This window comes from Corticium candelabrum, chromosome 21 (genome assembly GCF_963422355.1).
Source record: "Corticium candelabrum chromosome 21, ooCorCand1.1, whole genome shotgun sequence".
Lineage (NCBI taxonomy): Eukaryota > Metazoa > Porifera > Homoscleromorpha > Homosclerophorida > Plakinidae > Corticium > Corticium candelabrum.
Window position 1 is genome coordinate 5224744 of NC_085105.1, and position 144179 is coordinate 5368922.

General features: G+C 41.5%; 9 protein-coding genes across 10 annotated transcripts; 5 read left to right on the top strand and 4 right to left on the bottom strand.

The window, feature by feature from the left end:
- Positions 1–287: 287 nt before the first annotated feature.
- LOC134196204 (uncharacterized) lies at positions 288–10343 on the top strand. The gene is made up of 6 exons (XM_062665279.1): positions 288–516; positions 588–612; positions 7568–7671; positions 7833–7903; positions 7977–8043; positions 10294–10343. Exons 1-6 carry the CDS (start codon positions 456–458, stop codon positions 10341–10343), a joined length of 378 nt encoding a protein of 125 aa, XP_062521263.1. The 5' UTR covers positions 288–455.
- An 8614-nt stretch (positions 10344–18957) lies between these two features.
- LOC134196487 (uncharacterized) lies at positions 18958–28850 on the top strand. Its single transcript, XM_062665630.1, has 31 exons — positions 18958–19025; positions 19094–19150; positions 19206–19334; positions 19396–19521; positions 19575–19703; positions 19761–19886; positions 23740–23868; positions 23938–24038; positions 24099–24267; positions 24328–24480; positions 24537–24619; positions 24688–24785; positions 24853–24947; positions 25007–25420; positions 25489–25551; positions 25604–25690; positions 26355–26450; positions 26513–26595; positions 26651–26776; positions 26834–26947; positions 27007–27079; positions 27140–27225; positions 27299–27357; positions 27413–27468; positions 27551–27638; positions 27717–27846; positions 27906–27961; positions 28025–28064; positions 28122–28181; positions 28250–28343; positions 28398–28850. Exons 1-31 carry the CDS (start codon positions 18983–18985, stop codon positions 28592–28594), a joined length of 3360 nt encoding a protein of 1119 aa, XP_062521614.1. The 5' UTR covers positions 18958–18982; the 3' UTR covers positions 28595–28850.
- Positions 28851–31727: 2877 nt separating this feature from the next.
- LOC134196205 (uncharacterized protein K02A2.6-like) lies at positions 31728–33384 on the top strand. The gene is made up of 2 exons (XM_062665281.1): positions 31728–32343; positions 32411–33384. Exons 1-2 carry the CDS (start codon positions 31728–31730, stop codon positions 33382–33384), a joined length of 1590 nt encoding a protein of 529 aa, XP_062521265.1.
- Positions 33385–47043: 13659 nt separating this feature from the next.
- LOC134196409 (uncharacterized) lies at positions 47044–47602 on the bottom strand. The gene has a single exon (XM_062665525.1). The coding sequence runs from the start codon at positions 47600–47602 to the stop codon at positions 47048–47050; it is 555 nt and encodes a 184-aa protein (XP_062521509.1). The 3' UTR covers positions 47044–47047.
- On the bottom strand, positions 47513–99500 carry LOC134196408 (telomerase reverse transcriptase-like). Its single transcript, XM_062665524.1, has 28 exons — positions 99401–99500; positions 92196–92281; positions 91865–92137; positions 88806–89001; positions 88701–88749; positions 87806–87889; positions 87653–87740; positions 86838–86908; positions 86637–86777; positions 86480–86576; positions 86381–86415; positions 83712–83825; positions 83592–83654; positions 73687–73790; positions 73532–73625; positions 73327–73414; positions 73165–73241; positions 73019–73093; positions 72874–72944; positions 63794–63845; positions 63653–63737; positions 54320–54406; positions 54184–54264; positions 54046–54115; positions 53947–53989; positions 53755–53884; positions 53642–53700; positions 47513–47642 (listed from the first exon to the last, which is right to left on the bottom strand). Exons 1-28 carry the CDS (start codon positions 99487–99489, stop codon positions 47625–47627), a joined length of 2520 nt encoding a protein of 839 aa, XP_062521508.1. The 5' UTR covers positions 99490–99500; the 3' UTR covers positions 47513–47624.
- LOC134196781 (uncharacterized) lies at positions 58060–60504 on the bottom strand. Its single transcript, XM_062666001.1, is given in 6 exon segments — positions 58060–58323; positions 58465–58779; positions 58782–58976; positions 59081–59251; positions 59297–59910; positions 59966–60504. Coding segments are annotated over 6 exon segments (2067 nt in total). The 3' UTR covers positions 58060–58090.
- A 3014-nt stretch (positions 99501–102514) lies between the features above and the next one.
- On the bottom strand, positions 102515–107534 carry LOC134196769 (uncharacterized). The gene is made up of 4 exons (XM_062665988.1): positions 107446–107534; positions 107005–107315; positions 102781–102837; positions 102515–102720 (listed from the first exon to the last, which is right to left on the bottom strand). The coding sequence occupies exons 1-4, from the start codon at positions 107480–107482 to the stop codon at positions 102601–102603; spliced, it is 525 nt and encodes a 174-aa protein (XP_062521972.1). The 5' UTR covers positions 107483–107534; the 3' UTR covers positions 102515–102600.
- A 53-nt stretch (positions 107535–107587) lies between these two features.
- Positions 107588–118727, top strand: LOC134196388 (uncharacterized). 2 transcript variants are annotated; one of them, XM_062665502.1, is made up of 4 exons: positions 107588–108405; positions 108457–108687; positions 117895–118232; positions 118291–118727. In XM_062665502.1, exons 1-4 carry the CDS (start codon positions 107607–107609, stop codon positions 118600–118602), a joined length of 1680 nt encoding a protein of 559 aa, XP_062521486.1. In that variant the 5' UTR covers positions 107588–107606; the 3' UTR covers positions 118603–118727. The 2 variants fall into 2 exon arrangements, with proteins under 2 accessions (XP_062521486.1, XP_062521485.1); XM_062665501.1 differs by having other exon boundaries at positions 107588–108687.
- A 13160-nt stretch (positions 118728–131887) lies between these two features.
- Positions 131888–134239, top strand: LOC134196662 (fanconi-associated nuclease 1-like). The gene is made up of 4 exons (XM_062665868.1): positions 131888–132767; positions 132940–133080; positions 133444–133678; positions 134062–134239. The coding sequence occupies exons 1-4, from the start codon at positions 131981–131983 to the stop codon at positions 134198–134200; spliced, it is 1302 nt and encodes a 433-aa protein (XP_062521852.1). The 5' UTR covers positions 131888–131980; the 3' UTR covers positions 134201–134239.
- Positions 134240–144179: the final 9940 nt, after the last annotated feature.

Below are 144179 nucleotides of genomic sequence, written 5' to 3' on the forward strand. Positions count from 1 at the left end.
AGCCAAATTGGCTTGACATTCCAGCAAACAGACGCTTGACTGGTTTTTAATTGATATTAGTTCTATTGTAACATCACTGCTTTGTGCAATCTCCAAGTTCTCAGCCATATTGCTTTAGCAGACTGGCAGTCACGTGAGTATACAATGACGTATTGCTTGTAAACCTTGCAATTATACTCGCTTTATGCTAGATGCTTGTCAGTACCAATTATGCTCTATTTAATTGCCTGCATAATATGCACTTGCCTACTTCAAAGGCTGTTCACCAGACTCTTTTTTGCCCAGAGTATGATGCGGCGAAGGGTCTGGCTGTGTTTGATAGTTGTGTCAATAAGCTATAGCTCTTTAATGTTGTTACAGGTATTGACTGCCTAAATCAAGTTTTGCAGGATGTGGTTTTGGTTTTATGTTCCTGTGTTTGTCACTCTGTGTGCAAGTCATGGACCAATAATAGCATGCAGTTGAAGGTGCAACGGGCAGCATTGCATGCAGTTTTTGAGTTGATTTGTGAAAATGGTGAGTGACACAGAGCTTTCAATTTAAACCTTGTGTTTGTAATTTGATGTTTAGCTTCTGTTTGTTTGTAGAAGCCAACCAAAGAACTGTTGTTACGTAAGTGTGGAACTAGCTGTTGTCTGCAATGACTTATGACCATCACCAAACTGTAAACTGTAATTACTTCAAACTCAAAGACAGAAATTACAATTGGGGAAGCAATTTGTTTTGATGACTTGTATTTCTTTGTCTTTGGTACTCCAATACTTTTTTGTTCTTACAAGTTTAGAATTTTATTGAGAGTTGAAAACAATTTTGTCATATTTGCTACTGCATGAGATCGAAACTGTGTCTTTGTGGCTAGAAACTCTAATGATTGGTTATAGTGGCAAAGTGTGTGCAAGAGAGAGAGAGAGAGAGAGAGAGAGAGTGTGTGTGTGTGTGTGTGTGTGTGTGTGTGTGTGTGTGTGTGTGTGTGTGTGTGTGTGTGTGTGCGTGTGTGTGTCAAAGTTGGTGGAGATTCAATGTGCCTTTATGAGAAATTTGAGCACAATTACGTGGCGGCAGATTCGGCCAGCAAGAACTAGCGCTGTCCCAAAAGAACTTTGGAAGACAGCCATACCTTCACTGTCGACCTCGATCAATTCAGCGTACACGTTCGTCATGCAAACTTTAAGCAATGACAACATTCTCGCTAATACGGTCGAGCATGGACTTCAAAGGGGCCCTTTGACTCATACAACTGAAACTTTCATTTGCGTTATGGCGTGAACAGAGTCTTCATGCAACTGGCGTCGTGGCAATTGGTCTGGCAGTGTTGTAGTGGTTAATGTTACAAACAGACAGACAGACAGACAGATCAGAATTTTAGACAGAGGGAGATGACTCGGTCTTAGTTATGTACTTACATGTAGGCTGATTTTAGTGTGTTTTGACAACCTTCTTAGCAAGATACAGTTTGACACTTATTAGTTTTACAAAAGTTGTGGTCATTTCCTAGTGATTCGATCGATCTTGTCAATAATATTTATCATCTATATATACAGTGGTGCTTGAAAGTTTGAACCCATTTACAAATTCTTATTTTGCTTTCTTGACGTTCCATTTGTATTTACACCGGGAAATGTTACAAAAAATGATTTTGCTTGATTGCAGTTTGAAACAAAATAGTGGATTTTGAAGTTACTCTTTTAATGGTTAGAAAATCAGTCAAACTCAAACTACAAAAACAGCAGAAATTTGTGAATTCTTTATGAAATGTTATTTAATAGACCAGTTTGTCTTTATTCCACAAGTTTATTTATTGTCTGAGCAATATACACATGCAAATCTTGCCAAACGTGCTTGCTGGCTCGAATTTAAGTATGCCACGAAGGACGGAGTTGGGTCAGTTGCTCAGACAAACAATCATCAAGTGCCATCAAAACAAGGAAGGATACAAGAAGATATCTAAGCATCTGAACATCCATCAGTCAACAGTTCGTCAAGTAGAGTAGAAATAGTGAGCACTAAAAATGACTTTAATGCTCCTTCATGCTGACTGCCCGGCTATGATTACTCAAAGTCTACCAGATGCATTGTCTGAGAAGTCAGGAACAACCAACACGTGACGTCCAAGACTCTTCAAGAATCGTTGAAAGTGTCTTGAGTTGATGTGCGCGTATCTACAATTTACAGAACTCTGAACAAAACTGGCTTGGAGGAAACCACTTCTCTCAACTGAAACATCGACAAATGCAATGAAAGAGCACATTGACAAATCTATTCAATTTTGGGAGACAGTTTTATGGATAGATGAAACAAAGATGGAGCTGTTTTGGTACAATTGCCAAAGATATGTTTTGGCGAGGAGGTGTCGCACTGAAATTTCCATTATGGAAATAGTAGCTGTACCTATTTTCACTTTTTGACAACCCAGTACTTTTGTCACAAGCAACAGCACGGGCAGTCTATCAAAACCTTCTTTCACCTACTCTTCAGGAAGCAACTTGTATATGGAGATGGAAAAGATCAGATCCTTCTGCAACCAGTCAGGCCCTGAACAATAAGGTCCTTATCGTCAATGTGCAAATTATCGGATAGCAGACACAAAGATCAATTTTGGAAGTTTCTACATAGAGCTCTGCCTACAAATTCTTGGCTCTACCACTGTAATCTTATCCAAAGTGATCAATGCCTTAATGGCTGCCAGACACCAGAAGTTATCGACCACGTCTACAGAGATTTCCATTGTGGAGAGAAACATTACACAAGCCTTTACGCTTCCAGTCCTTCAGGCACATCGCAGTCTTTTGAGACATTGTAATTACCCGATCAGGCTTCTAAATCAGTCTCTTGCCAATCTGCCAACACATTGCGTGATGTATCTCATAATATTAATTTCCACGTTCTGGCAATACCGACATGTTGATCGCCAACTGCACTTATTCGAGTTTTTGGGAAGCATATTACAAATTACGAAAGAACGGTAGAAAGATCAAGATACAGCCACATATTGCTGCATCCAAGACAAGATTGTAACTTCTGATGGATCAAAAGTCAAGCGTACTGAAGCATCGGAAATAGCTAAAAACAACTTTTCTATTGCTCAGTCTTCACAATCATCAGTTGGAAATGTGCATTGAACAATTGAAACTAATAGCAAGAAGAGCATATACTTGTTCTACATGCAAATCAAAGTTGAAGCTGCTACAAAGGGTTTACAGCCAACACAACAGGCTATTTTGCCGCAAGTGCTTCTCTCATAGCTGGATGAAGATACGAGAAGTGCTCAACCTCTGAGGCTAGACGAGCATCAAGGTGTAGCTACAGACTGCACCCATAAAAAATCTACTGAGACTAGTTCGATCGGAAGCTGAAGTACTTTAGAATGTTAGATTAAAGGTACAGACTTATTAGAACACAACATACAGTCACTAGATTCATGAAGTGTATTTTACAGTAATTGCTGATTGTCGTATGTCTATATGTTTATTTGCCTTTTGTCTGCTTATTGATATTAAAGATATTTTAGATTTTGTAGACAATAAAAAGATGTTTGGCGAGGAAAGAACACAGAGTTTCACGAGAAGAAAATCATGCTTACAGCAAAACAGGGTGGTGCTAGGCTTGCCGTAGTTGAAGGGAGAATGAATTCCTTTGAGTATTAAGAAATTCTTCAAGCCAATGGCCTTCCCTCACTTTGTCAACTTCAACTCGGCTGTGGCTGGACATTCATGTAGCTGCAGTCATTTCAACAGAACAGCAACCCTAAGCATAAAGCAAATCAACTAAATCTTGTTTTGAGAAACATCATTTTAGGGTTTTAGGATGGCCTAGCCAAAGTCCTGATCTCGACCCAATTATTGAAATGCTATGGGATGACTTCAAAAAGCTGTCTATTTTTGCAACCCGAAGAATCTTGAAGAATTGAGAACATTTGGCGTGGAACAGTAGGCAAAAATATCTTCAGAACATCGTCAGAACCTTGTCCAATCTTACAGAAATCACCTTGTCATTGTGATTGCATCCAGAGGTGGACATAGCCAGACTCTTTTCGCCGTGTCATCCTTCTGGGCAAGTAAGGGTCTGGTGAACAGCCTTTGATGTCGCTGTGTTGTGGCCTAGCCAAAAATTGGCTAAGTAAATACCTGATTTGGTTTCTTAAATGCTTCACTGAAGACCAGAATGGTACGGTATGCACGCAGTACAATCCTATCTCAACTATCTTCTTTTGTTTGTAAAGAACAACTAAGAAACTACAGCTACAATCTTTGCTGTTTGTGAAATCTGCATGTCTATGCAATGAATGTGACCATGGGAACATTGTCGTCGACAGGCCCTGATCTCATGCAGTTGATTGACGTCTGACCTAGAGTTGTGCGCTTGTGTCACAGCAGAGACTGGATGCGAACGTACTCAATGCTGTTTGTCCAAAGCGACTGCAGACAGTTTATAATGAGCGATATCTGTAAAGTAGAGCTGTCGTCATTAAAACAAGATGAGTCGTCTTTCTGTGTTTGGGTAATGATTTGATGTGTTTTGTGCATTGCAAAGAGTATCGAGTATGTTTGCATCCATTCAGTGTGTTTGAATTCAGTCTCCATTGTGACATGAGCACACAATCTTACGTCAGACGTCAATCATGACCATGACTGCATGAGATCAAAGCCTATTGATGTCAACATTCCTGCGATTGCATTGGTTGCTGTAGACATGCAGATTTCACAAGCAGCAAAACTCTACCTGTAGTTTTAGAGTTTTCTCTATGAAACAAGAGAAGATAGTTGATTGCAGTGCTTGCATACCAATCTGATCTTTAGTAAAGCATTTAACAAACCAAATCCGGTATTTAGTTAGTTGATTTTTGGCTAGGCGGCACCACAGCGACATCAAGGGTTGTTCACCAGACCCTTTCTCACCCGGAAGTATATAACGTTGTAGCGAAAGGGTCTGGTTATGTGACACTAAGGTGGGCTTACTAAGTACTAGAGGAAGTGTTCACAAACATTTACTATCTTTGTGTGTTTTGGATTTTGACTGATTTTTATCAATTACAGTGAGTAACTTCAAAAGTTGTTATTTGTTTTATGGTAGAATCAATGCAAACCCATTTTCTGTAGTAGTATGAATACAAATGGAAGTTTTTGAAAGTACAAAATTAAGAATTTGTAATGGGGGTTCACAGACTTTTAAGCACTACTGTATATATATATATATATATATATATATTTTATAACATGCTCACGTGATGTGCAACCAGTCACGAGCACATATTTAAATTGTGCATATGACATATTGGTACCAGACACATCAAAATAGGCTGGTTTACCATCTTGAAAGTCTGGATGGTACACATCAGCAGGATGAGATTAAGAAACTCTAGAACACCTTTTTCTCCTTTTGAGAACCATTGTTGGCACTTATTCTATTGGAATCATACCGTACCATATATTCACAGCCAGGCAAATACAGGGAAATGTTGTGAGCTTAACAACCTAACTGAACTTAACAACTGTTGGGAGTAATTCAGAAAATAATTAGAGATTTTCAGCTTGTAACTACTCATTTTAAGTTTTGTAGTGCAAGCGCTATGCTGCTCTGACATCATGCTTTGGTGTTCAAACAATGACCAGACAAATTGAGGTATTGTAACTAAATGTGTTTGAGTAAAAATTCTTTGCTTCCCGATTAAGAAAACAATTGAAATACAATACAGTGAAATCTGTACCAGCGACCACCTTTTCTCAGCGACCACCCGGCTTTAGCGACTGCATCTGCCTGGCACGGAACGTTGTCCCATACAATAGCTACTGTACTAAGCGACCACCTGCCCAACACGACCAACGACCGCTAATCCAAAGGCCCTACAGCAATTAACACCTCTTCTAAGCGACCACAATATACCTTTTTTGTCTTGATTACACATTCCAACACAGCTGTCACTTCTCAGAGGTGTTGCTGACACAAGTGCGATCATGTGAAGAATTCGGAGATGAATGGGAGAAAGACCTCCTACATCAAGCAAAGAGGCGGTGTGAGGATCGAGACAGAGAGGATGTCTTTGATGCTGGACAACATGGCATTGACACAAGTGACACTGAAGATGATGATGATTATGATCCACCTCAAATTTGAGTTCAAACTTACAAACAAGCCGTAGAGCTTGTGGACGACCTATTCCAGTTTTCACTCATCAAAAATGATCAGAAAATGCTGGATTTGGTTGCAAAGCTGGAAAGTGTGGTGCAGAAGATGAGTTTGGAAGCCAGGCAGCAGCAAACTCTATCCAGTTTCTTTTCCCTGTCACAGTAGCTAGCTTTGATTAGAACAGTCTGTAACCACATGGACGAAATATGTACATTGCACAAAACAAGAAACGAGACGTTGAGCACTTTGTAAGTTCCGTGTCGTGGTGGTCTGGCATGCAGGGCTATAGGTGTGTGGAAGCGTGAGGCTTCCTCTACTAAGCGACCACCTGTCCTAAGCGACCAATACCCCTGGGTCCCACAGGTGGTCGCTTAGTACAGGTTTCACTGTACTTTTATTGTGTCAATTCATTGGTAGGGAGATCAGTGTGTTTACACTTTAATTAAGTAATATCAAGATGCCTCGTTTGTTGGTTACAGCTTTTTAAAAGTTGAACAAGAGATGTCTTGGAAGTAAAATGCCATGAAGTTACAGCTACTTGTCAAGCATATCCATTCAAGTGAAGCTCATTCTATTATCAAAAAATATCAAAGAAATTGACAAGTCATTAGTATCTGGTGGATTTGGATTGACAATGACAATGATTAAAGAATTCGACATGGTGGCATAAAAAGAAATTGGAACTGGAACAACAATCTTGGTCAAGTTGTTCGTGGATTTGACATCTCATTAAAAATCAACAAACTAGGTGCATATGCAATAACTTGATTGAAAAGAATTTCAAGACAGCTTATTCTGAAATTTAGTAACATCAAAGATGATTAGAGAAATTTTGCGACAGGGCCTGTGTATGCAAGAGTGTTTGTAACTAACTTGTGATTACATATTTAAAATACTTAAAAGATGAATAGTCCAATGACAGGTCAACAGGTTACTAAATTGTTTTGGAAAATTTTAAATTTCTGGTACTGTATTTTGTAAGACAATCCAAATGTTGTCGACAGTCAATAGTGTTGTTATAATATATTGCAAGAGACTCTTTTCCTACTTCAGAATATTTGGAAACGGCAGCATGATTAATATATACTTGCGAGTTAGCTGTCAGTAGTTGTTAAGTAACAAATATCTTTTTTATCGACTGTTGTTGGCAACCACTGTATTTGCTTTCATCAAGTAATGGGCAAACAGAAGAATGTTTATGACATAATTAGATTCAGCAATTTAGCAAAGGGCTATTTCAGCGGTGCTTTAGTCCTTTTTTGTTTTATTGGACTTGCTGTTTGGTGCTAATCCTTAATTAGAAATTAAATGGCTTTCTAAATTATTTTGTATATCTATGTTAAGTGTTGTTATTTTAGTTATTTAAACAAAAAATGTGTAGGCTTGTATATGTTTATCATGACTGGTTCTGTGCATGTATTTATGTGTGTTCACTATTGCGCAGGCATTCAGAATTTATTTCAACCATTTTCAAGCTTATGCAAACTAGTGTGGACAGGGAAGCAATGCAGTGGCTTGTTTTTATCATACATCAACTAACTACATCAGGTACACAACACTGTGCTACCTTATTGACCTGGATGTACATGCACTTTGTTGAACTTGTGTAAAACTTAAATCATGCTTTACAGAAGCCTGAGTTCCAAGTTACATGGACAGCAACGTCATAGTTTGTTTATTAGACTATTTATGTCTTTATGTCTTTGCAGCAAACTCTTCTCAGCATCTGTTGACAGAAGACTTGCTTCCACCTTTTGCCAAAGCAGCAAATTTTTGCCAGGTGCTTAATAGTCAAACCAATCATTGTATGATATTTGAAGCTAACTGCAGTTGGATTTGTGATCCATTGCTAGGGAGATTTAGTGTTGACTCGATATTGCCTTGAGTCCATTGTTACTCACTTTGTGACAAATGACACAGGTTAGTGGTATCTTTAATTTATTTTGAATATTAAATTTATTCAGCTATGAGCCCATAAGAAAAGGGACTTTGTAAAAGTCACGAGACTTGGTGAGTAGCGTACTCTAAACGTATAGGGCTAAATCGACTTTCGGTCTGGGGACTATGTGTCTGGCTGGCTGGCTGGCTGGCTGGTTATGTCTGTCACGCTACAGGAATGTGCCACGCCTCCTTAGTGTTGCCCAATCCGAAGCATTAATTCCTTTATGTCGTACGTAGCAACCAGAGACAATAGACGAACAGTCAATCATATGCACAAAACTTCCTTGAGAGAGTTTTGTCACCAGAACAGTGTAATTCATGTTTGTGATTGCTAGGACCTGTCGGACATAAACAACAGAAGTCACCTGTCTGCAACTGCTGACCCAAAATTGATCGCTTTCTTGGTTTTACGATAGTTATACGGGAATCTAACATTACGTAACCAGTAGAGATTTTATGTCCCATATACGGTAACTTTACTTGCGACTGCTACGGACTTTGCGGTCATGCGAAACGACAGTCGCTATGTAGGATTTTAAATACATTTTACAAGTAGCACGTCTAGAAAGAAAATAGCGCATATATTCGTAATTCTTCATGACAAACACTCCTCCTACCGTACATGGCCCGGTATTCAGGACTTTGAAGGCTCAAAGCTGTAGAAGTGACGGTGTAAACACAGCTTCAATTACTAGTTATATATGCTAAGGTGAATGCATGTGAATGCAGTGTTCGTGAAGGCTTAGGGCCAGACAAACTTAATTATTCAGCTATGAGCCTATAAGAAAGGGACTTTATAAAAGTCACGAGACTTGGCGAGTAGCGTACTCTAAACATATTGGGCTAAACCGACTTCCGGTCTGGGGACTATGTGGCTGGCTGGCTGGCTGGCTGGCTGGCTGGCTGGCTGGCTGGCTGGCTGGCTGGCTGGCTATGTCTGTCACGCTACAGGAATGTGTCATGCCTCCTTAGTGTGGCCCAATCACGAAGCATTAATTCCTTTATGTCGTACGTGGCAACCAGAGACAATAGATGAACAGCCAATCGTATGCGTGAAACTTCCTTGAGAGAGTTTTCTCACCAGAACAGTGTAATTCATGTTTGCGATTGCTAGGACCTGTCGGACATAAACAACAGAAGTCACCTGTCTGCAACTGCTGACCCAGAATCGATCTCTTTCTTGGTTTTACAATATTTATACGGGAATCTAACATTACGTAACCAGTAGAGATTTTATGTCCCATATACGATGACTCTACTTACAACTACAGACTATTTACGGACTTTGCGGTCACGTGAAACGACAGTCGCTATGTAGGATTTTAATACATGTTACAGGTAGCACGTCTAGAAAGAAAATAGCGTGTAATATTTGTAATTCTTTGCGACAATTACTCCTCCTAGCGTACGTGGTGTTCAGGACTTTGAAGGCTCATAGCTGTAAAAGCGACGGTTCAATTACTAGTTGAAAGCTACGAGTCAAAGGGACGGGACTTCAAAGAAGTCACGTGATTTGCGAGGAGCGGTATACTAACGGAGTTCTATTTGCCCCAAATCTCTGTGGCTGGCTGGCTGGCTGACTGACTATGTACCCCCAAAAAATGACCATATATGGGTGTCACGCTTCAGGAATGTATGGTATGCAAGCGAGTGACCAACCACCACGCATTATTCTTCTTTGTGTCGCACGTGGCAACGAGGGACAATGGCCAGACAGCTAATCACTACACGCTGTTCGACATGAGAGAACATCTAGCCAGAAAGATGTCAATTTTTGATCAGAAACAACCGAAACATTGTATTTCAAGTAGCGCTACCTGAAAATCTACGAGCATCCAATCTTGCTGCCATAGCATGCACAAACGTGAAGAGTAGTGCACGCGTTACGTACGGGACTTCCTTGCTAATGCACGTTGCCAACTACTGATACAGTAGCTAATGTACGTAAATTGATACAATATGTATTTGTATAGACAGCTTAGATTGTAACAGCGATACACAAAGACATGCAGAATTTATAACTATAGCTTTGGAAAAATTAGAAGTCTGACCAAATCTGCTAGTGTAGCTAGAGTGCAGTAACAAGTTACGAGTGAGGAAAATCCATTTTGGGTAGGATAGTACACTACGGTAACTACTTATATTCTCATTCTCTTGATATCTTGTTCTGAGTGCGGTGGGTGGTAAATACATTTATATCTATTTGCCTTGTGATGTCATTGTGTCCAGGACCAGACCAGATATCAGTACCACTCAAAGTGGCAAAACTTCAATTGTGACATTTTATTTGTTACCTCAGTAGAAGTAGAATAATACATGATAATCTTTTCTAATGAGTAGATCTTTTCTTGCAGAAGTCTCATTTAGCACTTATAGCAATCATGGATATTTGCCTGGTTGTTAGAAATAAAATATTGCACTACTATATTGCACTACTTCTGCTGTTAATTGAAACAATGAAAATTCTTACAATAACGATACTTGTTTTCTAGGCATGCATTCCATACTTTTTTAATCTTGCATTTAGTTTCACTTGTTCTTTAGTTTTTGGGACTTAGTTAACCATTTATTTTCGTACCAGGTGTTTGGTGCTAGATATGGTCTAGCGTCATCCCCAGACTCTCTCGCTCTAGTCTTGTCTATATGAAAATTCCAATGGAGAGAGAGTCTGGTATCATCCTGCGTACTTCCTGCCATCTCTTTTTACTAATTGCTTGTGATAACTGTAAGCTGACCAAACTGGATGCACTCCCCATTCACACTAGATGTATGCAAATACCATCTAAGTAAATTGGAAATAAAGGAGAAACATGTGTGTCTTTCTGGTGGTTTGGTTGCCCATTCCAGTCACTCATTTGGTTTGTTTGTTATGGTACTTGCTTGAGTATTATCCCACCCCCATGGTTCGCTAGCATCAAAGGAAAAGTTGTGATGAGGCATTACTTGATAGCCTGACACCTAGAGCTGTTAATTGGCAGAAGTGACTAATCAATTAACTCAACACCACCTGTCAATGCTAAATTGGTTGGCAGTTGTTGACACTACCAAGTCATTGTGATGATGCCATTGGACAATGCTAATCTTCTGTTCCAATGAACGAATTCTCTTCTGCATAGCTGCTGAGTTTTGTCAAAGGCGCAGGCAAGTGAAGAATATTGGTATTAGCATTACTATAGGCAGCGCAAATCTAGCAGACAGTCACTGTAGAAAGCTCCAATTAGCACTAATTAAAGAAGAAAAAGGTGTGAAAATCTTAGAACCTAGGCAAAAAGTGGGGATAGGATCTTACTTGAGCTCTGGGACTATACTCGGGCAAGTACGGTACTAAATCAGCCCGCACACTTGCAGCACACACAGGAAGGTTTTATAAAAAAATTGTAAAGGGGCCCTGTAGTGTAGTGCAGTATACAGAACTAAGAGGAAACCTTCTGTTTTCTAGAAATTAATAACGTAGCGTATAATAATATAGCATTGTGTTGTGTTGGAAGCACGATACAGTTAGAACGTTACAACTGCATGGTGACGAGGATACAACATGTTCCAGTACCAGTTGTCTGAGAACCATTTGTCTGTGATCCCAACAACGTAACCACGTGCACACCAATAATGGAGTGAGAGAGTTGTAGCTGTCAACTATAGCGAAACTAGAAGAATGGAATACACCTCTTGTAGAGCAGTTCATGAGTTTCAGGGAAAGCACTTTGATCTTGGTGTCAAATGGGACAAATGGAAACGTAGCTTCCAGTATTATGTGGACAGACAAGGAGTTACGAGTGAAACTCATAAGCGAGCATTGCTACAACAGCGTTTCACTCCACAGGTGCAGGAGATTTTCGAGAATATCATTGGTACAGGGGACTACTTACACTTCTAGTATCCAAGCTCTTGATTGGTGCTTTAAGCCCTTGGTGAACAAACATTACGAACGATACCCAGTGTAGGTGACTACAACAACATCAAGGCAAAGACATTGACCAATTTGTTAGCCGACTCCTACAGCAAGCTATGAAGTGTGACTTTGTGGACACAGACCAAAACATCATTGATCAAGTGATAGAGAAGTGTGAACGTTCTAAAGTTTGTTCAAAGCTGCTAGAAGAGGGGAATGATTTGACTCTGGAGAAAGCCATATCTCTGGCACACACTCTGGAGACTGTAAAAGTTCAAAAGAAGGATATTACCACTCAAGGCAGGACAGAACAGGCAAGGGAAACTAGTGAAAATGCCATGCTGGTTGACTCCAAAGAGAAATGGAAACAACCAAAGGATAAGCACAGATCTCATGCAAACAGACTATACACCAAGACAATGCATTCGATGTGGATATGAGGGACACTCACCAGCTGATGCCAAGTGTCCGACCAGGAAGATTGAATGCAGCAAATGCCACAAGAAAGGACATTATGCTCAAACGTTTCAGTCAGAAAGCCAAGAGAGCAAAGGCTGGAAAAGTTTCTGTAACTGAGACACAGTGGTGAAACAGAAGATGACTCAAGCATGTCTGACTCGGGATATGTATTTGTCGTTGATCAGGAGACTGCCATCACTCAAATTCAAATTGGGGGAATCAGGGCAAACATCGTCATTGACAGTGGAGCATGCAGCAATATCATCTCTCAGGGCAAGAGTTTCCGCAATTGAAGAACATAGGAATGCAGTATGAGCCGTGTGAGATACGTAAGACATTGCACACATATGGCTCAAAGAAACCATTGACAATACTTGGAGGATATGACATTGAATTAGTAGCAGGTGGTGAGAAGACTACCTCATGCTTTATATAGTTCAGTGCAAATGACCAACATTACTAGGACGACAAATGGCACCTTAGCTACTTCTTTTGAAATTAGGCCGCATACAAAAGGCAGCATGTTTGATCGACAAACACTGTTAGACGATTATCGAGACTGTGTTTTTCTGGCTTGGGAAAACTGAAGGATTTTCAGCTGAAGATTGACGAATCAGTGATGCCAGTGGCTCAGCAGCAAATATGGATTCTATTTGGTCTAAGAGATAAGGTTGGGACAGAGCTAGACTATTTGCTGAAAGCAGATGTCATAAAGAAAACTCAGGCACCGATGCCTTGCATTAGCGCCGTAGTAGTAGTACCCAAGAAGAAAGGCCAGATAAGACTCTTTCTGGATATGAGATGTGCCAACGAAGCTGTCATTTGTGAAAGACATCCCTTACTGAAGTGGTGGAAGAAGTCAGTAATAGCAATCACTTCAGTTGACTGAACTTCAACAAGGGTTTTCACTAGATCGATCTAGATGGAGGATCTCGGTATGTCACTTACTTTTATCACCCATAAAGGTTTGTTTCATTATAAGCGTCTGATGTTTGGTATTTTATCAGCACCAGAGTTATATCAGAGAATTATTCAACAAGTTATCAGGATGTGAAAGGACTGCAAACATCTTCGATGATATTCTGGTTCATGGTGCTACCAGAACTGAGCATGTTGCCAGACTAAAGGCAGTCCTGTATCTAGTCATGGAAACAGGACTAACTCTAAACGCCGATAACTGCGACTTTGATATGAATAGACTCAAATTTATGGGCCACATTATATCAAAAGAGGGTAAGCAGACGACAAGGTAGCCGTGATCACAGCCACTAGGAAACGCAAGATGGCAACTGAAGTATGCTCGTTCCTAGGTCTTGTGAACTTTTGTTCTAAGTATATCCCTGATCTAGCGACTATTTTGGAACCAGATTTAGTGACTATTGCGGACCCCCTTCATCAATGCACGAGAAGCAACAAGGCTTGGACGAAAGCCGAAGCTGATGCATTTATGATCATCAAACCCGATTGAGCGACACCACCACTCTTGCTCTATTTGACTACAAAGCTCTCACCAGTGTCGTAGCTGACGCTAGCCCAGTTGGCCTAGGAGCTGTCCTCTTACAAGAACAAGAACAGAACAGTATTTAGAAATCTATTAGCTATGCCATCAGAAGCTTGAATGATGTAGAGCTCAGATACTCTCAGACAGAGAAAGAAGCACTGGGTCTCATTTGGGCCTACGATCAATTTAGTTTGTATCTGCACTGTTGGTCTTTTGACCTCATTACTGACCATAGACTTTATTACCGACCATAGACCACTCACTGCAAGCGATCTATGGACCTGGCAGTAAACCCTCTGCCTGTAGTGAACGTTGGGTTCTTTGACTGCAATCCTACGACTTCAACGTAGTATTTATGCTGGGATGGAACAACATCGCCGATACCCTTTCAATGTTGTCTTTACGGGACTTAGGAGGCGAACGTGATGAATATGTGAAATTTGTGCCAAGACAAACCGCACCTGGATCGACTTCTCCACGACTGATGGAGGAGCTATCACGAGAAGATCGTGAATTATAGTCTCTAAGGGAGTTCATTCGAAATGGAAAGCGGACCAACGTTACTTCGGAGTACAAGCACGTGTTTGATGAACTTACTACAATTGGTTACATTGTTCTTCGGAATCACCGAATAGTTGTACCAATCAAACTTTGCGATCGCGTATTACAACTGGCTCATGAAGGACACTAGGGAATCATGAAGTGCAAGGATCGTTTATGGACGAAGGTGTGGTGGATTGGAATCAAATGGAGCAAGTGTGCCGAACATGTCACGCTTCTTTAGTTACCTAACTGCCATCCCTCCCCCACCAATCAAAAGAACACAGCTATCATCGGGTCTATGGATTGCTGGATGTTTCTCTCAGTAGTAATGCTCAGCAGTCATAAGGCAAGGGTATAAGTCATTGTGGCTACCACGAAGCTGCCACTCTGCAAGGGTTATCATATGTCTCAGAAACATGGAGAATTACAATAATCATTACTAAAATTTTAGATTTTGCCGCCTCTGGTGGTACTAGTGAGTGCTGTTTGGCTCTTGGCCCACGGACTGAACAGTATAAAATTTTCGAAAAGTATAAAAATTAGTTTAATTGGAAGTACAATGCACCTCTAATAGTTCTGTACAAGCAGCAGAGTTATCTGGCTGTTCGGAGGCATATTGACTGTACAAGTCAAAGGACCTCAGTGTATCCAAATCAGTTTTTTCAACCTATTTGGGCAATAGCAAACACCATCTCTGCCCAGCCATGTTGCAAGTAATTACCATACGTGATCAACACTTGTTGGCCTCATAATTTCAAATCTTCTGCACATAAGGAGATGAAACCGAGTACTATAATTGTCTGGAGGCGGTAAAAGTCAGTGCAGGCCTTAAAAGTGGTGTGGCGAGGATGATAATCTAGTAACTAAGTTTATGTGGGCTACGTTTAGATACTGCTGGACACCATGACTTTTGGCAGTCAGACCTACTTAAAGGGGCAGCCCCACGGAAAAACAAGCTATGCTTTAAAAATAGCTGTTAACGAGACAATTTGAATGGCGTTAGTTTTACGACTGTGTTTGCCTCCGTTATTGAACTAAAAATCATTGCTTTCTGCAATAAATGACATCACTGATTTCAAAGTCAACAAAATGTGTGTCTTCCGCCCAAACTAATGAGAAGCGTTTAGTGGTAAGTGTGGAAAGTGTACCAGACATCCGTTTGTGTTCTTGACCAGCGTCGCTAGAGTCAGACTCGCTGATTTCTGTTTGTAGCTCATACATAGAGGGTGAGAGCTCCATCTCGTACCTGTACACCAGGCATCAGCAGAGTGGCAGAAATGAGATCAGCTACATGTATGCTATTGCTCTTTGTTTGGGAAACACCCACCCCATGCACCCAACGTAATGAAGTACTACCGTGTATTGCAAGCAGAAGAACATGGGACTACGTACAACTAAAAGACATACTTATGTTAGCTTGCGTAAATAACTTGTGAACATTCTCTTTCATTGTTTATGTTTGCGTAGCGAGTAGGTAAAATGCACAGTTTAGATCCTGCCTTCTAGAACAGATTCGCGCATGAATCATGACTGCAGTTTCAGTAGCCTTCTTTTTTTAATAGTCAACGTTACTTCTTCTGCCTAAGAAACCCGAGTCATTTTGATACATAAGTATAGCACTTACCAGTAAACGTTTCCCATTGCATCATGTGAAGGACACTCGGTGTTGTTGACTCAGTTTCAAAGTCCTTGAAAAGCAATGATTTTAGTTCAACAACAGAGGCAAATTGGGACGTCTAACTAACATCATTCGGATTCTGTCGTCAAGAAGGCTATTTTTAAAGCCTAGGTTGTTTTTCTGTGGGACTGCCCTTTAGCTTTTGTGTACATAATTGGCATTTTTTAGTTATTTTTCTTGGCCCTCTGATCTTGGTATGATTTTGAATTAATCGTCCAAATGCAACAGTTCACAGAGCATCAATCAGAGTTTCTACTTCAGCTACCAGAGTATTTTCTCTGAAACCACGTGACAACAACTGTTGTCTGATTAGTCTATTTGTTTTAACACGCCATTGTGCAGCACTGGCAGGGTTGGCTGCATGTGTAGTGAACATCTGAACGGGCTTTAGGCCACTCCAAGACATTAAATAGTTTTTGATCTGCATTTTTTAAAATTTGATGCGGATGGTTATTATTATATTTATGATATGCCCACCAAATAGTTTCAATGGTATTAACTTGAAAACAAAATATTTAGGTTCATTTCAAATCTACTAACATAATTTGACTTCACTGTTTCCGTATCTGTACCAAAGATAAATAAACACAACAAGTACCATATAATAATGAAGTAGTTTTTGCTATTTTTGATACTTCTTCATTCTTCTTTGGACTTGCAGCATTCTGAACACATCGGGTAGTATTCAGTGATTGTACTGCGCATGCATAATAATAATTTTTCTTGATCTGAGACAAAAAATCATGTGGGCAGCAACTAGAAACTATTATATTTTTGGAGTTGTCTTACAAAGAGCTACGTGATAAAACAAAGAAGAAGAGCTACTTAAAAGAGAATAAGAAAACTGATTGATGGTCTGATAAAGGATTTTGATGAAAATGATGGTGAGGTTGTTGGTTTTGAACTAGACTGTTTGTTTTGCTAAAATTCTTTTGAAACATAACAGGTCATTGTGTTATAAGGTGTTGATTAAAACCTTTGACAGTAAAGTAATTAATAGTTGATACCTTTAGTAATAAAGTCTATGTGAATGTACACCCTGGGGATGCATGGTAGGAATGGGTTGCCTTGCATTCAAAAGAAGATTTGAGGCCCAGATGTTTTACAAGGTCATTTGTGGTAAAGTCTGTTCCAGAATTAAAGTCACCTCTGGTTTTGAGAGTGGCCTAGGATACCTAAAACCTGTTTACAATGCACGCCGCGAAACTCAACGCAGGCGGTGCCGTACACAAAAATGGCCTTGCGGGTATCGTCAACATGCTGACACAGACCATGAATGTTGGCGGTGCCGCGCCGCATTGATAGAATCAGGTTCTATTTGAGTGACACTGACTTCTGTGGAGGAAGTTACATGGATCATTGACGGTAAAGCCTGGTTCAGGATGCACGTCAAGCAGCTCAACACGGTGCCACATCACACCAGCGGCAGCTGCACCATGTTGCACAGCATTGCTCTCTGTTCACAATGTAAGTGGTGTCGCACTATATCATCCGCAGTAATCTGACCTGTAAGATGGATATCTATGAATCACCGGCACTACTAGCTATTGTCTGATTGGTCTGCTTACTGCCAATGACACGTGCAACTTCCGCACTGCAGTGCCGCTTAAATAGAACCGGATTCTATGAATGCAGTACGGTACCGCTAATGTTTGCAGTTGGCATTGGCATGTTCATGATACTCTTGGTGCCATTGATTGTTGTGGTGCATCATCGCCTGCATTAAGCTGCGTGCCGTGCATTATGAACAGTTGTTGTGGTTTGGCACTGTCATTGTTGAGCTGCGTGGCATGCATCGTGACTCGAGCTTAGCACCCTATAATGTACTGAATACTCTATTGTTGTAGCAATCACTTTAGGTGTTTCATTGCTGCTGTTGGAATAACCTGCAAGTAAACTAAACAGAATAAAGCCCGCCGTAGCTGTGTGACTTTATGAACTTTAGTTACAGTCATGTGCGCATGGCCAAGAACCTGAAGTTCAGGGGCCAAATCTAAGAATGTGGCACTTTGCAGGGGCCAAGCCACTCATGACTGGCAAATATAAATTAATTTTAATTAAGTAGATAACAATGGCAAGGATCATACATGTAAATTACCTTGGCAGGTACAGGGTATTCTGGATGCACTCTCACAATCAAATTGTCTCTGTGGGTCTCTATTATGACAAGAATAACTACATCTATGTCAGGCTCAGGCTTGGACAGCTATTTCCACTCACTCAATTGATTACGATTGTCAGATCATCCTGAAGTTGCTGAGGGGTTGCAAAAAATGTCTGGGGTTGCATTTGGCCAAAGTTGAATACCCTACAACAACTTTTTCGTGTGTGGAACAAATCATGGTGTATTTGTGGAGCCAGACCGCATTTCACAATTTGTTTTTGGTATAGATAGACTTGATGTGATACACAGATTAATTTGCATGAATCTTGAAATTTCTTGTCATAGGAAAATTTATTGTCTCACAAATAAGTACTTTTAGGAGGTAGAGTAGTAAACTAAAACTGTCTCATCTATCTTAAGCAGTTTGTAGTTATGTTTTTTGAATAAATGCTTCATTTAGTTGGAGATTTGTTTGACGTCAAGATGTTGGCACTCTGTGAATGGGTGTGTACTGAAGCTTACTGGAGTATATCTGAGAGGTCTCATTTATATATGTACGTCATTGAGGCTGTATACACTAGATGTATGAATAAAAGGAAAGCTATTCCTTTCTCCGTAGCTGCTGTTTAGTAAAATGAAGTTACTTGCATTTTTTTAAATTTTAATTCTTTGTCAAATGATGTATTTTATTAGTGCTATCTTTTATTGCTTTTAGACATCAATGCTCTTGGAGAGATTGCAGATATGCCCAAGTTGCTGTCTGTAACCATTTCATCTCTTAGATCAGGTATGATTGTGTTACTATAGTAGCTTATGAGTTACATGGACTTGCTTTATCAAATAGTTGTTTTGTAGATGACAGCGAGTTGGTCTATTGGGCGTTAGGTTTGCTGCATGAGCTAATTATGAAAGGTTAGGTTTAGTATTGAGCATGCTGTTGCTAGTTGATGATTAGGTTTGTTTTTAGACATCCAGAGGGAAGCAGCTGTCCGTGTCCCCGGCCTTATGAGGACTTTGAGTGTTTTACTGTCTAACCAGGATTCACAATACCAGAAACTCGTTCTTAGGATTCTTAGTGTACTTGCACTCAAACATGGTGTGTTGGTTGTTAGTGTACATATAGTTTGTCTTATTTTTGTATTGCTATCATTTCTTAGTTGATTTTAAACATGAACTTTTGGAATCAGTGGGAATACTGAAACGACTGCCTGTGTATTTAGCTTCAGGAGATGATGATGTGTCACATTGGGCTCTGATACTAGTCCATGATCTGGTCATGACTGGTTAGTGAATCTTTTTGCCGATTTGTTTTTATTTGCCTATGGTTGATGTTTAGGAGAAGATGCTATTGCTCAAATACTTAATGTCGCTGATGTTGTTAAACCCATTGTTCCAATGGTGAGATTGCCAAGAATGAGAAGAGTGAAGATAGCAGCAGAGACATTGGGGTTTCTTTGCTCTAGTGGTAAGGTGTATAGCTTTGTGGAGTCTAGTGTGATTGTTGGTGAAATATTGCTTTTAGAGAGATACCATGGTGTTGTTTTGGAGGCAGGGTTGACAGATGCATTGGTTTATCTTATGTCTTTGAATGACTCAGATCTTCAGTACTGGACTGCAACTTTGCTACTTACTGTTGTCATGACATCAGGTAAACACGCATGCAGTGACATAAAGCAGACATATAGTCAAACTGAAAGCATTTGCTGTGACGTTGAGTAGGCATGTGCAAAGAAAATTAGGCCTAGGTCTGAAAACTATATACATTATGGAACTACATAAATTATCTAGGACATGATACATGAATATTTGCAATACAAACTTAGGGTCATGACTTTGTGCCACAAGCCAACTGTTATTGTAACAGAAGTCATAAACTGTTCTACTAAATTTAGCTTGCACGTACACACTACAGATTGACAGTTTTGACAAGTACATGTGATTTGCATGCACATGCACCCACCTACAGACTCTTGCAAAATTATAAATCCACCCTACTCACGTGACGACAAAATGTGTGAATGGTGTAAAATGATACCAGGAGTTCCTTTCATGATTACTTTGAACTATCAACATATAGCAATACTTGTGTTCTTACAGTTAGAGCTACAACTAAATAATTTTGTTCGTCTTTCACTAAAGAAATCAAAGTGCGTTTGTCTGGCAGTAAACCACAAATGTCCAATCTAAACAGTTTCCTTCGTATGCTTTCTAATACTGAGAGAACCTAACATTAAATTCATCGTTAAGTTGCTAGAAATTGCCGTTTCGTCTTTGTTTGGCAGCAAATGAGCAAATTGTTTATGATGTAACAAACTCATTCTTATGATCTGTAATTGTTTAAAAACCAAACAAAAGCACTAAATCTATGCACTAATTATTACAAGACGCAAAACTGTTGGCTTCAATGTTATTTCTTACTGTATAACGTAGAAATTCCTAAATTCGTTACTTCCGGTTATATTCTGTGATGGCTCAGAATAGTGCAAGTTGAGACAATGGCGCCAAATTGTCCTGTTTTATACGCTGTTGGAGCTCACAGAGCGGCGAACGTTGGCAACTCTACAGTTCAGTTATCATTTTTTTCCAATTTCCGTCCTTGAATCGATTCTTTGCGTTGTTCGTGTGTAATCATGCCTCAAGGAAAGCAGTGCAGCCCCATGACTCTGCAAGAAATAGAAGTCCATCTTGAGAACGAGTTGTCAGAACGTGAAGTGGCAGGAGTTGTAGGAGTCTCTCGTTGAGTGATTCAGAATGTCATCAGACGCCTTCAAAATGGCAGCATCGACTACAAAAGAAGACCAGGCCGAGGTAGAAAAACAACAACTTGAACTGACCGACATATCGAATTTGCTGTTCTTCGAGATCGCCAAGTCACTCTGCGAGAGCTTCAAGCAGACTTGACTGTCGTTACTGGCCAACCTGTGTCACATTCCCTCATTAGTAGACGCCTGTCAGAGAAAGGTCTCAACGCTCGACGACCTCGTAAAAATCCACACTGCGTTTTCCACGAGAGAGTCGCTTCGTGCAAATGACGTCAATGTTCTTGAGTGGCCGTCTCGCTCTCCATATGCCACTCCAATAGAACATCTGTGGCTCTGGCTGAAAGTGAGGGTAAATCGTCTGCACCCTCGAACAACAGCCGATCTCTGGGCGGCGGTGCAGACAGCGTGGGCGTCAATTCCTGTTGATCTTGTACAGACTTTAGTTGACAGTCTTCCGCGTCGCGTAGAAGCGATACGTAGAGCTAAAGGCGGTTGGACGAAATGCTAGATAGTAGTGTGTAAATATTAACGAGTTCTTGCTTAGAAACCAATTACACTAAACACCACAAATTTGTTTACTATGATAAAATATTCACTTTACAGCACATGCGCAGACAAGATTTAGGAAGATAATGATGTTTTTCCCCAACTTGGCAACTTTAAATTCTCTAGTCAAGGTGTGAAGGAGATTGAATTTAGACTTAGATAAACAGCAAATAATTTTGTAATGAAAATATAACTTAGAAGCTTCTCTGTGACTGACTAGGCGGTCAAAAACACAATAAAATGTACAACAGGTAGGGTGGATTTATAATTATGCAAGAGACAGTAGTTAAAACGATTTGTGTTATAGTAAGCAGTTGAATCATCAGATTCCGTTTAGGTCCACCTATCTGTATTTCGAGACTGTTATACACTTAGCTGTTGAGTCATCAATTCTGTTTCTCTCAGAGAATTAGTACATTCTCCTTTTGTTTGTGTTATTTGCGGACAAAAGATTGGCACTGCGGACAGGGTTTCAGGAAATGTCTGGCCGTTACGACAGTTGATCGGGCCAGCTACAAGAGAGGCTATGGAAAATGGGCATGTTTCTATATGGGTCAAATGTAAGGTATACCAGGCTATAGTACTTTCTTCCCTAGTGTATGAAACCTGGACAGTCTATAAAGCTCAAGTAGACAAATTACATACATACATACATACATATATATATATATATATATATATATATATATATATATATATATATATATGATGAGACAGCTGTGGCAAATCATGAATGTGTTGCTCTGTTTGACAAGATCAGGAATAAAGAGATCCTCTATCTGATGGCCTACCTTCTATGATGGAAATGCTCATTGATAAAGACCTATAATGGTTGGGACATATACACAAAACAGACAACAGAAGACTCCTCAGGCAACTCCTTTACTCGCAACTATGCATGTGGAAAGAAACCAAGGAAGACCTAGACTGAGATTCAAAGATATTGCAAAAAATATGAATTGGAAAGGAATTGATCATAACAGATGGCAAACTCAAGCGAAAAACTGACCAGTTTGGAAAAGCTTATCAAGCCATGCCAAAGCCATGAACAGTCATAGTCACATCGACATGTGATGTCTGTAGCTCAATCATGAGTGAGTGGTATACGGAGTGTGGAAGCATTGGTACCTTTAGTTTGCAAATTCAAGTGTAGAATGAGCAAAGATATAATTTTCTTGGTCAAGGAACTTACATGCAATTGCCTCTCTCGACTGAAGAGTCGAAACGAGTACCTGGTTTTGACCGAAGATGGACAGACCGCTGGCTTTGGCAAAGAACATCATGCCACATACGGGTACTGTGGGCTTGAGATCTAATCCCAAAGCTGTGCCAAAGTCATTGCCATTGGATGCTCTGGCCAAGAGCCAAGGGGTATACATACATCAGCACAGTTTGGAAACTCTGAGTAGCATTGGAGGCCTCAACTAGAAATAGGCAGGGGTACTGTACTTCTTCAGATAACCATTTAGAGGGCACAGCTATTTGGCCATTTTGTGTGTGCACACATCACAGATGTGGGTGCATCCTTGTGTGTGTGTGTGTGTGTGTGTGTGTGTGTGTGTGTGTGTGTGTGTGTGTTTGTTTGTTTGTGTGTGGGGTGTGGGCAGGCGGGTGGGCTGGCGGGTGGGCAGGCGGGTGGGCTGGCGGGTGGGCGGGCAGGCGGGTGGGTGGGTGGGCACAGTTGTCAGGGTGTGTGCATATGTGTTCAGACTTGGGGAACCCAATAGATTTGTTCATTAGAAGGTAGTTGGTTATGGTAAGTAGCTTTACTTGTGGTGACTGCATTGAAATGTAGTTTAGGCATGTGTCTTTTAAATAGGTTGATTGGTAGATGTGTATGTATACTTTCTTTATGTGCTATTGAGTCGCTTTAAGGTTGTAGCTTAGGCTGTATGGTAGATTGCTGTTGTGGCCTGCGTATATAGATTCTACAACATCTGCATCTTTGACATTTTTGAATTCAAGATGAAAATTGTAATTGGTTCAAAGAATCTGTGTCAGTGCTAGAATAGAGTGGCAAAATTTACAATTGTATTGTACTGCCAAAATGAAGGAAAACATGAGATATTTGGTCCACCAAAGATTGAATCATTGCAGCACCAGCTGACTAGTAGCTAAAGTTTAACACATACTCCAACTACCTTTTACTAACGCTTTAGTCTTGGTAAATTTGTACATTACGGTGATATATAGATAACGCAAAAGAAAATGCTATTCACAGCGGTATAATTCAAAGACTAATTGACTTGGTTTTTCAACCAACCAGTAATTGCCACATGGAAGCACTAGCTGCTAAAGTCTTGGTCATGATAGGACTTCTTGGTATGAACATGCATCAAACAGCTACTTGTTATTGGATGGGTGTTAAGCAATGTCATTTATATTTTACAGATAGGTCAATTACTATTGCTGTCAGCTCATCTGGTCTTGGTGGTGATGCTGCTGCAAATATTGTCATTGAGGGCATGGATATGAGTCCTAATCAGAATGGAGTTTGATTTCACTGTTGTATTGCGCATAATGTAGTTTGTGTTGATTTCACATTGTTTTAGTTCAACGTTGTCACAATGAACTCTAACAGTTTGTGTGTTGAACACTGTGAATCATTTAGTCCTTTTGATCAAGATGAAAATGAAAGAATGAGGCATTTCTTTGAAAGCCTAGAAAATGAATCTCTAGTGTTTCTAGCAGTAAAGACTGACATTGAAAGCACTCTTTCTGGTTTGTTTGCTTAAATGCACCTGTTTGGGTGGTTTAATTAGAAGATCACTTGTTGTACAGGAGATGCTTTATGTTTACTCAGTGACTCTTTCTATGAGTTTCCTGTGCTGTCTTCAGGGGAATCATTTGTTGCAGTCGTTACAAAGGGTTTCCACTGTGACTTTCATCGGAGTGTACAGAAACCTGTGTGCTTGCAGCTGAGCCTTAACATGGGTATGAAACAAATTTGGGGTATAAGATCAATCAAAGTGCAGAGCTGTTGCTTTTAGGCATGTTGGTTAATGAGCGTGTGCAGCATCATGTTGTTGATAATATTTTTGAACGTTTGTTGTGCGATGAAAACAAGAGCATGGTACAAACTAGCAGTGGACATATTGTTGTATGTAGGCTTATGCATTGACTAAATATTGATGATTGCAGGACTTGGAAGTCTTGAACATACTTTGTCGTAGCTCTTATCACAGGAAATATGTTTCAGCATGTGATGGTTTATTACCTCTGCTTGCATCTGGTGTCAGGTCAGCTCTATTTTAACTTGGTTTATTACATTTACATCTCGTGTAGCCTGTGTTACGATCTTTTTAGAGATATGTTGCTTCACCATAATTGGCAGATGGATGTGACCATGATGGCGAAGGGTGCTACAACCTGTCGTTTACTGTGTACTTTGTCATATGATGGTTGGCATATTGTACTCTGACTCTTATTGGGATACCGATGTTGACCAGTCTGCTTTTAGATCAGATTGCAGCACAAATGTTATCAGATGGCATTGTCAGTTTATACTCTCTGTTATTGGTTGTGTTGTTAACTCATATGCAGAATGTTCAAAGTGGCTCGTTGTCAATGAGGCATGTAATGCCTATGACTTTGAGTACTTATCAAATTTCTACAGAACTGATTGAGAAAGCTAACAGTTACAAATGGAACAGGCACAGAGGATCAGAACCTCTGATCTCATCTTTTGCTTATTGTGATTCTCAGTCTGCCTTAACTAGTCGCTCAGTACCTCCTGACTTGTCTGGTGATATACCTGCGCCATCTGTACGAATCATCAGTCAGGCCTCTACAGTGGGGGAGACAGAAAGACTTCGAACGCAGCAGAGCATGATTTCATTTGATGAAAACGATGAAAGTATAGCTGCCACAGCTGGTATGTTTTGTTGATAAAATTATTTTATTATTTGTTTTTCTGTAGTTATGTTTTGGTAATTTTGGCAGGATCTGTTACTGGTAGGTGTAGTGAAATGTCAAACACAAGACAAGAAACAGCTTTTCCTGAATGTATGCAAGTTTCACTCATAAATCATTTGTTTTTTGAAAGTTTCAATGTTAGGTCAGGATGATCAAGCGCCTTTTTGTGACCTGAGAACTAGTGCAGTCACCAGTCAATTATCAGATCTGCTTGAAGATTGTTCTCAAGGTAGCATATGAACTAGTCAAATAGTAACTTAATTGTTTTATTTTGGGAAGTTTTTTCTCCTTTCCTCTGCTCTCCTCCACTCTCCCCTTTTCTCCCCTCTTCCTCTTCTCCCCTTTCTCTCTTTCCTTCTCTTTTCCTTCTCCTTCCTTCCCCCTCTCCTCCCACTTTCCTCTCCCCTTTTATCTTCTCTCCCCTTTTATCTCCTCTCCCCTCTTCTTTCCTCTTCTTCCCTCTCCTCCCCTCTTCCTCTACCCGCTTCTCTCTTTTTTCCTCTCTTTTTCCCCTTCTTCCTCTCCCCTCCTCTCTTTCCCCTTTCTTCTCCCCTTTCTATTTTCTTCCCACCCCTCTTCTTTCTCCCCTTTCGTTCCCTCCTTTTTCTCTCCATTTACCCTCTTCTCTTTCTCTTCATTTACTCTCTTCTCTTTCTCTCCATTTACCCACTTCCTTCTCTTTGTCCTCTTTCTCATCTCCCTCTTCTTTCTCTATTTCCTTCTCTCGTCACCCTGATTCTCCTTTCTCCTCTTCTTCTGCCTCTCCATTTCCCGTCTCTTCTTTTCTCTTTCTTTTTTCTCTTCTCTCGCACATTCACATCAATGCATGCACCATTGAAACACTCTGATGCACATTATTGGAGGATTGCTTATGTTTTGGTTGTTCTATTCAGGTGTTTGCAATGAAGATGAGGGTAGCAATCTTGCTTATTCAATCATGCACTCATCATTACTATCTTTGGCCAATTGTGCCAAACTATTTACTCATTGTATGACCTTATATGCTGAGGTTGTATATTAGCTTGAAAAATGATATTTTTATTTGATGCAGGTAAGTCGGATTTTATTACTGCAGGGGGTTTACATGCTCTTTGGGCAGTTTTGCTAAATCCTGACAGTTGTGGTGCAGGCCAGGTGAGTCTTGTATTTGTATATGACACAACTGTTATTGTACTAATTTGGATTTTAGATGGCAGCAGCTCGTGCTATGTTTGACTTAGCTCAAGCTAATCTTCAAGGTCAAGAATTTTCTGAATGCCTAGAGCTAGTGGAGGCACGTGGTGGTGGTTTAGTTGTAAGTGGAGATCGATTTAGAGTAAGTTTTGTACTAATTGACTGGCTGCTTATCAGTACACAGATAGCTCTTTTGCAGATAAGGAATGAAAATTGGACATTTGAAAGCATCACATCTAATCACCCTGTGCCAATTGGACTAGCATTATTTGGAGACACTTTTAATGTCGGCATTAATGGCTGGTACTATGAGGTAAGACTTATGAGGTAAGACTTAAATTATATTGTTTTGTTTGATGCTTACTTTTGTAGGTCACTTTACTGTCGTCTAAGGTAATTCAAATTGGTTGGGCAAGTTCAAAAAGTTCTTTTGATCCTCAGAGAGGTACTAGTTTGTGTAACTTATTCATAGTTAATGTTGTCCAGGTTTTTGCACTATTGGTAGGGCTAGGTGTTGGAGATGACATGCACTCTTATTCATTTGATGGAGCCAGATGTCGTGCTTGGCACAAGTCTGCTTCTGGTCATGAGGTTTGAATTCTACTCTTAATTAATTAATGTTGCATACAATCTGTTATTGAGTCAATATGTTGTACTTGATCAGATATGCAGATTTGGTCATGAGTGGCAGGAAGGTGATGTAGTTAGCTGTCTGCTGTATAGGTTGGATTGGGTTAGCTGGTTTTGTGGTTTATTTTTACATAAGTTACATTTATAGTACTGGAGCAATATCATACTGGTTGAATGGAGAGGATCTTGGAGTTGCATTTACAGGTGCTCTAACATGTGTTAACTAGTACTAAAATTATTTTAGTCATTCGTATTCACAAACTATGAAAGGACTTTTCTAATTTAGGTGTTGCACTGGATGAGGACTGGTTTCCAACTCTGTCTTTGTCTAGCGAGCAAGAGTGTGCTGTGAACTTTGGTGATTTCGCTTTCAAGTTGGTCTCTTGAATTCACAGTTTATTAATTAAATTCCACATGAGGTATTAATTGATTTGTCATGTCTGAAATTGAAGATACAATCCACCAAGTGGATTCTGTCCAGTGGCTGCTGCAAGCAGGCTACTGAAGCCAGTTGAAGGAAAGAGAAAGCAATCATCAGAAGATCTGGATTCAAGTTGGCAAAAAGATGGCAAACATGTTGATGTATTATCTAGATCTATTACTTGACATGGTATAATTTGTGGTAACAATGCTGTACGTAGAGTCCACCAGTTACTCTTTTATATTATGAAGTTCAATTGACAAGAGTTATGGAAGAGTATGAGTTGTTACATTTCTTGAACGTTTTTACCATAATGATGTACTTGAACCTACTTTATAGTATTGTGGAGATTGGCTACCAAACTATTGGTGGAGAAACTGTGAGTATACTCACACACAGGGGTTTCCTTTATACTTGTAATCTGGTTCAATTATAGCTTGCAGTTCAGATTTGCTCAAGTGGAATTGACAAAGTATCATGCAGTCACGAGAACTTGGTATATGTTTGCCTGTTGATGCTTCTTGTATATTAAAGTGTAGTTGCTATCGCTGACACATCGTTTAGATATCTGGGAAAACTATTGGTTGTGGCATTGGTGCTGTTGCATTCATGTCTTCATCTCTTTGTTTGTATTTGACTCTTGGTGGACAATGGACTGGTGAGTGTTTTTCAAATAAAATCAACAGAATACTTGCATTGCTTTTAAATTAAGGTGAAGTTTATGAAATATCTCTGACATCATTGAAAGATCCTGTTCTACCGCACTTTACTTGTGCTCGATGTTATGCCAACTTTGGTCAGGATCCATTTCTCTATGAGCCAGCAAATGAGGCTAAAGCTAAGTTTTCAACTCTTATGTGTGACTGGACTGAGAGTTTTCACAAAAGCTGCTCAAACAGTGAAAACTAAAACAATTACCGTTCCTTTATTTTGTTCTGAAATCATTTATTCCAAAAATACTGCCACCAGAATTTTGTGAGACAGCTGGAACAGATATACTTAATTGCTGAGTCTTTTGATTTCAGTGTATGCTCTTTATTTTACCATTAGTAATATGTGAACCTCTGTGGAGTGTCGCTTCAAATGAAAGCTAAGAGTAGCTTCTATCTGGAGTAGAGTTGTGATTGAAACTTTGCTATCATCTGCAGACAGCAGAGATCCATAACTTACTGTAGAGGTGTGCTGTTCCTAAATAATTAATTATAACCCACAACGGTACATACAGGTTTTTCTAACTTATATCTTCTAATTTAAAAATAATTGCTATCTAAGCTATCCGGAAGTCAAAAAGGGGAGGAGCTGGCTACGTGAGAATAGTGGATACTCTACAGGATTTGCGTCAGACCTCCAATTTTTTCCAACGCTATAGCTATAAATTCCGAATGTCTTTGTCTGTCGCTTTTACTGTCTATTGGAGCGAACCTTTGACGAGACCCTTCCTATGCATACACCGTACTGTGCGTACTGCGCTGAGATGTTTTGGCACGATCAACCGGAAATGACGCTGATTTTGAGCCAATCACAGACATGATGGTTTGTGATGTCACAATGCAGGTAAGTGGTGTGTACTAAACTTTAGGTTGCTGCGCGCAATTCCCATGGGACTCTACTAAGAGAATGTGCAAACAAGCTCGAGCTCAGAGATGGCTTGACGACTGCGGCAAGGCCACAAAACACGTTACTTTTACAAAGAAATTTACGCTAGCGCTATCTAGACGTGTACGTGCATGACGTGATGTTCTCCGCGATGTCCAAACGCGCTTCCACGTCCGCCTGTGAATGTAATACACATACACATATGTACTCGTAGCATGAATTCTGCTTTTTTCAGCGCCAAGTACAAACCAATCAGCATTCAGTATGATCACGCGGGACTTTCAAACGTTGCAACATAAAGGTATCTGTTGACACGGGAAAGTGCACTGAATCATGGATTCTGGGGTGCCTCAAGTGCAATGGCAGAACTTCTCTTTTCTTGGATATTTCTCCTTTCTTTTGTTAATTAATTAATTACGTGTATAGTGGTTCGTAGTGACTGTTAGGAGTATAACGTGTATATACGGGACTACTCAGCTCATTCTGACTGAACCCAACAATCCAACCCAACAATCGTAGCGTGTAGTCTACGTAATCTTGGGTTCTGCACATTGCGTTCTACGGTTGTGTTTATGATTTCATTGACTTGATAAATGGTGTCAGGAGTCTAGAAACCCACTAATGATGTCTAGTGATGAATATATTCGTAAGCCGGCATCTGTGAAGGCAACAGACACTGCCACAGCAATAGATGTAGATGCAAGTCAACCGGCGATGAGAAGCGATTTTATGCAAAGCGTCGTACCTTTGCCCCGACCTTTAGTTATCAAAGAAGGAGACATGAAGGAAAGCTGGCGGCGATGGCTACAAATTTGGGATTCATACGAAGCTATATCGAGATTAAAAAAGCAGCCTCACGACCTTAGATTAGCAACATTGATAACGTGTATTGGAGAAGACGCTCTAGAGATTTGCAATAGCTTATTTGGTGATGCCGAAGCAACTCATGGCAACATGGACTTTGTTCTTCGAACATTGGAGACTCATTTTATGGGGTTAGTTAATGTTACTTCTACGAACGGTATGTATTTAATCAGCGTAACCAGCAAGACCTTTGAAACGTATTTAAAAGTCTTACGACAATTAGCTAATTAGTGAGAACGTGTAATTACCGAGAAATGACTAATGAGTTATTACGAGACAGATTAGTATGTGGAATTAAGGAAGATTCAATTCGGGAGGTGTTGTTGCAAACGCGAAATTTGACATTGCCTGAGGCTATCGACATTTGCAAATCCGCTGAAATTGCGTCAACTCAGTTGAAGTCAATGGCGGATCTAGAGAAGCAAGAGTCAAAAGTGCATGTTATTAGAAAAAAGCTGCGGAAAGTAAGCCACAAGGAAGAAGTCAAGGTACTAAACGAACAGACGAGAAAAAAGAGTCAGTGCAGCTATTGCGGACAAATGCATTGCAAGGGACGAAATCAACGCTCTGCATATGGACAAAAGTGCCAGTTAAGCAATAAGTACAACCACTTTGCCAGTGTCTGCAAATCTCGAGCGGCCAAGGTTTATTCTGTAACCAAGGATCAAGATAGTGATGAAGACTCTATAACAACTGTGTCCGTCTTATCAAATCAATCTGAGTCAAGTCAAATTTTGAAAGTCAGCGAACAAATTCCGTCTAAGCTGTACGCAACAGTGTATGTTGAGGGACAAGAAGTAAGATTCCAACTAGACACGGGCGCCTCATGTAATGTGATTAGCCAGTCAGATTTGCCTTCTCACGTCCCAATACAAGTCACGTGTCAATCGCTAATGTTATTCGATGCTTCTAAAGTGCAACCGGTGGGCAAATGTACTGTTCGTCTTCTCAATCCTAAGAATGGTCATAAATACAGGGGAGAGTTCGTTGTGGTAGAAAGGTTTGACCTCTCTGTTAGGAGCAAAGAGTATACAGCAGATGAAACTCATGACCATTCGACGTAAAACATCCTTCAGGCATCTGCGGAGATTGGTCACCCACCAGGTGGACAACGTGCAGCTCAACCGCTGACGTTGGATCAGGTCGTACAGCAACATAGTGACGTTTTCGATGATAAGTTGGGACAACTGGAAGAACGAAGACGACTGCATCTGGATATTGATCCTACGGTGACTCCGGTGCAACTACCGGTCAGGCGTATCCCCGTGGCTTTTAAAGATGAGTTGATTACGGAACTTGACCGGCTGGAGCGAGACGGACCTAATGAAAAAATAGATGGACGGACGGATTGGGTCTCCGCTCTGGTAGTTGTGAGAAAGCCGAAGGAGGACTTCGAATTTGCATTGATCCGAAACCGCTAAACCGGGCCCTAAAACGCTGCCATTACCCGATTGCCACAATTGATGATTTATTACCACGGTTGAAAAATACGAAAGTCTTTAGCGTGTGCGATGTTCGAAATGGATTTTGACACGTGGTCCTGGATGAAGAAACAAGCAATCTCACAACCTCCGGCACTCCAATGGGTCGCTATAAATGGAAACGAATGCCGTTTGGGATATCTCCAGCACCAGAAGTATTCCAAAGAAGATTCAATCAAGCACTGGAAGGACTGAATTATATCTATGTTATTGCTGACGACATACTGGTTACGGGCGGAGGTTCCACTCTTGAAGAGGCGAGAACAAATCACGACCAGAATCTACTCGCTTTACTGAAGCGTTGTAGAGATAAAGGTATTAAGTTAAATAAAGAGAAATTTCGATTGAGAGAACAGCAAGTGACATATATGGGCCATATTCTTACAGAAAACGGGCTGAAACCTGATCCAGAAAAAGTTAATGCAATTCTGCAAATGCCTAAACCTGAAAATGTTGAAAGTGTTCGGCGGCTTCTTGGCATAGCTAACTATTTATCAAGATATCTGCCGAAGCTTGCTGATACGTGTGAGCCAGTGAGAGAATTGAGTCGTCCGAATAATGCATGGGAGTCAGACAAACAAGAACGGGCGCTAAGAGAAATCAAACAAGCTTTAATTACAGCACCAGTTCTGAGATATTTCGACACGACAAAACCCACATTAATGGAGTGTGACGCATCCAGTTTGGGATTGGGGGCTGCAAAGATACGATCTCAAAGTAGTGTACAAGAAAGGAAAAGAAATGGTTTTGGCCGACACTCTTTCAAGAGCGTATTTAACGACAGAGAGCAGGAGCAGTAGAGTGGAGAATGGCCTTGAAATTCTGAAGACGCAGTCGACATTTGAAAAGAAATTAGAACAAATTGCAGCTGTAGATTGTTACTTCATTACGACAAGCAAGTTACAAGAGATTCAGCGAGAAACAGCAGTTGATGATACCTTGCAAGCGTTACAAAACGTTATTCTTAACGGATGGCCAGAGGATAAGAAGAGCCTGAAACCTTGTGTCCACCTGTATTTTCCCTTTAGAGACGAGCTTGTCGTTGAAGATGGTGTGGTGTACGGAGGAAATCGCTGTATAATACCTCTCTCTCTTAGACGATTTACATTAGGACGAATACATCAAGCACACATCGAAATTGGAGGATGTGTCAGAAGAGCCAGAGATTCAGTGTTTTGGTCGGGAATTAATGGAGCGATTGCCGATTATGTCGGCAAATGTGAAGTCTGCAGAACATACGAAAGACGACAACCACAAGAAACACTTCTCTATCACGAGATACCGAAACTGCTATGGGCTAAGGTAGGCATAGACTTAATGAGCTTCCATGAGAGGAACTATCTTATTGTAGTAGATTACTTTAGCAGATTCATAGAAGTGGATCCGCTAATTGACACTACGTCAAAGACGGTCATATCAAAATTAAAGGCTCAGTTTGCCCGTCATGGAATTCCCCAGAGGGTGGTGACAGATACCGACCCACAGTTCTTCGCTAGTGAATTTCAACAATTCGCTAAAAAGTGGGAATTTGATCATATAACAACAAGTCCGTATCATTCCCAAAGCAACGGCAAAGTGGAAAGTGCAGTGAAAATATGTAAGCATCTGATGGTGAAAGCCCTAGAGGCACGGGAAGACCCGTGGATGGCTTTGTTGGATCAACGAAATACACCACCGCAAGGAACAACAAGTCCTAACGGGCTGTTGCCTATGAAGCCCGATCTACTTAAGTGGTCGAGGGGATCTCCCAACAATTAGCCAAACAGAAAGAAACTCAAGCAAAATATTACAATCAAGGTGCTCCCTCTTATCGTACCAGGAACTGTCGTTCGCATAGAACCATTGAAAGGAAAGAAACAGAGTTGGAAGAAAGCTGTGGTAATAGAGCAAACTAGAGAACGATCGTAGAAAGTTTGAACAGAGGATGGTGGAATATATAGGCGGAATCGACGACAATTGAAGATTACGAATGAGGCAATACTGAATAACCCGACTACGCTAGTGAATAATGACGACGTTGGCTTAGAACAAGTAGCAGCGGAATCCAGTGTCAACCTGCCACCGCAAGACTGTCAACTTCAGGCAGAGTCTCTGGTCACTTTGAAGAGTCATACAACTAGCGACCAACAAGAAGAGGAGAAGTAGGAACTATCAGAACAGACTATCAACTAGAGAAGTGGCCGCGAAACCAAATTATCTGCGAGACTATATCTGCGACAATGACTACGACGCGTAGATAGATGGGTGTAAGTGTTGCTGGGTACTAGTATTTGATAACTTTAATTAAGAAGGGGAATGTTAGGAGTATGACGTAGTATATATGGGACTACCCAGCTCATTCTAACTGAGTGCCGGTAGCGTATAGTCTACTTAATCTTGTGTTCTGTACATTGGGTTCTGTACATTGCGTTCTAAGGTTGTGTCTATAATTTCACTGACTTGATACACTCGCGTTGTTGGTAAATACTTTAGGACCGCACCCTCAAAATCCAAACGGGCGCCCCCGGCCTGCTAAAAGATCCTGGGGAACCCCCCGTGCGAGCACACACACACATCTTTAGACCAAGAGCTGCCATATAGGACCACGCCCCTTTCTGTTGTGTGACCCGGATTATAACCCTCGCTATGCTCTAGACTCGTACCCAGTCCTCCTCCTCGCGCGCGCCCCACGTGTTTTGGCACGTGCTTTTTATTCCACTTGCCAGGAGAAGGACTGGTAACATATTATGTCATGTGACCATTTATTATGTTACCAGTCCTCCTGGCAAGTGGAAAAAAGCACGTACCACAACACGTGGAGCGCGCGCAAGGAGGACTGGGTACAAGTCTAGCTATGTTCGACGATTATACACACCTGTCCGAAATTATGTGAAGTCACGCGGTGAGAGTGTGACGTCATAAAGTTGATGGTGTCATATCAACTTTTAGTCGTTTGTGCCCCCTTCAGCCAAACTTGATCCGCCACTGCTTCATTACGCAATTTTAGACGGTACCTCTAGGATCTACCTACCACACAGCTGCAGAACTTTCCGAGAGTTGAAGCCTACATAGTTATAGCCTGAGAAGTGTTTAAAACAACACCATGGACTACATTGATCTTTAGTATTCTTGTTAGAGATCACAGCATCCTTTCCTATGCTCAGTCACTTTTTCAACAGTACAAACTGTGCTGCTTGTGTTGTTACCAGTTGTTTAGATGAGCCTTAATTAATTAACATAAATTAAAAGGTCTTGTTTTAGGCAGCACATTGAAAACTGCGCATGTTCAAAATGTCACGTGGTTATATTGCTTTTCTGTCAGTTGTTTTTCAGGTTGAAAGATCTGAGCATCAAGAAATTTAGCTGGTCTGGCAGAGCAGAATATAAGGAATTTCTTTGTCCGGACAAACAGGTTTGCCGAAGCCACGCCCATTTAGACCACGCCCATCCTAACAAATTTTGAGCCCGCAAACAACACTTTATTTCTATTATTTGACATATATACAAAGCATGACAATAACCAGAACAACTTTGAGACAACATACCTGCAAAGCAATCTTTTATTGCACTACAATAAAGTGACAAAATTATGGAACCTCAAAAGACAAACTTGAAAGTGCACTATAATTATTTGAGACATTAGCAGAACATTAATAGGGAAACCTAGCACAACGATGTGCAAAATTGTATTCAGTCAGACCTTCTGGAAAACTATTTGTAGACGCTGTCTTAGAGGATTATGCCACACGTCCCAGTCATCTAAACTAAAGCTGCTAGTGCTATCGTTTTGGGTCAACTCTCCAGTTTTCCTTGCTCTGTATTGCTTTCTGAAACCTTGATTAGGACAGCAGTTGGCCTTGCATCGTTCCCACAACAGCTGAATAGCGGCGTCAGCGTGAAAGTCTTGAAGTGATGGTCCTTCATGGTATCCTTCCGTAAGGTCAGACAAGGTGGTGTTGTTCATGCTGGTGTACCGGTCTGTCTTGATCAGTTTCAGCGATGAAAACATCCTTTCAACATGTGTGGTAGTTAAGGGGAGACTAATACTATGTCTGGACAGGTGTCAAGTATGTACCACACAGACTCATAGCACACCTTGCTGACGTGCAGATATTTTCTAGCATAATGGACTACCTCCTCAACATGAAGAGCAAGAACATTAACCCCTTTGCTTTCTAATGGTTTGGCAAAATGAACGGCAAGCGTTTCTACAGCTTCTCTAACCTCTGCATTATCATGAACGTTTTTGTCGTCACTATCTTGCTCAGAAGTTTGAACTTTAGGTTTTCTTTGCCATGCTTGGGTGTCAAGAAAGGCAATTATATGACAAAGAAGTTTTGGTGTCACGCCAACCTAGTTGCTCCTTCATTTATTATCAAAGCATACTAAATCAGTATTCACCTTTTCTGTAGTTACTTAGTGCGTTGACAGAATAGTCTGCCAAAAGGCTCTTTGAAAGAAACCGTTTAGGATCTTTCCAGAACGACTGGAATTTTCAAAGAAACAGCAGTCACTGCTATTTGACAATGACAAGAAAGAAAACATTCACAAATCAGGATGTTTGATTACCGTCTTGGGGACGATGTTTCTACCAATTCTTGTCCTCATATTTGGTGCTGTGCTACACGCATTCTAGGTAAAAATTTGTATTTTACGGCAACTGGTGTCTCAGTAACCCATCTCACCACTTCACACAAAAGCTTATATACTGTCTATGACACAATGAGTGTGAACTTTGAAAATCTGTAATATCTCTCTGTTTTTTGGACCTTGGTGATGATCTCAAATGGTTAGAAACCACAAGGTCTGGCATCTGTTTACTAAATTATTTAAGCCCTTCCTACAAAGGAAACCAAAAGATAACACTTTTTGCATATCAAGGACATATTAGCCAAGTAGAAAGGGTTATTATCCAATTATCTAGTGAGATCAAGGCATCATCAACTGGAACCACTTAAGATAATTGGTGTAACATGCTCTAATAAGCACACCTGGTGTGGCCTCTACCTCATTACTCACTTCCTAGTTCAGGCTTACGGGGAATAGAAAGATAGTAGATGTACCCCAAGAAAACATACTCTCTGATAGTGCACATAGTCTAACTTATGAGTGTCCGAATCATGCCATTTGGGTGTGACCGTTCCAGTAGCCAATGTCCGGACAACACAATATAAGGCGGGACATGGACTTGTTTTGACCGGACAATGTCTGGTGTCTGGGCGTTATATTCCCCTCTGGTCACAGCAATCCAAAATGCCATGAAAGACAGCATTGTATATTATACAATGAGTTGAAATCACAATGCCCTTAATTAATTAAAGCCTAATAAGTTTGTAGAGAACATTGTTAAGTAAGCACAACTCATCTTTGCCTAGCACCATTCTCTACATTCGAACGTTCTCAAACACAGCAGCCCAATCCGCCTGCACATTTACAGCAGAGTGAGCCTGCAAGCAATGATATGGTACCAAACCACAAGATGGCACAAACTTCCAAAATACCACATACTTTCTTGGAAAGTTGAATGACTCCTTTGACAAAATTTGCTCCAAATAGTGCTTGCCGTTTTGCTATCACTTCACTGAAAGCAATGATCATCAACCTCAACAACAATGACAAAATTAAACAATTGAATAATTAACGCCTGCATTTGTACTTGTAAACTAAAGATTTTGAAATATTCAGTCTTCTGCCAGAAGTGAGCTGCAAAAGAAAAGCATAAAGTAAAAACTCCATTTTTGCCAAGCGTAGTAATAATACTGTACTGTAATGCATTGAACTAATGATCAGCACCCCTCAGAGTAACTGCTTTCGTTGCCTTTAAGTATCTTCTATTAGTGATATTCCATGAACTACTAGTGTACTCTGAAGCCAGTTCATGAGAATGAGAAAAAGGATGCGTATTTTATCAACCATTGGGCGTCCTCACTTCTAGGACATTGCTGGCGTTGCGGGGAACAGGTGTATCAACGTCGCAGAATTCGATTTGTCCACGAATGATAAGCGTCTTTTTCAAGACCCGGATATACACAAAAATATCTTCTCTTTTCCGATGTCGCCCGCAATAAACGACACGCTCGGCGCATACCGTCCGAAGTCAGCAACGAGCAGTTTAAATTCGGTGGAGATCTGATAGGCCGTTACGAAGATATTCGCGCGCGAGCGGAGGCGGGTTCCATCCGCAGGAAATCATGTCATTGCGGGAGAAGTCCGGAACACTACACTGTACCACAGCTTCGCTTTCAACCTCTATGGATTCGGCGTGCGCGAGCCAAATAATTCGGTGGTAATCAGACTCGCCATATTGGAGATCCTTTAATACAAACACACACACACACACACACACACACACACACACACACACACACACACACACACACACACACACACACACACTCCGTCAACCAAGGCTTGGTATTGTGAGGACGAGGCTAGAATATATTTCTATATCCGGAAGCTTCCCGCCTTTGTAGGCGTGGTTGAGTTTGGAAATCTACGGGAAAGGACACTAGGATGAAGATAACTGTCTGTAAAAGATGTGCATGTAAAGGACAACATATTGGCTAAGTCTTATCCAATAAAACTGACGATAAACTGGCGTATTTGCAACTAATCACGTGGTAGCGTCTCGCTAGTTTTTAGCACACTGCCATCTCTTGGCGTTTTTTCACCAACAAACTAGTAAATTGTGAATAGGGCATGTGATCGCATTTTGATGCATTCTAAAATCTGGTGTGCATCTGCAACACCTGAGGTTTCTGACCCCAAACTTGCAGTAATGGGAGCAAGATAAATCGTCACGTAGAAACCGCAGTTCTGCGCCTCAGCAGTCTTATAAGATGGGATATCGCTACTCTGCTGAGATTTCTTTGCGCTGAGTGCTGTTTCCAACGAGTTACGACATTCCTTTACTTCTTTGTAACATGACTTCATTATAATGTTCACTTGTTCTGTTCTTCCGTAACTCTATTAATTAAATTAATTTTCGAGTTTGCTGATAGTTGTAAGTGTTTTGATAATATGAGGAGTCGTAACTAGCCAAGGGGATAGATGTTGAAGGTGTAGAGACTGAACTGTTTGTTCATGCATTCTAATGCGTACTCTTCATATGCATCTAATGGGGAAGAGAAAAAGTGGAGAAACTGTTCATCCTGGAAGAGATCATCAGTCTTGTGCTAGATGTGGCACCACTGCAGAGATCCAGAAAATTGAAAAATTGAAAGAAAAGTTGAAACAGTGGGTAGTGTCTGCTCTTGAAATCAAATCAACCCAAAGTCTTGCTTGTGTCACAAAATGTGAACAATCTGTCAAGATGCACTATATGACCAGACATGGAGATGAATCTGGTAGTTCAACAAAAGTCTCTAGTGCCAAGAGAACAAAGTTTGGGTGATCAGGATGTGGAGTCAAGCCAACTTGCAAGAGATTGTCATCAGTGATCCAAGTTTGTCAAGGAGGATGATTCAGTCAGGCCAGTTAAGAGTAGTTTGGGAATTAAACTCCTGAGCATATTGCCTTTACTGAAGACAGAGTTGCATGGCTAAGCCGAGGATGTGCATGCAAGACATGATGCCGGACGAAACGTTGTCAATGTGCAAAAAAGGGGCATCATTGTGATCCTGGATGCCAGTGTGTAAAATGTACTAATCTCCAGTCTGGATGTTATGAGAGTGATCCCGATGAAGTTCAGATGCAAGAAGAAATCGAACTGTACATACAACGAGGAATAGATAGATAGATAGATATGTTAGCATAGTGTACTACCCTATTTCTTCAATTAAACGCTGCCCTCGTTTAAACGCCACAGCTGAGAGTACAGATAAAATATAAACGCCAACCTTGAATAAGGGCAGCGTTTTAATGAATTCTTATATATAAAGAATGAAAAAATTTTTTTGAAAAAAATGAGAAAGACTTAAAGTTGCCATATGAAAAAGAAGAGAAACAACACCATGGAGGGTGTGTTGTGACATCTTTCATATACAGAATGACTGAGCAATACATCATCCCTACATTGCACCATTTTTAAATTAGTAAGGTATAAAACACATATTATAGTGTCTCTAATTAGAAAATGGTGCAATGTAGGGATGATGAATTGCTCAGCCAGTCTGTATACGAAAGATGTCACAGCACACCCTACATAGTCTTGTTTCTATTCTTTATCTTACAGCAACCCTACATCTTTCTCATTTTTCAAAAATGTCTTTCATACCTTTTTGCATTCTTTTGAACTTCTTTAATTAAGAAAGTAAAGAAATATTTGAAAGCACAAGATAGTGACCTCAGATCAATATACTTAGAGTTAGGGGCCAGTCATTAATAAGTGTCCGGGGTGGGGGTGGAAGTGAGGGTGGGATAGCAAATTTGCTGTGGGAGCCACCCTTATAGCAGGAGCTAGCACATTGCTAATGTACACGAAAGTCAAGCATTCATTAATTGTGACTTAATTGCAACACAATTAATGATTCGTCTTATGTAGAGCCGTATAAACATGTCTTAGGAAAGTTCTTGATATGGGATAGTGAGGAAATGCTTGCCTATTAAAGTATTCTCAAAGTACTAGTACAGCCACCCTCATTAAAACACACCAAGGGGTGGCCGAAATTAATTAAATGGACAATGATGACACACTCTAGATCTTCTTCATTTGCATGATGCAAAGTTCTCTGGAGGTAAAATCTGTTTGAATCTCTCGAGCTAGAATAAGTGATTTCTTGCTGGATTTTTTGCGCAACAATTCTAAAACTACACGTACACCTGGATTCGAACTGAGCGTAAACATGCGCAGTAGGGTACGTCCCCTGCTACCGGACACAATCAATAGTCGGACAGTTCGGTACAAGAATCCACGAAGTCAAGATTCGATCTAATTTAATACGATATGTCTATGGCACATAAAACTTCGGCTGGCCAAGTTAGTCCAAATCAGAGCAGGAACGTGCACGTTACGTTGCTCTCAACTTGGAAGCGTCTCAACTCGCATAATTGGACACCACCATCATCTACCAGACATCACCATTATTCGAACAACAAACACTGTGTTTGATTTATCAATAGCTAAACAAGACACACTAACGTCTCCTCTACACAGCCATGACAGAACGGTAGTCATCCCATGTATACTGAGCACGTGGTGCATGTTTGTTTAGCGGGTGGTCTCCACCTCTTCAACGGCACAGTGTCTAACGAAAGTGGTTGGAAAAACGAAACCATTTTCCCATACGTTGTACACTGAAATGCCACAAAATATCATCACAAAGGATTCTTTTCAATCTTGGCGTCCTCAGAAGACCGAAACCATGACAATCCGGGACTTTGCCCATCGTGCGTGCTACTAGACAGCTGAAAGAGTCGATGGTTGCGACTCTTTTCTAATTCTCGCCTCTATTTGATACACCAGTGATCATGACAAAGGGTTTTGGCAAAAACTGAAGAGCGGAGATTTGCAATGAGATTTCGAAATTTGCAATGAGAGTAGTCTGCTTGTAACAATGTTTCTGGGCTCTTGTTCTTGTGTATTAGGCAAGGCTGCGTCTTCAAACAAAGGAAAAAAGATAAAATTTTAGTATATTTCGATCCGCTTCATCTGCCAAGGAAACACAATACATTCGCCCACATTTCCGGACACAATGCAATAGAAACTACTCTAATAGTATCTTTTTGGTAGCCTGATAGACAGTTTTTAGTAAGTTAATTAACTTACTAGCAAATTTGCATTTGCAACTGTGTAGTTACAGCTTGTGACAACAAATGGTAAAAAATGGAGAAGTTAGACAACTGTTTTTATTGATGTCTGAGCTTTAGTAAAACACCAAAACCTTGCAAAAGAATTCAACAGACTACCAAAAAGATACTTTCTATTGCATTTTGTGTCCGGAAGCGTGTCCGCTATGTACTGTGTTTCCTTGGCAGACGGAGCAGACCGAAATATACTAAAAATCGTCCATTTCTCTTTGCTTGAAGATGCAACCTTGCCTATACACAAGAACAAGAGCCCAGAAACATCGTTATGAGCAGACTACTCTCATTGCAAATATCGAGATCTATCGAGCCTCTCCACTCTTCAGCTATTGCCAAAACCCTTCATTGTGATCATTGGTGTATCAAATAGAGGCGAGAACTAGAAGAGAGTCGCAACCATCGACTCTTTCAGCTGTCTAGTAGCACGCATGATGGGCAAAGTCCCGGATTGTCATGGTTTCGGTCTTCTGAGGACGCCAAGATTGAAAAGAATCCTTCAAGGTTTGCGATGATATTTTGTGACATTACAGTGTACAACGGTACGGGAAAATGGTTTCGTTTTGCCAACCACCTTCGTTAGACACTGTCCGATGGAAGAGGTGAAGAACACCCACTAAACAAACATGCACCGCATCCTCAGTATACACGGGTTGACTAATGTTCTGTCATGGCTGTGTAGAGGAGACGTTAGTGTGTCTTGTTTAGCTATTGATAAATAAAACACATTGTCTGTTGTTCGAATAATGGTGATGTCCAGTAGATGATGGTGGTGTCCGATTATGCGGGTGGAGACCCTTCAAGTTGCGAGCGACGTAGTGTGCTCGTTCCTGCTCTGATTTGGACTAAACTTGGCCAGCTGGAGTTTTATGTGCCTTAGACATGTCGGATTAAATTAGATCGAATCTTGACTTCGTGGGTTCTTCTAGCGGGCTGTCCGACAATTGATGGTGTCCAGTAACGAGGGACGTACTCCAGATGCATTTCATTGCGAGGCAACAAACGCCACCATTTTGCTGGTGACGGTGTATGCAAGCAGATGTGCAGTGTACATGCACGCATTGACAGTAGAAATCGACACACTCCCCGTATAGCACTCGGTGCAGGAAATGAGTAAGTTGGATTCGGTGCAAATGCAATCAGAATTTAGAGAGAAACGCTAGCGGTAGAAGAGCGACTTCAATCAGCCTAATGTCTTTGATCGCTGGAAGTGTTGCGGAGGGCGACGACACGTACAGTCAACACGAGGCTGGTGTGGGTGTGTGAAAGGTGTAGCGTTCGCGTCATCCAGAAACTTTATGCGGGGTCGGTCCCTCGAGAGGGGCCATGCACTGCACTGACAAATTTGAGTAGCCATGACATGCTCCGTTGCAAGCGCAGAGGTTTGGTATAGAAATTAGCTTTGCAGCATAAACGATTGATACCGATACCGCTCTTACACAAGAACTAAACACAAACTCAACCCTACTCACCAACGCTACAGCATTCGTGATATATATATATATGTTTCAACATATATTTAACAGACTAATGATGACCCAGTAGCGTCACCTTATTCTAGAGCACCGTAATTGAAAGAGTCAACGTCAAAAGCAACTAAAGCGAATTTTTCTAAAATCAACTTTGCATTGTATTGCCATAATCTGCATGACAATTGCTCATGCAAGTTGCACAGTTTTCCTAAAAGTTTGTCCATTAAGCAAAGAGGATCTTTTTGCACTAAATTTGATGACTTTCAGGCTGTGAGTTGACAATACTCCATAGATTTCCACAACCAAAGGGTAGAAAAGACCGCCTGATGCTGTTACATTGTCGTCGTGTCTGTTGTCTTTCTCCGATTCACCAAACTTGGCAGCTGCACCAGCTTCATTTGCAGCATTGATTATCTGAGAAGGATTGAAGAAATTCCTTATAGACACATCAAAGTATTCACGTCTGCCCTGAGTAAAGTCAGGGTGGTAAATGTCTCCGGTTTGTCAAAGGACTGAGTTGAGCAACGCTGTTCACAGCGAGTACCAGAGTTTTCCTTAAGCATGCAGTGGTAAATAATGTCACAAAGACCATCATGTCGTTTAATTAATCAACGGACTACAACCGAAGGCGTGATCGCCTTGTTCATCTAGCACATGATGACAGGTGCATCTGATTGAGTTGGGAATATTTAGAAATACAGAAATTCCAAGGCAAAGCCGTGTTATATGTGTTATCTGTATTATACACAAATATATTTATTATTTTACAAATATATATATATATATATATATATATATATAGCTTAAAGTTTGAAGGAAAAATCAGACTTCTTCAGAGGAAAACGTGAAGCAAATGTTCCTTTAGACAACCCAGATACTGTTTCACCAGTTTCACCTGTTTCACTGTATTATGTCTCAAAGTGTGAAATGCATACCAGTAGGGTGTGCTGTTCTCTTGAAAAGGTGTCAAACCTACAGAGTGTATGCGTACATACTCTCCTAAAGCACGGACAGAAAGCGCTTAGCAAATAAAGACCGCCCTCAAATAGAGGCCTCTTGTTTAAACTACAGTTGAAACCTTAGCTAAAAAATAAATGCCTGGGCTTAATCATTCCCTATGTGTCATTTGCTACTATCTAGTGTAGTTACTACTGTAACAACCAGTCATTGGTTGTAACTACAGACCGTCGCAAAAGTATAAAGCCACTCCCTGCACGTGACTATACCGGAAGTTTTCCAGGGTGATTTACCGATTAGTACCTAGAAAGAGCGTTTATCAAACAACTGTGTGATAAAGTAAGAACAGAACAAGAACGTGACAAACGTTATTTGGGAAAACTTCAAAAGTCATTGCGTTATGAAGCAAAATGCAAACGGCGTTTGCCTGGGCGTCTGCACAGTCTAGCAGAATGACCTTTCTAGACTGTTTTTTGGCTTTTAAAAAGCCAGTTATTTATGAAATGTTTCTTTGATGTAGACTCTTTGTTTTAATACTTCGTGTTTCCTCCTCTTGCTTTCCGGATTGATTCAACTCGTCGTGGAACACTCTACTAGTGCGCACTCCCTCTAGCGAAATCAATGCAATGTCGCCTGCACTACCGCCCACTCTTCGCGAGGGTGACCAGCGGTGGCCACTGCCTACAAGATTCGCCAAAGGTTCTCAATTGGGTTGGCGTCAGGCAAACACAGAGGACAATCCAAAACAGTGACGTCATTGTCGCAAAACCATTGCCTGGAGACGACGATGTTTGGTCGTCTACCGGCTTCTTGCGAGGGCGACGGGCGTGCATTTCTCTCTCCGCAAGTCGATGACAGACTAAAGATCTGGAAATAGTTTGTCCCGTGCTCTCCTCAAACTCTTGTTTCAGCTGGCGTGATGTCAAACGGCGATTTCTCTTTGCTGTCTCCTCCAGAAAGCGGTCATCTCTGTCACATGTTTTTCTTGGCCGACGAGATCTTTTCTTACAGCTTATTGCTCCGGCCTCTAGCCTTTTTAGACAGTTTTTCACCGATCCACGTGAAACACCGACGGTTTTGGCAATGTTACGCTCACCCAGACCACATTCTTTCAAGGCTTCAATTTTACCGCAATGTCGTGGACTGAGCTGCCGATCTCGGGGCATCCCCAAACTCACACCAGCTGTCCGACTTTTCCTCAATTTCGTCTAACGAAAGATTGGTCACTCAGCTACAGGAATCTGCAATTTGGCAGCTCTGTGAGCTCAAACAACGACTAGACAATCAAACATTTCGCGCCATCAACATCATCTTGCAACATTTCGACCACAACCATTTCAAACCGGAAGTTACACTTTTAGAAATTTTGTGTACAATCTAAAAAATTTAGTAGATTTTTTACAACATCAGTTTTCTAGACATTATTCAGTTGATGTTTCAAGTTATTGTGGTTTTTGTGGGTTTTCTTATTGACAAAAATGACAAATAGTCCCCTCAATGATGTCATAGTGGTTTTTCGTTTTCTAAAGAAAAGCTGAAAGAAGTTTGTATTCCAAGTAGATTATGGGTAAAGCATGCGTAGGTTTCTTTCAGCAAATGGCAAAATTGAATAACAAAAATGTTCTGTTGAGCTATTCATCACGTGTTTGTTTTGTGGTGAAAGTAGGGCACACTTTAAAATTCAAAATTCTGTCATAAGAAACAAACCCAATAGGGAGAGTCTTTCTCTGTAGTTTAGAATAGAAACTTTGCAGTAAATTACAGTTTAAATTATTTTTCCAAAAGCATTTACAATAATTTTGTGGTCATTCAAACTTCAGGTATAGTCGTGTGCAGGGAGTGGCTTTATACTTTTGCGACGGTCTGTAGTTGTAGACACCAAAAGTAAAGTTTTTACATGAAATTATAATTTGTACAGTTGGTAACTAGCTGCAACTTCCAATAAACGCATTCAGAAAATTTAATTTTCACCACTAGAAATCATAAGAGTCAAATTCCAATCTAGAATACACTAAAATGACACCCACTTTTAAATCCCATCATCAGACAATTGCTGTAATTATTGCCTAAACCGTTGACAAGCTTATACACACGTATCTAAGAGAAGAACTGTAGTGTTAGTGTATCTAGATAAATATAGATTGCATGATGCATAGAGACTGGTACATACGGATAACCGGTATTCGAATGACTGCGTAGTCTTTGGATTAGCGGCTAGTGTATATGTTATGAAACTCTTGTGTTGAGCAATGTAATGCATCTAATACACTAAGTGAACACGACTTGATCTCTCCATAGCACATAGTGTCAGGAGTAAAGTCAGAAGTTTCAGTTCTCAGAAGTTGTTGGAGTAGATACGGAACTACGAAGTAACAAGCGTGAATATGTCCACAGCTCAACTAAATACTCCAGAACCATTTGACTTTGCGAAATCGGAAAGCTGGATCAAGTGGCGACGCCGTTTCGAGCGCTACCGACAAGCGTCAAACCTAATTGAGAAAGGCAGGTTAATATCCTAATTTAAAGCATGGGCAACCAAGTCGAACATATACTGGTAGCATTTGGACTAACCGAAGATAAACTAAAGAAGTACAGCAGAGTTTTGGCAAAATTTGACAGCCATTTTGTTAAAAAATAAATGTCACATACGAGAGAGCATTGTTCAATCAACGAATACAAGTGGAAGAAGAACCCGTATACGGATTAGTGGAACACTGCAAATACGGAGCTCTAAGAGACAAATGATTCGGGACAGGTTAGTAGTCGGAATCCGAGATGGAAGCTCGCCGAACAGTTGCAAATGGACCCCAAATTTACCTTAGAAAAAGCAGTTAGCAGAGTACGACAATACGAAACAATAAGAGTGCAGCAACCAGTCCTAAGAAGTAAACATTCAAAATTGAATAACCCAGATACACAAATGGATTAGTGGGACCGCGAATATGAAGCTCTAAGAGACAAAATAATCCGGGAGAGGTTAGTAGTCGGAATCCGAGATGCAAAGCTCGCCGAACAGTTGCAACTAGACCACGAACTTACCTTAGAAAAGGCAGTTAGCAGAGTACAGCTATCCGAAACCATAAGAGAGCAGCAACCAGCCGTAAGAAGTGAACATTCAAAATCGAATAGCCCAGATACACAAATGGGTAGAATTTGGAAAACTCGAAGAGAACCAAACCAAGTTTGCCTTCGAAGCAGCAAGAATGAGACAAGTGTCCAAGATGTGGCAAATTTCCAAAGCATAGTAGTGTAATGTATTTCTCTTAATGCATTCAGTGGTTTCCTGACCTTTTCATAACGTTGACCATGGGGACTGCACAGACCGCAGTATTGACCGGTTCCAATACTACGCTCTCCACATTCCTTTTTAGTTCTTCCTCAATTTTACCTCTAAGGTGGATTGGAGGTTTTCGAAATAGACACACCTTGTGGTTCGCGTCTGGGTTTACCAGAATCCCAACCATCTGACTGCAACATCCTAATTCATCAGCAAAAACTGGTGCATATTTATCTAATATCGCACTCAATCCAAAACATTCATCCTCAGAGGCAGACATGGCTGAAAGACATATACCATGAGCAATTGACTTTTCACCCAATGTCTTCAAATATTCGATGCAAATGCCTGACAACCAAACTTCCCTTATCCAGTCCATCCCCAAAAGATTGGATCCAGTGCCATGGCGACCATACAACTTTACAGCTACTTCATAGCCCCGATAACTGATAATGATGGTGAAAACACCCTTGAACTTCATCAGCCTTCCTAAAGCATTCTGCAAATGTTCTGTACTCATCTTCAACTTCAGCTCCCCAACCTCTGCCATAATGTTTCTTCTACTAATGACATCAGCCCCTGTATCTAACCTGAAAGTCACCCAAAGTTAAAACTTCATCAAATGTAAGGATAACAAATTTTCCTTTTCATACAGTTTCTGTAACATATGCTCGTCAGACAAACCAGAAATAAACACATCTCGGATATGATTCTGGTATTCTAGATTTGAAAACTCACAGTTCGCAACAATCTGTTTAAGGTGGTCTGCATAAGATTGTACAGATTCTTCAGCTTGTTGCTGTCTTCTATGCACATGCACTGTACTCAATACAACGCAACGTCTACAACATTCTAGAACAAACCCCAAAGACTATCCCATATCAGGGAACATTAGCTAACCCCCTACAGGTAGAAAAGACTCCAAAGCAAACGATGCTAAATGTAAGAATTGTGGAAAGATCAGTCACTACTATTACGTTTGCTAAGCAAACAAAACTCATGCTGTCACAAGTCCAGAATGATTCAGATACAGAATAGCCATATCTAGAATGTCTTAACACACAAACATACACTCACAGCTAGGTGTCCAATTCACATATGGATCCTTGGTGGGTGACACTTCAGGTGGACGGAATCCCATTGAGATTCAAACTAGATACTGGAGCAGATGTAGCTGCAATTCGTATACACTATTCACGACCAGATTTAAGAAATGGTTAGAGAAGAGTGACAAATGTTTGAAAGGACAGAGTTTGCAACCAGTAAATGTCAGGGGACAATTCAAATGTTCTTTGGGGAAAGAGGCAAAGAAATATCAAGAAACAGTCTACGTAACACTCCATCAATTAGCGTTACACCCCTGCAAACTTGATTGCATAGCTATGCAATCAAGATAGAAGGTTGGTTGAACTACAAGCAAAGCTGGATATGAGAACGCTAGACATTGGCCACAAATAGTGTGAAAACAGAGAACATACAACGGTCATGTGATAAACATTCCATCAACATGTGCTAAGCTAAGAGCTTCGCTACCATCGAAATGCTAGAAGTCACTCGCGAGATGTTGAGAAAATGTGCTCATGCGTTACGAAACGGGCGTAGATGCGCATGCAAGGCTGAAGGAACCAACTGCACTGCATTTGTGCACTTGCACTTATCATGTGACCTACTTATTGCTTACCACGTGATCACCGAATGCGCTCTGTTTTCATGCAGATATGTAGCACTCGCATGTTCAAATCTGGTCTTGTGTAAAATGTAACCTATTTGGTACCTTCAACCTGAGAAAAGATGACGAGTTGGTTTTCGCACGACCCGAACTTGCTTCAGTAAGATTGAAAAATCCCTTCCATACATTTTTCCTTATTTATAATGGTGACTACGATCTAATGTCCAGCTTTCGCTGTAGTTCAGCCAAACCTTCAAACTTGATTGCATATAGTATGCAATCAAGTTTGCGAGGCGCAGTGCTAAATGATGGAGTGTACCTTTAATCAACCTTTGGTAGGATGACTTGCTATCCAGACACTGCACTTGATAGAATTCGTCAGAGAAATTGGGACCCAACAAAAAGTCTTTACACAATATCCAAAGTTATTCACAGGCTTAGGAAGAGGGATGTGAGCCATATGCTGTGTCAAGTCCACGCTGAGTTTTTTCCAATACCTTTAGTCCAAAAGGTGAATGAAGAGTTGAGAAGAATGGAAAAGAAGGTATAATAGAAAAAGTGGAAGGTCCAACTGATTGGTGTGCAGGCATAGTTCCAGTTTTCAACTCAAACAATACCGTCAGAAGTTGTGTGGATCTAACAAAATTGAACAAGGGAGTATGACAAGAACACCATACTATGCCAAGTGTTGAACAGTCCTTAAGTTGGGTTTACATTAAAGACCTAAGGAGGTGTTACCTGCTCCTTACGTGCTCTGGTGTTTTCTTACGTCTTTGTGTCTGTTCACATTAAAACGTCGAACGCAAAATGTGGAAACGGAGGACACGTAATGAGACGTAAGAAAATAGACTCGATTTCTATTCTTGCGTCTTGTGTCTCATGTTTTTGTATATCAACCTCACTTGTGGAGTAATGAGTCCCGATGGAAGAATATCTAATTGAGAGCGTTCGTTTGCCTCATTGTATTTTTACATTGTTGAGATGCATTTCCTGTGTCAAATTGTGATAGGTTCGTTGCTGGAGACTTTGGCAAGAACTAGAGCAACCCATTCTCTCTTCCATTTTCTCTGTTGTTGTTTTCGACACAATGCAAGCACTAAAATCGGGGTTGCAATCACTAAGACAGCTTCTATGTAAGACATTGCAATGTACAGCGTGCGGTAACTTACGTCATTGCAAGTCTCGAAAGGCTAGCGTACTAACCAGGAGACGCAAGCTGCAAGACGTGAACGCAGACATGTAAGGTCTTGCTTGTTTAATGTAAACCCAGCTTAAGGGAGTTTGAGGAATGCGAAAGTCTTCACTCGATTAGACACCAATGCTGGTTATTGGCAAATTCCATTTCAACTCGAACTGCCAAATTGACGACTTTCATTACCCAATGGGAAAATATTTCTTCAAGAGATTATTACCATTTGGAATCACTTCGGTGCCTGAGATTTTTCAAAACGTGATATCTCAAATTCTGGAAGGCCTATGAGGAGTCATGTGTCAAATGGACGACATTCTGGTTTCAGGAAACAATCGCTGAGAACACGATCTAAGATTGATGGTGTTTTGGATAGATTAAAAACTGAAGGAGTAACGCTAAACAAAAATTTCATTTTGCCCATAAAGAAGAAAAATTCGTATGACATATCATCAATGCCGAAGAAATTAGATCTGACCCCAGCAAAGTCAATGCAATATTAGGACTGAGAGAGCCACAAACCAACGGGGAAGTACGACAATTTCTTGGAATGATAAATTATCACGGAGGATTTATCCAACATTTATCATCGGCAGCACAACCTTTGACAGCGCTAATGAGCCAACGTAATGTTTGGTATTGGGAAGAGCCTCAAAGAAAAGTGTTTGCAACACTAAAAAAGGCATTGAGTGAAGCACCGATATTGGCTGTATGATCCCATCCTTGAAACACGTGTACCGGATGACGCATTGTCATTTGGACTTGGCGCAGTCCTCCAACAATGACAACAAAAGGGAAATTGGAGACAAGTTGTCTATGCGTCAAGAACATTGTCTGAAACTGAAAAGAAGTATGCCCAATTGGAAAAAAACATTAGCTACAATGTGGGCATGTGAGCATTTTTTCTCAATACTTGCTGGGAAAACAATTCAAGTTGATCACTGACCACAAACCGCTTGAGTCATTACTGGAAAAAAATTTAGAGGAATTATCACCTAGGATACAAAGAATGAGGATGAGACTAATGTGATATCAGTACGATATAGAGCACATGCTCGGCAAAGAGTTACGAACAGCAGACACTCTATCAAGAAGTCCTATTGACGTGACTACTGCAAAAGATGACAATTACAAAACATATCGAAAAATTGGGTGAATCAAGTCATCAGTCAATTGCCAGCAACAGAAAAAGACTTGAACAGATAAGACAAATGCAGAAGCAAGACCCAACATGTCAACAAATTAAATATTTTATACGAAACGGTTGGCCAGAGCATGGAATCAGTAGAGAATTGAAGCTATACATGCAAGTAGCCCCGGAGTTGACAATTCAAGATGATCTACTGAGGATGCAGATTGGTAATAACTAATGAATAAAGGAAAGAAATATTGAAGTGTTTACACAACGGACATATGTATGGGAATTGTTAAGTGCTGAGAAAGAGCAAAGCAGTCGGTATGGTGGACTGGGAACAGCACAGAGGTCAAAGTGTGCTATTTGTTGCAAAGAAAGGAACAACACAACAGAGCCCCCAATTCCCACAGAATTTCCCAAGTTGTCATGGCAAACGGTACCCACTGGCCTATTGAGGTTCAAGGGAAAGTTCTATATTGTTGTTATAGATTACTTCTCACGTTGTATCGAATGAAGCACTGCAAAACGTAACATCAAGAGAAGTGATCTGGCACTTAAAAGAAATATATTCTAGACACCGAATACCTGACGTTGTGAGGTCCGATAATGGATCACAATATAGTTCGGAAGAGTTCAAGCAATTTGCTAGAGACTATGGATTTTGTCATGTGGCATCAAGCCCCACATTTCTGCAATCTAATGGGGAGGGACAGCGCACAGCCCAGATAGTCAAGACCATTCTAAAGAATGTAAAGATCCAAGTCTAGCACTTCTAGAATACAAAGCAAAGCCTCTGAGTAATGGGTACAGCCTTTCAGAACCGCTAATGACTCAAACATTACGAATGACAATACCAATCCAGTCAGAACAATGAAAACCAAATATTCCAAACCAAACCCGTCTTCAAAAGAAGGAAAATCAATAAAGACAACAACAGAAAGAGAATTATGACAGGAGACACGCAGCAAGACTAATACCAGACAGAAAGCACAGACGATGTGGGTAAGAAAGAAAAGAATGTGGGGAAATGTATCGTCTGAAGTATCGCCAAGATCTTACGTGGTGAGTACCCCAGAAGGGAACTTCCGAAGAACCGACATCAATTGAATCTGGAAAAGGAAAGCACAGAAACCCGGAATGACAAAGATAGGGATAAGCAAAACGAAGACACAACCAATCAAAAAAAACAAGTGGAGCAAGAAAGTAGAATGGACAAAAGAAGACAGAAGGGACCAAGACGACAGAGTTTCACTTGCACGCAAGGAGACATCTCAAGCAGTAACTCCATTAACAACTAGATCAGCTAGAATTAGTAAACCCCTAGAGACTTACCTTTTGAAGAAACGTAGTCATGTTCATGTAGTGTAAGCGCATCTGGATAAATATAAATCGGATGACGTATAGAGACCGGTACATATGGGAAACCGGTATTCGAATGACTGGGTAGTCTTTGGATTAGCGGCTAGTGTATATGTTATGAAGCTCTTGTGTTGAGCAATATAACGCGTCTAATCCTCTACATGAACATGACTTGGTCTCTCCACAGCACAAGAACCAATTACAAAGGTGACAAACATGCAAACACAAGCAATAATATAGCATTGGAGTAGTTGGGGGTCACTTCAAATAACCAAATGGCATGCAAAACATAGATTCTTTGTACTAGCTTTCAGTAATTCAGATTACATGAGACTATGAAATAATCGACTAGCAAACAACCAAAAATCAATAGGACAATGGCAACAAAATAGTGTACCCGGAAATTGAAAGCACGCACATGCTGCTGCATAATGGTATTCCTACACATGTGTAACCACTAAAGACGCATTTACACGAGACCCACTAAAATGTGTCCCAGGCTCAACCTGGGCCCGTAGTCCTGCGTCCGGCCATGTTTTGCATTCACACATCCATAGCCAACATTGGTATATCAGCTAGATGCGAAGAGTCTGAAGTGTGAGTTAATCACGTGGTCTGTAAGCAATGGCAAGACGCAGAAGCATACTATGGATTGACGAAAAGGTTATAACACTCACTGGGATGGGGAGATGAGAGTGTGCAAAACCAGCTCAATGGCATGACAAGAAACACAGAGGTGTTCGAATGATGGGCGGAGCTCTATCATAACTGGAGCGTGACCCGGCATTCGAAAGTGAGCCGTGCCCGTTGACCCGGGCCAAGCTCAACTTGAATAATCATTGTGTAAACACATGGTTCCGGATTCAGCCCGAGTCCCATAACATCGTGCAAACAAGGCTCAATATGTACATGACACAGGAGCAGCAGCGGCAACAGCAGCAGCAGACAAAGCCATCACAAGCAAAGCATCAATATAAGTATAGGTTACTGTATGATTAGCGTGCTATATGGCTTTCTACCAGCAGAGGGGCACGCGGGCTCTAATCCAGCTCCGAGTACTAGTAAAAGCCATATAGAACGCTAATCATACAAGTGAGAGTGTGATAATAACTAGAAGTAACTTCTTGCACACTTGCCGTGCAGTACGTCATGTACACCACCTCAATATATGCTCGTGACTGGTCACATGTTACATGACACCATGGTATAAGTCAGTCATAAATGTTAAGGTCCTCACCTGATAACACTTCAGTTGAGCAACACCGACAAACTGTCCAGAAAACTCTGAGAGCATATCTAGTAAGCCAAAGAACAAGTAAGACAAACACTACCATTGTACAATTTGAAAACCTGTAAAATTCTTCATGCTGAAACACTGATAACATCTGGTTGGTAATTCCCTCAAGTAAACCAACATCTTCATGGCAATAAGATAACTAAGTTGGTACACATTGCAAGTCACCACTGCCTTTGAATTAAACTATAAAAAATTTCAAGTTACAAAATTAGTAATAAAATGTAAAGTAGTAACAAGTATTTTACATTTTCATCAAGATAGATTGGGTGAATTCTTCCCTTCAAAAATCTGAAAAGATAGACGTGAAAACTAAAGAGATACTGGCATACATGCTTGTTTCATACAGTAGCAGACGACGCTTCATGTCAAGAAATGGATGATTTGTGCTATCCACAGTCAGAGAGTCTGATAAATCTGTAAATTAATTAATAGGATATTAGCTGTCAAACCATGTTCATAAAACGTTACTGTTGCAGCCTTACAATTTCCTTCATATCGACTGTAATCAACTTGAACATCCAACGTGTGAATATTAAAACAAAAGCCACACCATGGAAAGAAATCTGTGAAATTATAAAAAACACAGAAACATCCATGTCACTGTGCCAAGTACAAAACCTTGTAAGATGCTTTCACACTCAAAACCAGCATCAAAGTTTACAAAAGTTTTTGAAACATTCAAGGAACAGTTGAATTCTTCCAGACCTATAACAGAGTCTTGCTCCAATTAGAAGACAACAGCATTTGTTTGCTAAATAACCTATACTTTACAAGGTAACAAAAACCAAATGTCACACACACACACACACACGTGCACACGCACACACACACACACACACACACACACACACACACACACACACACACATACACACATGCACACACACACACACACGCATGCACACACACACACGCGCACACACACACACACACACACACACACACACACACACACACACACGCACACTTGCTTCGAGTTGAACCTAAATCTCAAACATAGTTAGGCCATGCAGAATAGATGCTAACTTTACATAGTCTTGAGCAAGCTCCACCAACAAGTCAAGTAACTTCAAGTCACATTGAACTATATTTGTCCAACGTTTTTGCGGACGGTTTTAGTTAAAATAGTCTACTACATAATAGTTGTAATTAAAGGGCTACTGCAGTGCAAAAATCAAAATTATTTTTTGAGCTAAATTAAAAAATCTACATATGTGTACTTTAAAAATAATAAAATTAGATTTTTTGCGAATATACTGAGAGAATGAGAGCAGTTGAAAGTTACTTCCATTTTCTATTTCCGGAATGGGGCGGATTACCACATTGACGTCATTGGAGGCACCCTATCCATTGTTGTGATACTCGAGTAGGGTGCGGCGTTGTGTTGCAGCAGGCTGCAACAACTCTAGTCAGTCTGGATTTAGTGTATTTTGGTTTCCAAAAATCCACACCTTCGTAAAAGGTGGAGAAACAAGTTCGACAAACCACAAAGTACTAGGAGAAGGTGGGAAGAGCGCAATGGAGTTTGCAGCTAGTGCTGTCACTTCGAAGAACACTGTTTGAGAGAGAGTCTGAGTTGTTTCAAAGCTTTGGACTCAGCAGCAAAAGAGAAGGCTATAGTCAGATGTAGTACCAACCATTTTCGTACACAGGTTGATTCTGCACACCGCAACTGCCCCGGAAGAAGAGGACTGGCTTCGAGAAGCAAGAAAAAGCTAGAGTAAGCACAGTTGTCTGTTGATCACCAAAACGAACAAATAAGTAATTGTTTCACTTTCAGTTGTTGGAAGAAGCTCTTGTTTCTGTCAAAAAAGAGAGGCGTGAACATTCACCAACTGTGATGTCTTCGGAAAGCAAAAGTGACACTGCACCACTTATTATGATGGGTTACGTATTACTCATGTGCAGACGACGATAGCGCTCTCATTACATGTTCTTGGCGATACTGATAGTACGCTGTTTGCTGTACAGTACTGTAGCCATACGTCAAGACAGTTGTAACAAAAACCAGGGTGACATACGATGCACTGCAAACTGGCGTCGTATTCTCTCATTCTAGAGAGAAATCCAATTTCGTTGTAACACACACACACACACACACACACACACACACACACACACACACACACACACACACACACACACACACACACACACACTTGCACAGTACTCATAATTAGTAACCGCAATCACACCTAGCGGAGACATTTCGTGTACAGCTGTCGGCAACTTCCGCTTCTGCACACTAGGACTTACCACGACATGTCAGACAGCCGTTCACTGCGTTCGTCAGCGAGTGGCTCAAACATATACAGTTCCACAGATCCAACGTCTTCCGCTGCGTTCAGATGATGATGTCGACGGACTGAGAGATTGCTCTCCCACGTGCTCCAGCACTTCGCTCAAAGAAGAATCCGACGACAACAAACTTCTGAATCGCTTTCCGAATCCCTACGCGTAGCAAGGTCGCTCCAATGTGCTGTTTCTGAACAACCACTTGCCATACTAACATATGATAGCGCTACTCTGCCTCCACTGAGGTCAGTGTGCTAACACCGCCCCATTCCGGAAATAGTATTGCGGAAGTAGCTTTCAACTGCTCTCATTCTCTCAGTACATTCGCAAAAATCTACTTTTATTTTTTCTAAAGTACACATGTGTAGATCTTTTAATTTAGTTCACAAATAATTGATTTTTGCACTGCAGTAGCCCTTTAAGTTCGACTGTCTGTCATTCTGACTACTGTAGCCTTTGTCACTGTAGATATAATCTATACTTGGTCTTTTTTTGCCTGTAGCTAGATTTACGTCATTTCTGAATTCATGTCATTTTGTCACTCCCAAAATTGTTCTTATGCATTTCATGTTAAAAATGTTCAGCTTCCAAATGTTTCACAAGTCACAGGCTAGATCTTACAACCATCTAACAGTATTGACAAAACAAGTGTTCTGAATAATTTCAATTTGATAGCTCTCGAAACTCTCTGTAGTTAAGCACTAGTTTCGAACAACAACTAAATGCTGTGCTAGCTCTTGCAATCCCGTTATCAATTTCACTACAGCATCCACCAGACTCATGACCGACACTACCCAGATAGAAAAACTCATTAACATTTGTGATGATCATCAACGGAGACGTTAGCTTGTACTTGTCCCACAATTACCAGTAGTATTTTTGTCTTCTTAATACTAATAGTCACACTCCACTCAAACCAAACTTTGTGCACAGCATTGACAAAATGTCATAAACAAGAGGAAAATCCTACAATAAGAGCCAAGTCAAGTAAGGGAGACAGGTAAGTTCTGTTGTATATTGCAACAAGGCCTGTCAATCGCAAACATGGATTACCCTGTTCTGGTAAAACCTTTCATGAACGTTTTGCTGATCTAACTGGCAGTTAATCCATTGTCTACAGTTGCCATGTATGACAAATCGCAAATACAAATCAGTGATTCACACATAATCCACAATACATCCACCTAGGCACAAACCGGAAATCATTTCAGCGATCTATTTGAGTACGGTATTTTTGTTAAGTCACGTGAGTTTTACAAAGTCACGTTTCTTATGACTCATAGCTGAAATAACACACGCACACACACACACACGCACAAAAAAATGGGCAAACGTATAGCTCCCCTACCTCTAGAAACAGGGCCTCCATGCACTACGTGGAGGCTTAAGGGCCAGTGCTACAGTCCACCTGAAGCTTGGCCAGAATCATCTACAGTAGGGGCACTGACTATGGCACAGCTCTGGGACTGGACACCAAGGCCCACACGTACTCGTCTGCTGCATGATGTTACGGCCAAGCCAGCGGTCTTGTCCACCCCAGTCAAAGACCAGGTAATCTTTTATACTCCTGAGTCAAGAGAAGCAATTGTGTAAGTTTCTTGCTTACGGAAATTATGATATAGCTAGCCATCACTGCAACTTGAACTTGCAACTTGGATGCTTCCATTCTCCAAATGCACTTTCTAACCAGTTGAGCTACAGCACCACAGACAGACAGACAGACAGACACAGACACAGACGCAGACACAACACACACACACACACACACACACACACACACACACACACACACACACACACACAACACACACACACACAACACACACACACACACACACACACACACAACACGCACACACACACACACACACACACACACACACACACACACACACACACAACACACACACACACACACACACACACACACACACACACACAACACACACACACAACACACACACACACACACACACACACACACACACACACACACACACACACACACACACACACAAACAAACCAGTCCTGTCCTGTCCTGTCCTATTAAAAAGCTACCGTAAAACGGTCACGCTTGCCTCCAAAAGACAAGTCTAATGAACAAACATTGTGCTTGCTAGAATTCTACACATCTGTGAACTGTCAATCCTTCGGAACCATTTGAGGCAATTTGAACACTGGATTGCACCCTGTTGTTCCCTTATAGGTTTCCTTCTTTCTTCCATACACTTATGTCTCGCCTTATCACTCTGTCTTCTAAAGGTCCTGGAGCACACCTCACACATCACATCCCTGACTGCCACCGGAGCACATGTTCCCATTCTCTCTCTTCAACGTTCCAAATCATGACGACACAATGTACTCCAGCCCACTCTCGACCTCACAGCCTCATCATATCATTCCTCCTCTGATACTTCGATGTCTTTAAAATCTCTTCTCATACTATTTCTTCATCTCTTCTCTGGACCACATCTGGGGCGGGGATGAGGCAACCAATCAAATATGATTGATTTTGGTATTCTATGGTCTGGCATCCTAGCTAAGTGTCCCAACCATTCCAACCTTTTCCTCTTCACTTTCTCAGATGCAGTCTCCTCATCTCCCCACCTCCTAACTTCTGCCATTGTGATGTGCTCAGACCATTGTTGCCTGTTGGAAATGCCCAAGATACTTCTAATGCATCGATGGTAAAAGGTGTTCCGCTTCTCCTGCTTTCTGAGAAGGACCCAACATTCTGCTCCACAACACAGCACAGACAAACGCACACATTGCAAATTATTCTCTTTGTTGATATCTTTAGGTGTTTATCAATAAAGACAGCCTTTCTCAAGGCCCCAAAAGCCTTTGACGCTTGAGCTACTCTTTCGTCTACCTCCACAGTCATTCGCCCAGAACTGGTAATGACAGACCCAAGATAAGAAAACTCATCTACCATCTCAATGTCTCCTCCCTCAAGCGCAACAGGCGTTTGATCGTTTCCTCAACCAGTCTTCTTGTTATCATGTGTTTGGTCTTGGAAATGCTAACACTCTACCCAAAATCTCTATTTGTTTGTTGGTATTCCATTGCTGCCGTCTTTGCACCTGATCTTGATGATGAAAGAAGAGCTGCATCATCAGCAAATTGACACTCTGTTATATTCCTCTCACAAGAGTTCTTAGTATACCTCCTGAACAATTTCCCGTCCTGTTTGAACTTGATCGTAATGCCCACTCCTTCAGTATCCTCTACCCTAACCAACCACCTCTCTACAGCTAAACATGTGTACAGGTTGAACAACACTAGAGCCATACAACAACCTTGTCTCAAATCACTTTGAACCTCAATCTCCTCTAACATTGTTCCATCCAAACAAATTTTGGCTTTCATGTCTAGATGAAAAGATGCGATCAGCTGGATTGTCTCTTCAGGCACAACAAGCTTCTCTAATGCCTTCCACATCGTCTGTCCTGGGACAGAGTCATAAGCTTTCTTTAAATCAATAAAGGTGAAGAAGGCCTTAGATTCATGTTCTAAAGACTTCTCCACCAGCTGACATACAGTAAAAATCGTGTCTGCACAGCTTCTTCCTTTCCTAAAGCCACACTGCGACTCAGGTAACTCATTCTCAGCCAACTTTTGTAGTCTCTCCTGTAGGATCCTGGCCACAATTTTCCCAATTACATCCAACAGTGAAAGTCCCCTCCAGTTGTTGCAATGGCTGAGATCACCTTTCTTAGGAATAGGAACTAAGATAGCATCATGCCAATCATCTGGAACACTCCTCTTCTCCCACACATCATGCACCAACTCCAGCAATCTTTTAGAAAATTCATACCCAATGCAAGCAGCCTTAAACATCTCTGGAAGTATACTAGATTCACCACCAGCTCTACCATTCTTCACCTTCTCAATAGCGTTAACAGCTCCTCCTCTGTTGGTAATTCAGCCATTTCTGGCTAAGTTGTCTTTGTGGTACTCTTTCTAACTCTTCCATATCAAACTCACTCTGTAAGTTGAGGAAGTTGTTAAAATGTCTTCTCCATCTATTATGCTGAGACTCAGTAGTGGTACATACACTACCATTCTCATCTTTTACCATAGCCAATCTCATTGGCACCACACCTCTTCTTTCTCTTTGAATGTCACGAATACATTTCCATACAAGCTTCCCATAGTGTCTTCCTCTCTCTGCTTCCAAAGCTTTACGTTGGAACCAAGCATCCTTAGCTGTTCTCACTGCTCGCCTTGCTGTCCTTGCAATTCTGTGTTTCTTCTTATAGATCTCTTTTCCAGTGCTAAGCCACAACGCATATAGCCTATTTTTCTCTAAGAAGAGTAGTTTTAAATTTTCCTCACTCTCTCTAAACCAATCTGGTTGTCTCCTATCCTCATATCCAAGCTCAGTCTTAGCTCTGTCACACAACGCCATCTTCAGGGTATCCCACTTCTCTTGTACACATTTCATCTCATCCCACTCTTCCTGTAACCTCTGGTTAACACTCCTCACAAAACTGCCCATACACATGTCTCTCTGCCCCTCTCATCAACACATTTGCCCTTCAACTTTGACATATCCCATCTTCTCAAGCCACTCTTGCAACATCCCCACTGAATGACTTTTTCTTCCCAACCACCACTTTAGCTGTCAACATTCTATGATCAGTGTTGCAATCCGCACCACGCATCACAGAACATCCAGGCACTTCCTCCTATGGCCCTTCCTCATAATCACATAATCAATGGCAATGCCATTTCAACGACTCTGGGTGCTGCCAGGTGTGCTTGTGAATTTCTCTTTTCTAAAACCAGGTGCTGCAAACGGTATCTTCATTTATAGATAGAAAAGACGGCAACTCTTTTCCAGCTTCATTAATCTCACCCATATCCATGAGGGCCTCCCTCATACCACCTGCCATCATCAACACCTCTTGAACCTACGCGAATATTAAAATCGCAAAATATCACATCACACTCATTTGATGGAACAGATGAGAGAGCAGTTTGAAGATCGCTATAAATAAGATAGAACATGCAGTCGTCCACAGCCAGTCTCCAGAGCAGCAGCAACCAACCTCGAGCTCCAAGCTTTCCACTGGCTACCACCCACCTTCCATGCATGTATAGCTTCTCCAGATAAGACTATGGCAACCCCTCTCCTCTTTGCCTTTTTTGACCTGCATCAGGAACATCCCTGCCAGCTGTCCAACACAACGCTACCTCCAATTCTATATGCATCAACTCCAATCCATTTGGTCTCCTGCAGCCACATTCACAGTTCGCTTATAACTTGGACTATATTTCATTCATCAATGACACTCACATCACAACTGAAACGTCTGGCAATCTCAATAGGTCTGGCAACATCAACTAGCGTTTTCACATTCCAAGATGCCATATGCCATGCACAATTTCCATGCATCAGACTTGCTCTATGTGCACCATTTGATATCTCGCCCTGAGAGGGTTGCAAAACCTCCGTAAGGGAAAAGACTTGGCACGAACTGAGTGATGCCATCATTCGACACCCTGTACTCAAGATCAAAAGACTCCAAGACTTCAGTCAGCTTTAGCCAGTGTTCACAAAGTGAAAAAACTGTTGCCCGGGGGGGGGGGGGGAGGGGCACCACGGAGTGGCGCTGACTAATATAGCTCTTACAAGAACTGACCCCCACACACAGACAAACATTTGGCCGGATTCAATTTCGGTCGCTTCAGATCACACGTCTTTCTGTTGATAAACGTTACCGATGATGCATCAGTCTAAGAACTTTCTTGAATTCAGGAAGTTGTACTTTCTGAACACTTGGCGAATGTCAATCTCATCTCCATGTTGCATTGCAGGAACAACAGCCAAACTGCTATGAATCGGATTGTTGGAACCTGTGTCTGCGTCAAAAGTTGACAGGTCATAAAATAATTGAATCATAGCAAGTGCATGGCAGACTCTCTGTATGTGTCCAATTCGACTGCAACGTCGGCAATTTGAATTTCTAATTTATTACACTTGCTCCGACTGTGTCTTCCACCACAGCTGTCACACTTGTAGAACTTCTGAACAAGTGTTAAAGACTCTGTCTCATGCCGGCGTCATGACAGTGGTTTCTTCTTATGTTCTGCCTGTGACTTTCTTGATTCAATGGCAGCAATCGAGTCAGATGATGCATTTGTATTATCATCATTTTCCAACTGTCGAAATGATTCTTTTTTGGCAGCTTCTAAGGAAGTAGCCAGTTGAAATAGTTCTTCTAGGGTTTCGTGTGGTCTTCCATAAGAAGCTCCTGTGACAGCCATTCATTTCGAATCCCTATCACGAATCTGTCACGTAAATTTTTGACTAATTGTCCTTCTGACCATTCACAGAATAGCGCTAGACATCGTAATTCAGCTAAGTAACTCAGTAACTCGTTTTCTCATTGTTTGGAACAGAAAAATCGTTATCTCTTTGAGAAAATTAACTTGTTTACGCCGTAATGTTCATCCAACTTAGCCTTCAAATTGTCAAAATCACATTCTTCCGGCTTATACGGACTACACAATGCAAACTACACAGAAGAGAAAATGTGTCAGATCCGCCATACGTGCATAAAGCATCTCGCATCACTGTAGCTGCATTCTCTCATTTTAAATGTGGAAGCAATTGTCCAAACTGCCGGATCCAAGAATCCATTGGTCTTTCTTACGATCAAAGAATTTGAAATTGGATCCCATCTCATCGCCAATATTATAGCAGTGCAGGCATGGCATTGGGGAACACAATTTATCATAAATAACTAGTAGTACCAAACTGTAACATTCGTACAACTGCAACAAGACGAGACAAGACTCTAACAATAACTGATTTATTAGAATGACAGAGGTGCAACCTTGTATATCATAGTCATTAATATTAATCTATAACACAGACAACCAAGAATGAAAATTGATTGGATATAAGCATGTAGCCAATAAATACAATAATTGTACAAAACGGTAAGCAGCATGTTGCATCTTTGCAATATTAATTTCAATTTACAATATAACACAAGCTTCAATAAAAAACAACAAACTTTACACAGTACTTTAGCAATTTCACAAGTAACTCTATAAGGCCATGTTTCCACTAGCTGCACCTTAAACTAGTTTAGCTTAAATGCGTTTAAAACTAAACCAGTTCAAGAAAGTGACTGTTTCCACTAGAAACTTGCACATCTGGGATGTGCTAAACAAACCGTCTAAGAACGCATTAATTTGAAGTATTGGGCTGATCTGTCACCGAGTCAGGGCAACTGTTGGTTGTCGCTGATTGAGCATCTGCTAGTAGGAATTTGCATGAGGATGACCAAGAACACCGTCTTCTCTCTCTTCGTAGCTGCTGATTTCTTTCCCCTAGCTAACGACCCTTGCATCTTCTAGGGCAATCCTATCCTGACAAAATAGTCAATATCATCAAAACAGCGTTGTCAGAAGCCATCTAAAGAAGCGCGCTACTGTCACGTGACAGTTAAACCTAAACCACTTTGCTAAACCTACTTCAAAGTAGGTTTAAGAAAGCGGTTTAGGTTTAACATATAACTGGTTTAGTGTAGGTGGAAACAGGTCAATTCTTAAGCCAGTTTAGCTTAAACCAATTGGTAAACCGGTTTAGGCACTAGTGGAAATGCGCCCTAACAGACAAACAACAAAGCACAACAAACCTGTTTGCATTGAATAAATAAAGTTCCTTGCTTCCTCTAGAGAGTAAGAGATCAACAAGAAGTCATCAACCATACGCATTAGAACCTACAAAACAGTCATTCATTATTTTACAAGATTTCACAAAAATAGCTTGCTCTAACCGAATCTTCAGAAAGCTGGATAAATAAGTTTTCAACAGCCCCAATATATAAACTAAAAGACAACCACAATCATCACATAAACAGCACAAACGATATAACCTAAATGCAATAATACACCATCCCAAATTTCTACAAGGTTTAGTTAGTGTCACATCTCTAAACATCTACGCAATAACATTAGAAGTCCAAGTGCATGTGCCAGAAATAAAGTATGCCAGGAGCCATGAGTTGAGCTCCAAACCACCTTATGCCCATGATAGCACCGCATTTCTTCAAATACTAGCCGCAGCCTCTATTTTTAACAAGGTTACGGGAACTACGGCTTCTAAACAACGGTGGCCTCTATTTTTAAGTCTCTACTTCACACCATGACACGTTTGTACTTGAACATAACATTTCCTTCTGTTGACATAATTGGACACTTTTGAAGGTGCCAACCTCGGTAGGTTTAGCCAAAAATGCCACAACTATTACGTTATAATTGATAGACGAGTGAGCGTAATAAGATGAGATTGACGCAGAAGCATTAAAAGCATGTGATATGGGCGTGGCCAGTAACTTTGCAGACTGGTGAGGCCTCAATTTGAGGGTGGCCTCTATTTTTAACAAGTCTCTTCAGCTGTGGCTTCTAAACAAGGGCAGCTTCTATTCGAGGGCGGCCACTATTCGAAGAAATACGGTACTAGCATCTACATCAGAAAACTGTTTTCAGTTTGTAGTTGGTATAATTAGCAAAACAACAATTAACTGAATTAGCTACAACAAACATAAAATAACCTACCTGACTAGTCACGTCTGTCTCTGCTAGTCACAGTTAATCATAATATCAATGATAAAATTCAGAAACAACAGACAAGCAGTTGCCTCCCCAATAATTTCAAGGTATTTCAAATACTCTATTGACATATTCTCATTGCAAACCTATAAGTATGGTCATGATACCCCATTTGCTGGTATTTGCATATGATTCTCATCTCTGGAATTATGACAGAACTGATGTTTCATAAAGGTCAATCAAGCCTTTGAAAGGGTGTCAGACGTGGGCTTGGGAAAAGCAAGTATAAATCCCCCATGATCAATTCAGGGTAGTTTTCAAGAAAGCAAGGACATGAAGTTGAAATAGTACAAAGACCAGAAAAATTTGGTTAATTATTTCGTTGAGAGAGTTGTTGTAATTTCTATCACACCCAAGAGTACAGTGCAGTTCCCTCTAAGGAGCAACAAAAACACAACTATAACATATTACGAACACACAACACCTACACATAACATGTACACTGCCAAGACATTTCTAACTACAACTTATCTAAGATCAGTCTGAAGTTAGCGTTTACTACTGTATTTACAGAGCTATAAGCTCGTTTCATAAAGCTCATATAGTTTCAGTGCCCTCACCCTTTCTGCAGCTTGCTGCATATGCAATCATAAACAGATTCATACTTCTTTATCTTTAGTCCTCTCCTGATTGCCTTTCTTATATACCGCTGGTTACCAAAACAGCACCCTCGCAGCTCACACGCCTCAGTTGCATCGCACCAAGCGAGACAACATGAGCTGCAGCACGTGGTAGCATTGATTTCTGTTGATATGAACTACAGTTAGGTGGTATAAGGGAAATTTCAACGATTTCCGTTTGTAATGAGCATGTTTAAAGATTTGGTGTGCAATGTGACCAAAAAATTATACATAAAATAAATTGTTTGTGATGTCATTTGGTGTCGCTGTGATCAAAACAACTGATGACGTTATTTCAAATTGCTTACAACGTCATTTGGTGGAGTATTTGGCCACATTCCAACCCGTATGTAAGTCAGGCCCTCGGCAACTGTTTTTGCACGCAGTGATGTTATTGTTTTGCAAAGCCAACCCAAAGATTAGTATCAGTAAAGTATATATCGTAATAAGCATTACATAATTTATAAATAATATATAATTCTCAAAATTTAAATATTTGCATGCTCGGTTGGAGTAGAAGCCATTAATTAATATTACAGTACACTTAAATAAGCATAGTGCAACAAATGTAAAACACGGAGCTTGTGCGTACTACTACCTGCTATTGAAATATAAGCCTAGACTAATTAAATATAACAAGGTATATATATATACAGTACCAGTCAAAAAGGATTACTCACTCGTACTAATTGCTGATCTAGAGTAATTCAATAATTTGACATCACTATTCCCACAGAACATGTTTGAGGTATTGAAACTAATCAATTACATGTATGCTGTACTTTCGTATATTCTTGTTTGCAGAGAAAACTGCAGAATTTCGTATGTTAACATTAGCAACACTATCTGAGCAATACAATTTTTTATTTGGCAGAGATAGCGTTTTTCCTGCCCAGTTGCTACACTTTGTCCACTAAGCTACTTGTCATGTACTCATCCCGTTTAAATGACATCAGAATAATCCCCAAAACCAATCGATCGCTCCTCTATCTAAATTCTATCATACTGCCAAATTTCATTTAAAAATCCATACACGAGGAGCTGCAACTCGCCTCGACACACAACAAGTCGCTATTATTCACAGTACGTCACAGCAATGGTATTCAAGAGAAGCTCTGTGACAAAAGACTATATGTTCACTCTTCAAAAGATGGTATAAATCTGTAAAAGCAAATCAGTTGTCAGCAAAGCTGATCCCTAAAATGGAAACCCTGATTCAGATTAATTCCACAAATTAAACAATTGCTCCTTTATCAAAGTTCTATAATGTTATCAAATTTCATCAAAATCCATCCACACGTGTCTAGTCCTGTCCTCAAACAAACAAACAAACAAAAACAAACAAATGCCGATAAAAGTGATAAGCACTACAGTGCAAACCCTCTGCGTGCCATCCATATGCAGCTTGAATGTAACTAGTCAGCCAATTAGAAGAGTGTGAGAAGGAAGAAGGCTGAGACACATTACAATGGACTTTCTTACTCATTCACCGGCAGTAGACACATTTCCAAGCTATCACTCTGACTCGTGGGTAGATCCTGTTTTAGTGTTGTTGACATGGTAAACAAACCAAATATTAAAGGGGAACTCCCACACTAATACAAGTTAATGTTAAATCAAAGTACTAGTTGCCACAAGTCCATTCGCACAACAAGGAAGAGAGAATCAGGATAGCAAAGTTGGGGGCATGTCACATGAGCGCTGCCATCGTCGATGATGATGTAGAAGTGTCTTACCTGTGCGCATGTCTCGCAGCAGCTGAAGACAACAATGGAAACTATCCGTCCGTATAGAGACGACGATGACCAAACAGTTCACATCCCTGTTACGAGTATGGAACAAATAGAAAACACTGACTGCTGTACTTGTGGTTTGTGTATTGTCATACCGAGCATTACAGAATGCATCTGCTGCAAGGAGGTCGATGCTCTGAACTGGAGACTTCATGGCGTGAGATGTGCGACAGCACATGACAGTTTTCACACTGTCTGCTTGCACTATGAAGTTCTATGCACAGTAATAGGTGTCATGAATGTATCTCCAGGCTCCATTACAAAACCTCTTACAGTCAGGTATGATTTGAAGCTATGATCAAGTTCGTTCTCACCTACTAGTGCATGGTCACTCTGTGTAGGTTTTTTGAGTCTGGCGGCTTACCGCCAGTTTACTCACTGGGCTCACGAGAAGTTGGGGAGAGGAGTACGAGTAGTCATACCATCGTGTGTGGTGTCTGTCGTATGCAGAGCGTTTCCAGAAGAGAATGGGCACTACGTTAGCTTTCGAGATGCTAATGATTCTCAACGCTGTATTGGCAAATAAATAAATAATTGACACAGACAACTGACAGAGTACTTCTAATGGCATCGAGTACCTTGGGAGGCTGTTCATACCCAGCTATATTTGTGGCTAAGTCCACTGGTGGAGATTTTAGCTTTGTAGTGCCTGATGGGATTCTCCTCCATAGATCTACTCTTCAGAACAGACGTTGAAATTTCATGGAAGCATTCCTATGATTTTGTCTCAGCTTTAGGCTTTGCTACCCAGGCTTTGGTGGTTTTAAGGAATACAACGTTATATCTCTTGATTCCTTTACTTGTTGTTGCTTATTCTCGACCAGAGCAGCCAGCTGGATTCTTGCCATCATGCCATTATACCCAAATGCTGCCATTTAGGACAGTACTTTGTGACAAATGAGTGATAGATACACTTCTAGCATGCCTGTGTGACAAACTCGGTGAGCTTTTTTTGTCTTTCAGTAACTCTTTGTCTAAGGCAACCTCTTTTAGGGCCTCATGAGCATTGGAGCCAGGCTTTAGCCAGGATTTCTTGTCACATTCCTCACATGTTAGCTGTTCGTGTTCACATGTTGTAAACTTGCTAGCATCTTCTCAAGTGGACGTTTACTATATGGGGATAACTGATGTCCACTTTTCAGTAAGTATTTGGGAGTCTCCATCAAGACTGAGAAGGCCACCACAGATGATTGGAGATGGATTGGATCCATGGCAGGAGTTTAGGGCATCCCTTAGATTTTCCCTTCTGTGTCAGCTTTTTTGCTGTTCCTTTAGACACATGACAAACATCAAATTGATGGTCTATGTTGGGGTACTTCTTCTTCATGGTAGCTGCAATTTGAATATGTCGGTCAGTCGCAATTTGTTTGATGTGCAAGCCTGAACATCCAAATCCTTCTTGTTCCATGACAAGGGTTGGCAACTTCACTGACTTGAACAAGTTGGAAGTCAATTATAATTCAGTTTCCTGCTCAATGTGAGTGTCTGTGCCATATTTGGTAGAATAGCCAGGACTATCATGGCGCCCGTCTCCTAGAAGACATAGGGGGTGTCTTTGAACTGTTGAAGAAAGAATTTCTGGTGTTTTCCCCAAAGTTATTTATGACTGGTACGGTATGCATCTTTGATTCGATAGAAGGTAGACTCGCTCATGAACTGCAGTTTAAAAACATGGGCAAATTGCGAAAATTTTGCAAAGCTTCCACCACAGAGAAGGATTGCATTGGCTGCTAATAAGCTGCCTGCTGGAATGTCCTTGACTAATGGCTGTGAGTTTCAAGTAATGGAATGACCATTGGAGCACTGCAGCGTCACAGTCAACATTCTTCCTTGTGAGTGTTCTGATGTGCTTTCAACAACTGCTCCGCAGGTTGGACAGAACTGAAGAATGGTGTGGCAGCAGCTACTAAAAACAACGTATTTTGGTTCTGCTTCTGGTGGTTATTTTTTGTTTCATCTAACTGAACTGATGTTACTGATGCGTCTGTAGCAGCTGTATCATTGAAAGGATCGTAGTCTAGACCAGTATAAAATGTCACGTGATACCTCTCCCTCAGCCTCTGTACAAGAAGCAGTAAGACTCCCTAGGTCAGCTGCTATCAAGAATGAAGGGGGATGAAATGCCCTAGAAGCTGAAGGAATGGAAGAAGAGGTTAGACAATATAAATAAATGTTCTTATGGATTCACAATGTGTGACAGATCGTACTGCGTTGATGCATCACACATATTGATAGAGTGTTTGACTCTGGTATCTCCTGTTCTTCCAATTCTTTAACTTCTTGCTGAGATTCCTCTTTAGCTTTAGTAATTACATGATGATTGTTCTAATATATCAGTAACAGCCTGCACATTACGTAAAATTCTTAATTAAACTTCCTAGTTACTAGCTTGTACTATAGAAGTAGGAGTTGTTTACGTCAACATGCTGTTATTGCTTACCTGTCACCCTCTCTAATGTATTGCATAAAAAAAGAGGAGAATGCTGGAACAGCTAGCGTTGGGCTTCAGGCACACCCTTTGATTTGTTCCTAAGAGCTCTGCTTGTAGATCTCGCTCGAAAAGAGCAGTCAGAGTGGAAGTGCTTCGTACACACATGACAGTCAGGTGACAAGGGGCAGATCCTTCAGGCAAAGCTTGGACAACCACTCTTTCAGCAATGGTGTTGTTAAGCGGTAGTCGATAGAAATGGACACTACGCTGTCTGTCCTTATCTTCATTGTTACAGCTGTACATAATGCAATACACCATCCTACACAGATTTGCCTACGCAGCAATGTACACATGCACAAATGTAAGACACTTCTACGTCATCATCGAAGATGGCGGCGCTCATGCAACACGCCCCCAACTTTGCCTTCTTGTTTCTCTCTTCCTGACAGGCTTAGGCAAAAACTTGTGCGAATGGAATTGTGGCAACTAGTACTTTGATTAAACATTAACTTGTATTAGCGTGGGAGTTCCCCTTTAAAAACACCCATTGAAAATATCTCCAAACCCAATAAACACAAGAAAAATTCCCTTAATTAAAAGAAATTTAGAGTTTCAGCTTATTAATATACATGTATCATTGGAAAAGTTTAGCACATGCTTTAATAGCGATAGCCAGCGATAACAATCTAACCATAGCAAGCATCATTGGTCACTTGGTCGGTCATTGGTCTATGGCCGGTATTACTATACCTACTGTTTCACACGTAGGGAATAACTTCCTGGAAGAGTTAGTAAGAGATTCCAGGCTAATAGCCCTGTCATTCATTCAGATCACAACTAATGCTGTTTGGATAACTTTCAAGTAATTCTTTTCAATGTTTATAAAAATAAAATGCCCCCCAAAAAATCATTTTTTGCTTAATTAACAAAGGGAAACTCCATTGGAGATACAATTTGATCTCAAACGTGGGCTTTATTGTGAAACTCAAATTGCACTACTTTCAGGCAAGCTGTTGCTTTGGTAGCGGAGAAAATGTGTGTTTGTATGAAGCATGTGCCAGGCTGCCACGTCATCGATGCTAAGTTCCGCCTACAGCATAGCTCAGTTATCTTGCCGGTAAACTACATGCAGCAAACTAAACGGGAATGGTAGCTATATAAGGATCTTGTGTTTTACCGCCTTACAAAAGCTCTCTGTAACAAAGTAGGATGCTACAGTCCGTTCTCTCCCAGCAGACTTGACCCTCTTCTCTCACAATAGATGAAGCTAGCGCAATAAAACTCAATGGTAATTAGTGCCAGTCATTGCTCTATTGACCTACAAAGAGCACACAGAAGGTTCAAGTATGTCAGGAGAGAGTAGATGTTCTCAACGAGAGACCTGCATAAGCAAACACGTCCCTACTTGTAGTTTTCTAGTCCTGCGTCCTAGTCAAATTTAGGTAGCAGTCTGGTGTGCTGAGCTTTGGGGATTAGCATGGCTTCTAGATGGCTCATGAGCCGCGATAGAGGATTGAATATCCAGGAATGACGAAGAGGCAGTGAGATTGGTCACAAGGCTACACATACAACAATGTAGTCTCGCGTCCGTCTGGGTGTCAAAAGGGGAAGGGCTGGCTATGCAAGATTATGAGGGTAGACTTGTACCCAGTCCTCTCCTCGTGCACCCTATATTCACGTGCTTGACCATGTAGTGACGTTACACTCTCACAAGGAGAAGACTGGGTATAAGTCTAAGTCTAACGTGCAGGGTGTTAACAACTTACATACAGTACTTATGTCATTGCGCTCGGGTTAAAATGTAAGGCTCAATCAAAGCCATTCTGACTTGTAACACTCGCCCAGCCGCTCTTTGAAAGGAGCATGTCTGCTTACGCAGATCTCTCCAAGAGAATCTCTAGCCTCAACCTCCCTACCCGTGTAGCGCCAATTAAATTGGCCTCCACAGGTCTGGGACAGTACTGCTTCTTCTCAATATATTGCAGTTGGTCCTAGGACCAGCATTAGTGTTCAGTTTCATAAATGCATACCTTTTCAATTACGGCTGTAATACACCAACAACAAAGACATGCATAGCGTGCTAAAAGTAATCTGTTGTATATCAGGGAATACTGTACACATACAACAACTAGAAGTGTACTGTTCTCGCAACATCATGTTCCTACACGTTATGGCTTGTAAAGACCAATTTAATTGGCACTAAACGGGTCTGGGAAGCCAAGGCTAAAGAAACTCTAACCTCATACCCAAGCCCTCTTGCGTGCCCAGAGAAGAGGACCTGGTACACGTTGTCTTCGCAGGTGTGCATAATTTACCTTGAAATCGGGGTAATGCCTGCACGCATCTGAAACCCACGTTGTTCAGAATTTGAGCCGACAATGTCATGCGTAATGGACAGCCAAACAGCTTCCGTGTTCAGTAGTGACTCGTATTCCTCAGCAGCAATACACATGTTCAAAGACCTACTGTAGTAGTAGCCAGTGTGCGCTTAGCTGGAGAGCGACTCTTCAAGGCACTAAAAGGGGTGATGCATCGTCTCCGGTGGTGTCTTTTTGTCTGCTTTTCTTACTTAGATACCAGTCCTGGCTTCATGTGCCTGCACCCTCAATTCTGCTGCAGCTCAAATACACCAAGCACAGTGTTGGCAGATCTGCATAGAAAACCGTCTGCCATTAAGATAGAAATTCCCCAAATAAGCTGATCACTTGACCTTGTGTCTAGCTAGATCTATGGCTTCATCACTGACTGATCACAGAAGCTGTTTCGTTGTCCAATGCGCATGACATTATCAGCTCGAGATTAAAACAACATTGGTTCCACATGCGTGCATACATTACTCCTATTTCAAGGTAATTTATGCCCACATGCGAAGACGTGTACCAGATTCTCTTCTCCGAGGGTACAAGAGGGCCTGGGTACGTGGCTAAAGAACCTCATACTTGAACCTTCTGAGTGTCTCTTCGTCAGATCAATAGAAGGAGGGCTAACGCTAATTATCATTGAGTTTTATTACAGTAACCTCATCTTCTGTGAGATGAGGAGGTTACAACTGCCGGGAGAAAACAGCCTCTAGCATCCTACTTTCATTACAGAGAGCTCTTCTAGGGCCTTAAACACAAGATCCCTCTATAGTTACCAGTACCAATTAGTGTGCATGTAAGATAACTGAGCTATGCAGGCAATTCATTTGGTGTAGGGGGAGCTTAACCTCAATGACCTGGCACCCTGACGAATGCTTCGTACATAACACGCACATTTTCTGCTACCAAAGCGACAGCTTGCCTGAAAGTAGTGCAGCACTAAATTCTTCACGATAAAGCCTACCTCTGAGATCAGATTGTATTTCCGTTGGAGTTCCCCTTAATTCCTATTTGTACACTCGTAGACATGAACTATTATACCTGCACAACATCGTAGACACAACTGAGCCTTGTGGAATTCCAACAGTCTGGCGATAGTGTTTTCCCTGTGCCTATAATGATGATAGAAAACCAGCATAAGCCTAGAGGTTTCCCGACCAATTGCAAGCAATAGTTGTAAACACACTTTGACAATGTTGCAAGTAATGTGTGCTTGAAGTAGTTGCAAAATCTGCTCTCTTTGAACTAAAGAATACATAACCTGTGAAGACGACAACAGCTGTGACAAAAATGACTTTCTACATATAACAGTTGCAGTACGGCAAAACTGACTTGGTCAGTAAAGATAGTATTATGACACTGTCCACTTTCTGCTAAGTGAGTTGCAAAGTCAGAGAACAATGCAGAGCCTATAAAACAACAAATTTGAAAATGAGGCTTAGTGACATACAACAGCTAGACAAACTTGCAGTACACTGAACATAAGCACCTAACCCAATTCAGCTGCATTTCGCTTCAACTGCAGTTTCAACCGAGAGCTCGAAACAGTCATAGTTGTGTATCGTCTAATTTCATATTCATACTAGAGAGAGCAACAATGCAAGTTTCATATAAAATGTACTCCTAGGACATCTTTTGTTGAGAAAGAGATACATGTACAGATACATGTAGTACATGCATGAACATAAGATCTCCCAACCTCCCTAAGAAGCTGCTGGCAGATACCAAGCAATGTCTTATGGTCAAGGTTGTCAAAACATCCTGAAATATCCAAGGTAACAAAGTAAAGAGACCTGCGACATAAAACTGACCATAAAATACTGACATACAGTATATACTAAGTGACAATCTCACTTTTGTAAGTGATCTTTCCTGTGTCTGGCAGCAAAAGGAGCATATATTTTGTAAATATCATCCACACCAAATACTGATGAACCAAACATTACACGATTTCGTTTCTAAAACCAACAAAAGAACATATACAGAGATTTCAAAAGACGTCAGATTCCACTAGCAATTTTTTATAGCTATAGCCCCATCAGTCAGCCCACACTGCTAATTTGTAAGCATTCTATTTCCTACAACATAAAACTGTATGAATGTCAGCACATCCAAAAACAATTTTTCTGACATCACATCACATATTGCAATGTGTTCTGGTGTTGTTAGCGACTCAACTTTCAGTTTATGTCAAAAAATTCTGTGACATAGAACAGTGCAAAGGACTGGCCTTGCAAGGATATCTCCAAGTTCTTGGAAGGTGATGCACATGCTTCCCACGTGTCTGTCTGTAGATGTAGTGTCCAATCATCTGTATTTATTTAGCTTCTAGATGCTGTATTTAAAATAAGCAGTTTCAAGTACATTCATATCAAAAAAATTTGCCACTTACAAGTGTTACATACTTCCACTCTTGTGCAGCAGTTTTTGCTGAGCAACAGCTAAGATATCTTGTATATGCAGCTTTTTCATGTAAATTATTCAATGTGCACTGCCACTCATAAATATAGACCTTCTTATCAGTTTGCTATTACTAGATGCACTATCCGAACTACTCAGTCCTCTAATCCCATCATCCAAAAACCATACCTGTAATTCGATACCTGGCGAGTGTCCCAGTTCAGCCAATAACTCCATCACAACAAGGAGAACAGAAGTGAACCTAATAAATCACCTTGATGAACCCCAGCCGATGACTTGAGGTGATTTTTATCAAATTGAAGCTCACGATTGGTGTGGAACCCCAAAGAAACCAAGCATATAACTCTGAAAGCTCTCTCTCTCTCTGTAATCGATGGAGGAAAGAATCTCGTTTGCAGTTGTTAAAGGTGTTGGACATGTCTATCTTCAAGCAGCACAACTCCGGATCATTGCCATAAGTGTTCAAAACACGGTTAATGGTGTGAACTAGTGCCTCAAATCCCCCCGGAACTCCTACTCGTACTTGTTGATAGAAAGATGTCAGGCAGCTTTGAACGGTCAGCAACACAGCAAATGCGACTGATAGGGCACTTTAGAGTCTCACCAACTGCAATTGGTCTGATGACTTGCCTTGCTTTTTGTGCAAAGCTGTCAAAGGCACTCCAGTAAGCCAGGAAGCTATACATGTACGTCTATCCAATTTCCCAGATAGAGCTGGCCTCATACCAGACCCTCTCGCGCCGTCGTGTCCGGTTCCCGTATACAAGACAATGCCGGAGAGGGTCTGGGATCATACCGCCTACCGTTCATGCTATTAAATGATCAAATTAGCTCGTATGCCACCAAGCCTCAGGCTACTAATAGGATTAGTCTAATAGTTATTCTCATGTGTCACACGGAACGTCTTGCAACAGACAAGACCTTCCATTCGTACTCTACTTGTTTCCTTTCAATGTTGGTATCCTGTCTCTACGCAAGCTCTACGTATTTGCTAGCTCTCTAGGAGAGAGGACTTCCTCTCCAAGAGACTCTAGAGCGGAAGGCCTAGTCAAAACCGTGTTTGATGGCACGCGCTGCCAAGCTCCAGATGTTCCCAAATCGTACACGAGCTTCCCGATTCATATTGTTCTCGTAGCCTAGCACAGTAACAGAGCGGCACCTAGTGCATCCTTAGTCCAAGCTACGTAGACTGCTGATCGAATCACATTGGACCTCATGACACACAGCTTCAGATAACGTGAATCAAACTCAAGATCGTGTGAATGAATCTTATTCCATGCAGCAAAGTGAATCTCTTCCCATGCAGCTACAGGAACGAAATGTAAACAGTGAATGTATGCAATCAGATATCACAGCCAGCATAACTTTGATGGAAGGATAGCTTCATAATTAACTAAAAGCATGAAAGTGTTGACGTTGGTGACGTGGGGTGACAGTAGGTAAAGAAAGTAGGCGGTATGATCCCAGACCCTCTCTGGCGTTGTCGTGTTAACGGGAACCAGACACGACGGCGTGAGAGGGTCTGGTACAAGGCTAGATAGAGCCACACAAGTCAATGCTGTCAAATTGTTCAAACACTCATCAGCAGAAGGAGAAGTTGTGCCCAGAGTTGCATCTATAAGGTGTTGTGTAGTTTTGAGTAACCTGGACTGGAGGCTCGGGAAAGACTTTCAGCATTTCCAAGACTACCTCCAAATCAACACACAGAGGAGCAGGCAATGAATCACAGACCATGTTGGCAACTGACAACTGGGATGGCGTTGACGTAATTCTTTTATAATGCACCACCACCACCACCACCACCATCACCACCACCACCACCACCACCACCACCACCACCATCATCATCATCTTGAGCGCAACCATGAGAATTCAGAGACCTCAATACATCACGAAATAATCTCCAATCTTTGGCAGGAAAAGTGCTGGGACTTCTTTTGAGCCTTGCCTCGTTGTAGCAAACCATCCAGTCTAGCATCTTCCCAAAGAGATAGAAGATCTCCTGCTTGCCATCAATGTAAACGATCAAGTAGAATAGCACTCACAATGTAACGTTTCTTTCTACCTCCAAGAAATGGAGAGCACAGAACAGACTTGGCAAAGAGGGAAAACGTGCAAAACCCCACACACCATCCTCACAAGTGTAACTCAATTCAGTGGAAAGAACTTGTGCCAAAAGTGATCGAACATTCCTGGGAACATGACAAACTGTACTCACCGATAAGATACTGATCTCATCCATCAAGAAATGGAAAATGTCAGATTCATTTTCAAATGAGCAGGACAATTAAGCAGCTGCTTCTACTCCTTCCATAGCTAGATCATGACCAACACAAGTCTGAAACAAATCATGGTCTGCACCTCTGCTCTTAAGAGCCTCATCAACATTACAATCATCACGACATACATCACCTGAAGAGAGTCACTATTGCCCTTTTCAATCTCCTGTGCCAGCGGCCAATCTACTCTCTGAAACCAAGAAGACTCGTGAAGAGCTACCATTCGACCACAGCATCTAGAACTGCCTCAGCCTGGACACCGACAGCACTTGCTGAACCGTTTAAAACCAAACTTAGAACAGACGTGGCGTGGTGTTTGTGGCTTGCAATGAAAGAGACATCCGAGAATTCATGTCGAGTGACATGATTTGAATTTATGTGCTGGAAGAGAGTAATGTCACGGAAGACTGAAGAACACAACGAGCAAACGGAGCTCGAATAGATTAAAGAGTTGCTAACAAAGGGGCTATCACAAAATGAGCGACCAACCTCACAAGATTTTCTTAAGTGTGTTGATGATGTTGGCACAACATTCATGGCTTCTGGGAGTCACTGGTAGTTGCAAATCTCCGTCAAAACCAAGTGGAACTTGTCACCACTATATGGATACGTATCAGAGCACATTTGATTATGACTGCCGCTATATATATATATATATATATATATATATATATATATATATATATATATATATATGAATGTCAACAGCTTTTGTCAGATTTAGGGAACTCTCAGGTGAAACTTCATCTCTTACGCTCCTGTCTTTCTTTGTGCAAAATCAATCACTTAATCAGAACAGTTCCATCTGATGTACTTGAAAGTCAACTATCAAGATTTGGCGCTGGTCTACGGTCATCGCTTGAGTCCATCATTCATTCCTCAATACCAGACCTCTCCTGGAAACAGGCCACACTGCCAGTATGATTGGGTGGTTTGAGCCTCCGCGAATCAACAAGAACAGCACCGGTAGCTTTCCTTGCAAGCTGTAACTCATCATGTGAGCTGGTCCTTCAACTACTGTCTGGAACGCAACAGTCTGCCATTATCCCCAGCTCATCTCTTGACCAAGGTCTCAGCCTCAAAGGCAGATCAGTCATAGAAGATCGTCTCCGTACTCTTCTACCGACAGCTAAGATTGACTTTCTTACAACTAGTCAACACCAACTTGACTCCACAATGTGGCACTCAATTAAAGACAACATCTCCTTACGTGACCGTGCTCGACTTAACACGATATCCGCACAGCACGCTGGAGCATGGCTGCGGGCAATCCCCAACCACAACACTGGCCTCGCCATGCCTCATAGAGAGTTTGTGGTATTGTTTCACATCTGGTTAGGTATCCCACTTTCCCCGGCAGATTTGGGTTCCAAGCGCTGTTCCTGTGGATAGATCTTAGATAAATTTGGCAATCACCTGCTTGGATGTGGCCAGAACAACATAAGAACACGCCGACATGATGCCTTATGTAATGTTCTATTTCACGCTTTGCTTGTGGATAATGGCAACTGCCGTAAGGAACAATGCTGCAGCACTGATACTTGTGCCAGACCGGGTGATATTTTTCATCCTGACTTTGAACAAGGCCGTGTCACCTATTTTGATGTAACAGTCAGGAACACAACGCAACCGTCATACGTTACCCAAACAGCTTACAGTGCGGGAAATGCAGCTGCGGCTGGAGAAAGGGAAAAAGGCCAACGTCATGAAGCCAATGTCACATCAAATGGGAGTATTTTCCACCCTCTTGTGTGCGAATCTCTTGGCCTGTGGTCACCACACAGTTTGGAAGTATTGAAGACCATTGCACGATGTCTATCTTTCAAAAGAAATTTGACAGTCAACCAGGCAGTCAGTAACGTACATGAACAACTGTCGGTGAAATTCTGGCTATATAATGCCAAAATGATATTGCATAGACTGGCTTTAGATTGTACAGACATGTTTTCTGGATAACGTGTGTTAGATACCCACGTCTGTGGGTTTATATAAATAGATAGATATTTCTATATATATATATATTATTTTTTATTTATCTTTATAACCGCCCTATTGGTGGAACACTGAACAATAAACTGCATAAAGAAAGCATCCCAAAAAACCAGTTTGTGAGTGTAGCACATTTTAAAGTTCCACTTATGTCTAATATGAGATAAGAGAAAAGTGTAAACAGTAACAAAAATTTTGAATGTAGATAGTCAAAAGGTAGAGAAACAGTAACATGTCCAGAAGCAGGTGCCACCAAAGCTGACAAGGCACCGCTGCTTTAGAGTGATATTGCAGAAATCCTTGACAACCTCAGAGACAGGCTGACTGATGGAATAGAAACAGACATAATCACACACACACACACACACACACACACACACACACACACACACACACACACACACACACACACACACACACACACACACACACACACACACACACACACACACACACACACACACTCACACACACACACACACTCACACACACACACACACACACACACACACACACACACACACACACACACACACACACACACACACACATTATAAACATTCTAGACCGGGATATCCCTGCATTGAAAGTTGACATCACACTCTACAAGTACTTGTAATTAACTCTAGCATTATGCTGCCATAACCGAACAGATAACTGTTGCATTAGGCTCATAAAATCTACACTTAAAGATACAGTGGATCTTGAGGTAGTCTTGCTTGCAATCAGTTTCAATGATTTTAAGCTGTCATCTGACCAAAGGCCAGAGCTTTCTACCACCAACGGAAAGAATGTGTCGCCAGTGGAATGTACCTCCTCACTATAACGTAGATCGTTTTCTTCTTCTCCCATTGTGCCGCAGCTCCTCCCCTGATTGCTGACTGTTGAACATATTTGGATTAAAATGAATTTTTGAAATGTTACATCAAAATAGGCTGAGAGTCCATTGAAAAAATTCGGGTGGAAGATGTCACCAGGTCGGTTGTTGATTCCGCAACGTTGTTCTTTCCGAGCACCGTTGTCACTTTGCAGAAGGGCATGCCATATCTCGGATGGCATCGTGACGTAAACATTGGATTTGATCTAGCTATGGCCTAAAAGATGATCTCCTTCAATAACAACGATTTGGCCGCATATACATATTGGAATCTTAGAAAAGGAAAAGACCGGAAGCCACAAACGGAGAGCAACAATAAATTCATGACGTGCCATGGCGAGGACTACCTTTTCATTTGGAATTGCTCACAACCAACTGGCAGCATGAGGAACAAAGATGGTATTTAAACGTGGTCTGTCATGGAGACTTCCAAAAGACTTCAATTGATGGACTGTAACTTTGTCTATTTCAACCTTGCAGATGACATTGAGTTGTTGACGGTGATGACAAGTCTAAGACTGGTGGTGTAATTGTGTGAAGAGAAGAAGTCATTGAATAATTGAATGGTAGACATCTCTCCGGGAATGACAAAGGTTTGGGCAAGATAAATTAGCAGGAGCAAGTCGGAGTGACAATTCATTTGTTGTATTGCAGCTACCAAGAAAAGCTGCAATTGCAGTTGTGTTAGCCTGTCATAGACCTATATCTCCCAATCGTGTTGGTAGTCCTGCTTGTAGTCAAACCCCATCTGATACAGAGCTCTGAGAGATTACATCAACGTATCTCAGAGTCCTGCGTCAAATCGATTCCACTACAGCTCAACTTTATCAGGAGAAACAGTGCGTAGTAAATTGTTCCCAGTACAAGAACCACGACAACTGCAAAAAAGAAGCAATTCTATCCATGGATCATGAATGTCTAAAAGAAGTGATTGATTATACAGAATGAAGTCAATGTTCTCCCCAGAAATCTTACAAGGCAAAGTGGAATACTCCATAAAGTGGGCGTTACCCAATGCCACGCCCAATGGCAGTTAAGACTACATTTTACAGATCAATGAGGCTCAACTGTGTCAAGCTCTAGAAATTTCATCGTCCTTGCTCGACAGTGCGCGGGTTGCTTCTATAGAGACAGCCGATTCATTGCACAAGCGGCTTTCATGCTCTAGTAGACTTTGGCGAGTGATCGTTTTACATGGGATATTAATCTAAATAGCTTTACCTAGTGCACATCTTTTAGTACTAGATTGTGTCTTTCGACAAAGAGAGCACAGCAATGACTGTGTTTCCTTTTCTGCCTCACTTCAGCTAGAAGCTATGGGAAATCATTTAGTCACTGGCGATCTACTCCAGTCGTCCTGTGCTTCATCAGTTGCTGCTGGTTTTCTTTCAACAATGCAGGTGTTCTTATCTTTGACAGCGTTGCTCGTAAAGACAGACTCAATAGTTCTCTGCGATGCCCACATGACACGTGCACTTCGCTGACATGTATACGCATATACCAACTTGCACGTGAACACCCAGCTGCGAAAGCATGGTTAAGGGCTGCATGCGCGGGTGTAAAAGTGCTAATTAGTGTTCCGCACAAATTAGTTCACACAATTAGATGCCAACCGCTGTCTTAGTTAATTAATTTAATAAGCTTACTTTGAGATCCTCAAGTCTTGGCACCTGGATGATCAACTTTACCTAAAAGCTTAATTGCTTAGACTAAGGCAGAGCGACCCGCTCTGCCAAAAGATCCTGGGGAGAACACTGGAAGTCAACGCGTTTTGCAATTACATTGTTGTAAAATTCACTTGAACCAATATTAGAGAGCCTAATAGCTCCACTCAATGTTTTAGGCGCTTGATTTCTGTTGGAAGGTTTGGAAGTTCTGATCTTCAGATGGCAAAAAAGTTCACTTTTAGTAAGATTTAATTTTGAAGCCAAAGAAGCGCCTTTTCAACAATGGAGCGCAACAATGTGGAAATGCTTTGGTGGGTTTCAATGAAGGTTCCGTCGTCTAGATACCACAAGCTGAGTTGCAGGTTTTCAATGGGACCAACTAAGTCCATCAATTCCATAATGACCAGAAAAAACAAGAGGGGTCCCAAGGGAACTCCCTGTTGAATGCTAGACGTTGAAAGAATGTGATGGGTATCAAATCTCATTTCACCGGCCAATTTATAAGACCAATGAACCCAATGAACCAATTCAGGAAACTTTTATTCAAGAGAGTGGGAAATTTTTGTTGATTGTATTGGTTAAATGCATTTAACATATCTATTTTCAGACAGCAATAGTTTGGATTGTCTCAGATTTCATGAATGAATGTCCGGCATACGTGAATAGCAGCCTCAAGACTGCCCTTAATGCCAACACCAACCTGTCCATAAGAAAGGAAGATATTGGCAAGACGAGATTTCACCGCATTACAACAGAGTCTGCCTGCAAGGCGTCAAAAAACTTTGCCAACAGCGATGAGGCGGAGACCTCCTGATTTCTTCAAGAGCTGTTAATGGAGTCCTTGCAAACCACGGCGCAATGCGATCATCAAGTTCCCCCGCCAACATCGCAGATATAAAATTTGTTAGTTGTTCAAGGCATAGTTGAGCAGAAAGAGCAACTGATCCAGACACGGCATCGAGAAGATGTAATCTTAGTCGAGTTGCACCTAGACTGGTACCATGGAGAAAAACTTTAAGTGAAGTAATGACACTCACCAAAGTAATAGTTAAAGACGATGGTGACAAACCATCTGATGAAAGTGATAACAGAGCAGATTGAGGGTGACGACAATGAAGTTCCTGCACAGCATCTTCAGCATTGTAATGAGCATAGCGTTGTAATGTTAGAGAACACATCGTGTCAGCAAAAACCCACCGTCCTTTGCTAGTTTGCAACATCGTTGAATATTGGATTTTTGTACCGCTAAAGGATCTAGATTTATTTTCAAAAGAGAAATTGCTGCCTGTGCTTCCCACCAAAGATCAACCAATTGGCCGTCCTGCCATCATTGTAAGCGAGAAGAAATTAGAGGTGTAATAGCATAACGTTTTCTTCGTCCTCCTCTCAGTGGAACTCGTAGAATACATTTCGCAAACATAGCTAGGTGGACAAAACCCCAAAGACCTGATTTGTGGCCATGATATAATTCAGTAGATAGAACTGTAGCGAACAAAGGTCATAGTGAACGGGGTATATAAGAGACTTTAAAGACTGGAAGAAAGACTATTTCTTCAATAGCGGCATTAAAAGCACGCAATCTGCTTTCCCCTCCAGGGTTAAAGAGATCAGCCAGCAATTATATAAATATATAATAATAACAAATTATATATATATATATATATATATATATATATATATATATATATATATATATATATATATATGGCTTAGTGGTTAGCGACAAAGCCTTACTACTCCATGGTTTGGGGGTTCAAACCCCAGTGACGACAGTCAATTATGAAACTTGTCTTTCTTTCTCATGTTTCTCTACCTTTATCCATGAGAAAATGACTCGTTTCAGTCGTTGCAAGTTTCTGTGGTCTGGCAAACGGTCTGTTGACGATGACGTTCAGTGCTTTGCTGATGGTCATTGATATCCACTAGGCATGCTGTATTGAGTTCGTGGTCACCGTAATGCCTGCAATCTATATCAAATTGGCTAGTCATTGATCATCGTGTGGACTACACAGAAACATGTACCCTGCTGGGCTCACCTGCCGGGTTGGTGGGCACCCAGATAGGGTAAAGACCCCACTTGCCCACTATGGAGGGGCATAATGACACACACACACACACACACACACACACACACACACACACACACACACACACACACACACACACACACACACACACACACACACACACACAGAATTTGTTCTGTTTGACTATACATACATTTTGATTTTACAAATACCTACATAATTCTCCAATTTACCTTCTACTGTACTGTCATCACAGACTGCACCTACCATATACATGCAGTTGGAGTGCACATGCAAATTCAAAATTCATTTCACTATCAATGGTATTAGTAAATGAAGCTTCTGCATTAAATGACAAATTTGCTTGTGATTTACACTTTTAACATTTGTCTTCCACCAATTACCAATCGATAATCAAGGACAAATCTCGCTCCTGTGATTAGTCCATAAATCTAGCCAGTACACTGCACTGTGCAGAACCAATATATGATAAATGTACCTTCTCAAATCCAATGACATAAAATGCATTTTCAAGCTGTTTGTTGATGGATGCCTTGCCTGTCTACATAATCAAATACATAGTAAAGCATAAGCAATTACATGATACAGCATTAGAAACCTCTTGCTTTCTGCCCATATTGACAACTGCACGTATGTTAGACAACTTTGGCAAAAGACGAAGGTATGATACACCTAATGACTTGCCTAGCAATCTGGCATCTTGAGCTTGACCCTTGAACATAAAACTCTCTTGCTGTTCAATCTGACTGAGATTATGATAAATAAATCATGACAAAATATTCAAATTTCTATTTAAAATTTACTGACCTCTGCCAGCAAAAGCAACATCAAAAATAGTTGCGTGCACATTCCAAATGTATATAGATACACACACACACAGAATACACACATATAAGACGTGTGTGTAAGTGTGTGGCTATAAAGTGGACGGTTTTCACACGCAAACAAGTCAAACGAGGTTTGGGAACCCCACATACCGTCGAATTTTGCAGCGCTTCACCTGTGGTGGGTATACTATTTATTGGACACCAATAAAATAGCGACATGGAATAATTTGCTGCATACTGGTTTGACAAAATTGGAGGTTTATACAAGTTTGGTCTCAAAGCTTTCGCGACGACATCAAGAAGGTTCCAAGCAGAAGGACACTGATCAAGTTGGCACCTTTTTATCGCAGATTATTATATTTATGGGGACCACATCATGGCGGACGCACTCCAGAAACTCCAACTAACTATGATGAAGCTGCAAGGAAGATTTGTGGGGTAACCTTAACATCGTAAACAAGAACAGTAGAAAACTGTACTACCTATCAATGGTTAGAATGAGATTTCACATGGATAAAGATATACCAAAAACAGCCACCAGCTAAAGAACCATAGCAGCTTTGTTGGATGAAAGAGTAGTAGCAGCTATAGCCAGTCAGTGGCAATGTCTGCTGCATTTGCCTGATCAAAAAACCGTCAGAGTCAAAGTAGACACAACAACTTTATCTTTACCATTCATCGGATTGACTGATTTTGCTAAAAGAGACAATGACAAAAACAGTTTCTAGAAGACTTAGAGACTGTTGTAGAGACACTGGTTTGCAAGGAAAAGTGGGAAACTACAAAAGGGAGAACCATAAAATGGAAACATATATGGATGACAAAGACAATACTGACTCTGTACCATAAAGACATAATTTGGCACCTTGTTCACAGAGTGCTACCTGTTAACGTACGAATGCACCGTTTTGGACTCACAAACAATACAATATGCAGTACAGTTAGACATGTGAGAAAACGATGGAGCACATCTTTTACAACAAGTAGAAAAGATCTTAAATATGGCGGGAAAGAAATGAACGAAATAAAAAGCAAGAATTATATACCGATTGATATGTTGTACGAAGCATAAATATCAAAACAAAGGCCAAACAGGTGTGGAGAACTTTGCAAATGACCGTTTACCGCCAGAAGAGACAAACTCCCTTCCAGAACAATCATAGTGGCCTTACTAATCCAACGTTCGAGAAACAATCAAAATCAATGCAAAACTGGAAAAAACAAAAGAAAATAAAAAATGGAAATCCTTTGCCAAGATTAGCGACGAACGATTAGAACTGAGTGACTTGCTGCTGTAATTTCAAAACTATGATATTGTAATTTGTATTAATTGGTAATGGTATTCTCATGTATATATGTAGTCCTGGACCCGAGAGACCCTTGCATAAAAGTGTGTGGCTATATCTATACTATATCTACATAACTATATCTATCATTATTCAAAATGCACTAAAGTCAAGCATATGTTATTCCTAAAAACTAGACATGCAATGTTTACTAGTCACATTAAACTTAATTTTAATGATTTTTGAAACCAACCCGCATTCACTAGATTAGCAAACATTTTAATTGTATGATACATGTGACGATATATTATCATCATTTATATCAATAAATCTATCTATCTATCTATGTTTCAAATTTTTCATTGTTATACAACTATTAGATAACAACTAGTGTCAAAAAGCATCCATATAATGAATAGTGTCAACATTTCAGAATTACCTCGTAAACATTATAATAACAAGAGCTAAACACACAGCAGCCAAAAAGTGCAAATCTCCACTACGGCAGCTCAGTTTTCCCATTATGCCACTAATAATTGTTTCCATGGCCATCATTTGAAAAGGCATTGTGTTTACCTTAGCACATGCAGTTTGTTTAAATGCATTTGTCCATCAATAACTGCATGGAGATGGTAGAGATGGTAGAGATGAGAGAGAGAGAGAGAGAGAGAGAGAGAGAGAGAGAGGGAGGGAGGGAGGGAGGGAGGGAGGGAGGGAGGGAGGGAGGGAGGGAGGGAGGGAGGGAGGGAGGGAGGGAGGGAGGGAGGGAGGGAGGGAGGGAGGGAGGGAGGGAGGGAGGGAGGGAGGGAGGGAGGGAGGGAGGGAGGGAGGGAGGGAGGGAGGGAGGGAGGGAGGGAGGGAGGGAGGGAGGGAGGGAGGGAGGGAGGGAGGGAGGGAGGGAGGGAGGGAGGGAGGGAGGGAGGGAGGGAGGGAGGGAGGGAGGGAGGGAGGGAGGGAGGGAGGGAGGGAGGGAGGGAGGGAGGGAGGGAGGGAGGGAGGGAGGGAGGGAGGGAGGGAGGGAGGGAGGGAGGGAGGGAGGGAGGGAGGGAGGGAGGGAGGGAGGGAGGGAGGGAGGGAGGGAGGGAGGGAGGGAGGGAGGAGAGACATTCAACGTAGCAGTTGTCTGATAATACAATCACCCCTATCAAACTTACAGGCAGTAATTCTTCAAATTTACTGTCAAGAGACACTGAAAAGAAGCAAAAAAGTATATAAATTCTCTGTTACCCTTCAGTCTGTAACAGCTGACTTACTTTGGAAAGCTAGCTTACTAATCTGCTTCCATAATGGTTTGCGGAAATAAAATATACGATTACGATGCACACTAGACTCAGTGATATAAAAGTAGCCCTACGTAAACACAAAAAATTCAAGACAAACTCAAAGCTAATTACTCGAAAATTGAAGAACCTTCAATAAGGGCAATACAAAATCATTCACCAACCAAGACATCCAGTTTGTTAACAGCTGTTGTCGACGATGTGACACTGCCAAGGGAGTGAAGTGTTTGCTCCCTGGACAACAAGTCTCTAGCCATCTGCAGTCAGAAGACTACAAAATCAAACGTAAATATCAATAAGACAAATGAAAGTGAACATTTAGTAATAATACCTTCATTTTGTACATGAGCTGCTCAACTGATAATGTTTCATAGCGTTTCATTTTCACTAGTAAGCTGACAGCTACCCATCAGTCAAGGCACTTCCATACACCAACCCAACCAAATAAAACCAAAACTAATTGTCTTGTTTAGTTATGGAGCAGACAAAATTAGTGCCCAAACGATTCCAGTGCAGGTTTTGATGGCTGACGGTTCAAACATGTTAATTAAGCTGCTTTTACAGTCATCCTACTCTGCTGATATTCTTCATCAGTTGTGTAACTTACATCTTTCTGGTGGTCTTCCTGAATCAATAATCAAAATCTTTGCTGGTGCCAGATTGATTGCTCTGAAGAAAGGTGAAAACATTTCCAAGAAAAGGTTTGGTAAAATTGAACACAAGCATTTGTGCCATGCTACTTTCCCACACTCACCAAACTTGTGGCAGTCCTTAATCAATTACTGATAAGTAGTAAGTCCTGCAGAGCAGATTTTCTCAAGAACAGAGGTATGGAAAAGCTTGTCAAGCTAGACCTGCTTCAATGAACAGCCTTCACGACACGTGTTGTTTTAAGTCTCAACCATTTGATTCGTTGTGTCAAATTCTTTAATGTTTGACTGTTGCTAATGTATGCTAACAGCTACCTACTGAGTCACCAGACCTTTGTACCTTGTTTTTGCACTTTTCTTTTTTTGGGGGCCTTCATTTTTCCTCGCACCTGTTGATTTCTGGACATAAAGGTAACGAAAAGCGTAAGCGTAGGAAAAACAGATTGGCCACAACAAACACAAAGAGAGGTCATAAGATGCTATGTTAAAAGGATACTTTTGCAAAAAAATTTCCAATTGTGAACTGATCCCCATAGTTCAGTTGGCACACACACACGGCAGACTGTGGTTACCACTGTTACAACCTAGATACAAAGCAGCATTCACTACATCTACCCAAGATGCAATGCAGTATACAAATGCCAGTTACCTGGTAGTGACTTGAAAAAGAAGAGAGAAGATATCCAATATTATCTACTTTGTCTCTATCAACAGGAATAGTAGTACCTTGTTTCTACAAACATCAGTATCAAAACTAAAAAGCAAACACGCGAAAGACACAAGACACTGTATGTTAAAGGAAAACTCTCACAATATACACATTACATATCTGATGATAGTCCTAACTGCCCTAATGACAATTAGCAGCTTTCTTTGTGTCAATTAAACTCTCTACACAACCTAAATTAATTAAGCTTCCAATTTGGGGGTGTCATCCTGGGTGAGATAATGACGTTGGAATAGCTTACTTGCAGACATCGCTGTGTGTTTGGTTATATAGAACAACAAAGAGAGCAAAAGTAGTGTGTGTTTTGATCATTTGCCTTTTGAAAACTGAGATCTCAACATTAGTTAGCAGAGCTTCAACTACAGAATCCTCCCATTGCAAGCAGTCAAAGTCTAACAGTCCAGGAGACTTCTATAAACTAGCAACGTCTGTGTCTAAGTTCAGCAAAGTTTATCAAACTCAAACTGTCCTCAGTGTCAGTCCAAACCTGTGAGAAGACAATGCAAATAATATACGTGCAAACAGTAAGCTATTCATACCTCACCAACTCATCCAGAGTGACACCTCCGGTTAGAAGCTCAATTTCTCCATCCAGAAAAGTTTTCATTAACAAAAAAGCTACTAATAGTCAGAATGTCACTAACGGACCTGTATTTCTGTGGGAGTCCCTCTGAAATAGTGTCATACCTACCACACCTACCCAATAGTGTCATACCCATCCAAATGCACACATGTGTCCCACCCACTCACCTATGTACAACCACAAATATATAAATGAAAGACACACAAGCACAAAAACAAGCCTCTAATATCATACCAGCTGTACAGGACAGTGTCTGCTTAAAATTCTACAAATATCTAACTTCCTGGACAACAACAAAACCAATTTTATATCATATCACACACAACAAAAACACAATACTTGAACTTGGCTATAAATCTCTTGAAGAGAGGCAGCAAGTTTACCATGCCTTTAGTAAGCCTGCCAGACACTTTTCTTCGAAACTTTGAAGTGCAGTGATTCCCAAATTCTGACTTCAAATCAGAGCCCATCAACAACGCTTGTTGAATCAGCCAACGAGCTCCATTGTTGGATGCTTGCAACTGACTGATAAGGCCTATAGAACCAACACACACAGCTTAGAAGCTGCTACTAACTTGATGCAAAATATGACAACATTATGTCATTACACGACTGTAACTATCATCATCACATGCTCCTCGAAGTCATTATCGCTACCAATCACAACCAGCACTACCATTATGATTATGTGTTGTCATCAACCGCTTAGTGGGGAGTGGGTCTTTACCTTCAACTGGGTACCCACCAACCCAACAGGTAAGTGAAGAGAGAAAGTGATAGGAGTTGACTACGCTTCGTTCTCTCCAATCATACCTTCGGTCACTGGAGGATGCAGCAAATCAACGGATACTTTCATGAAACGCTGGCCTCGTTAATTGCTGAGAAAGATGGCTCTTCGTTTGCTACAATGATCAATTGGATTCACTGCCACCTGAGATTAGTCATCATGTGTATCAGGGGCTCAACGATGAGAAGGGCAGAGCAAACAAGTGACAACATTCTGCTGATAACAGCAAAGGGTCGCTTTTAATTTACAGAGGACATAACTTCAAGACTTTACATATATTCTTCTGACAGTTTGTTACAGTTAGTCAATTGCATTTAATACTTTTTAAAAATTGTAGCTTATGTCTATCTTATTTCGTCTCATCTATGGAACGTAGATGTCTATATACAACACAATATACTACCATTGTCATTATTATTATATTATATACACAACAAATATTATATTATTGTTGTTGTTATATTATGACATCACTACCCCTTGAAAAGGCAAGCAAGTCCTTACCCTCAACTGGATGCCTGTCAATCCCCTAGTCAAATCCCAAGGGTAAATCTGTCTGTAAAATTCAACTAGCAATCGATCATTGATTACATGCATTTGCACTACAAAGATATTGCCAGCTGAACATCAGGCCTTGTAAATTTAACTAATTTAGCTACCAGGAAGGCAGGCACTGATCCTCATTGCCAACAACCTGTGTGTTAGATAACAAAAACTTCGATTGAACAGGATAAGTCTACTCCTACGGACAAAGCAAAAACACCAGTAACTAAAACTAACAGACTACCTGGGTATTATGTATCAAAACCACTCTAACTGCAACCCAAAATGAGCAGCAACGTTAATTTTCAAGTAAACCACAGCAAGAGCTCAACAACAAATATTTCAGCATTCAGAAATGTAAATATCCAAACAATGTAGCTTACTAAAAATTTTACATCAATGATAGTAAACAATCATTCTAAAGTGACAAATAAAACGTGATTTGTTACAGGTCATACCAAATTAACCAGAAATATGCAAATAACAACAGTTTCCAAAATGCATGAAGTTTAGACTAAGCAGTAATTGTTATTTCATATAGCTATCCATAGTAAGTTGTGCTGAACTAGTACCATAAACAAAATTTGCTTCTCACAATGCAAACCAACATGGCTACCTAGACAAGATATGATTTCAATTACAACAATTCAACTAAGTAAATACGTAAAGCACCGTTTGCTGTAAGTGATGCAAGTTGTGATGACCTAGAAAGAAGGCCAGCTGCTGTGCAATATATTAAATACATTGCAAAGACTGCGTCTAAAGCTCTTAAAATCACCAATACCACCAGTGTCCAACCATGTCACACGCAACTTATATCTTTACAGCTTCAAACTTGCAAATATTCTGCTTACTCAATATCTATCAAGAGTTTGCTACACTTCTGTATAGGTTATTGTATCATTAGGGTACTATATGGCTTTTAGAAGCACAAGGGGCGTGGTTATTGCCCTAGGCAAAGCCGAGGGCTATAACTCCGCCCCGAGTGATTGTAAAGCTATATAGCACTCTAATGATACAATAATCTATTTATGCCATGGTCACGTAACGTGTCAATAAAAGAGTTTTGTTGCTAATTTGCACATCAGTGAAACAGGATGCACCACAATGACGATGGCAACTTTTAACAGACTCAGAGATTTAGAGGAGCTACGACATATGAAGATGTACAGAAGTTACTTGCTGCAAGTATTCCAGGAAGCACCCAAAAAATACAGCATGAACCGTGCATATATTCAGCAAGCGTATATTCAGTGAATGGCAAATCAAGCTGATGTAATTGATCAATTGCAGACTTTTCCACTGACCAACTAGACTATTAGATGCTGCGTTTCGTAATGGAGGTCATCAGTGGCTCGTTCGAAAAAGAAGAAGAATACCAGCCAGACACACTATATTCCATTGACTGCGGGCTGCAAAGACACCTCCATGAGAACGGCCGACCAGAGCTGAACTCTTTCGTCGATCCAAAGTCCAGCTTTATACAAAAAGTCCTTGATGGACAAATGAAAAAGATGACAGTGAAAGGCCAAGTGAAGCCACAAAAACAAGCAGATACAATTCACTTGACACGAAAGCCAAACTATGGGACAGTGGTGTATTTGGCGAGTACAGTGGGCAATGAATGCTCTACACTCTCTACTACTACATTTCGAAATGCTTTAGTTTGTGAGCTGCAGACGAGCATTCAATAATTAGGACCTGTCTCCCGTGTCATTCAAATTCGAAGAAGACGTCTGACGCGAACCTATCAAACTGTATACGTTCAATATTCACTTGAAGTAGACTGCAACTGACTTTGTCATTTCAGGAAACATTGAAAGTGAGATAGATGTTTTAGTTGTGTTTAGCATAAGCAGAGTGTTGGGATGACTATGTGCCGCTAGTAGGCATGCATTACCAAAACTGTGCAATAAGTGAGAGTGCGATAATAACCGAAAGTAACTTATTGCACACCTACAGTGCAATAGTTCATCTACACCACCTCGATACACGCTCGTGGCTGGTCGCATGTCACGTGACCATGTTATAACCATTATTCTCTGTAAGCAAAACATTAGTCACTAACATTTTGGATGAATTTTCTCTGAAGTTGATGAAGCATAAAACATCTTAGAACGGTGGAAAACATCTGTTTCCATAATAACATGTTCTTTAGCGAAAACTGAAGAAGCTCCTCTCTTGGAATGAAGTCTTTCTCTCTTTTGCTTTTTCTTCAATGGCTGGTTGTCCTCATCAGCACAAAAAGATCTACGCAATCGTCTCCTGTTCCTTTGTGGAACAAATCTTTGTAGTAGCCCTTGATTCTTTAGCCTCTCATATAAGAAACCAGCTGGAAGACCTAAAAGCTTACAAGTGACATAGTGAACATGATTTGTCACAGAATATGCCAAATTAACCTGATATTTGCACATAACAACCATTAGGAAGTTCCATAAACATGGAATACTTGGTCAGCAGTTCAACCCAGCATGAATCACCAATTCTACAAAAGAACAACTACCTGATAGAATGTAATTTACTCTTCACTATATACACTTTCCCACTGCATAAACTCACAGGCTTAATCTCAAATCAAAATTTAACTAAATATAATTGGATAATAACTGTAGTTTATAACAAAACTAAGAGCAAAAATATCAGCCAGGCATTGAACATTTACTGGCCTAAATGTCCACTTGTCCACTCATGGGTTGCTGCGACCAGACATAATGTCCACAACTCTAACTCTGCCTCCTTCACCATGCACAGTAATCACACGACACATGAGATGCACATGATGTCTTCCACTATGCATTTCACAGCTCTCCACTAAACAGACATTTCACTGCTCTGCTAAACATGTCACAGCCAAGCGCACGTGTTAGCTACTGTCAAGTTGGCAGCTTTGTATGCTGTGTGATGAAAGTAACAAACGTAGTTTCATAAATGTAGCTAAAAAACAGGGACATGCTTTTTTCTGCTGAGAACATGTTAGAACATTTATTGCCTTAACAGTGATCAGTGTCACAAGTAACTGCGTCCTTAGCACGCACTCAGCCGGTCTTGCTGTTAACTCAAGTCTATCTATTTCAAGAATGACTGGCTAGTCATAAATGCCGGTCAATGACTGAAATGTAACACACTACAAGTTCCCAGATGTATATACTACATCCTCCTCCCTCCCAACCATGTGACTGATATTAACAATTAAGAGGTATGTAGTACAGCAGAATAGTCTAATCTACTAAAAATTCAGTCTGTCTGGTGCCTTTCTCCTTCTGCTGGAACGGCGGACTGGAGTCACTCCTTTGTTAGCACCTAGACTTGATGCTCTAGTTGGTTCCGCGTGTGTCACTAAGTCTTCTGGTCCTGTGCTAATATCTGGCGACGGTATCATCGCATCCTGTTCTATTTGTTTGTCAACTTCATCTTGTTGTTGTTCTGGTAAGTCTCCCGGCGATACTGGTACTGTACCATTGCTCTTGAACATGGTTTATCTAGTGGATGTATTGGTTCCACCAGTAGGTCTTCTGGTTCACCTCTTTCATGTCTTCCTGATTGTAATCTTTTCTGAATTTGATACAAATGTCGTGTGACTACCCTCCCATCTTCCAGTAACTGAGAATGACCAAAACTTGTCTTCTAGCAGCAGAAAACTAAATGTATCCTAATGTCAAGCAAAACGTCTGACACTGACATCTCTGATGTAAGCTTCTTCCAGTTTTCACTAAGTCAGCTTTCTTCATGATAGTGTATGATAGGGGGCCTGTCTTGGACTGAACTACACCCACTACCCAAGGACAACCTCTGTTGTAATTGCGCATGTAGACTCTCACCTCGTTGTAAAAGTCTATCATACTAATCCCGTTACGCTTGCAGAAATGCTTCTCTTGCCATTGTTCTTGTGTACAATTTACTTCAAGTTAGAGAGTAACAAATCTAAACGTGACCATAACTTGCAACCCATTAATAATTCCGCAGGCGATATTCCTGTCGTGGAATGTGGTGTAACCAGTAGCTGAACAACACTTGTGTCAAGAGATATGTCAATGTTCCTTGTTTTGCTAGACAGTCCTTTCTTCAATACTTGTACTGCTCTTTCTGCCAGCCCATTTCTTGATGGATGATACGGTGCTGTTTTAACGTGGTCAATTCCATTCAATTTTACAAAATCGGTAAAGTCTTGACTGGTGAATACTGACCCATTGTCTGATACCAGCTTTCAGGAATTCCATGAGTTGAGAAAATTTTTTTTAACTTTTCCACGGTAGTCTTCATCGTCGCTGATTCTACAGGTTCTACTTCAATCCACTTCGAGTGTGCGTCAATGAGTACAAGAAACATTTTTCCTAGCAAGGGTCCAGTGTAGTCCACGTGTACCCTCATCCATGGCTGATGGGGCCAAAAACAGAGATGCAATGGAGCTCTTGGTGGTGTGTTCCTTGTTCTTGACAACTAGAACAACTTTGGACCTTGCGTTCGATGTCCCCATCCAGTCCAGGCCACCAGACTACTGTTCTGGCTAAGCCTTTCATCTGTGCCACATCAGGATGACTAGCATGTAACTCCTCCAGAACTCGTTATTGCCCTTGTGGTGGTACAATCACCATGTACCCCCATAATACGCATCCCTCTTTTATAGATAATTCACTTGCTCTTCGCCAGTAAGGAGTCAACGCTTCGATTAGTGGTTTATTGGGCAAACTATGATTGACATAATATTGTACCCTGGACAGTATAGAGCCTTCTTTTGTCCCTTCTAACATCTTTTACCAATACTGGTGACGATTCCAGTTGCTGTAAAAATCGAATTGTCTCTGGTTGTTCTTCCTCAGTTGTCGACGATAGCTGTAAGAGTAATAGACTGCAGGCATCTGCATTACTGATATCCCGGCATGGTTTGTATTGCAACTTATAACTGTAGCCCGATATGATCATGGCCCATCAATGTATTCTCGCTGATGCCATTTGGCGGAAGAAGCGTAGTTTCCCCCAACATCCTACCCATGGTTATGGTCTAAGTCTAGGACAAACTCTTTACCAAACAGATATTGGAGAAATCTTTGCAAACAAATAATTACTGCCAATGCTTCTCTTTCCACCCGTGCGTATTCCTCTCCGCTTTCGTCAATGTTCTCAGTGCAAATGCTACTGGGTGTTCTTTCCGCCCTTCCCTCTCTGAGCCAATACAGCACCTAAACCGTACAACGAAGCAGCACAAGGTTACGATTGACTCTTACTGCTGGATTGAAATGTGCTAACACTTTGGCTGACACTAACAGTTGTTTTGATTGGCGATAACCTCGTTCTTGTTCACATGACCGGTTCCACTTTACTCCTTTTCGTAATAAGACAGCTATCCTACTGTCACATTTGTGGTCTGGGTGCTTCCGTTATTGCCTGAATTCGTTCCTTGTCCAGATGTAACCCTGTCTTGTCAATGACATGTCTCAACTACACTATTCAGATTGCATAAACCGGCACTTGTCTTTATTCAGCCTTAGTCCAGCCTCTTCCAACTTCGTCAACACCTTACCTAAGGTAGACAAATGCTTTTGTTCGTTTCTTCCTGTTATTATTATGTCATCTAAGTAGACCACTACTCCTGGAATTGCTTGCAACAGAGTTTCCATAGTTCTTTGAAAGATACCAGGAGCCAATGAAATACCAAATGGTAGTCTATATTATACTGATATACTGTAATCCCTGGTGAGTATTGATGACTACATACTTACGTGATTCCTCATCAAGTACAAGCTGTTGATACGCTCTATCCATATCCAGGGTTGTAAACTGCTGTCCTCCTGCTATTTCAGCGAACAAATCTTCAATGCGTGGAACCAGATAAGTATTGCATTTCGACACTTGATTCACTGTCAACCGATAGTCTCCACAGATTCTGACCTCTACACTGTTTTTCAATACTGGAATTATGGGAGCTGCCCACTCCGAATAGTGTATTGGCTCAATCATTCTGGCTTTTGTGAGGTCAAACAATTCTTCGTCCATCTTCTCTCTCAAAGCATACGGTAGTTGTCTTGGTCGGTAAAACTTGGAACTCATCATTTCTGTCACCAGTAATTTCACTTCCACACCTTGTAATCTGCCTAACTTTTCACTCAACACTTCACTGTGTAATAACAATAACCCTTCCACTTTTCCTTGGTGAGGGTTTGCCTCCAAAAAATGAACTCTCCCCAATCAATTGTACTTGCCAAATCCAGTCTCTTCCTAATAAACTCGAGCCAGAGCCTGCCACTACAACAAGCGGAAGAGACAATCGGCGTCCATCCGGAGAGTCTACCCACACTTTCAAGTTTCCACATAGAGGTACCGGTTCACCACTATATGTCTTCAGCGTCTGCTTTGTATCTTCCAATGCTGCTTCACCTTTCTTTCAGACTGAGTTCCATATTGTTTGCTCACAATATTGATACTCGCTCCCGTGTCTATTTCCATCTCGAGTGACTGTCCTTCTACAGTCAACGTTGTCTTCACTGGCTTCTCTTTTCCTTTGTGTAACGCGAGAATATTGCCACTAATCCACTCAACCTCCTCATCCTCATTTGTATCTGACTGCGCCTCCTCATAGCCGACATTGTAGGTACCTCTACCACAATCCTCTATCAGAGCAGCTTTCCTCACTGTGCGACACACAGCCTTCGCATGCCCAATTTTGCCGCAGCCAAAACATTTGACATCCTTGAACCAGCACTCGAACTGTTTGTGTCCCTGTTTACCACAGCGATAACATTCAGATATCTTGTCAGTCGGTCTGTTACCTGCTTTGAGTGCTTGTTGCTTCTACAATTGGTGTACAGACCCTCTTTCTGGGTTATCAGGCATACTCATTGCTTCCTTCTGCTTCAGCTCTGCAGTATTCTTTTTAGCTGCTTCTAGTGCAATCGCCAAGTCATACGCCCTCTTGAATGACATGATGTTATCTCTTTTTCTGCCAACAGCTGTTGCTGTATCAGTCATTCCTTATTCCTACGACTAGTCTGTCTTGTAGCATATCACTAAGCACAGCCCCGAATTCGCAATGTTCACTGAGTTGCTGCAGTTCTGCCGTAAATTTAGGGACCGACTCACCTTCCTGACACGATTGACTGTTAAACCTAATCCGTTGTACTATTACTGATGGCTTCGGGTCAAAATGTTCTGTCAACATCTGTAGTATTTTGTCGACTGACTTCTCTTTAGGCTTCAACGAAGCCACAACACTTCTTAGAGTTCAATAGGTGCGAGCTCCAATCATGCTTACTAGAATAGCTCTTTGTCTATCAGCATCATCTACGCCATTCGCTGCAAAGTATTGTTCTAAATTTTCTGCATAAAGTGGCCATTTCTCCTTTGATTCGTCAAACTCCGCTATTTGTCCGAATACTCCCATCTCGTCGCCAGATGTCACAAGTAACTGCGTACTTAGCAAGTGCTCAGCCGGCCTTGCTGTTAACTCAAGTCTATCTATTTCAAAATGCGGGTCAGTGACTGAAATGTAACACAATACACGTTCCCATATGTATATCCTACATCTGCAAAGGGCTTCATAGGTAAGTTGATTTATGCAACAGTATTACAGTACATTGTAATTCTGAAGGGCCTAAAGCCTAGTTCACAATATCTGCCAGACAACAATCTAGTCCCGTCCTGCAAGGTGATGCACCAGCTTTACGGCAGCCGGACAGATATAATTAATTCTATTTGTAGCTGGACTGCTCCAGGAAGCGATGCAGCCATGTCGCCTAATCAGTGAAGTGCAAAATGGGGCAATTGCCACACGCAACTGCAGTGTAAAAACGTTTCCTCTTCTTTCTCATAGCTCTGTTGCAGTGGTAACGCCACAACAGAGACAAAAGCATATCTTCTTCATTGCAGATATCAATTCCGTTTTGTCACGTGATGATGATGTATTGCATATAGTGAGGAAGGAGATACTAATTGTGAACACCGCCGAACAGTGACAGACAGCTGTCAGGCATGGTCCGGCACGTCTCCAGCAGATATTGTAAACCAGCCTCAAGAGTCATAAGAGAAAATTCAAGTACACTTGAGATCTCAAAATTTCAACTGAATGACATGACTAGATGTTCAGCTAAGTGACTGCTAAGTCCGTTCAGATGAAAGTGACAGGACATCATGTCCTGTGTAGGAGTGATATTTCACACACTGTAAACTTACAAGTCTCTGGTATACAAAATCACAAGAGAAGTATATACACTACTTAAAAACACAAAGCATTGTTGGGGCAAACCCCAGTGAGAACAGACATGAAACACAGTGATTTGTCATCCAGGAGAATATGCCCCGTAAATGTCTTTGTAAAAGCAACGTGTTATCACGCTTTTGGCAGCAGCCGTCAAGCCATCAGGAGTTCCAGCCATTTGCACATTCTCTTATTAGTCCAGTGGGAGTGGCTCTCAGCAATCAGTTGATGTTGAAGATGTTAACTATCTTCCTCTCTGATGTGTCAGCTAAGAACAATGTTCACGTGTATGTAGAAATTTGAAATAGACATAAACATATTCTTAAACCTCCATGCACAACGCGTACGCAAACCACTTTGTGGTGTCATTGCTCACACCATTCGTAGATACTCTAGCATGCAAAGAAATTTAAGTAAATTTCTGTTCAAATCAAGCTACGACTAGTTCATAGTCACAGCCGGACATGGACGCGCGTTTGGACATTGCGGAGAACATACACGTATATAGTGCTAAAGAAAATTTCTTTGTAAAAGCAACGTGTTCTCACATTAAGTTGCATTTTCGGCCGCAGTCGTCAAGCCATCTCTATGAGCTTGAGCCTGTTTGCACATTCTCTTATTAGTCCCATGGGAATGACATGCACTTCCAGACCAGAGAGCGTGCAAACGCTAGTCTATACCAAGTCGATACTAAATGGATTTTGGAAATAGCCTTCTAAGCCAGTCAGCTCCTTACAACAGGAATGTTGGTTGTAAATTCTGATTGGTTTAGCAGCAACTGGTTATGCTAGGTGCACTACCGCTGATTGCGCGCGTGTGAAATCCTTGTGGGCGGTTAAGTGCACGCCAGAGCTGTGATGAAGACACCGGTGCACGCACACATCTTAGTTTTAGTTTCAGCTTCAGTTCTTCAATATTTTCAAGCCTGCGGTGACAGGACATGCACAGCAGCGTAGCTAAACCATCATCTTTGACAACCGATCGACCGGTAGTCCCGCCAGTCGAGCAGTAGTCTTGCCAGTCGAGCGGTTAGACTAGCTAGCAGTCTGCCAAAGAATCAAAGAGTCGTGGTTTTATGCCGTCCACCAAGATATCGCTGCAAACACGGCAGATGTCTCTTCTTTGTTCGTGAGATCTCACGGCATTTACAAATGATATGTTGATCTACCGTATTACCTCGCATAGAACGGCATGCCTTTATGGAACGAATTTTACCACGGTGCCGTTATACCTCGAGGTACAATGGCATGCCGTTGTAAATGAGGGAATTTACCAGCGCCTCAAGTTGCACATCCAAAAAATCTAATATCTTTCTTAAGCGGTACTGCTAACTACTACTATGTCTTCAAGAACATGCCATGCATAGATAAGCACTAATCAAACTTGTCCACGCGCGGCCGCCAACTTGAATCCTACTGTGTAGGATGTCCTGCTTCTGGCTTTCGGCTGACTTGAGTCAAAGTCTTCACCAACGGCAACATCATCATTAGCATCATCCTCCACATTGACACGTGTCTCCTCCATTACCGCAATATTAATATCAATAGATAGGCCTCGTATTACTGTGACTACCGTACCTCGCTCTATAATGGCACCTCACCCTATAACGGCATGCCGTTATAGGTACCAGCTGGAGTTGTAGCGGATTCTGGTAAAATTCAATTATAATGGCATGCCGTTCTATGCGCGGTAATACGGTAGGTAAAATGATCTCACGCTGTTAGACTACCATTTAGCATCGCTTTTGGTAAATACTTCCAAAATCATTTTAGTATCGACTTGGTCCAGACTAGAGTTCGCGCGCTTCGCGCTCTCTGGTCTGAAAGTTCGAGGCTACCTGGAGTGCCATACAGCTTTCACTTTATACCTGCACTGCGACATTACGAACCATCATGTCTGTGATTGGCTCAAAATCAACATCATTTCCGGTCGCTCATACCATCACAAACATCTCAATACAGTACATAGGAAGGGTCTTGCTCCAACAATAGCCTCCAAAATTTTCTGGTCTTTTCCAATAAAAAGCTGTCAACCATCAACCTAACTACTAATTCTCTCTTAACGGCAAGTCAGCCAAATGAATTTATTATCATCCCCGTCCATGCCAAGTTTGCAGGCCATCCATTGAATTTTTCTATTTTATGTTAATGCACAAAGCAGAATTCTGCACAAATTTAACAATAATAAACATGCACTAGTAGGGAAGCATCACAACATCAAGCACTAAAGCATAAATAAGGGGTGTGGCTGTCATGTTCTACAACCATGGTATGGGTGCAGAGAGGAAATTATATAACAAGATTTTTTGAGTCGGACATCTTAAAAGTGCTCAGTCATCAAGTAAATATTATACTTTTATTACACTTCACTCTCAAATAAATGCCACTATTTTAAATCTTACACTTGCAAAGTGCCAATAACAGACGCCACCCTCAAATAAACACCACAAATTGTTTAGCAAATATTCACATTTTGATTTAAACGTTTAAACTTTAACTTAACTTTAAGCTTCTCTGGAACAGCTGCCATCTCAGATCAATTCCTAACAGCAGCAAAATAGTCGATGTGGCACACACACACACACACACACACACACACACACACACACACACACACACACACACACCTGGAACCTGGAATTCCACCATACCCACTATGGGCTTCGACATCGCAGAAGTTTCCGCCAAGAAGAGCGGTCATTGGCTTGTGACGGGTCAATATTCAATGACACCGGGTCTCGTTGAATGGTATCAATCCAACTGTTCTTTGGACCATGCTGAGGGCATTTCACATTATGCAACTTGCTTCTCAGCAACAAGTTTTGTGGACGAGAGACGTTCATCCGTTGTAAATGACCAAGGCACTGCAATCTTTGATGTTGAATTTGACGTTCAATTGGTTCTTCCTTGGCAGATTTCAAATTGAAAGAATTTCTTATCTTGTTCAGTCTTGATACACCCAAGACAGATCTAATACAGCGTATATGAAAAGTTTTCAGTCTTCGAATATTTACTTGAGTGATTGCCCAAGTCTCACAACCATATAGTAAAACTGGCATCACTAGTGACCTAAAGACTCTCAGTTTTTTCTTCTTACTAAATTCTCGGTTTGTGAACACTCTACATTTCCAAGAACAGAATGTCCTGCTAGCTTTCTGAATAAGTTCAACTACCTCTAAGTGACAATCCCCTGACTTAGTCACAATGCTGCCCAAATAGCAGAATTCAGAAACATTCTCTAGAACACGACCAGCTATCGAGATGTTTGCTTCTTCATCACCAATACTCAGGATTTTAGTTTTGTCAGTGTTGATCCGCATACCCCATTTCATACATGTATCATGGAAAGCATTCACCATCTGCTGCAACTCACTACTTGACGTACCTAATAGGGCCAAATCATCGGCATACATGGGAGCTTTGATCTTATGTGTCCCATCAGGTTTTACACAATTCATGAACAGGCCACCATCTTTTCTGCAAGAAATCTCAATGCCACCACCCTCAAACTTGTCCAGAGTCTCATGCATAATTCTGTCCATAAACAGATTGAACAAGACTGAAGACATCACACACCCTTGACGGACACCTGTGGTTACTTCAAACCTTGAAGAAATTTCCCCCCTATTTCGCACAACACAGCCTGTACCATTGTGCAGGTCAACAATCAATCTAACCACTTCATCTTCTGTGCCAGAATCTTTGAGAATTTTGGTGAGAGCATGTCTTGGTACAGAGTCAAATGGTTTCGAGAGGTCAACAAAACAAATATATAAGTTCTATGTGTGCTCTACTGCCTTCTCAATGACTTGTCGAAGTACCCAAATCTGGTCAATCGTTCCCCTCACACACACACACACACACACACACACACACACACACACACACACACACACACACACACACACACACACGACGCACTCTGCTCACGTTGAACTGAACAAGTTCTGCATGCTTGCAACTGATTGCACAAGTATTTACAACATGCAACAAGTATTGAGGGTACCAGTATCTTGGATGTCCGGATAAGAGACATTCGAGGGTACCATAAAGAGCCTCTTTAAGATGCCTCCTTAAAAATATCCCTCTGGAATCACTGACACTATATTGCATCACTCTTACACCTATAATAGTGGTACACCCACTTCAGTACTTGATGCAAGACTCTAATTAGTTAGGCACCCCTAAAAATAATTGTCATTTCTAATAGCACCTTAATTAAAGCCTTCAAATCATTTTCAGCACAAATTCCAAGGGGATATATTAAAACAAATTGGTGCTTAAAGGTAACTATTTCAAAAGTCTGTTTACTTTTGCATTATTTTAATACTCTAGTTGCACATGAAAACAGCAAAGACAACTGCTGAATAAAGGTTATGTCAGTGTACAATCAGCAGCTATGGTACGGTACTACCACAAACCTGATATGCATTGCTGACAAGCAACCTTCATAAATTAGTATTCAGTCAATTACGTACAAGTGAGATAAAACTTTGCTGCATCATAACTCTGGTATCAACAGCCCAACTACTTGTGAAAATAATATTTCCTTCAAATATAGTCATTTACAATCATAAATCACTGAAGAGATAAAATCCATGCAAGTATTCTATAAGATTAAGTTAATAACCTTGACAAAAGAATCCTGAATATTGTCGTCTTCATCACAGTCAGCAATGTGTTGGGGTAGTAGACACTAAACCCTTGTAATCCAAGATCACTACAGTCCCGTGAATCCTGTTAGCAACAACCCTTTGATTAATCAGCATACAAGATCAGAAACAACAAACTCTACACCTTAAAAAAACCTTGAGTGATTACATTCTGAGATGGTCTGTTGCGTTTCAAAATTATCTACAAGAAAGACACTGATTAATGAAAAGTATATAACTAAGAGCTCAAACACAATATTAACATAGCCCAAAGTAATAGCATACAGAATCTTCCAAGAACAGAAGGAGATGGGTACAACGTTTAAAAGTCCAACGCATGACTACTGCTGACAGCACATTCTACAAACAAACTTCCCTTCCCTTATTGGTAGTGACGCATAGTCACTATCTAGGAATGGCTGAAGGTGTCAATACATCAGCTCGTTTACACCCCTTTCTATCTTGGCTCAGAAGCACTACTGCAAGAATGAATAGCATTACTGAAGTCTCCTGCTTTTCTTCTCTATGTGTGCCAAGTTTCAACCACTAAAACCGTTTGTTTTAGTTTTAAATGTACTTGCAATATACCACAATTTCGTCTGACTAACCACTAACTTTCTCCAGACAAGTTTTCTCATTCCGAACGCTTTCTCCGACTGCACTGGTTACGTTTCTTTGTTGAAAACTATCCTGGGCAGAAGAATTTCCTTCATTTTGCAATTGGTTTTGAAAATACGACTACCACGATTTTGTGTGAGTGGAGCGGTGCGTCATCCGTTATTTTGGAAGCAGCACTGCATGTGCTCCAGTATTTGGCACTGGCGGGCACGCCTGCTGACACTAGCAGCCTCCTCTGTTGTTCTCAGAGATCCCAAAAACGTTTGTGATGAGACATGCCAGGACTCGACAAACTTGCCTATGGATGCTGCGACAAGACAACGAAGGAAGAGCGACTAATCTCTTTGCTGCACGCGCGGTAGGCCTATCTAGAAGAATGCACTCAGCGGCTACAAATTGTCCAGGACGGTAAACATACAACTGAATGCAACTGATGAAAGTGCACTTCATATGCTCTCAAAAGATGTAGGTTGGACTTTCATACGGTAACATCTGACGCCTTGTGTAATTAGATCTAGTGGCATAACAGAGTGCCCCTGTGAGTAGTGCACCCACCATACAGTATTAGGAAGTGTTAGGAGCAACATCTACCACAGTCGTTTCACTCAGCCAATGATGAAAATGTTCGTTCTTTGTAGTTTGGATCAATTCTGAGGCACCCTGTAAGCTGTATGCACCTACTACAGTTCATGTAAAAAGTGAATGAACCAAATACAAAAGCATTATAAATGTATTTTAGTAGGAATGGCTACACAAATCAGCAAAAAGTGAACAAACAAGTGTGGATGGTTCAATACTGTACCAAAATTGAGGGTGTCATGACTAACTCAACATTGCAGAAAATTGTAACACAGTGTGAGTTACTTGAGTAGATACATGTACACACCATGCTAGTAAAGATGGCAAAGGGGGATTAAAGGTCCCCAGTGGCAAAGGAAAACACTTGATTGTTTGGAAGAAAGATTGGATCTCAAACGCCAAACTGATATTGCAGTCAGTGTGGAAAATAGGGAATTATTTGAGCTCGGACAAACTGAGGACATTTAAGTCCCGCCCCATTGCAGTCATTTTCCATGTAATTTTTGATAAGCTGTTATCACATGATAATGCAACCTATATGCTATAGTTAGTGCTAAATAGTCACAAGAGGGGATGCCACCAATTATCTCAATGCTGTAGTTGCATTCATGTTTCTTGCTGCATGGGAGTTTTACCAAAGTAATGCAGCTACCGTGCTAATAAGAAAGGAAAAATCACTTTTGTAAGAATGTTGGCTTGTTATTTCGTAGCAGTATGCGTACTCTACTGCAGTTCTCATAGTCTTGCGTTGCAAATGAAGCTATTTGGAACAACAGCTCCTATTAAGTGGTTTCTAAACATATATAATAAACTTGCCTGACCCAAAGTGAGAGCGAACAAAGTTAGCGGACAACTACAGTTTGTTCCAGCTGAGGTTTTCTTTGGATAAATCACGCTAGGAGGCACTTGTGCTCATGAAACTAATACCATTGGAAAGCCCATGACTTGCTGGGAGACAAGGTTTATACTATCATCTACGCATACGAATGGACACTTTGCCCGAACACTTTCCAACACCTTTGTAGTATTTGGTTGGACAAACAACACATTCGGTAGGACTGCTATTTTCCACACAGAACGGCTAGTTATGTACCTACAATATTTAATTAATATCATTCCAGCTGCCAGAATTGCTCCTCTACTGCACTAACAGGAAGGGATCTTGATGAAAAAGACTCTGATGACATGGAAGAGTAGCAGATTTGTTTTGTCTAATATTTGTTCTAATTGGCATGAGCGCAAAACAATAAGTTAAATAAGCAGAGCGTAAACGTAAACTAACTTTTTAACTGTAAGATTTATAGTTAGTGGTACAGCAGTATATTACACTATTTTCATTTACAATGGAAGTCTAGAAAACAAAGAAAACGTGCAACACATGCTAGTTGCTATGGTAACACTTAGCACTAGCATTTTCCATGGGTAGCAGTAGAAAACCACACTTCCAACACTTCTTCAATAACGAAAAACAACTTTTCTTGCTTTCAAATGCATAAAGAACAATTTCCAATGTTCAGGATTAACTCGTACTTTCGGATGCAACAAAGTAATCGCTTTTCTAGGGTGGGCCCCTAGACTGTAGACCGGCTTTGTAAAAACTGAAAGTAGATCAAATCTTACACATTTCATTATGCAATTTAGAAAAGATTTACCTTTGTTTTAGACCCTTTCTAGCAGTTTACGTAAACACCTGGCCACACCCCCAAACCTGTTAATCCTACCTACACTGATGCAGGGTACCCTGTGATACTATTACTGTACACTTCCACCTGCATTGTGACATCCACAAACCATCATGTCTATTATACAGTATCATATTGTGTATCGTATTGCATTTCATATTGCCTATGGTATGGTATTCTGTGGTATTCGTATTATGTATCCTATGGTATTCTATTGAATGGCATTGCCTATCCCTTTGTATTCTATCATACTGGTATTACTTATGGTATCGTACCCTGTCCTATCATATGGTATCGTATCGTATGGTATCCTATCTTATCGTATCTTTTATTGAATCGTATCATTTGGTATGGTACGTGTATCGCTGTCAGCTTACTTATTGCCTACTTATTGCCCATACTGTAGGCTCAAAATTTACGTCATTTCCGGTTGTTCGTCGACACATTTCAACACAGTAAAGTAGAATCCTGTATCCAATATGTGACGTTCTCAAATGTGGGACAGGATACTGGACACAGCTTCAAAGCAAGCGGCCTCTCCAATTTTTATATCAAAGTAAAGACTGGTCATTAATTAATTAATCAATTTCTGTTAGATTCAAGCTAATTGGTCAAATTCTTACCACCACAAGCTCTTTTTAGAGGAAAGATCTAATTCTCCAATATGGGACAAAACATTCAATATGGGACAGCTGCTACTAGTTCTCTTTGAACAAAGAGTCTTAATCATGGATCAGCCTCAGGTATTCAGTCAAACTGGGTGTCTCTTCTACCTACAGTGTAGAAGCTCTCTAACTCAGATTTTGATGTAACCAAAGATGCTACAAAGTGTTTGAACACAAAGATGGTGATTCTAGTCATTTCTAGACTATGAGCTGTTTTGCAGCTGTGTTTTAGCTAGCTAGACAACTCAGGCAACAGTGTAAAAGCTCTCTAACTGAGTACAGAGAAATTGACTAATCACTAAAAGCAATAACAGCGTTGTCTTGCTTTTTGAGAGTCAAATATATTCTAGACAACGCGACGTTGTCTCGTTTCAAATAATACGGGTGTCCCATATTAGATGGCATGACCCGCCCCTTTTCCATTGGAGAAGCACGAAGCGACAAACTTGGCTCCAACAATGTAGGTAGAAGAGACGTACTCCTATTAACTGAATACCCAATCCATAATTAAGACTCTTTGTTCAGCAAAAACTAGCAGCTGTCCCATATTGGATGATTTTGTCCCATATTGGAGAATCAGACCTTTCCTCAAAAGAGCTTGCGTCAGAAAGAATATTAATTAAACCGATTAGCTTGAATCTAACAGAAATGATTTATGAATGATCAGTCTTTACTTTGATATAAAAAATGGAAAGGTAGCTTGCTTTGAAGCTCTGTGCCAGTGTCCCATATTTGAGAACGCCCTACATTACATACGGGACTCTACACATAGAAAGGGTCGCCCCAATTCCAAAGTCTAAGGCGACTTCACAACATAAGACTTACCGAAATAGCATAATCCAACACAGTCATCTCATCCGTTACGACTATTTCACCATCTCTGCTGTAGAAACGGCTAGTATTCTCTACTGGCGGTAATTTCCTGTCAGAATGTGCCACTACTGTGCATTTCACCAGCTTCTGGTACTCTGAGCTGTCGCTGTCTTTCACAAATCGGCATTCAGCACAATCGTAGTACAGACTATTCGAAAGGCTATATGAATGTCGTCCTGTACCCTCACAGCTACCCAAAAACTGATGCAAGATTGCATTTAGCGACGCCAACTCAAAATACAGCTTTTCCAAGACAGAAACTCCTAGAAAGGACAACACGCCTACAATTCTACAACAGTTCGAGTATTTGAAATCACTCTAAGCTAGAACTGTGTGAACACATCGCATCACGACAAATGAGTAAGATAGCGTCCCAACACAAACAACTCTTGCCTTCAGGTTTCCCAAAAGCCCGCGTTTTCCCAGTCATTTCATTGATTTGCCGATGTCTCTAATAGCTATGAGTGTCCGTTAGATTCCCGTATCTAGCCGCGAAATGGACTGTTCCAGATTGATATCACCAGTCATTGGAATGGTTTGCCGCTTTTATTCAAATGGAAGCACGTACGTTGTGGCTGCAAGTCGTGTTTGTGATGTTGGTTGCCTTGCTGGCTTCCAAAGATCTTGAAGCTGTTAGTGCTTATTTTGACGTATTGGGGGCCCGCGAAAGGGCTGAATCTGGAGAGAAAGCTCTGGAATTGTATAGAAGTCACGCTGAGAGCAGTGTTTGCTGGAGGGGTGCAGTTGCTCGGCTAGATGTGGGATGCCGTGATCTTAGTGATTTTTCTCAAAGTAAACTGGCTATTGCATTTGCCAATTGCCACCTTGAGAAATCAGAAAAGAAGACATATCCTTGCCCAGAGGAGGCGACTGTTGCGGACTGCACAAGGAACATGGATGTCATTGCCTTTCAGGCGTATACTGAGTTTTTCACGCATACTGGACATATCTGTTTTTTTCTGCAGAGTCAGCTCTGGCAAGAAAGCACTGAATTGGCTGTATCTCGATTGACAGAAAACTCAGAATCTGTATCACAAAAGCTACAAGAATCACTGGGATACCATCGACAATTGCTGGAATATGAAAAGTTGTCCTTGGATAATCAACAGGTTCTTATGACTGCCGACAAGGAATTAAAAGAGTCATTACTAAATTCCACTGAGAGATTGCAAGGGGCTTTCAAGGACATGAATCAGACATCTTATGAGGTTTTTGGAGATTTTTTTGTCATGCTCAAGAAAATAGCTGCTTTTCAGAGTCTTGCTCTTGGAGAATTTATGTCAATCAAGACCATTGTATTTTACATGTCAGGAGTAATACTGGCATACATACTGACTGCTACTCCACAAACCAGTAAAGCTCGTTTTTGGATATACTTTGTCATTTTTATCTCTTTTGTTGCAGAGAGGGCTTTTCTTGGTGTGTTCATATCAAGGAAAAATGCTAGTGCTAATGAGCTGGAAACAATGCATTGGTTGAATGGGTGGCTGAGGAGCTTTTGTGTACTTGCTTGTCTTTCTGTGATGGTGTACAAGGTATTAATGTATCGAGATTATGCATATGAGAATAACTCTATGTTGAATTCCATAAAAGCGGACATTGAAAGGATGAAAACAGCAATTTTGAAAGTTCAAGGTAAGTGATGATTTCTAAATAATGTTATTTGACTGACTAAATTAAGATTACTTGCTTTCAACTGAGTAAGTACTAATTGAACAAGTTATTGTAAATTTATTATTGCATTCTTAATACATCTGTGTTTGTCAGTTTATTGTTTGTTTTGCTCCTTTTCTTCTCTCGGAGAGGGAAGTAAAGGGTAGTGGTGGTGGTGGAGTCTTCGTAAGTGCTATATTGTATCGCTCTCTTTTGGGTAAGGTTATTTTTATTCTTTATAGCTGTTGACATTGTTATTGAAGTTTGTAGTGAGTAAAAGGCTAGTTTACAGTAACTTACGCAAGCCGGGCGTCAGCCCAGTGTATCGCCAACATAACGTCAACTCCTACTGTAGACATGTTACCACCTTTTGCCGAGATGCTACATTCTGATCAGCGTCAAGACGTTAGATTAGACCCGAGTTTTATTCAAGCGTCAACGTAACGTAAACCGGAAATAACGTGGTTTGTAACTACCAATGGGCTGTCGTGCTTTCACTCACGTGGTCCAGTTGTCTAACATGGACGACGAAGTCTCAACAAGTAAAAGCAGGAAATCTTGGTAAGAAGGCATACGGCTGCGCAACAGCAGCGGCACTTGCTTCACGTGTGCTAGGAACAACCGTCGACGCCAGACAGTTTTCGTAGCCAAGAAGACGTTGCTGGGTTGTGCTCAGACATGTTACTGTAAATCAGTATGTTTTTTTCAGCGTCTGACTACATTTACGCTATACGCTGGGATGACGCTCGGCTTGCATAGGTTACTGTAAACTAGCCCATAGTGGGTTAGCAGGGTTCGAACTTGGTGGTCGTTCACTTGTCCAAAATGAGTAAACAAAAAGGCTGGACAACTAAACAGAGCAAAATTTTGGAGGAATTCGTCCATGCTGACGAGTAGATGAGTAGATAGGAATTTACCAGGTAGGGTATGTATGTTTGTTATGTAAACGTAAGTAGATCATAGGCGTTTGCCATGTACTCTCTGTTCTCATTCACGGTGCAGCACCTTCTAAAATTGTAATAACTCCCATGCACTTACTCGCTTGGTGGGTGCTCGATTTTAGAATCAATGGGTGTGATAATATAGGTAGATTACGTTTGAGTACGTGTACAGTGTACAGTGTACACATGCGTATAGAAGAAAGAAGTTTTAAAAAATACATGAAAGGCTGCACTGCAAATCAAATTTATCTAGATACAACTATGGATTACTTAATGTTTGAGACTAATGTCCTATTATGATGTCCTAACGTCTAAGCGGATGCAGCTAATTAGGTGAGGTCAAAACGATCTCATTGCAATGATGCAGTCTACAGTCGTGCCGTCACTTGGGAGCATTTTGACACTAGACTTCTACACTTGCAAACGTTAGTGTCAACACTCGAACCTCCCTAATCTGGACCTCCAAGATCCAGACACCTTTCTAGACCAGACACTTCTTCCAGCTCATATCAGGTCTTAGGACTCCAAGGGTAAGAACTCTGGCAAGAAACTCCCCATATAAACACTTAATTCTCGAGCCGTCTTGACTATCACGTGCTAGTGTGTAGGAGACTGTATGTAACGTACAGTAGTGGACAAAATGATTTGACGGGCAAGAAATTTCAAGGGTTTTTCAGGATGTTTGTTTTAATCTAGGTGCGTTGGTCAGTAGTGACCTGACGAATAATTAGAACCAACATCTGAGAATAGAATGATATGAAATACTTCAAAATATCCCTCTGCCGGTGGTAGGACTCAATACAGTTTTTTTGAGTCCTACCGCCGGCAGAGAATGCCATTTATGATTATTATAGTGACTGAAATTGGACATTTTGACCCACAGTAGTGCTAATTGGTACAGAATTGAGTCTAAATCAGTTGGTTGTTGCAATTTAAGATTATCATTACAACCTAGTTAAAAGCTGATTAAGTTTACATTACACCCTATCAAAGCATATTCAATGCAAACAATATTCCAACCTTTGAAAACAAACTAACTTATCAATTTATGTTCATATCAGCACTTATTTCCATTCTGTAGGCCAGAATATGATGAAAAATCAACAAAAACTACCCGGCAAGTGCTTTTGTCCACTACTGTATGTAACTGTAGTACAAAGCACACGTATACAATACAGTGTAGTACAAGTGTGTACTGTACATGCATACTGTATGCAGAAGTGGTGTATGACGTACAAATTATGGTCTGAGATTTCAAGGATACTGTATAACGCACATTAGCTATCTCTATCTTCTGGACATTTCTAGAATCTGGACAGCAGCTTGTCCCATACTGTCCGGACTAGGGAGGTTTGAGTGTACTTTCATCAATTAATTTATGCGTCTTCAAGCTTGCTGTAACTTTTGTAATGACGGCTTACAGTTAAATCATGCTTTTATCTTCAGAACCTTCTGCTAACTTCAGTTGCAAATTAGTCACTTTCTGACTCTGTCATTCGCCTGCTGCGCTTGTGCCAGCATGTTTTCCATAGCAGGTCTAGATATATGCCTTTCAAGGTAGCTTTGCATTCTGTCAAGTAGGTAGATAATAATTATCTAGAAAGAATGCATTCTCACCAGATGCTACCCATACCTTAGAATGCGGCATATTGCAATGTCAAGTGGTTTTGGACAACTCGCTAACCTTTAATTAAGGTAAAAGTTTGTTGTCGATAAGGTAGCACATGTTTATTCCCTAGTGATACTTCGATTGACTGCAAGCCCTGTTTGCATAACAGGAGATGGAGATTGTCTCTTTAATTCAAGACTGCCTGCTACCGGCAATGAGTCAGTCTGCCAGAAGACTTTGAGAGGCAAAACAGCAGAAGAGCTTGCAGCTCTTTGTCTGCTCGGACCCTTCTCAACTTATTCCTTGACACCTCATTTGCGAACAGCTTTGGTGAATCTTTGAAAGAAGGGTGTTCCACTCTAGTAGTTGATACAAGCTTGCAGGAAGGTGCAAGAAACATGGAACTTACACCAGTTTGCCAGAAATATGTGCACTGGCATCTATCTGTTGTATGAGTGCATGGACCATAGACTGGTTATATCAACATCATCTACCCAAACAAAAGACAAATCGCGTATTGTCATTTTGTGAATGGAACAATTCTGCCGAGGTGTTGTTGTGCTACACATGTAATTCATATTATGTGGTCTTACGCGTCTGGAATCCAGCTGGCAGAGTCCCTTTTTGCACCAACCATTTTGTAGCTGTAAAACCAAGAGGGTATAAAGTTTGCAGTGCTATTGTAGTAGAGCTGGGAATTAACTCAGTCGTAGAGCTGTTGAATATTGATATCAAATGTATGATTGATGCTAAGTAATTTACATTTAATTACAAGACTTAAAGTGGACGAGTAGAAGTACATAGGACAAGTGAAGGAGAGCCTACAGTCCACTTGGACGACCAACAAAATTTGCAAAGTTTGAACCTTGGCACTGAGGTCGTGTTTCCACTAGCTCCACGTGTTTAATTGGCTGGTTTCAAGAAGGCGACTGTTTTCACTATAACTGGCGCATCCGGGATGTGCAAGGTATCTGGACAAATTCAATTACAATGGCACAGTCTTCCTGGAATGACGCTCGCTGTGATACATTGGGCTGCCTGTTGCTGCGTGTGAGCAGAAGTTAGTTGTCTCTGAGACTCCGAATTTAGCATCTAAATACATGCAGTAACTGCTGATTTCTCTCCTTTATATGATGGCACCTCCATTTTTTTAGGCAATCCCATACCAACAAATACAGTAGATACCATCAGAACAGCATTGTCAGTGGCCGCTAATGCCACATGACAGTAAGCCTAAGGCCATGTTTCCACTAGCTCTGTGCTAAACTAGTTTAAGTTCAGGAACTAAACCAGCTCAAGAAGATGACTGTTTACATAGGACTTGCATGCATTTCAGCATCAGGGATGTGAGAGATATCTAAACAAAGGCATTTGCAGAGTGAAATATAACGGTCGGTCATCGGTCATTGACCAACCAACTGGTGTTCATGACCGACCACAATTTTGCTTTGATCGGACATACCTACATGACTGGTAAAGGTGTAATAGTTATTGCGTGGATGGTACTGGTAGAGAATCAATGAGCGACCCTTAAGTCCAGACAACTGACAGAAGCAGGCAAGATCTAAGAGTTGATGACCTTAGATGTGTAAGTGCAAAATGACGTTTTAGAGCAATATCATATTTATTGCCCCAAGAACCATTGCACTAGCTGCAGTCGAATAGGGCAAACGGTGGGAGGGCCACGTGCCGGTAACTAAGTTGTTTGTTGAACAACAACGTGCTCTTCATAATTAGCTTGCTCGTCTCTTGATTAGTTCATGTTATAATATTACTTTACAGGCCTTGCTTTAACTAAAATTTAATAAAATTTAGTTACAATGAATTGTAACCACCACGACAATCATGCAATAAAAATACAGCAAACAAGCCAAATTTATGTTTTGATTTTGATAGCAAATTAATACAGAAATCAAATAAGAATGAATGCCCAAAATTAAAATGTCAGGTCAACTTCTTGCTAGAGCACGATGTCCGACCATACTTTTGCCTTATATTCCACTATTCCACTCTTCATTTGCAATGGCACAGTATTCCTGGAACGACACTTACTGTGCCCACACACACATAGGGCTGCTCTGTGGCTGAGTCAAAACAACTGTTGTTTGTCACCGAGACTCCAAATTCAGCATGTAGTGCATGCATTATCTTGTGATTATCTCTTTCATTTGATAACGCTTCCATCTTTCAAGGCATTCTCATATCAATGAAATAATATTAGATTCATGTTGTCAAAGACCGTTTTCAAGCACGCAAACTACTGTGATGTGACAGGTGAACATAAACCACTTGTTAAACCTACTACAAAACATGTTTAAGAAAAGAAATTTAGGTTTAACATTTAACTGGTTTGTACAGGTGGAAACAGGTCACTCCTTGAACCAGTTTAGTTAAACCAGTTGTTAGACTTGTTTAAGCGCTAGTGGAAACACGGCTTAAACCACTTGCCAAACTAGTTTGTGCAGGTGGACACAGGTCAATCCTTAAACCAGCTTAGCTTAAAATTAGTTGTTAGACTGTTAACTGTTTCAAGAGCTAGTGTCATGGTGAACTTCAGAGGGGTCTGTGCACTGTTGAATGTAGATTATTTATTTTTGCTGTAAAAGTTTTAGGTGCCATCCATAATTGTCGACATTTACTGAAGTGTACACTGGTGGGAGGGGGTAAGAGTAGCTCTACGCTTTGGTGGCAGAGTAAAGAATGTTGATGATTTCTTTCCGTCCAAAAGTAGATAGGAAGTGATACTGAAGTTAGGATATTGCGTTTACGTGTACGCGTGTTGTATCTACGTTTCTAACTATCTGTCGCAAGTGTATGATGTGTATAGTGCGTGCTAAGTGTTCATTGCACGTGTTTGAAGTGTACATGGCGTGGGATGGTAGGCACTCTGTTGTAGGTACTAACAGACCTGTTTAAGAGACCTTGCCCTGTTTATAAAATGCCTGCGAACAGGTACCAGCAGTTTGTGAATGCTTTGTCTTTGCCCGCCCATCTTTGTCTCGCGAGGTAGTTGTGCAGAAAGTACAACGACAATGGAAGACCGCTGGCCAGAACGACGAAATGTGCATATCAAATGTTGGCAATCATGGATGACCCCTTAACAATTAATGTAGTGAAGAGTTGGTACTGTTAGTGAATGCTTATTGAGTCACTAAGGAGATTTGGTGTCTGTGACAGAGGTGATGGTTTACACTATCATTAGCAGGAGCAATGTGGAACATTTTACTGTATTGTACTGGTTTGAACAACTTGGTCACAACAACGGTGTGCGTGAATTGCAACACATGGTCAAATACATGAAAATGTACGCCAACAGGCTCAGTTACAACAACATACCAATATAAGTATGAATAAACCGTAGGCAACAAAATAAGGCTGTGACTCTAATAGTTTAATTACTCTAATACCACATTTACACAGATGTAGTTCAGAATCATGCTGGGTAGATGGCCAAATCGGAGTCAAAATGAGGCCTTTATCACATATTTTGGTAGAGTAAAGTAATGGCAATCTTGAAGACAATTTAGTCTTTTTCCTCTGGTCCCAGTGGGGTTTGTTGCTAGTGTAAACATGGTATAAGCTACAGACGACAAAAGGTAAAGTAAGGACTCATATTAAAGTCCATTCCCGAATAGGAGAATGTGTGGGAACTGTGGTTAATAGATAAGGAATTGAAGAGCAGGGATGGGTGTAGCTAGTGGAATGAAAGGTTCCAGTATAGAAACGTTTTGCTTTAAACTTACGTTCAAAGGTTCAACCAATGCCTCAACTACATAAGCTTGCTAGCTACAGCCGTTTACTTATCAATCAATAGTTCAAAGTACGTTCGCGTCAGCTTTCAAGTAGTGGGCATCGTAGCGGTGACTTTGAAGTTATCTGATATCTGGTGTAAATGGAAGAGTAGGGCAGGGCCAAGCACATGTCATACCGGAAGTTAGTAATTGTGTTGTAATAAAGCACCAATCACGGTATTCAATAACTGATCTGGAACCTCCTCCTTGTGAGCTTTCCAATGATGTTGGAATCAACTCGCTAGGACGTCTGCTTCAGGAGCTACAGGTTTTTCCCCACGTATTCTCCTATTCGGGAACGGACTTTAGTACTTTATTAATTTGCAAGACATGATGTCTTTAATGGACCTCATTAGCATTAACTGCGTGTGAAGGAATGTTGTAGTAGCCCCTATTGACAACTCACACTGCCACTACACGTGAGTTATCACGCTAGCTTCCATAATGATTACTGAACCAGGCCACTGAGCTAATCGGTTAGCATGAGGTATCAACCAGGAGACGCAGGTTTGAGCCCTGCCTGAAGCCAAATGTTATGTCATCTCAGGTTGAACTTCTCAAGAGTAATTACTAACGTTTCTTTACTGTAACTCAACAACTCTATCTGCACTACGAACGGTCCCATTCGATGTTAATTTGTGTGTTAACTATATCACATGTCACCCATATCTTAGCATGCTGCTGTAGACAACAAAGTCTTGGATCTGTGGAGAGGAGCCTGTTTCTTGAGTAAACAGCAAGTGGGCCTACAAAAGTCAAAGTACACAGAATTAGCTACAGAATGAGACAGCAAAGCTGACAAGATCGTTGTTCTTGAAGCAAATTAAACAGTATTGATTGAAAATTTAAATTATTTATATATTGTAAAATTCTTTCGAACACATAATTTCATGCAATCAATGCTTCGTAGTATGGCAAATGCAGACTTCAAATGGGGCCTCACATGCACAGTTACTTAATTGATGCAAATAAGGTTTATTGTACTATTTGGCTGAGCCAACAAATTGCTTATTCAGTACTATAATGAGCATTAAAAGATTAAGCATTTTACAGTTGAAAACTAAATTTTTTAGACTGGCCAGCTTGCATGGAAGGATATGTTGTTCAAGCAGAGGAAATATACCGTATTTGCCTGTAATAACACCCATGCCCATATATACACCATGTGCAGCAGGTCAAATCTTTCAGCCTGAAAAACCCCATGCTCAAGTATACACCCATTTCCAAGTATATGCCCAGGGTATGCATGTGCAGAATACACAAAATGGTCTTCGCAGAACATCCGTCTTCGTCTGTGTGTGTTGATGAGGTGGTGTTAGTGTGAGTGAAAGTGCTTAACGCTAAACTCATTTCTTCGTTGCAATTGCTGATACTGATGCTGTTGACAGGCTTCAGGCTGACGACTCTGGTTTGCGTGTGTAGTGTTTAGTTTCTGCGTGTTTTCTAATGCTATACACGGACAGTGTGGTAGCCTTGCCCCAGACGCAGTGTGGATTGCAGTCCCAGATGTGCTGCCATCACCACTATGTATGTGAGGCGAAGCTAATGGATACCTGTACCTTAAAGGCTTTGATCTTGCAAACGGATAATTGCAGACATTTGTGGTATTTCTGTCTTTGTGTGTCTAAATGATGACTGGCCAAATGGCAGCATTTTGCGACCATGTATACGCCTGGGACCAAAATAATGCCCATACACCCGGGAAAAAGCTTTTCTTTTCTATACACCGAGAGCTTTGTTATGGGCAAATACAGTATTTCTCACCTGTGGCTACTATTTTCTTTGTCATGTCAGAATATCCGAATTGTTGTCTACGTACCGGTACGTACGTACAAGTTGTGTCAATTTAGAGCAACTGTATATTGTGACTGTTTAATTTGTTTCAGTGACGTTGATAGTCATTATTTGACTAGAACATGTTAACAATACAGAGTTTTATACAGTACCCCCTTGGGACCCTGGGTTTCCCCAACCAAAGATTAGGCACTGATGGCATCATTTGAGTCAAGCCAGGCTAAGTTTAATTAACACCAATTGATAAGTCATCCATCTACGTGCCTGTGACTGTAACTATGCAACTGCATGGAATGAACTGCACCGACGCCTATTTCCGGTAATTCTATTGATTTGTTGGCCACGCCCACAGTATACTCTCCCTACCAAAACTCAAATGCTGTATGAACCCCTGCAATATGTTCATGTTTGTGTGGTATTCATTAAATTTTTAGATTTATAGAAATGAGAGCATGTTGCGAGATTGACAGGTGGTACCCTTGTGGTGGTGTAGATATTGTTAATATTGTTGGGTTGTTTGTTATAGCACAATGCACTGAACCACTGCATGCGGATTTCAATCCCAACCCTCCGCTATCTGACTACGGCCTTGACCACGTTTATTTGTCCTAACTGAAGAACAGGCACTTGCATTTGACAGAGCAGATCATGATCCTGATTTTAAATGGGTGGGCAACTCATTAGATCATTAATATATACAAGTATCAATACTATCATCATGATTATATGGTATGAGCTGTGCAGAATGAAAAATCACATAAACAAAAGACGTGGAATACAGTGCCCCACTCTCAGACCCCTGCTGGTTCCGGTTCTGGTGTGTATACAGCTGCCACGGTGTTGCCCTGAATATCTGGGGTACTCGTGCAACAAAGAACAAACAGCGTCACCAGTTTTACAGACAGAGTAGCTACTAGATGTTGTCTGTGATCTGTTATGGTTCCTGAAAATCATCAGTTATACATATGGGTAGTGAGTTAATTTAGATTAATGGATTTTGCAATAGCTTCTTTTTACTGTGCTGGTACTTAATTGATTGTTAATGCCTGTACAGAACCAGTTGTAACAATGGCATTACCTGACAGCTCAACTGCTATGTCACCAGATGCATATCCACGACTTTCTGCTACAGCAAACACATGTTTGTCAGCTCAACAGTCATCACATGCTAACCAGCCATTCCCAATATCGTTGGTGAACAGCAATCTTAATGACTCAATTGACTCTGTGGATGGTACAACATCTTCTGATGAAGAAGATAGTTTACAGGACACAGATGATACGGAGGGAAGTGCTAGTGGAAGTTCAACAGTACAGCATATTAATTCCACAAAAAGAAATGAAACCAGTAGTGTGATCACACCAAAGCCTTTGCGCAGCCATTTGACTCAGGTTTAACTGTCTCTCTAAATTTATTGGCAACTATAGTTATGGTTGTTTTATTTTACAGTCAACTACAGGGTCAACTGGCCGATACAACCTCCGAGTTCGTTGTTCTGAAACTGGGAGAGTTGTAGGATCAGCGCCAGAGAAGAACTCTGATGCTGAACTTCTTCAGCCGTTAACTTTGAAAGATGTGAAAAGAAGGCTTTATGATGTTGCCAATAATGTGCAGAATTGTTTTCAAGAAACAGTTGCAAAGCTAGCGCCGGCTGGAAGCCAAATGAATATCCATGAGGGGAGAAAAGGACGCATATCAAAATCATCAAAGAGTGGTGCTATAATGAGCTCAACAGTACACTTTAGCGATGGAGAATATTAGTATTGTGGCTATTTTTGCAATTGCAATTATGATACACTTGGTATTACATGCATGCATAATAGTCTTCATGTATTGACAGATACAATGAGGCACTGAATATTGAATCCCACTCTTGTCACCATGTGTGTTACTGACTTGTATTATAATTAGTGCACAACGTTACTATAGAGAACACAAAGGGAGAATACGTGTGCGTTACACGTGGTCCCAGCTGACCGTAGGTTAGTTAATAACAACAAGTGACATCATACTACAATAACCACTATGCTAGAGGGAAAGTTCAACCCTAACTTGAACCACGGGTCCGACCCAGTCTCTGTCCGCCGTCGTCATTCCCCGGATAGTCATTCCTCGCCGTACAGACTGGTTTCAGACAGCCCACTGACGTCACTAAATGCACTAAGAGCTTGCCATTAGTGCGATCTGTATCAGCGTGCACAACGACGGCGTCTATTGTTCCAATAAACGGCCGATAATTTATGCAAGATGTAAACCAAGCAGCCAACGATCCCGTACGTTGTACAAAGACAAGCACGCATTACACTTCAACACATGCATTGAGTCAGCCGTTTCTTGTCTAGACCCATTTGCATCGGATTTGGAAGCTCTTGGAGCCAAACTCATAGCGCAGACAACGCGTAAGACGCCCAGATCGTTTGACAAAGACAAAACTCACGTTCAAAAAGCGGCGCAAACTCGAATCTAGAAGCAGAAAGCGATAGGAACGCCCTCCTGGCGGTATAGTACGTAATCGTTCGATGACCGACCGACCAGGGCCGGATCCAGAGGGGATTAAGGGGTTGAAACCTCCTCTTTTCCAATAGGCGTGGTTCAATAATTTCATATAATTTAGCGGTGAACCCCTCTTTCAAAAATTCCTAGATCCGGTGCTGCCGACCGTATTTATACTCAATTAGCGCAGATACAAATGAAGCTATTTCGACCAATAGACGAAAGGTGGTGTCATTACTGACTAATAGACGAACGTGATATCATCATGAGGCTCCATCTCTCTTTGTTTGGTAGCTGCTCCGAGAATTCGGCCATCGGGCGTCCGTCCTGTACATGGTGTTTGATTCTTTGCTTCACGGGCTTAGCACATAGAAGCAACGCCTACAACAACAACCAGGCTTTAAGGGAGCGAAGGTGTAGCTGTACCTAACTTGTAACATTTTGCTTGTTCCACAGTGTTTCTGCATAATGATTCTGCAGTCTGAAAGCTTGAATTTTCGATGTGCATGGCTGAGCGGATGCGGTATTGTTGCAAAAATCACAACAGAAATCAAATGTGGCGCTTGACTGGAAGTTTTCGAATGAGAATTAACGTGCATTGTCCATGACAGCGTCTGTTTGTCGGATGAAGCTGCTGACCTGTAAGTACGCTAGTGCGTCTCTCTATTTATTTTTGTTGCGGTATCCAAAGTTAGAGCGAACAGATGCCTAATCTACATGTGCACGTGCATGTCTACCAACATTAGTAGTTTGTTTTGGCTCTGGCGGCTCTGGGGTCTCCTCATTACTCCAATCAAAATTGCGCGTAATAGTTACCACCACGTGAGAGCATTTTCAATGGTGTCAAATGCATTTCTTGCCTCACATGTCTTAGCGCCATGTGGTGTACACCAGCCAAGCTTAAGGGTGTAGAATTGTATATTGCTTCTCTATTAATTGATTATTGTACAAACGGTTCAGCTTCTACTTCGGTCCAGTCATATAATTGATCGTTTAGAGAACGTTCAGACATATTGTAATGAGTATAGCGTTATAGAGTAACTGTTAGAGCAACGTCCACTGCTAGAACGACTACACTACGCATGCCCAACACCCGCTATTACATCATGCACTACACTACCCCTCCCTAATCAGGGGCGGCGGAGCGAGTTGAAAGTTGAGGGGGCTGAATTTTAGGAGCAAGGCCCCGCCCACTTATATTTAGGTCACACCCACTCTGAGATATTGCAAATCATTGGTCCTGCAATATACATGCCTCAAGTTTAGGTATTGTAACTCCGTCCGATACACCTCATCTGCTAGTGAAATCTGTATGTCTGCACATTGTGGTCCTTTAATTAATATTGTAACAATAACTAAGCTATAAGTCTCAGTTTCAAAATTGATATCGGACGAAGTTGCCTTGGAGCCCCGGCCTGCATTGAAGCGCGTAATATATGTAGCGGTCTATTCTTTAACGAAAGGGTAAACATTACAGAAAGCAGAAATTCTACAGCATAAAGTTGATAAAGTTGGGGGGGCTCTAGCCCCCCCAGCCCCCCCGGCTCCGCCGCCCCTGCTAATGTTGTAGTCTACTACATAGTCACTTAAGTAATTTGGTGGCCTTGTAGTGCGTCTAGGTCTTATGTCCACGGAGTCTTAAGGCGATCTGTCCTGGGATTGACGTACATTGCAAGGCGTGTGATGTTCGAATTCGTCAAGTGGTGGTGAGGCACTAGTTTCCGCTGGTGGAGTTTGTGTCGGTTCTGATGTCGCTTCCACATCTGCTGGTTGTTCCGTCTCCTTTGAGTACGAACGGCCTTGCTCTAAGGTCGTTTCGGTGTGCAACGGGGGTGGAACGGCTTGTAACCTAGTTTGTGCTGGTGGATCTTTCTAATTGTCAGCCGGGCTTTTAACTGTCTCTGAGATTTCTTTTGACGCTCGTTGATAACATGGTTTTAGCCGGTTATAGTGTACTACTTTTAGACGACCTCCTCTCATTGGTTGAATCGTGTAGCCAGTCTCCCCACGTCGAGTTATAATTTCGAAAGAGCCGGTCCAAGGGCACTTGAGTTTTCAATTACATCCCGTCGGAGGTGTAAAAAGATATACTTTGTCTCCAGGGGTGTACCTATGACTGGGTCGTGAGTTGTAGTGACGCCTGCGCCTTCTGACAGGCTGTGCTGCAACAAGATGAGCTTCCACTATTTCTCGAGCAAGTATCTGGCGGTTCTGCAAATCGGTCATAAAAGACTGATGATCTTCGGGGCGGAGTTTGAGAAGTGTCAAAACAAGAGTCTGCAGGCAACTGAGGGGAACGCCCGTACACTAGCTCAAACGAAGAGTAACCAGTCGATGCCTGTTTTGCTGATCGGTGCGCGTCTAACAATGGAGACAACCACAGATCCCAATCGTTTGGACTATTGCTGCAGTATTTAGTAAGCATGCTGATGAGTGTGCGATTCAGACGTTCGAATAAACCGTCAAATTGAGGATGACCCGGAGTAGAGCGCGCCTTAGCCATTCCCAAGCGGTCGCATAGCTCTTTGATTAGTGCTCTCTCAAAGTTTGGGCCTTGATCGGAAAGTAGTATAGCAGGTGCGCCGTGACGACTCACAGCCTCTTCTACAAGCGCTCGGGCGACAGTTTCGGCTTTCTGATCTTTCAGAGGAACAGCTTCCGGCCAGCGAGCAAAATAGTCAGAAATCAGCAAGACGTATTTGTTGCCGCGTTGTGTCACCGGCAGTTCCAGAATATCCATGGCTACCATTTCAAATGGTCTGCCCACTGGGATAGAATGAAGGTTTGCTCGTTTGGAACGTTTGGGCTTACGGTAGCGTTGGCATTTGTCACAAGTTTTTATATATTCAACAACGTCTTTCTAGTAATTGTGCCAATAAAACCTTTCCCTCACCCGATCTGCTGTTTTGTCTATACCCAAGTGACCACCAAAGGAATCGTCATGAAGTTGTTGTAACACGTCGTGGACGACAGAAGTTGGAAATATTTAGTTGTAGTTGGCCCTGTCGCGGTCCCGGGCTACAAAGTCTGCAAAGTACGCCGTCCTGTATCACTAGTTGGCTCCATATTTGTCGATATCGTCGCAAGGCACCGAAACGCCATGGTCCGCTTTGAGGTGGGCAGACGTTACTGGTCACTAACTTGTCGATTACCCGTCGCAGTACAGGATCTTGGCGCTGGAGGTTGGCTAGCTCCGCGTTCGTATAACTAAGAGTAATGCTGATGTTTTGACATACAACAATATCAGGGTGACAAAGATTTGCAGCTGCTTCGTATCCCCACAAGAATGGGTCCGTCGTGACAAGGCATCAGCAATCCCCGTGCTCCACCCCGCTTTTGTAGTGGACTTTGAAGTCGTATTGGCTCAGTTCATTCACCCAGCGGGCGAGACGGCCTTTTGGTTCTTTGAGAGATCGCAGAAACGTCAATGGCTGATGGTTCGTGAAAACTAGAAATGAACGTCCATAGAGGTACGGCCGGAAATGAGCAATGCCCCAAACGATTGCCAGGGCTTCTTTTTCAATGGCTCGATAGTTGGTTTCTGCAGAGTTTAGTTGACGGTTAGCGTAAGGAAGACGGCGTTCAGCTCCGTTTAGACTTGAGATAAAATGGCACCAACTTCGAAATCGCTAGCGTTCGTTTTCAGCCGAAAAGGTAATGCAACGATGGGATAGGCGAGAACTGGAGCTTGACAAAGAAGATGTCTCAACTGGGCAAATGTCGTTGCTGCTTCTGGCGTCCACTAAAAAATTATCTCTTTTCGTGTTAGTTTGAGTAGACTAGCAACATGAGCGAAATTGTCGATAAAACGTCGGTAATAACTGGCAAATGCCGAGAAACGCTTTGACCTCTTTAGCGGTCTTTTGGGTGTTGGCCAGTTGAGAACTTTTGCTAACTTTGACGGATCAGTTGAAATACCACGCTTCGAAATCTGATGTCCAAGATAATTAACTTGCGTTTTCGCAAAATGGCATTTGATGGGAGAGAGCTTCAAGTCAGCTTGTCTGAGACGGTCTAAAACCAGTTGAAGTCGAACGAGATGCTGCTCAAAAGTGCTAGAGAATATGATAATATCATCTAAGTAAATCAGATACGCGTCCCAGGTTAGTACTCGCAGCACTAGTGCCATGAGGCGTTAGAATGTAGATGGCGCCTTACATAGACCGAAAGGCATAACTTGAAACTTGTAGTGACCGGAATGTGTAGTGAACGTAGTTTTAGGCTGAGACTCGGCATCTATTTCGACTTGCCAATAACCACTGGCGAGATCTAACGTCGAGAAAAACTGCGCACCGCCGAGAGCTGCCAATGTATCATCTACTCGTGGTATAGGGTATGTGTCTTTTACGGTGATGATACGACCCAAGTAGGAATCCGGACCGTTCGCGAATGGGCTAGCCCATTCGGGAATTCTCATACGGGCTAACCCATTCGCGAATAGGCAAGCGAAATACGAACACGCGTTAGTTCTAGACATGGCTGATCACCGTCGGGACAGCTTCCGCGAATTTCTGCTGACTTTTTCAGCGAAACAGAACTCGCAATTAATTAGTGAAGAGAAGGCTATGCGAATCCGACGAGTTCTGGCGAGTGGAGATGGAAAGCACGCGCGCGTTGACAGCCCTCGTTTCAGATTTTATGTTCGTAGCAAGGGATTCGCAGTAATCGACCTGCCCGTGCTAGGGATGAAAGAAGTTCTTTGTGTGCCTGCACCAAAGGTCAGATGTGTCTGAATTTCATATGTATAATGTTATGCATGTGCATGTGTCGACTGTGTCTGCCCGCCTGCTAGTCTGTTTGTTTGTGTTTCTGTCAGTTTGAGAGTTGAGCAATGATTGAGTTATGTGTATTGTCTAGTTCAGATCTCTGTCTGTCTGCCTGCCTGCCTGTCTGTCTGTCTATCTGTCTGTCTGCCTGTCTGTCTGTCTGTCTGTCTATCCGTCTGTCTATCTGTCTGTCTGTTTGTCATTCAAGGTCAAGTCCATTCGTTAATCTTTGACTTTGCAAGGACTGGTTTGCTTTCACAAATTCCTAGCGTATGTACAAGCAGCGTCTATATGAAAATAAAGTATCTGTCTGTCTGTCTGTCTGTCTGTCAATGATATATTGGCAAAATTGAAGTCTACTTAACAATCAGCTAACTTGAAACTAAAAGGTCCAAGCATAAGTGACTAAAATTAGCAAAACTGTCACTTAATCATGGTGATTTATATAGATTATTTGACTTTGACATTCTAGGCCAAGTCCATTAGTTAATTTATGACTGTATGTATGTATGTATGTGTGTGTGTATGTCTGTTCGCCTGTCTGTCAACACATATATTTTAAACATTGAAATCTACATACAACACAACTAAGCAAGTCTACTGTCCCTATCGCACATAACCACTAACAAACTAAACATTGGTTTAGACCGCATTCGCATGTGGGCTAGCTAGCCCATTCGCGAATGGGCCCCTCAGACTTGCCATACCGTTTGCGAATTTTAATATATGTCAAGACTCCACGTGTATGGTAAGAATCTGGTATAAACTAGTCGACCAATCTGTAAATTGTTATCATACAGTAGGAGCGATTTGGACATTGGTTTAGACCGCATTCGCAAACGGGCTAGCTAGCCCATTCGCGAATGGGCCCCCCAGACTTGCCATACCGTTTGCGAATTTTATAGCAAGCTGAATTGGACAAAATTACACTCGCTACAAAAAGACACCGGAATTGCATGCACACAAAAGTACAATGGATTGTGCACGCACGAATGCACTAGAAATGTGCACACAAAACACACAGGAATCGTGCACAGAAAAACACGCTGGAATTGTGCACGCATGGAGAGCCGTTCATTCTAATAATAACTAAGTGAGCGGGTTCATTCTGGATACTCAAGGTAATCTGTGGCAATCAGTGGACAATGAGACAAGGAAAAGAATCATGGTGTTGTCCTACATGGACTTCAAGAGCTGGATTAAACTTTAATTTATGTCTGTTTATTCTTCTAGGTTTATTCTTCTATGACTACGACTATCTATTTTTACTTGTTATGTGCATGTGTATATCTTTTAGAGCACTGTACCTGTAGCGATATGAGCCAAAATATATTATTATTATTGTTATTATTATGTCCACATTAGGTGGATGTTTTTGCTTTCGCAAGAGTGGCGAGGTTGGTAAGAAAAACCAAATTACTTTAAAAAGGTACGCATTATTGATAGTTTTTAAATTTCTTGGTGGTTTTGGAGGAATTGTGAATGTGATTAGATTAATATAGAGTTGGAAAGCAGCGTGACATCATTATTTCTCAAATGGGTTATTAAGATTTCGTATTTTTTTCTAACTGGTTTACAACACAAAATGTCGCATCCATATATAGCGTTCGAATATATAGATTTCTGTGATAATTTCTCAGTAAACCGTGCGGCTTTGCGTGCGCGTTTCCAGTGTATTTTTCGTGCCTATTTTCAGCGTGATTTTGTGTGCACAATTTCAATGTATTTTTGCGTAATTCCATTTTTTTACAATGTCAGGGTGCATGGTTTCAGTCTATTTCTTTGTGCGTGCAATTCCAGTGTACGTATACCGCGCACAATTCCAGTGTGTTTTATGTGATAGTTTTTTGTGGGTTATTTGGGTTCACGCAATTTGGGTGGACGCAATTCCAGTGTAACCTTTTGCATGTCTAGACTTGTTTTCGGTGTGTTTTTGTGTACACGCAATTCCATTGTGCACAACTCCTATGTGCACGCGTTACTAGTGTCTTTTTGTCGCGATCGTATTTTTTCAAATTCCATTTGCCATAAATTTCAGTAACGGAAAACTGGACTCGTACTGCAGCTGTACGGTAAAAAATTGATCTAGACCCGAAGACGAATATGTAAATCGGTATTAAGCAGTCGGAACTATTTGGACATTGGTTTTGACCGCATTCGCGAACGGGCTAGCCTATTCGCGAACGGTCTGAATTCCTACTCTGTTCACCTCGTATTCTTATACGGGCTAGAGGATTCCCAAATGGTCAGCCCGTATGAGAATTCCCGAATGGGCTAGCCCATTCGCGAACGGTCCGGATTCCTACTTGGGTCGTATCAGTGACATCGTTGAGACGGCGAAAGTCAATGCAAAATCGAAAACTTCCATCCTTTTTGGGGACCAAAAGGACCGGGAACGACCATGAGCTAAAACTTGGTTTGATGATATCGTTTTCTAGCATGCTTTTACTTGGTGTTCAGCTTCCTGACGAAGACTAAATGGTTGTCGATACGGTCGTTGTCGCAAGGAATGATGGTCGCCTGTGGCAATATGATGGCGGGTTACGTTGGTACGTCCAATGTCAGATAGTTCTGTAGAGAATAGGTCGGAATATCGTTCCAACAAATTTGAAGGGCTGCCAGTTGAGCTGACGACAGCTCACTTCGTACCCAGCCGAACTGACTCCAGTCGATAACTTGACGCGTAGAACAAGACGCTGTCGCATTCGATATACTGAGCAGTCCGTAGTTTGTGAAGGCTGTAGAGTTGTAATGCCACTGAAATCAGCGTCGACGCAAACGCGGCCTAACGTCTTCCCACGATATACAGCTTGACGGTGCCGGCCACGTTCAAATGCGAACAGGTATTTGCCCAACGACCATTAACTATGGCCGGAGCTGCAAGTAACCTTAACTTTTCTCCAAGTTTGTGGTCAGGCTCGAACAAGCAGTCGTTACTGTCGCATATTATCTCTCCGTGTTCTCCAATCAAGGCTCCTAGTACAATTACCTCGCTGGTCCAGCGTAAGGGTAATATCGTCTAGTAAGGCGACGCGGCAACCTTGTGTTCGAGATGTATTTCTAGTCTGTCCTTGAATCTGTATCAAACGGCCTTGCCAATGTAAACAGTGCTCACTAAACAGTACATCAATTGCATTCTGTGTCAAGAAGTCAACTCCTAGTACGTATCACACCTACAGACACGTTAGCAACAAAAAACCGGTGTTCTTTTTCTAAGCATCCAAGCTTCACGGGTAAAAGGACCTCTCACGTTACAGGCAAATGCTCACCATTAGCCATTTCCAGAGTTAAGTTAAAGGCGATGAAGTCAACGACAGGGTGGTGGCGAAGGACTCGGGTAGAATAGAAACACCTGCTCCTGTATCCACTAAGCAGCGTACTTGCTGTCCGGCAATTTTAGCCTCTTTTTATACCACGTGACTATCAGTCGACGTGTTTGTTCTTACTACTGCACTTGGCGGTTGTCTATCACAATCAACATGGACACGTAACTAAATACTGTGGTCGTGGTGTATTCCATTTGCTACGTTTACTATCTGCTACAGCCTCAAAAGAAGGGCACTGCGATTGGTAGTGACCAATCCCCCCCCCCCAATCTCCGCACTCTCCAGTCCTACGAAGTCCGCTAGCTAGCCTTTTGCCTTCGTTGCCTTGCTGCCCTCGTCCTCTGGTTGCGCGGTAGTCGCGAGGCGTGTCCTCGGAGACTTCCTGCAAAGCGGCGGTCATTTCCTTCATCGTCGTCATTAGCTGTTCGTGAAAACTGATTCCTAAGGACGACTTCACTGCCTGTTCCTCCGTACGACGTTTGGCTTCCGACCTAATGACTGCTTCTAATTCGAGGGGGGCCTTGACTGCATCGTCCAACGACTTTGGCTTTGCATGACGAACGCGTATGCGGAAGTCATCCTCAGTCAGGCTATCAATGAATTGATCGCGCGACAGCAGATCTCTTTGTGCAGGCGCCATTTTTGGAAAAGCGCGGGAAGCCAATGTGCCAAGTGCCATGGCGAACTCGAACTCGAGAAGTCGCTCGTCGTCCCTCTTGGTTCTTGCTCTGAACTCCGTGCGGTAAAGCTCCGATTGGTCCAAAGGTTCAAAATGAAAGGTTAGAGCCGATTTCAACAAATAATACGAAGATTTCTCCTTGGCGGTAAGTGACTTGTAGAGTTCACGCGGGTAGCCCTTTAGCCGACAGCAAGATATTGTCACCGTTGTGTATCATTCCACTCGTTCACCTCCGCGTGCAGCCCAAAGTCGTCTAGCCAATCACGCCATCGCAGATCAGGGTCGCCTGTGAAACAATCCGGCGGCACCGCCGGGCGTCGTTTGCCCGAAACTGTGATACTGTTTGCTTGAGATGGAGATGGCTTCACTTCGACGTGCTCGTTGCTCATCCCATGTCTGTCACCAGTGTAATGAGTATAGCGTTATAAAGTAACTGTTAGAGCAACGTCCGCTGCTAGAACAACTACACTACGCATGCCAACACCCGCTATTACATCATGCACTACAATATAGCAGAAACAAAGCCAAAAAGGTCTAGAGAAGACCAAACTGATGGACGGCCGGTGGAGCCGCGGATTTGTTCTGGGTGGCTTTGTGGGGCCACACCCTACAGAAAAATATCTAACGCGAGCGTGAATGTTACTACTCTAGTCGGGACCCCCTTCCAGAGATGTCTCTCCGTTGCTAACAATGGCAGCGATGACTACGACTGACACTAAAACAGTGAACAATGCGATGTAAAAATTACGAGCTAGGTAGGGTGTTATCCGGGACCAGTCTACATACTGCGGACTTGGTAAGCCAAGCTGATGTACACAAGTCAAGCCAAGTACTCATTGATTGCTGTGGATAGAGTTAATATCTATGTATCCATCTAACGTATAAGTGTAACGTGCGTTAAGCAGTTCGTGCATCTGACTGATCTACTCACACAGACACGTAAAACGAAGACAAATCAGTAATGTTCTTCGTTTTTTTTGTCTGTCTACATGATTCACGGCAAGCTTACAATTTATTCTTGCTAGTAAAAATGTCAAAGATAACTGGTGATCAAATGTTGGCATCATTTGATATAGAACTACCTTTGGTTTGGAAAAGAATGAGTAGTGTAACAGAAGGAAACGTGTGAGAATGGATTGTCTTGAGTTAACCAGCTAGTGTGTGTGTGTGTGTGTGTGTGTGTGTGTGTGTGTGTGTGTGTGTGTGTGTGTGTGTGTGTGTGTCGTTATGCACCTTCATGATGGGTAAGTGGGGTCTTTACCCCATATGGGCCCCCACCAACCCGGCAGGTGAGCCCAGAAGGGTACATGTTTCTGTGTAGTCCACACGGCGATCAATGACTAGCCAATTCGATATAGATTGCAGGCATTAAGGTGACCGCGAACATGAGGACATCACGCCTAGTAGATATAAATGACCACCAGGAAAGCACTGAACGTCATCGACAACGGCTACCACAGAAACTCCCCAACGACTGAATCGAGTCATAGTCATGGATAAACATAAGAAAGAAAGACAGACAAGTTTCATAATTTAATGTTGTCACTGGGGTTTGAACCCCAAACCATGGAGTGGTAGCCATTGTCGCTAACCATTAGCCACGGCGGTGACTTACTATTATGTGTCGTGCTCAACCAGATCAGTCTGGTTTGTAAAGTCTATTACAAGTACCGGAAGCAAACCCTGCTTCAGAAGTACTTAGACCATCACGACTGTCTAGAAAGAAGACATGACTTTACGAAGGATCCGAGTAGATCCCAGAAGCACTGTTTTCTGTAAGTGCTGCAGGTTGTGATGACCTGGAATAATGTCCAGCCACCGTGCAATACCTGCGTGCACTGTGCCCAAAGCTCCCAAGACCACCGGAACTACCAGTGTTCACATGCGGCTTATCTCCACTCGCAAGTCGCTGTACTTCGCCAACTTCTCAGCATGTTTCTTGCCAAATGCTTTCATCAGCAGGACAGCTGATATCAATAAGAAGACAAGTGTTTGTCTTCTTATCCATGAGACAGATGTCTGGACGATTGGCTTTGATCTTCCTGGTAGTGGGGATGGTGGTATCCCACATCATAGTAATGTCATCCGTCTCCACAAGCCTATCAGGATGATGCCGGTACCATCTGCTCTCTACCGGAACCCCAAAATGGCGACAAATGTCCCAGTGAATTATGGATGCCACCTGATTGTGTCGATCAGTGTAGTCCGTTGGTGCCAAAGCACTACAGCCCGCCACAATGTGGTCGACTGTTTCCAGGCCTACACTGCACATGCGGCAAGTAGGACTAACATCACGATGTAGAATCTTGCGCTCATAGTACCGAGTCCGAAGAGCTTGGTCTTTAGCAGCAACAACCAGTCCCTCAGTTGCAGCAGGAAGATTCGCTGCCTTTAGCCATCCGTAGGTCTCTTTCATGTCCACAGGCGGTTGCTCAGTGAGACGACGATACTGCCAGTGCATAGGCTTCCCGCTCCAGGACCGCACACGAAGAGAACTGCAACACGTACGGTAATGTCTCACATCTGTTTCAGGTGCTTGCTCGAAGCCACCTTCAACCGAGATGGATGCATTCCTGTGTAAGCTCTGCGACTTGTCGTCCGAAGCAAGACTCCTTCGCAGCTGTGCAGTAAACCGACAAGCCATGCGCTTGATCGAGTGTGAAGATTTTCCAGAGTCACACTCCCGTATCATCTGCATGAAAGGATCAGAACTGCCAGCAAGGTAACAGTTCAGCCTCACAATACAAGATTGATATGTCGACTCAATCTGTTGTAACCCCCTATCCCCATCACTGCAAGGAGCGTACAGTCGGTCAACGTCTGCAGCAGGATGGTGGACACCGTGCATAGAGAGGAGCTTTCTGGTCCGTCGATCGAGCTATTATTATTATTATTATTATTATTATTATTATTATTATACATGACAAACGAAAAGAACACAACAACTTTATTGATATCATACTACGCATAAGCCAACCATACTATAACCAATTTAAAAAGAAAATTACTATTATCATCATCATCATCATCATCATCATCATCATCATCATCATCATCATAACATCAAAATATTTCAACTCACTGCTGCAGAGAATCCATCAACTCCACTACATTATTGCATCAAACAGCTCATGCCATCCGCAACTCACATATGCCCAACATAATCACTCAGTTCAGTAATGTACCTCAGTAACCTGGGTTAGTATGTAGAGTTAACAATAACACATAAACTTTCAAATAATCAACTAATTAGACAATTGTATATCCATTTACTCAACTGCATTAAAATCTAAACTAACTGCCACAACAGTATATTATAGCCTACAACACAAGTAGAAGACTACAAGCGAATTTCTATTCGGAAATCACTGCATGCGGTAAACCACGACTACTAGTAGTGAACTATTAATTAATTAGTAGAGGTCCACACATTTGGTTCTTCAAAAGCGTCAAAAACATGTCTAGATACCCATTCTATACCCTTCGCTGTCGTAGCCTGCCGTACGTATTTATACCGCTAGACAGATAATTATCTAGTGAATTAATATAATTAACCTAGCTAGCTAGTGATGGAAGAGTACAAGCCATGGCTAGATCGCGACAGTTCACAGCTGCAGGTTGCGTATACTACAAAGAAGCCTCCGAAGCCTGTACAAGCTATAAAATGGCCAAAAGGAAAGAAATAAATGTTTGACATGTAACCAGTGTCTGGAAATCCGAGGAACAACATGTGCGCAAACCTTTCAGTTATTGCGCTTGCGCATTTGATCAACCGGAACAAATCCGCGGCCAGAACAAATTAGCCGGTAACAAATCCGCTGGTGTGTAAGTGTACAACTGTTCCAACTGGAATTATACGGGATCTTCCTGCAATCATGGCGGGCTTTGGAGATGAAGGTCATTCAGACAATTGTAGCTTCTTGCATTCTGTAGCAAAGAAATCTAAGGTTCAGAAAAATTCAAGCATTGTTGCAGCTTTACAAAGAGTGCCTTCGGATTTGCAGAAAGTTGGTTGTCCTGCGTGCAGTTTGAAAGTGTCTTTGAAGCGGGTCAACGAACACTTGGACACAGAGTGTCGCTTTTTTGAAGGGCCATTACATGCCAATACGATTGGCGAGGGTCTAGGTGAATCGTGCAGCAAGGCAACAAGTGATCACGAAGATGTTTCTAGATGTCCACGATTCACTGCCAAAATTGACCAAGAAATTTCTCAACGTATTGGCACTAAGTTGAAAGGACTTGTTGCCAATCGAAGAGCCAGCCAGTCATTTAAATCGTCGCGTGATAGAAGACGTAGATCAAGCACAGTCGGAAGCCAGAGGCCTAACCTTACAGCATCAGGATTACCTGTAGGAGGTGGAATGTGTGAGCTTGCTGATAGCATGGTTGATAGCTGTGAGCAGAGACATTCAATCAAGAAACTGGACGGATCAAATCATGAAGGAAATAGAGATGGAGTTCTTGTGACTGATCCGTTTTCTTCCTCAATGGATTCCTCATCTGCAGTTTCTTCCTCAATGGATTCCTCATCTGCAGATGATTGTTTGCCCTACTATTTAAGGAACTTTGTGACCATTTTGGATACAGTGCTTGGTTGTAATGACAGGCAACTGTTTAATGAGGAAGACATTTCTGTTCTGGATAGTTTCCAGCAACTTTCCTGTAATAACCTGTGTGTGTGTGTGTGTGTGTGTGTGTGTGTGTGTGTGTGCGTGTGTGTGTGCGTGTGTGTGTGTGTGTGTGTGTGTGTGTGTGTGTGTGCGTGTGCTCGCGCCACTGTGTGTCATGCATGTTTTTCAAGCATGTTTTGTAGCTGTCTTTCATTGGTCTTTAGTGGGTAGTAAGAAGTTATATGTTCGACTGTTTCATCGGAACTACCGCTGGTTGAGTTTACATAAAGTGGAGTATCCTGACATTAGCACTGACCTTTGTGATCATGTTGATGAGTTAATTGCTTCATCGCTTTTGGAATCAGGTGAAGTTTTGTCGATACACTTTTGTGCTAATGTTCGTATTCTTCCTCAATATGTTTATTGCAAGACTACATTAATTTTTAAACGTAAAAGTTTGGTGGGAGAAGAAGGGTTAACCTCTTTGTGCATGCATTATACTTGCAATCATTTTGGTTGTTCTTTGTTATCAGCATGTGAAGTTTGTTCTTGCTCACGTCTAAGGCATATACATTTATATCCACGATTGGGCTACATAGGCGTTCCCATCACATCATTAAGTGCAATGCATATTGTGACATTTTCTGTTTCTATCTAATTGAATGGGGTTTTGACGATATGTGATCATACAGTGACCATCATAATGGTTATTGTTTTTGTACTTGCAGGTGACTATGATGATCTTCAATCGACACTGTCATTAGTGTCAGCACCAGATCTAAGACAAATAGCTAAATCACTGCACATTGCTATACCTCTGAGCACTTCTTTTATTCGACCTAAGAATCAACTTATCCAGGCTCTGCTTGATTACAGCAGAAAACAGCGCTCACTGCTGCCCTTTACCTCTGCTGAAGATGGAGTCAGTCATTTCAATTCTATGAAAAATGTTCTCCAGAAGAAGTAAGATACATAGTTCATGTAACTTGGTGCTTACTGTAGGTGAAGATGATATGAAATATGCCCTCACTTTCTTTTCCCTGCCGTCTCACTTGCCTTCTCTGCCACTTTACCTGCAGAAAGCGGTCTGGCATTGAAGCTAATGATGTACTTGCCTATGTTGCTGTGTAACAGTGGCAAATCTACCGTGGGTGGTTGTTACCACTTTGTTCCAAGTGTTTAGTATGCAATACTGAAACTTTTATGATGATATTATTATCCTACATAACAGAAGCATCAAAATTTTTCATGTCACTGTTAGTGTTTGTGCAGACTTTGTGCATGTTTTATACTTATATGAATGTAAAGATGATAAATTTAGTACTAACTTATGATTTTTGTGTTAGAGCTCATGCTGTACTGGGCAGATTATTTCGCATTAACAAGGCAACACAAGCAGTGTTTGAAAGAGTTCTAATCTTGTTCTCTATGACAAGATCTTTGGAGGATGACGAACAATCCACAACTGGAAAGTCTGAAATGTGAGGTACTGCTGAGAGCAGAGGCAGGACAGGACTCTTAATGCAGTTTACAATTCACACACACACACACACACACACACACACACACACACACACACACACACACACACACACACACACACACACACACCTTCCTTTCCTTTCACTGCATTCATTCCAATAAGGAATGGTGCAGGCCAAGGTCACCACAGACTATGTTGGGAGGTGGAAATTCTCTGACAGCAAAAATGCTTGTGGTCGTGGGGAGGCCTTGTTGAAGGAAAGTTTGGTGGCAATACTGACATTGGCCTGTTAGGGACTGCCACAAGTAACTGCGTCCTTAGCACGCACTCAGCCGGTCTTGCTGTTAACTCAAGTCGATCTATTTCAAGATTGACTGACTTGCTGGTCAATGACTGAAAAGTAACACAATACAAGTTCCCGAATGTATATACTACATTCTTTCTCCCCGACTATGTGACTGATATTAACAACTAAGAGGTATCAAGTACAACACAATATTCTAATCTACTAAGAATTATGTCTGTCTGGTGCCCTTCTTCTTCTGCTGGAATGGCGGACTGGAGTCACTCCTTTGTTGGCACCTAGATTTGATGCTCTTGTTGGTTCCACGTGTGTCTCTAAGTCTTCTGGTCCTGTGCTATCTCTGGCGATGGTACCATTGTGTCCTGTTCTATTTGTTTGTCAACTCCATCTTGTTGTTGTTCTGGTAAGTCTGGTGCGACATCCCACTCTTCGGGTTCTTCCGGAAATACTGGTACCATTGCTCTTGAACGTGGTTTATCCAGTGGATGTATTGGTTCCACCAGTAGGTCTTCTGGTTCTTCTCTTTTAGGTCTTTCTGATTGTAAGGTTTTCCGAATCTGATCCAAATGTCGTTTGACTACCCTCCCATCATTCAGTTTGATAGTGTATGATGGGCCTGTTTTGGACTGAACTACACCAGCTATCCAGGGATGACCTCTGTTGTAATTGCGCACGTAGCCTCTCACTCCATTGTAAAAGTCTATCGTACTAATCTGGTTACTCTTGTAGAAATTTTTTTGTTGCCATTGTTTTTTGTGTACCATTTGCTCCAAGTTGGGGTGTAACAAATCTAAACATGACCGTAATTTGCGACCCATCAATAATACCGCAGGTGTTATTCCTGTCATGGAATGTGGTGTAACTGGTAGCTGAACAACACTTGTGTCAGGCAATATGTCAATGTTCCTTGTTTTGCTAGGGACAGTCCTTTCTTCAATACCTGAACTGCTCTTTCCGCCAGCCCATTACTTGACGGCTGATATGGTGCTGTTTTAATGTTGTCTATTCCATTTGATTTGATAAAATTGGTAAAGTCTTGACTGGTGAATACTGCCCCATTGTCTGATACCAGTATTTCAGGAATTCCATGAGTTGAGAAAATTTTTCTTAACTTTTCCACCGTAGATTTCGTCGTTGCTGATTCTATAGGTTCTACTTCAGTCCACTTCGAGTGTGCGTCAATAAGTACAAGAAATTTTTCCTAACAAGGGTCCAGTGCAGTCCATGTGCTCCCTCATCCACAGCTGATGGAGCCAAGACCAGGAATACAATGGAGCTTTTGGTGGTGCATTTGACAACTAGAGGAACCTTGGACCTTGCGTTTGATGTCTCCATCCAGTCCTAGCCACCAGACTATTGTTCTGGCTAAGCCTTTCATTCGTGCCACATCAGGATGACCAGCATGTAACTCCTTCAAAACTCGTTGTTGCTCTTGTGGTGGTACAATCACCCTGTACCCCATAATACACATTCCTCTTCTATAGATAATTCACTTTCTCTTTGCCAGTAAGGAGTCAAACGCTTCGATTAGTGGTTTATTGGGCCAACCTTGATTGACATAATATTGTACCCTAGACAGTAAAGGGTCTTGTTTTGTCCATCTTCTAACATCTTTTGCCAATACTGGGGACGATTCCAGTTGCTGTAAAAATTAAATTGTCTCTGCTTGTTCTTCCAAGGTTGTCGACGGTAGTTGTAAGAGTAATCGACTGCAGGCATCTGCATTACCGATGTCCCAGCCTGGTTTGTATCACAACTTATAACTGTAACCTGATAGGATCATGGCCCATCGATGTATTCTCGCTGATGCCATTTGGCGGAAGAGACATATTTCCCCCAACAATTCTACCAGTGGTTTAGGTCTGAGACTAGCAAAAACTCTCTACCAAACAGATATTGGTGAAATCTTTGTGGACCAAATATTACTACCAATGCTTTTCTTTCCACCTCTGTGTAATTCCCCTCTGCTTACGTCAATGTTCTCGATGCAAATGCTACTGGATGTTCTTTTCCGTCCTTCCCTCTCTGAGCCAATACAGCACCTAAACCGTACGACGAAGAATCACAGTTTACAAGGGACTCTTGTTGTGGATTGAAATGTGCTAACTCTTCGGCTGACACTAACAGTTGTTTTGATTGGCGATAAGCTCGTTCTTGTTCACATGACCAGTTCCATTTTACTTCTTTTGTAACAATCTATGTAGTGGAACTAGAACTGTTGACAAATTCTGTAAGAATTTGCCATGATAAGATAGCAATCCTAGGTATGCTTTTAATTCTGTCACATTTTGTGGTCTGAGTGCTTCCGTTATTGCCTGAATTTGTCCCTTGTCTGGATGTAATTTGTCCCTTGTCCAGATGTAACCCTGTCTTGTCAATGACATGTCCCAAATATACACTACTTCAGATTGCATGAATGGGCATTTGTCTTTATTTAGCCTTAGTCCAGCCTCTTCCAATTTCGTCAGCACCTTACCTAAGGTAGACAAATGCTCTGTTCGTTTCTTCCTGTTATTAATATGTCATCTAAGTGGGCCACTACTCCTGGAATTGCTTGCAACAGAGTTTCCGTCGTCCTTTGAAAGATACCGGGAGTCGATGAAACACCAAACAGTAGTCTATTATACTGATATAATCCCTGGTGAGTATTGATGACGTTATACTTACATGATTCCTCATCAAGTACAACCTGTTGATATGCTCTATCCAAATCTAGAGGTGTAACCTGCTGTCCTTCTGCTATTCGAGCGAACAAGTCTTCAATGCGTGGAATCGTGTAAGAATCGCATTTTGACACTTGATTTACTGTCAACTGATATTCTCCACAGATTCTGACCTTTCCATTGTTTTTCATTGCTGGAACTATGGGAGCTGCCCACTCCGAATAGTGTATTGGCTCAATAGTTCCGCCTTTTGTGAGGTCGAACAATTCTGTTTCTATCTTCTCTCTCAAAGCATATGGTAGTTGTCTTGGTCGGTAAAACTTGGGACTCGTCGTTGCTATCACTGGTAATTTCACTTCCACATTTTGCAATCTGCCTAACTTCCCACTGAACACTTCACTGTGTAATAACAATAACCCTTCCACTTTTCCTTGGTGAGGGTTTGCCTCCAAAAGATTAACTTTTCCTCCATCAATTTGTACTTGTCAAATTCAGTCTCTTCCTAATAAACTCGGCTCAGAGCCTGCCACTATCACAAGCGGAACCGACAGTTGGCGTCCATCCGGAGTGTTTACCCACACTTTCAACTTTCACATACAGGTACCGGTTCTCCGGTATATGTCTTCAGCGTCTTCTTTGTATCTTTCAATGGTGCTTCACCTTTCTTCCAGACTGACTTCCGTGTTGTTTTTCTCACAATACTGACACTCGCTCCCGTGTCTATTTCCATCTCGAGTGGCTGTTTTTATACAGTTAACGTTGTCTTCATAGGCTTCTCTTTTCCTTCGTGTAATCCACTCAACCTCCTCATCCTTATTTGTATCTGGCTGCGCCTCCTCATAGCCAATTTTGTAGGTACCTCTACCTCTGTCCTCTTTCAGAGCCATTTTTCTCACTGTGCAACAAACAGCCTTCGCATGCCCAAATTTGCTGCAACCAAAACATTTGACATCCTTGAATCAGCACTCGAACTGTTTGTGTTCCTGTTTACCACAGCGATAACACCAACCGGATATCTTGTCAGTCGGTCTGTTACTTGCTTTGGGTACTCGTTGCTTTTGTAAGTGGTGTACAGGCTGCTTCTGTAACTGGTCTATGGATTCTCCTTCTGGGTTGCCAGGTGTACTCTTTGCTTCCTTTTGCTGTAGCTCTGTGGTATTCTTTTCAGCTGTTTCTTGTGATTGCTAATTCATATGCCTTTTTGAATGTCAGCTCTTTTCTGCCAACAGCCGTCGCTGTATACGGTCATTCGTTATTCTTACGATTAGTCTGTCTTGTAGCATATGACTAAGCATCGCCCCGAATTCGCAATGTTCACTGAGTCGCTCCAGTTCTGCCGTGAATTTAGGGACCGACTCACCTTCCTGTTGCGATCGACTGCTAAATCTAAATCGTTGTACTATTACTGATGGCTTCAGGTTGATATGTTCTGTGAATGTCTGTAGTATTTCGTCGACCGACTTCTCTTTAGGCTTCAGCAGAGCCACTAAACTTTGTAGAGTTTGATACATGTGAGCTCCAGTCACGCTTAATAGAATAGGTATTTGTCTCTATCAGCGTCGTCTGCGTCATTCACTGCAAAGTATTGTTCTAACCTTTCTGCGTAAAGTGGCCATTCCTCCTTTGATTCGTCAAACTCCACTATTTGTTCGAATACTGCTGTCGTCCTCGTCGCCAGATGTCACAAATAACCGCGTCCTTAGCACGCGCTCAGCCGGTCTTGCTGTTAACTCAAGTTGATCTATTTCAAGAATGACTGGCTAGTCCTAAATGCCGGTCAATGACTGAAATGTAACACAATGCAAGTTCCTGGATGAATGTACTCCAGGGACTGACCACGTTTCTGCCTTGGTGGTTTACAAGGGCGGCATGATTTACAGCAGTGAAGCCACAACCATCAAACCACGATGTATATCAAACTTTGATGTTGTTTGTCTTGGTTATGTCACCATTTCTGCTCGTCCTTGCGGTCTTTCTCTTCTTTCTTGAAATTCACTACTTGTGTGGTGGTCCAGATTTTATTCCTCCACACATTTCAATCTCATGCTTGTATCCTCCAAACGTTATAAAGTTTGCACTTTCTCAAATTTCTCACAAAACTTGTTCCATCGCATTCTCTGGCCTCCAACTGAGCAACTTCCTTGGGATGGTGCACACACCAAAAGCTCCCTCGGTAGACGACACTCAACCATGCACAAGATGTGACCCAATAGCCGAAGACGCCTCTGGGTCAGCATAGTGGAGATTCTCTGCAGATGGGCAATCTTTCTGATAGAGGTGTCACTCTTCCCATTCCATAACGACACACCAAGGATGGAGCGGAGGCATTGCATCATGAAAGTCTGTATACAATGTACCTGACACACCGAAATTTACAGCTGTTTCTAGACCATACAAAAGAGAGGAGAGAGCTACAGATACAAAGATGCTCAGATTGGAGGAAAGTATGATCTTTCTCTGGTGCCAAAGAATGCAGTTAAGTGACCCACATGACTGAGATGCTTGGTGATCCGTGCTGATATTTCAACGTCCAAAGTGAAATTGTTGCAGACAGAGCTTCTAAGGTACTGCAAACATGGCACCACCTCATTGGGTTCACAGTCAAGACGATGAACAATGGGAAATGGAGGATGGGAAACACATTCAGGTAAGACAGCTAAAAGGTTTGTCTTCTTGTAATTGATGGTAAGCCCCATGCGATGGCAAGTGGAACCTATAGATTTCAGCAAGGCAAAAAGACTTCCATATGAATCAGAGATCAGTGCCATGTCATCAACATATTCAAGATCTGACTCTGACACCTCTGATGTAAGCTTCTTCCTGTTTCCCACTAGGTCAGCATCCAAGAGGTATGGCAGGCACAAGCCAACATCTGGTTGATGATCAGTGATGGCAAGTCAAAATCACAGTGTCAAAATAGGGTTGAATAGGGTTGGAGCAAGTACACAACCCTGCTCGACATCAAGGGATACAGAGAAATGATCCGAGATTTTACCATAGGTTCTTACAGCGGCAGAAGTGTTGTTCTGCAATGCTTCCATGATATTAAGTTAGATGGCAGATGATAACAGTACTGAAGTACAGACCAGAGACCTGCTTTATTGACTGAATTGTAAGTTTTGTGAAGGTCAACAAAACAGATATACAAAGGACGATGATACTCCCTAGCTTTTTCCAAGAGAAAGAGTTGGTCAGTGCACTCTTTACACACACACACACACACACACACACACACACACACACACACACACACACACACACACACACACACACACACACACACACACACACACACACACACACACACACACACACACACACACACACACACACACACACACACACACACACACACAGACACACACCAGGTTGTGGTTGCTTTTTCTACTGTGACAGTTTTGTGATGTCATTACGTATTTGTGCTGCCATTACTTATTTGTGCTGCCATTACTTATTTGTGCTTCATCTTCTATTTGTTTGCATAATGATCCAAAAGTCCAAAATTTATTAGTATGCAGGGTTCTAGCCAAGGATCCTAAGGCGTGGTGGGCCACTACGCCTTGGTGATTTTTTTGGCTCGGTTATTTCAGGTCTCAGATAAATATCCCGGATATTCACGTGCCTGACTTAATAAGCACGTGCATGTGTTTGCAGCGAATATGGTGCCACTGATAGTTCTCTTGTTTCGGCCCGTTTGTCGTTTGATTGTTGAATATGAGTGTGCGCATTGAGGGAGAGCGCTAATCTGAAGGGATCCCAGTGTGGCAAATTGATGGATCTATCGGCAAGAATTTTCAATGTCAAGAATGTCATACTTCATTTGCAGTTGATTTGCATATTCATGCCTAGCTGTAGCTGCTGAGTTCCTGCCTCGAATAAACTTGTAAACTGGTCAAAAATTGAGGAAATGAGCAGAGTTGACTGGGTGGTTATGGCAGTACTTAAGGTTAATCATGCGAAGATGGTTTGGAGGAGCGGCAACTGTTGAGCTGAACTTTTGGATATAGTCTGAGTATTGAGGGTACTAGGGCAAGAAGTCTTTTTGTTTCGTATACTTTTCTGAATGAAAGCCCGCTTTAGATCTGAAGGTGGGCACTGTTTTGACAACTTGTGTTTTTGTCAGCTTCTTTTGCTGATGTTGACAGTGGCGAACAGTTTTAAAAAGAATTCGTTGTCCAGAAATTTGACTGCCTTGCATTACCCGCTATGTTGTTTTTGAAGTCTTCTCAAAGTCGTCAATCCATTGGGACTGCTTTGGTTTGGTCTTCTGCATTTATCCATGCTTGCAAACTAAAGGTTTGGGTTTCTGCTCCAAGGAATGACTCGGGTGTATGTCTAGTGTAGCGATCAACTATGTAGTTGTAGGAATCAGGGAACAAGTACGCTATTTCGTGAGGTATCTGTAAAGCTAATTTCATCGTAGTCTCTTCAGGCATCTCAATCACCATTGACTCACTGGTTCTAGTATCAGCTATGGTAAAACAATTCAGACTTGAATGACTGTTCTCTATTTTGTCAGTAATGGCTTTGTCACTCTTTTTTGGTGTTCCGTTACTAACTCTAACACTGCAGTCATTACTATGGTGTAGTCTAGATGTCTTGACTGCTGGTTGGTTAGTAAGAGTTAAAGCAAGCTCTTTCGTTCTCAGTTTATCTCTCTCAGCAAAATTGCACTCCTGCTGTAGCACTTTCGTTGGCTATAGATTTGCTATTTCAGTACAAAATATTGCCTCTGACTTGAGCACCAGTTTTGTAAGAGTTTATTAAATCAATATCCATTCGTTTTCTCTTCAAAGTGAGGCTAGGGTGGTGATCTGTTCTGACGGACTTGCATTTTTTTACTTCCTGGTGAAGGCATTAGAAGACGTTTGTTGACGTCAAATATTGATAAGTCAACTACGTTTTGAATGTTTATCTTTTTAGTTAATAGCCAGGTTGCCAAGACATTTCGCAGATATTGTGCATATGTGCTTGGATGGTGATAAATGACATTGAATCTGTGGAAGCTGTACATACTGCCAAATTTCTTTTGGACAAAATGATGCAACAGCAACGAAAGCAATGACGATAACTCCACAAGAGGATGAACTTGTTTACACCGGGAAATTGCAGCATCCACGTGAGCAAATGTACTTTCCTTTTGCATCAAACACTGTCTTGTGTAGGGCTAATATTGGATATGCAGTTGTAATGTGTTTACTAAGAAGCTTGTTCAATTCAGTGAATACTTGCTGGGTCTCGACGACTAGGTTAGTTGGAACCAGGTAGCCAAGGGAATCACCATAGAAGGAGAGTTTGGCATCAAAGTCAGTACAGTGTAGCAACAACAGTCCAGTGGTTTCCTGTTAATAGTCGATTGGATGCTACAGCAGTGCCTGACATAGGGTCAATTTGCACATTTATAATCCAAAATGCTAGGCGAATGCTGGTTCTTCCATGGAGTGCTGTTGTAATTATAGTCTTGAAGTCTTGCTTTGTTGTACTCTAATAGTACAAGGCACAAACAGTCTTCTGATGACTGGTTCACGATGTTGGCAAGACACTCTAGCAGTTCATCTGACAACCATCTATTCCATGCTAACTATTTGACAATTGGCTGTTACTAAGACCAGCACATACTGTTGCAGATGGAGATTGATTTAGCAATAGCTCCTTGAACGTTTGTAAAGCATGATTGTCAGGGTGTTCTAGATTCAAATTCTTATCATTTTTCCTCCTGAAGGACGTATTAAAAGTTGAATGGTTATCATTACTGATAGAACATTACTTCTGGTACAATAGTGACAGGTACATGCATGCACATTGTAAGTATCTGTGTGTGTGTGTGTGTGTGTGTGTGTGTGTGTGTGTGTGTGTGTGTGTGTGTGTGTGTGTGTGTGTGCATGTGCGTGTGCATGTGCGTGTGTGCGTGTGTGTGTGTGTGTGTGTGTGTGTGTATGTGCGTGTGCGTGCATGTGTGTGTATGTGTGTGTGTGACAGTGTGTGTGTGTGTGTGTGTGTGTGTGTGTGTGCATGCGCACGCGCACGCGTGTGTTGTATTTAGATTTGTTAGAAAGTTGGTATATACTATCTGTGCACAATTTAATTAATTAAGTTATTGACCTCTTATGCTATTCTCTTGGCTTCGTGAATTGCAAGGAATTCATGCATTGCATCCAGATCAAAGACTCCAAATAGAAATGATGCACCATAATGCCTGTCCAAAGCCTTTTCGCTGGATTCATTCTTCTTCCTACTCAATGCTCTACTGCATGTTGTACAGGTAGAATGGCTGGGCATCATGCCTCTGTTGTGTGGATCACTGAACTGATTTGTTCCAGTCACACAAATGATGCTTCCTTTCTCTGGGCTGACATGAGGGAAGATCAGCCTAGTGCAATCGTGACGGGATAGCTCTCTTACAGATCTACGCAGGTCAAATGTACAACGTGAGGCCAGCTAGACAGCTCCTGCTACGTAAGGTTTCCTAGCGGAAGTGCCTTGGCTAATTACTACTAGCTAGCCTCTTCTCTAACATGAATGAAACAGAAGCAGGGAAGTTTGTAAACATGCTTTCAGTTGAAAAGAGCGCGAAATTGAACAGACGGGATACTGCACTGTGACAAGTGCGAAGGCACCTGCAAACTCACGTGCAGGATAGCCACGGCACGTGTACTAAGAAGTCAGGCACTTGAATCTAGAATTTATCCGGGATATTTATCTGGGACCTGAAATAACCGGGCCCAAAAAATTTGCTATGCCTTGACAATGACCAATACGCCATCCATCTTTGCAGTGAAGCCACTATGTTTATAGACTAAGTAACTTGCTACAGGGGTGCCGGAGCTGGTCTGGCAGGGCCGGACCAGTTTTCAAAATGTGTGCTTCCGCCAGAGGCTGTTTGCCGCAAACTTCTGGTCTAATGATATAGCTAATTAAATAATTAATATATTTCTTGTTAACAGCAGCCCAGTTCATGCTTGTGACGTAATTTAAAAAGAGAAATAAGATGTGGACACAAACGGGATGCAGTTC

Bases quoted from the DNA above. Each gene is read 5' to 3' on its own strand.
- LOC134196662 (XM_062665868.1), top strand. From the start codon at position 131,981: ATGGCGGGCTTTGGAGATGAAGGTCATTCAGACAATTGTAGCTTCTTG. The intron at 132,768-132,939 runs GTAATAACCTGT...ATTGGTCTTTAG, and splicing joins TAGTTTCCAGCAACTTTCCT to TGGGTAGTAAGAAGTTATAT. The intron at 133,679-134,061 runs GTAAGATACATA...TTTTTGTGTTAG, and splicing joins AAAAATGTTCTCCAGAAGAA to AGCTCATGCTGTACTGGGCA.
- LOC134196408 (XM_062665524.1), bottom strand. From the start codon at position 99,489: ATGTGGAGGATGATGCTAATGATGATGTTGCCGTTGGTGAAGACTTTG. The intron at 89,002-91,864 runs GTTAGTGACTAA...TTGGTTCTATAG, and splicing joins AGAGAAAATTCATCCAAAAT to GCCTTATCAGTCAGTTGCAA. The intron at 63,738-63,793 runs GTTAGAGCAAGC...ACTGTTTTGTAG, and splicing joins TCCAGCTTTCTGAAGATTCG to GTTCTAATGCGTATGGTTGA.
- LOC134196409 (XM_062665525.1), bottom strand. From the start codon at position 47,602: ATGGCAGAGGTTGGGGAGCTGAAGTTGAAGATGAGTACAGAACATTTG.
- LOC134196205 (XM_062665281.1), top strand. From the start codon at position 31,728: ATGGGTCGCTATAAATGGAAACGAATGCCGTTTGGGATATCTCCAGCA. The intron at 32,344-32,410 runs GTAGTGTACAAG...ATTTAACGACAG, and splicing joins TGCAAAGATACGATCTCAAA to AGAGCAGGAGCAGTAGAGTG.
- LOC134196204 (XM_062665279.1), top strand. From the start codon at position 456: ATGCAGTTGAAGGTGCAACGGGCAGCATTGCATGCAGTTTTTGAGTTG. The intron at 7,672-7,832 runs GTACACAACACT...ATGTCTTTGCAG, and splicing joins ACATCAACTAACTACATCAG to CAAACTCTTCTCAGCATCTG. The intron at 8,044-10,293 runs GTTAGTGGTATC...CATTGTGTCCAG, and splicing joins CTTTGTGACAAATGACACAG to GACCAGACCAGATATCAGTA.
- LOC134196487 (XM_062665630.1), top strand. From the start codon at position 18,983: ATGCCCAAGTTGCTGTCTGTAACCATTTCATCTCTTAGATCAG. The intron at 25,691-26,354 runs GTAGCATATGAA...TGTTCTATTCAG, and splicing joins GCTTGAAGATTGTTCTCAAG to GTGTTTGCAATGAAGATGAG. The intron at 27,080-27,139 runs GTACTAGTTTGT...CACTATTGGTAG, and splicing joins TTCTTTTGATCCTCAGAGAG to GGCTAGGTGTTGGAGATGAC.
- LOC134196769 (XM_062665988.1), bottom strand. From the start codon at position 107,482: ATGACTGGGAAAACGCGGGCTTTTGGGAAACCTGAAG. The intron at 107,316-107,445 runs GCAAGAGTTGTT...TGTCCTTTCTAG, and splicing joins GGCTTTTGGGAAACCTGAAG to GAGTTTCTGTCTTGGAAAAG. The intron at 102,838-107,004 runs GTAAGTCTTATG...TCTTTCTTGTAG, and splicing joins TGTTGGATTATGCTATTTCG to ATAATTTTGAAACGCAACAG.
- LOC134196388 (XM_062665501.1), top strand. From the start codon at position 107,607: ATGGAAGCACGTACGTTGTGGCTGCAAGTCGTGTTTGTGATGTTGGTT. The intron at 108,688-117,894 runs GTAAGTGATGAT...ATGCCTGTACAG, and splicing joins AGCAATTTTGAAAGTTCAAG to AACCAGTTGTAACAATGGCA. The intron at 118,233-118,290 runs GTTTAACTGTCT...TTTATTTTACAG, and splicing joins TGCGCAGCCATTTGACTCAG to TCAACTACAGGGTCAACTGG.